This window comes from Mya arenaria, chromosome 7 (assembly GCF_026914265.1).
Source record: "Mya arenaria isolate MELC-2E11 chromosome 7, ASM2691426v1".
Taxonomy (NCBI): domain Eukaryota; kingdom Metazoa; phylum Mollusca; class Bivalvia; order Myida; family Myidae; genus Mya; species Mya arenaria.
In genome coordinates this window covers 18,740,940-18,866,983 of record NC_069128.1, presented here as the reverse complement: position 1 = coordinate 18,866,983, position 126,044 = coordinate 18,740,940, and the positions used below count along the sequence as shown (strand labels likewise).

Here is a 126,044-nt window from a genome sequence, read left to right as displayed (position 1 = left end):
GACCTGCCATCATATACATTGATAAGGAATCAAAATTTCGAATGATTACAAAAAAGACATAAATTAAACTCAACAGTTTAACATTGTTTTCTTCCATTAAACATATATACATGTTCATAGCAAGTTTTTACAAGTACAAGTTTTTATTGGCAAATCGGCATCTTGCCTTCGGCCATTTACACATTGCATAAATATCGATATGGCCAAGACACAAACGTACATGAACAAATATTACAAAGATAATATAAAATGCGTATGAAAATGTATATATATTGACAATTGAAATAATCAATATATTAAGTAATTAGCGAGTTATACAAACTAAATCATGATTAATTAATGTTATTTCTGTCATTTTCATAATAACTATAATTATAATCAATATTTTTGACATTACTATTATTTAAGTAAAATTAAGAAGCAGCCAAAATTTGGAGTTTTTCCTCTCGAAATTTCATTGCATCGGAAATAAATCTAGCAACATATTTAATAACCTTAACATTTTGACAGGATAATAAATTCTTAAATTTAAGTAAGCTAGGCCAGTGTGATTTTATTCCATGTTTTCTTCGTATATCCCTATAAGCGGAACAGCATAGTAGAAAGTGAAATTCGGACTCAACAGTAGTCTGTGCACATAATTTACATTTACGTTCTGCCCTAATAACAAGCAATACCAACATATGCAAAGACAAGAATTAAGGCAACAACTTGTTTTAACAGAAGAGCACAACAATATTAAGGATACCAATGGGGAAAAATAAAAGTGTAATTTTCCTAAAGGTATTTCCGCATGAATATTTTGTTTAATTGTATATATTTGTTTGACGAGATGCTTTGTTGCATAAGTCGAAATAAACTTCTGTTCTGTTCTGTTCCTAAAACGTTTGCATTGCATATAAACTTTGACATGCTTATCAGAGTTATTCTCGAATTTTCGGATAATAAATTGACAAACACTTGCTTGTTAACAGCATATGCAACGATATACAGGTCGAGTGATAAGACCATAGCAATTATCTCCCGTGCACAATCAAATCAAATTTGTTAAATAAATTCTTTAAATATTACTATTGTCGAAAATGGTGTATGCAGTATGTAAAAATGTATGTACACTTTCGTTATCAATGTGATTAAAATTCAATATTCAAATGAGAAAGGTTTTAATTTGTCAAATTATCTACAGCACTAGTGATAGGTCTAATCTAATATGTAAAGTCAGTACAACTGGATTTTTGTCACACTTTTTTTATTCTTTTAAGTCTTATGTTGCATATATACTTTTGACACATACGACGAAAATGTGAATTATTATAAACATGTACATCATGTAATAGGTGAATATAAGTCTTCATTTCCTATGTAAAATGTGCTACTGTAATGCATGTATGAGATCATGTCAACTTAATATTGATGCACGTTTGCCATATTATATATTTTGCAAATTGTACCACATGGGTCTATGACCTTCTGGGAAAAGATAAATAAACTTGCAAAACTTACTATTATCATATTTCTATTGAATCATACTAATTCATACCTGTTATACCTTATATTCATGCACGACTGGTTTTCATGTTTGAGGTGCAATAAGTCGAGTTATGTAACATCCGCCGCACTATACCTTTAACAATATATTGACATAGTTACAATATAATTTCTTAACATAATTAACTGCAGTTATCTAATAAAATGGAACAAATTTGTATATAACTGTGTATTGTCCAAACAATTTTGGTTACTGATAGCGAACATTACGTATTGTGCGATTTTTTTAATATCGCCTGACCTATATATCGTGTTGTTGAACGTTTAATGTACAGTATAGAAATAGACACCGCTATACCAATATGATGGAATATAATATATTTCTTAAATTGATTAACTGTGATATCCTAATGAAATAGATTAAACTGCTATATTTATGTGCATTATCCAAACAAATGTATATAGCGTTACTGAACTACTTTATATGAAGAATAGATTGAAAACTTAAGGGACATAATCTTGTCAAAAAGCGAAATACAAGATTAGCCACCCGGTAAATCTAAAGATGTATGTTTACTTATGTATTTCCTCTATCCCAGATCTTGCCATCAATGACAAGATATGAGGAGGAACAATTAGATAACAGCAGTTTCGCTTGTAAAATAAACATCTAGATATACATATATTTGAGCTGTAAAAATTATATTATATAGGATGTATCAAACATTTACATGGCTGAAATTGAAGAAATATCACATATTCATATGACTTACATATATTGATCAACATGTCAATTGGAACAATGATATAATAAGAGAAAACATACACTGTGATACTATAAGTCTAGCTTTAACAAAAGTATAAACACACATGAAAATCAATAACATACTAATCAGCTCCATATAAAATATCTGAGCGCATCACGAATGCTTTTGAAATAAATATACTCAGTTTTCTAATTAACAATTGATTTTCAGTATTCATTAATTCTATAAATACACATATTTGGAGATCTCCAGTAACAAATTGGGATATATTGTGTTCTTAATTGAGAGTACATTCTACATTGTAATACAAAATGGAATTCATCTTCTAACACATTGCAGAATGTGCACTTGCGTTCATTTATAGGTACACTGGCAGGTCTTGCCCATCTTCCTGTTTCAATACATAATCTATGGGAGGAGCATCGCAGTTTTGTCAAACTAGTACAGAATTTTCTAACACCTATACATTTTAAATATGGCTGTAGTTGAAATTGTGCAATACATCTGTAAAATAAAGCTCTGGATGAATCATTTAGTCTACCAGTCCAATTTTGAATAAATTGATCTTTAATTCTTTGTTTAACTAAACTAAGAAATACATTTGCATTTCCGACATTTTGATAAAACTATGCATCGTTAAGGCCAAGGTTACATAATAAGTCTCTTACCAACGAACACCAGTTTTTCTTATTAGGAAATTGATCTAAATCATTTTTCAACATTAGATATACCTTTGCTACATATTTGTTTTCATTTGTACATACAATTTTTGTCCAATATTTTACAATGTTGTAAAAACGTAATGACTGAAGTGAAAGTCTGCCCAGTTCACCGTATATGAAATCATTTTGTGTTGATTTTTTAACTCCAAGTAACTGTTTACAAAATGACAAATGAGTCCTTTCTATAGCATTACCGTGTATAAAACCACACACTTCGCTGCTATGATTCAAGATTGGTAATACTAATTTATCAAATAGTTCTAATCTATGTTGCACAGAGATATTTGTATTATAATAGGGATGTCAGTGCGACACATTAAATTCTGGAACTTTAATGTATTTGGATACTGATAGTAATATTTATCAATAAACTTTTTCCTATCAGCATAAAAAAGAACACATCAAAAGATAATAAAACTCATCTCCAAGGCAGGGGCGTAGCTAGGCCTAAAAAAACTTGTAGGCCCGATGATTCTATGTGAGTTTGGGGACTTTTATTTGTGCATTACACACACTTAATTATACTTGCAATGATAACAATAAAATCAAGCAATACACCCTGCACGTGGTTTAAATAAACACCAAATTCTGGCTAAATAAAAAAAACGTTGAGTTGTTCAAAGTGTTTGAGAAGCTATTAGTTTTTGTTGCACTTTGGGTTAACTAAATTTTGTCATTTTGCCAAAAAGTTGTAGGTTTTACTGATCGTCTTTATATATATATATACTATGAACTATGAAAAATGTAATGCCCTATTTAAATACAGATCCAGTTTCTTCTAGTTTTCACAGACATTAAAATGAGCAATCGTCACAACTCGGCAATCTCCGGCAAGCTTCAGAACAAACGGTTGCATAATGGCCGAGGTGTTCCGATTGAAATAAAGATAAGACATTGGTATAGTGCACTAAATGTGTACATTCGTTACCAGTCTTTTATGTTCTTGTGACCCAAGGTCGTCAACACATGTATAAGTCTGGCATAATGAACAGACCGATAAGGATTCATTTCACACCAGTAAAATTAATACAAGATGTGGCGATTGTGTCTCCTCTTGTCTGCCATACAGTTTGCAAGAACCGGGGCGTTTCTTGACGACATCTCACCGGAATGTGCCTGCGGCACAGCTATACTTGACATTAAAAGTAAGATTTTGTTTTGTTTTCTGTTGATTCATATTTTCATATTTCATCATGCTTTAGATGATACAAAACTGTGCTAATAATTATGTCAAAATAATCTATAATTAGAAGTAAAATACAGACATTGTACGTACTTTATGGAAGAACATCTGTTCAGGAAATATAGAGGCTACTTTTGAGCGCTCTTGTGTGAAAAAGAGCCCGTTTTATTACGTAGTAATAATATCATTTCTCTCTTGAAAATCACGTCTCTCTTGCGGAAAATAACGTCAAAACAATCCAAAAAGTCAACAAATTATCTTCCCATATAAAATCAACAAAACATCAACAACATGTTCATACTCGTTTGTGATTTCCGGTAGATGAGTTGATGGCGATCCGAGGGGACATGACACAAACGGCCTTGGTTAGCGAACTTCAGGCTAATCTGACGACCCTCCAACAGACTGTCAGTGAGTAGACTTTTATTTTCCATGAAAAACAAATCGTTATGCGTAAAACCAGAGAGTGACGTCATAATTAGTTCCCTATCCAGTCCGCGCGATTTGTGCATTTAAATAAACCAATCAAGCAGGTATGTAAGTATTCAGTTTGTGTATATTTGCAACCTTATCAAATATAATATCCAAATATACGTTTTTTCTTAATTTGATAATATTTTATTGCAGGAGAACACATTTAACAATGAGATTATCAATGCAATTTTTAACACAATATTTAAACCGACATTATAAAATCAAGCATGCAAAGGGATTGGGCCACGAGTTTTGCCAACATCAGTAACGGCCCCCTCCCGCTTTTTCTTAAAGCTGCACTATCCTCTCATAGATTGACCGTTTTGACATATTTATTTTGTCTTGGAATAAGCCAATTGTTATGTTAATGTCTGAAAACCACTGATAAAAGAACTGCTTACATAAGATCAGATCGCAGATTTTCATAATTGTGTTCGAACATTGATGTTTTTTGGCTAAACACGTTATTAACGGTTTGTCCAGTTTTCCAAACAATCAAGAACTGTTCTATTGTGAGTTGTCTTAAATGTCTGAATTGAATGCACTGATACCAAAATAAGCTCGTTCTGATACAAAAGTCAAAAATTTCTTAATTGTCAATCTGTGAGAGGCCAGCTTTAAATAAAAATGTGAACTTAATACACAAGTCAATTGTTACCACGCCCCCTGTCAGGTCCGGGAGTATATTGGGGATAGCGGGGGGAAATGGACCGTGTTTTTACCTTTCAGGTGACCCCGCTATGCCGAGTGAATGCGGTGGTTTTGTTTTCGCTCCAAAAATAGCGGGGTAAAATTGGCCTTACCTAGGTATCCCGGGGTGCGGGCAAATTTGGCGGGGCTTTTACCAGCAGTTTGTTCCCGCAGGGCGGGGATTTTACCCGGAATTAGCTGGACCAAAAGTCAAAGTCTCCGCTATTCCCCGGAACTGGAGAGGGGGGGGGGCGTGATATCAATTGACTGGTGCATAAGCCAGATTGAATAAATTGCATTATTTCAGTTAGCATGTCGCGGGCCTGAAGCAGAAATCTTGCAATTCGCTGTGTAACTCGATCACATGTATAACCGCTTCCGGTGTCAATTTCAGACCACCTTTCCAGTGTTGTCCATCATCCACATACAGTGGCGTTCACGGCACAGCTCAGCCACAACATTGCCAACATCGGACAGGGGCAACACGTGATCTTTGACCACGTGATCACAAATGTAGGTCAAGGGTACAGCAGCAACACGGGCACGTTTACCGCACCATACACTGGTATGTGATTATTGTTCAGAAGTATGTGTTCTCCCACCCCAAATAAGAAACTATTTGGCCATGCTGGAAATCCTTATCTTGCCCATGGGCAAAGATAAAAAAGTACCCTCATGGAACTACTTTTTGCGCTACTCAAAAAAGAGTTTCAGAGAAAAAATCCATTTTTACTTTATTTTGTGTAACTGGGGTGGGAGAAAACCTTTTACCATGGCCGCTCGAGTAAGATAGGTTCATCCCGACCCTCGCGCAGAGTGTTCTGTGGAAACTCGGTTAACCTCGTTCCAGCAAAACAAACAAACACATACGCTCATGTTGGAATGAACCTATCTTACACTTTCGAACATGTCAGAGACTTCTAGTTCCATATTAACGTTCTAAGTTTGGGATTTCGCTTCAGAAAATCGATTTCTTAAATTCTGCATAAAAGTCATTATTAGATTTTTTGGGGGCAACATTGTGTTAACTAATGTAAAAAGCAATATGTGTAACAGACACAGCAACTATTTACCATTTTGCGTATTGTATACGTTAAAACAATTTTACAATAACACTAAAATGGCCAGTTTCCAGACTTGAGTCTCGTTTTCATTCATAAGGCGTTTGGAACTTACCATCGCTCCTAAAACAAATTTAAGCGTTGCCATTACTGACTAGATCGCTCCAAAATGTTAGCAATCCCGGGCACCCAGTGACTTCTGTTCTTATTGAAATAATAACGTGTGTATCTTTTGCCACGTGCCACCTAGGTTGTGTACTTCGTGACTGAAATTATAAAGAACTCGTGCTTCGGGCTCGTGTATATAATTTCAATGACCAGGGTAGTGGGCTCATTTACTATTGCTCATTTGCCGGAATGTGCCACTAATTCAGCTTCATTCGAATCCCGTTGGCTCGAGCTCGCTTGGCTCTTTTCCTCGTTGGCTCGAATTCGATGTAAATGACTGAATGTAAGCCCCGTTTGGCTCGAATTTCCAAAGGCCCGAGGTATTTTCGCCGGTACCTGGGAATTCGAGCCAACGGTGTTTGACTGTATAACGGTACAAATAGAATGTACTGACAATAGCTATATTTTGCGCTTGTTAAATTTCAGGGACGTACATATTCTACCTGACAATCACGAGCCACGACATCCACACAGCAAGCTTCCGGTTGATGAAAAACGGCCACCGCCTTTTAAACGTCGTTTCGACCCCGACGAAGGTCACTCACCACAACTCGACCGGCTCGATACCGGAAACAAACACCCACGTAGTAACGGCCTCGCTGCACAAGGGCGACGAAGTGTGGACGGAAAATATGGGCTCCTTTGACTCCCACGAGGGCCTGGGCGGCAACCTGCTTACTTCCTTTAGTGGCCACATCTTGCAGCCGCAAATCTCAAACTGACGAATTCCGTTTCCGGAACTGAACAGCGGGCGCGTATCATGAATTTTAAAAATGATCGTATTCCCTATCTGAGCTAAATACATGATTAAATGAAAGCGTGTTTTTCTTTAGAAGATAGCTTGTATAAGCACACAAGGGAAACTACAGGGTAACGCCCATTATCCACAATGTTTATGCATACCATATTTATAGTTTAACGAACACAATAAAAAGGGGGGACACACAGCGTGATAAAAAAGACAGAGCACACATACATCAGTGCATCAACATAGCTTGATGAATATACCTAATGGTTTCGCACCAGTCAATTGTAACCACGCCCCCCCCCCCCAGGTCCGGGGAGTAGCGGGGACTTTGACTTTCGGTCAAGCCAAGCCCGGGTAAGAACCCCGTCCTGCGGGGACAAACTGCTGATAAAATATCCGCCATATGCCCCCGCACTCCAGGGACTCTAAGTTCGGCCCATTCTCGGCCATTTTTGGCGCAAAGACAAAACCGCCGCATTCACCCGTCACTGCGGGGCCACATGAAAGGTAAAAACACGACACATTTTCCCGGCTATCCCCGGTATACCCGCGGACCTGGGGGTGGGGGGGTGGGGGGGTGGGTGCGTGGTTACAATTGACTGGTGCATTAACTGGACTGGTCAGCGATACAGAAGTGTCAATCTGTTAGAACATTATCTTGGCAATAATTTCCTTATTATCATATTAAATTTGTTTCATTTGTAAACACATAAATGTACTGCACGATTGAAAGGTGTTTCCACCTGTCTGTCTGTCTGAAACTCACCCGCCCGCCCGCTCACCCGTCCGTCCGTCCGTCTGTCTGTCTGATTATTTTGAGTTTCTTACACACTTCCTTCCTCCTCCCTCCCTCCCTCCAACCAACCGAAACTCGCTCGCTCGCTCGCTCCCTGGCCCGCTGGCTCGCTCGCTCGCTCGCTCGCTCGCTCGCTCACTCACTCGCTCGCTCGCTCACTCACTCACTCACTCACTCACTCACTCACTCACTCACTCACTCACTCGCCGCCAATGATGACGACGATACAAAACATGACGTCGTTATTCAGCGCGTGTACGCTTCAGCGAGTTTTAACACTTCGCAAACATTGAAGGCGCAGCCAAGGAAAACAAGATGTCGAAGCGTCATGCACGGACCGGTATGCATGTTATAACGTAGTGTTCTCAATTCAAGAATAGACCTCAATTCAGTTATTGAATATGTCTGTGTTGTGTATGGTGTGTGTGTGGTGTGTGTGTGGTGGGGCTTGGGTTATTTCAGCTCTTTCCGGTAGGGCGTGCTAGTGTTACCACGGTCGTTGGTAAGAGCTCCAAAGCGGGCTCACTTTTCCACCAAGGTTAACTTCACTGGTGTTAGAAGTAAAAGGCTAGTATGCCAGGTTCGACCCAATTAAATATAAATATGGGAGTTAAGTAGTGTCGGATATGAACCAACCCTGACATAAGTAAAGAATAACGTTCGAAAACTGTTCTGTTGTGTATCCCTGTTTCATGTATGTACATTGGATGAGAGGAACCGAATCATTCTCATGAACGCATGACATATGCATCAACAAAACTTTAAGGATGCACTCTTACTCCCAAATAAGTTGTGCCACAATTATGGTAATTGTGTATTGTTTATCCAAACGGAGGAATACACATCGAACACAATGGTTCTTATGAATAATACTGTCTTTAATTTGAAATAAAGGGCAGAAAACACGGTATTTCTACCTTATGAGGCTTATACTACAACTTTGATGCTTGATAACACATATTTAACATTTAACAAACTATTTTTTCTAATATTTTTTTTTCAATCAATTGACATATCGATCTGTAAGCTATTCTGTTGTTGATGTTGTATTGATAAATTAATCGATGAATCCTTTGATCTATTTATGAGGAAATTTAAAAGTGTCAGCTTATTGTAGCATGTTTCAATCCTCAATATTCAAACAAAAATGTGTATGAATATTTAAAACTTTGATATCACTGATTTTTTTTTCTTTTTGGTCTAGGTACTGGACAAGTCCAGAAAGAGAAAGGACCTCCTTGGGCGTAAACGAGAAAACATGGCGGATTTTAACACGGCTGCTGAGAACGGGCGGTCAAACGTTTAATAGTACTGAGTTCAAAATTTTACACAAAGTTAAAATACTGATTACTAACAATAAGTCGAAATTTCTATGTGCTGCGTTATAGCTAGACGGTGCGTTAAGGAGAAATTGCGTTGCCGAAATACCCCCCCCCCCCCACACACACACCACACACACCACACACACACCAACACACGCACACACACACCACACACACACCAACACACGCACACACACACCGCAGGGGGTCCAACTTACACTTATATTTAGGCACACCAGCGTGTTATGCTGATTCTGCACCAAACAAAAGATTTGCATACAGTTTCCAAAGCAAACAGTCAAGGTGTTTAAACATATAAAAATGGCCATATATTGTACCCATGTTAACTGAAAGGCCGTCGTAAATAAAAAGATGCAGAAACTCGATAATAGTTTAGCTAAAATAGGTCCGAGAATGGTATATTTTTGACTTAAACACAGTTTTTAGTCACATGGTATTTTTATTTTCACTTTGTAATCAAGCAATCTTTTCAGCTCATACATTCAATAACATTTTTGTTAAGGCCTCTAGAAACATAGGTTGAAAGAATGAGAGAAGCTTACACGTGTGGCCCTCGGGTACGATAACAGTGATATGTACCTACATAAGAGGTCAAAATACTTTGAACAATACAAACATACACCAAAAAGCCGCCATTTTGTTCCTCACTGAACATGTCCCTCACTTAATATACAGAAAAACTAGTTTATGTTGATCCCCCTTCACCGGCTGGTGGGGTAGGCCAGTGAAATATACGGTCACCGGCTGGTGGGGTAGGCCAGTGAAATTTACTGGTCACCGGCTGGTGGGGTAGGCCAGTGAAATATACGGGTGATCCCCCTTCACCGGCTGGTGGGGTAGGCCAGTGAAATATACGGGTGATCCCCCTTCACCGGCTGGTGGGGTAGGCCAGTGAAATATACTGGTGATCCCCCTTCACCGGCTGGTGGGATAGGCCAGTGAAATATACGGGTGCAAAAGACAAACTGAATCCAAAATAGTGTGGAAACCGCGGTGAATGAAATATAAATGACTCCGAAGAGCCGATCAGTCAAATTAGTCCAATTTCAAATGTTTGGTTTATATTTCTACGTTTGTTTGAAAAGATATTTAACTTTTTAGTTTATTTTCAGTTCCCTCCCAATGAGATCGCAGATGCTGGTCACATGGGTGCTTTTTGGCGATATCGTTACTCTTGAAGACATTGAATGAAGCGTTTTGATTGGACAATGGACAAACATACAAATACGTAAAAACATATATTTCAAGACAAAATTGAATTTATGAGAAAGAATTCAGTTAATCTGTATTCAAATGTGTACATTTTAATGGATTACGTTTTTATTAATCGTTAACGTTTTCATGTAAGAATGTATCTGTTTTCATTGCATTGTGAGTGTGTTTACCTGTTTCTATATGAACATGATGTAGGAGTACAGCACGGTTCGTGAAATAAAAATATGAAAACAATAATTCTTACAAGTTTCAAAACTCCGTAAATGACGAAAATTCCACTTTTTCATAAAATAACACGCTGCTTTCCGTCTATCTTGTAGCTAAATTAATATTTTCCAATGGGTATGCCCCCAAATAATGGCTTATAGTAATATCACTGTCCGCTCATCCATTCTTTCCTTTGTGCTGTCGTGTGCCATTCTGTGAAAACATTGTCTCGTTAATAGTTTTGATGTTATTAATTAGATCTCATTAAAACTACACTCTCACAGATTGACCGCTTTGGCAACTTTTTTTGTCTTAGAATCAGTCAAATTTTGCGTGAATGTCTTCAAATCAGTGATATAAAAAACTGCTGACAAAAGATCCAATCGCAGTGACAATAATTACTGTTTTTTATGCCAAAAAAAACACTTATTTTTCTTACAGCATTATTAATTGTTGAACGTGAACATGAACACTGCCATCTGATCTTTTGTCAACAGTCTTATATCAATGGTTTCCAGAGATATATAATATGTGATCTAATCTCAAAGGTCAAGGTAAAACGTTCAGGTCAATGATGTACAATATGCATTTCATAGAAATAGCTTGTGTCTCAACTACATGTTTATATCGGAATTCAATCAAACTTCACACACTTGTAGCGCACTCTGAGAAGGTGTCTTGCGGATACAATTCGTGCTCTTATTCAAACGGTTAAGGTCACGATTAAAGGTTAATGTAATATGGATTTTACAGCAAGCATTTGTGTCTCGTCCAATCAGATAAACATAAATGGGAATTCAATCAGACTTAAATAATTGTTGAGCACTATCAGAGGTGTGTCGCAGATAAAATTCTTACTCCGATTTCAGAGGTCAAGGTCACACTGTGAGGTCAATATTTTACGATTTGGAATTCATTCCAATACTTGATGTACTAGCCATTTTATTTAGTATTTGTGGTTATTGGGAATTCAATAAAACTTCACAGAATTGCAGAGCGCAATGGTGAGGTATGTTGCGCATATCAAAGCAACACATTTCGTCCTAACTATAACTTTTTAAAGTGGCACTCGTATCTAAAATCAATACATACACATACTTTTCGATATTTATTTATCCTTTTCTGTAAATTAAAACAATTATATCAATTTTTGTACTTCTTATTTGGGAGTAAGAGTGCATTTTTAAATATTAATCATATAATAAATAAATACTAAATTGTCAGGCTGAAGTGGAAGGTGTTTCGCGCTTCACATGAGCTCTCGTCTCAAAGGTCAAGGTCGCATTTGGAAGTCAATCGGGAGCATTTGTCACGCTTCTGTAACAATTCCCTTTTCCCTTCCTTTATTCGTCCTCCCAGCCCTCTTCTTTGAAGCCCGATTCCTGAATGTTTGTCTTACTACTGTCTGTACTGATGCACTACCGCAAAACAAGTGAATACAATAATTACTCGGATAAGCAATGTATAACGTTATTACGTCATGCCATTTATGACGTCACGTCAGGAAATTGTTACGTCGTTGCTTAGTCACTTTGACGTTGTAGACAAACCAAACCATTGACATAAAGATGGGTCTGCGAAAAAAGATTCAAAATGCCTCTGAGGCGTTCAGAAACTTGATATTTTTCTTATCCTGTGGTCTTATGACCGCCGCTAAGGATGACGACGATACCAAACATGACGTCGTTGTTCAGCGCGTGTACGCTTCAGCGAGTTTTAACACGGCGCAAGCAGTGAAGTTGCAGCCAAGGAAAACAAGATGTCGAAGCGCCATGCACGGACCGGTATGTATGTTGTAACGTTATGTACTCATTTCAAAATTTGACCGGAATTCAGTTATTAAGTATGAATCAGATGGCTAGCTAACTCCGGTAAAGTATGCTTGTGTTTCGACGGTCGAATATTCGAGTCCAAGATGCTTTTCTTAACTTTACTGGTCACTTGTGCCTGGTTCGCCCAAAATATTTAATAAGGAAAGTGTAAATCAGTCCTGACTTCAGTGAAGGCCTACAGTTGCTCACGCTTGATAAATTTCAAAAATTAATTTGTTTAAATTTGTATTTAAAATCAAAACGTTAATACCATTGCATTTCAATAACATCATTTCTCTGTTTTCGGTTAAGGCACTGGACAATCCCAGAAAGAGAAAGGTCCTCCGTGGGAGTAAACAAGAAAACATGGCGGATTTTAACACGGCTGCTGAGAACGGGCGGGTAAATGTAAGTACTGGGTACAAAGTCTCGTAACAAGTTAACATACTGATCATGACGATCAGTCAGAAATTAAGGTAATAAATATTGCATACGTTTATAGGCTGCATTATGGCTTGGTGGGGTGTATAATTTTACTCCGCACCGCAGAGGGTCAAACTTAAATTATTTTTGCGAATTTGAGTTAGTGACCTGTGTTGCCGGAAGTAAAAATATAACCCTCCACCGCAAGGTGTCGAAGTTAATTTTTATACGAATTTGAGGTAGTGACTTTTGCATGCGTCTATTACATGAGATATGATAGCGCTTGGCAATGTCTTAAAGAGATACTGTGTTGCCGAAAGTAAAATATCCCCCCACCCACACACACACCGCAGGGGGTCCAACTTACACGTATATTAAGGTGTGTTATTCCGATTCTGTGCCGAACAGAATCTGTATAAAGCTTCCATCGCAAACAGTCAAGGTTTTTAAACATCAAAAAATGACCATATAGTGCCCATGTTAAGTGCAACGGCCGTCATAAAGAAATAGATGCTGAAACTCACTAGTAGCTAAAATAGATCCGAGAGTGCTATATTTTGACTAAAAACACAGTTTTAAGTATATGCCAAAGGCAAATATGAGTCCAAAAATGAAATATTGATGACTCCGCATCGCCGATCAGTCTGATTCCATGTCTTTGGTAACTATTTCTACCATTGTTTTCAGACTCCAGCCAATGAGATCGCAGATGCTGGTCACATGGGTGCTTTTGGCGATATCGTTACTCTTGAAGACATTGAATGAAGCGTTTTGATTGGACAAAAATATAGATACGTTAAATCATATATTTTAAGACAAAATGAATCAAGGGAAAATGAATACAGTTAATCTGTTTTCAAATGTGAACTTTAAAAAATGAATTAGGTTTGTATAAATGGTCAATGTTTTCATTTTAACAATGTATCGGTTTTCAATGCACAATGAGTGGGTTTAGCTGTTTGTATATGTACATGATATAGGTCTGGAGTACAACACTGTTCGTGCAATAAAATATGAAAACAATAATTCTTTTAAGTATCAAAACTCCGTTAACAACGTAAAATCCACTTTTTATAAATTGGTTTAAACAGTATGTATTCATATGTTGTTAAAATATCAGCATGTTACAAGTATACAGGGTAAAGGATTGAAGAGATAACTTAGAGCTAATATTAAGACTTCTCTCCTTATTTATATCATTAATACATCGATATGGTATAAACAACTTATAACAATATAGAAAATTACATGTGTTAAGGTTGTCGGAAGTCACAAATGTATCGTTATGTACACGAAAAGCGTAGACAGTAAAGTATATTTTATTCATAAGTGAATTTAACTTAAATAGAAAAGAATGGATAGAAAAGATAAAAGGCGAATAAAAGTAGGTATAAAGGTTTTTTTATGCGGAGTTTTGACCGGTTGTGGCAGAGAAAGGAAATAGCAGGAGAAGAAGAGGTAGTAAGAAGTAGGGTATGTGAACTAGTTTGGGCTCGTGTTTCGGGGACACTCCCGATTAATAAGTTGCTCTCCAGTAATATTGTAGCTTAAGTTAATAGTCATGTTTTCTCTTACTGAAACACGAATGACCAGCTTTCTTTACTCAACCTCGGCTTATCTCCAGACTTGAAACTGAAACCATAGGTAAAATAGGCTTTTGGCTAAAGAGTTATGGCCGGATGCTGCATCCTTTACTTTTTGGTAGCACATGCCCCGCCCTCATGGAGACCAACATTGGCACCCTTCTGCCCTCATGGAGACCAACATTGGCACCCTTCTGCCCTCATGGAGACCAACATTGGCTCCCTTCAGCCCTCATGGAGACCAACATTGGCACCCTTCAGCCCTCATGCAGACCAACATTGGCACCCTTCTGCCCTCATGGAGACCAACATTGGCACCCTTCTGCCCTCATGGAGACCAGCATGGGCACCATTCTGCCTTCATAGATGGAAGTGCTTAAGAACTGTCAAATCATTCTTTGTTTGGTTAAACTTATTATTAGATAATAAATGCATGCAAATTTTATCTTTTTGGCGGTTGAAACCTAAAATTACTTCTACTGAACATAATCCATAACATTTTCTGTCAAATTCTGTTCGAGTTTTACACAGCCCGATTCAATAAGCCATTATCTCCCTTAGCACACTGTCTCTCTACTATAGCACCATGCTCTTTTTAAAACCTTGCTAAAACTCTGTAAAAGACATTCAGAGCACCTCGGCCATTTTTATCGAAAACAACCTCGGATGTATTTGGACGGTATACATACTCAAAAAGCGGTACGTTTAATACTTCACTGGCAATCAATTTAAACTTATATCAATAAATACAACTCTAAAACACTACATTTAATTAATTATATAATTAAAAAAATTAAAAAAACTACTTCGACTGATGTACCGGCATACATCCGAGGTTGTTTTCGATAAAAAAAATGGCCAAGGAGCTCCGAATGTATTAAACAATGCATGGAGAACTGCCTGTCCTGGATACAAACCAATTCAAAATATGTAAAACTGATTAAGCGTACAAGACATCGCATTTCAGAAGGTATCCGGACATGCTGACAGACTTCATACAAAAAACAAATAAGAAAAATAATAATTATAATTAAAAACAACAACATTACAAATGGGACATTACTAGTATTGTTTCACAACATATAAATTATATTTTCTGCTTTTGAATTTCGTTGTTTCACTAATTCCAAATATATAAATATATATTTTAAATAATCCAAGCAAACGCCCTGAGGCAAAGTCCTAGTACATACCACCACATACCCGCCTCTATCATTGATATGGGAGGTTAAAGAAACTTGCTGGTAAAAATCTTAATCATAATATAATATTTTTGAATGTTGACCATTTAATAACTGAATATTTTTCAATTATTCTGTATTATTTAAGAAAGTTTAAAGTCCAAAGCATCTTCGCTTAGATCAATGATGCAAAAGAGAACTAAATTAGCTTACACCCCCACCCCTCCCCCTCCGAAACCCCCGTGTATGAAAGTGTTATCGAGTGGTTACATACTGTCAATCCAGGGGTCGCAAGTTTGACTCCCCCCCCCCCCGCACCACTACAAAAAAATTCTAATCGTCTTCCGGTTGGGACGTTAAATGGGGTCAAAAAACCTAATATGACTTACAGTCTAAATCGGAACACTCGCCGAATGGGCCTTGTCCGAGTGCAAGAATAAATAAACTTAAACACCATTGTATGAAAGTTTGGCCGATCCGTGGTCTAGTGGTAACACACTGACTGTCAATCCAAGTGTTGCAGGCTGGATTCACCGCCGCACCACTAAAATATTACTATTCGCCATCCGGTTGGGACGTTAAAGGTGGTCCCGTGTGACATTGCTATTACCTGGTGCACGTTAAAGAACCAGCCAAGGTAGCATTCTTTCTGTGCACTATGCTCCAAATTCCTAATATGACTAACAGTCTTATAGGAGCACTCGCCAAATGGGCTTTGTATTAGTGCGAGTATAAATAAACACACCCAAACGTTTGTGTGAACGTTCTGTGCATCTCATATAGGCACACGATTTAGTACTTGACGTTAAACGCCTGCTGCGCCTTTTTGTTTAAAAATGAATAATCTAATGCTTTAAGTCCTCATTATGCAATGAGGAAAAAAATCAATGTTGACCTATTGGAAATCCACAAGAACACTGTGGTATCTTGCTTTTTAACATATGAAGAATCTAAATTGAAACTTCCTCTTCCATTCGGAACTCCTCGGCCATTTTTCTCGAAAACAACCTCGGATGTATATGAAAGGCACAGCAATAAGAAAACTACAACACTTGCTGCCCCTGTTTGTTTAAAACAAAATGAATCATCTAATTCCTCAAGTCCGTTTTTTAAATGGGAGAAAATTCAATGTTTGGAAAATCCACAAGATCACTATTGTATCATGCTTTTTAACATTTCAAGAATCTAATTTCACACTCGTCGGCCATTTTTCTCGAAAACAATCTCGGATGTATATGGACGGTTTACATACTCAGTATGTTTAAGTCCGCTGCAAGTAGTAATTTAATTTAGCAGTTAAACTTAATGACTAAACTGTTAACTCTGAATTATATTTGCAATTAAACACTTCCTTGGCAATCAATTTAAACTTAAATCAATAAATACAAACTAAAACACTACATTTATTTAATGATACAACTAAGAAAATACGAACTACTTCTACTGATGTACTGGCATACGTCCCAGGTTGTTTTCGATAAAAATGGCCGAGGAGCTCCGAATGTTCCTCTTCATGAACGCCTGTGGACATTTTAGAATCTAATGGGCTCGCAGTTACTTTCTCTTTCATTATTCAATAGGCACCAAATGCATGTAAACAATACCATTCGATCGATGTTGTTCACTAAACAAGCATTTAATAGACACAAACGGGCACACTGACAGCCCCTGGGACCATATTACAGAAGCATCTAAGTGAAAAATTTACATTTTCCTTAAATTCAACAATTTCCTTAACTGATTTATTTCATTTAAAGAAAGTGTAATGCTTATTGTACATTCTTTAATTAAAATATGCACACTCATTTTTAAGAAAATGAAAACTCCCAAGGTTTTTAAAGAAATAAATCAATTCTAAGTTTTACACTTAAGTTAAAATATGTTAAAAAATTCTTAAGATGCCTCTGTAATACGGCCCCTGGGTTATCAACCACACATGACGGAAATTTCATTTACATATACGTATTAATTTTGGGGCTTATAAAAGTCAACAATAACAATTCAATGTCACTTTTATTTACTTATCAAACACCTAAGTTTACTAATTATCTCCGCATTAACGCCCGGTCATATCAGCCAGTGCCCAACTTTATCCCACCACAGCCGGCTCCTGGTATACTTTGGCGATCAGATAGCCGCTAAAGGTGGAGTAAACCTCGTCAACCTCGCCATACAGATCTGTGGCATCACCATACTGCTCGTCTACTGCCTGGACAAACACCTGTAAAAAACCTACAGCTGTTATACAAGTATTGACACCGGTTTCACACGTCCATACCGGAATAAGACACGTACTTCCGGTAATACACGTTCACCGGTCATACATAAATGGTGGTGACATATACGAACACCGGTAATACAAGAACACCGGTAATACAAAAACACCGGTAATACTCGAAAACTGGTAATATACAAGCACCGGTAATACACGAACTTCGATGATACAAGAACACCAGTTGAAGACGAACACCGGTAATACACGAACAACCGCTTTGATCCGGGAGGCTGAATTCGACGCGAGTGGATTTTCAGATTTGGATTTCACCAGGCGCTAGACGAGGATAATCAAAGTCTGCCAAAATCCACGAGAGTAGAATATGGCATACGGATTAAAAGGCATAAGTAATAACCTTATAATATACATTACTGGTTAAAATCACTGAAAGACAGATAGGTTGACAGAATAGATGTCATTTTAATGACGCACTAGTTTGTTTACTGAGGTCATTTAAAAAACGCGCAATGATACTTGTGACGTGTCGTCAGCAGAGTGGAATACGGCTGTAAATACTGCATTGGAGTAAAATACGGAATACCTTTTTTGCGATATGTACAGTGTGTTTATACCACGTGATAAATTGCGTCATGAATGCTTCGTCGGAATGCAATATTTTGCTCTTGATTTAAGACTTTAAACTAAGATAACTTAAACATTTTGAATAAAACAGCGCAGTGTACGCCACTAACAGAGCCCTGCCTTCGGTCTTTTACCAGAGTTTGATTGATAGATTAGTTTCTGAAAACACTTCGACAAACCTTTTCACAAAACCGCCGCCTGATTGAGCACTGTTAAAACATTAGTTTGGAAACAGGTTTGTCGAAATGTTTGAGTAAACTAATCACCTTATCAAATTCTGGTAATGAAACGAAGGTGGGGCTCTTTAAGCGGCATAGACTGCCCTTTATTTCATTTAAAATGGTGAAGAAAAAGAAAAGTAATCATGGGGTTAAGTCGTCATTTTTAGCAAAATGTTGCATTCCGATGTAGCATATATGACGCAAATTTTTCACGTGGTACACACACACTGATGTATAGCGTTTGGATTTATGATGGGTATATGATAAGTAAGGATCCTAAAATTTGAGATTTCGTGAACTTAAAACGCACCTTATCATTCTTGATGAGGAGGAGGACAACGGAGTTTCCTCCAGAGGCGTAATCAGCGGCGGTGTGGCCGTAGATGGAGACAAGATAGTTGTCGTTCTTGTTCAGGGTGAGCCAGGAAGACTTGTCCAGATGGGTCAGTGCGTGGAACTGAAATTTTGAACTGAACTGTTAGTCAAAAATTGAAATACAAAGTGTTCCGTATTTATGAGTTTGCGAATTCCCCGGAACTGAAATTTTAGAGTAAATGAATGAACATTGAATATAAATGAACCGATGAAGTGAACTTAAGTGGAGGACAGTGTTGTTTATTTGTATGGCAGGAAAAAGCCATCATAGAATATTGCTAAGATGTTGAGCAAAACTAAAAGAGTGACTCTGATCTGTGTGCCAGCAATGGAAATGAAATTATGAAAACCTTACAATAAACCAAATGCCCCCTGTGTGGGGGGGGGGGGGTTGCGCGGTTCCAATTGACTGGTGCATAAGTGGGGGAACTCAATAAAAGAACTAGGTAATTATTTCATGTCAATATCGGTTTGTATTGTTAAACACTATAATGACCAACCTATAAGGTGAATGGGGTTGTTTTACCATTTATACATGAATCTTGAACATTGAATATTACCATAGAACTTGTGTGTTGGTGAGTCGAAATGAAGTTCTTCCTCGAAATGTGTGTCAGTGAGTGGAACTAAACTGTTGAATTGAAATCTTAGCCAGTGAGACAAACTGAAATGTTGAATGAAGTTGACGGCAATCTGGGGGGTCACAGGTTCACCGCCGCACAACGAATTGGTGTTGCCCGAGTGCGAATTTAAATAAATTCACCCACCCACCTAACTCGCTCCATTTTTTTTTCCAATTCCGATTAACAACTAAAATATTTCACCTTAAAAGACCAATGTAAACAGGACGACGTGATATTTACGTTAAGGGGGTCAGCACTAACCCCGTAACTTATAAAATAACGTGGTATGCGTTAACAATTAAGGGTTTCAAAACAAGATACCTGGAATACGTAGTACCCCCTGGTCGGAGCAGTAAAGACGCCGCTAGAGCTGTTGTATCCGTTACCGACGTTCACGTAGACGCGGTCGTATACGACGTTTACAGCGTGGTGGATTGTCTGGTTGTGGGTGAGGCCGGCAGAAAACGCAACAGCGTCCGGATCATTGCCCTGGCCTTGGGCCGCAGCTAGAGATAAGGGAAGAAATGAAGTAAGAATATTTCCGGTATTGACTTTGGTTATTCAATTTGTATGAGTATATTCATTGATTCAACTGTAACACTTATTTACATGTATGTCTTTGTCCACATGTGCCATGGCATTCTGGATATTCTGTTAATTAAACCTGAAACTTGAAACATAAAAGCCTTAATATAAATGTGGTTGTATACAACGTTTTAAGCGTTGAAGCATGCTTGTCGGCTCTTCTGTAAGGTCATGGCTGATGGATAGGTAGCATTATCAACCGCCTTTCCGCCTTGTTCCTGTATTGCCGCTAGAAATAAGGTCAACAACCACATGTTTTAATATTGACGACAATACCCCCAGCATGGACGCGTTATCCTAGGGTGGGTGGGGTTGTAAGCTTATTTATACTCGCTCGCGGGCCTTGCGCATTCGGCGAGTGCTTCGGTAAAATTTGATAATCATTTTCGTTTTTGGAGTTTAGTGTACAAACATAATGTAACCCTGGTTAGAGCTACCCTGGTTCTTTAACGTGCATCAGTGTAGAGCACTGTCACACGGGACCCCCAATTAATGTCCCTCCCGAAAGACGATTAGTATTTGTTCAGTGGTGCGGCGGAGAATCGAACCTGCGACCCATGGATTGACAGTCAAGTGTGTTAGCATTAGACCACGGATCCTAGGGTGGTATTCACTATACAACTTTTGTCAATCTTATGGTCATACATCATTGACTTCTTTCACCTTTAAGGTCCGGTATTTATATCACGCAATCCGATTAGCTACACTATTCTAATACCCAATTAAGACCAATATTGAACTCCACCCCTAGCCTCTCCCAACGGCATCAGTATTGGTTTCTACAAGTATTAACATTCTCATCATAAAGAGGGGACAGCAGAGTTTTTTTAGAATGCAACCTATATTTTCAGTTAATAATATTGCAGATAGGCAAAAGTTTAGTTCATTAAGAATTATAGTTCATAATTCGCGGGTGTTTAAAAGTCCGCCCACTGCCACTCATTCGATACATACTCATTGCGTCAGCATTTTCGTTGGCAATGCGTCAGGCATTGAGGTTGTATTCTAAGTCAGTTAGATGACGTGAAGTAATATCTTAAAGATTAAGAAGGTCGCTTCGCTTCGCCCATTCGTATTAATTTATAATTTTCGTCATGTCATTTAACTATTACTCAGCATAGACTGTGGTATTTCGCCCATTAGATCGTGGGTTCAAGCACAAGCAGGTGTCTGGGACGCCTTGTCCTGGCACGATAGACGCTGTGCAGGCATGGACGCTGTCGTGCATAAGTTCATGCTATATACGTCATTCAAAAACTAGAATAATGAATGTTCAACAAATAAAAACAAGTAGTGTTACTCACCAAAGCCCAGGAGAGAAGCTGTCAACAAAAGGCAGATCATTGCGTTTTCTGAAAAAGACGAATTGATTTTGAAATAATTTTATTTCAAGATGTTTAAACCTTGCATGTACTTTAATTTCAAACGCTTAAAATAATTTTATTTTATTGTAAACTACTTACCGTTTGATGAAAGCTGTACTAGATAGCTCTGTAGGTCGCGACGAAGATAAGCATTGTTGAGATAATAATAAACTCATAGTCTCTCAATCTCTCACGCCTAGGAATCGCGCTCCAATCCACAAACAGGGGGACTTCCGGATGAGTCGATTGCTTGTAATCGTTCATATATGTTAACAATATCGAGATTTGTCGATATTTTTTAAAGCTACAATTAAGAGCCAATATTATGTACAAATCACTAACGTTTGATAAACAAATATGGTCGAACATTGCTTCAACTTGACTCGTCTTCTTCTCCTCCTCGTTTACTCATGCTAGTGTGCGTCTCCCAGGCGTGTCTCAGTTAGAATATCAGACATTAGAACGAAGTGCGAATGCGCATATACAAAACCCCACAAAGTGTAAATATATTTGTCTGAAAGTCTGAACCGCGAGTAAATGGCGGAGCAAATTATGTTCGTGATGAATACACTCTACTTAAAATACACTCTAGTCAAAATGCACTCTAGTTAAAATACACTCTAGTCAAAATGTACTCTAGTTTATATACACTCTAGTCAACATACACTCTAGTCAAAATGCCCTCTAGTTAAAATACAATCTAGTCAAAATGTACTCTAGTTAAAATACACTCTAGTTAAAATACACTCTAGTTAAAATACACTCTAGTCAAAATGCCCTCTAGTTAAAATACAATCTAGTCAAAATGTACTCTAGTTAAAATACACTCTAGTCAACATACACTCTAGTCAAAATGCACTCTTGTTAAAATACATTCTAGTCAAAATATACTCTAGTTAAAATACACTCTAGTCAACATACACTCTAGTCAGAATGCACTGTAGTTAAAATACACTCTAGTCAACATACACTCTAGTCAAAATGCACTCTTGTTAAAATACATTCTAGTCAAAATATACTCTAGTTAAAATACACTCTAGTCAACATACACTCTAGTCAGAATGCACTCTAGTTAAAATACACTCATACACTCAAGTTAAAATACACTCTAGTTAAAATACACTCTTGTCAAAATGCACTCTACTCAAAATACACTCTAGTCAAAATACACTCTAGTTAAAATATACTGTAGTCAAAATGCACTCTAGTTAAAATACACTCTAATCAAAATACACTCTAGTTAAAATGCTTTCTAGTCAAAATACAGTCTACTAAACAGGCTCTCTAGTTAAAATACACTCTAATCCAAATGCACTCTAGTTAAAATGCGTTCTAGTTAAAATGCTGTCTAGTTGAAATACACACTGATTAAAGTGCGCTGCTGAATTTCAGAGAAGCAAAAACAACAGTGATAGGGTAAGGTAGTCTTGTAGTAAATATATCGGCCTTTCGCCATGGAGGTCCTGGGTTAGAACACCACCAATGACACTTTCTCGTGCATGTAAAATCACCAATGAGCTCATTGTTTCAAATATTATAAAGACATTAAAATAAACTACTAAAATTGTATTGAGATCCAATCCGAAAAATAACGTTTTCAGGATGACATTGGACATACGACATTAGACATTTATTTATAAATGTCGTGCAAGTACGACATTTACTTATTGACAGTTCAATTGCCAATATGGTGCCAGCTCGACAATTAAGGAATGAATTGCGTGGTTGATGTCATTATCGGGTATGAACGCAGTTGGGCTGGTTAAAGTGTGCGGAGGCCGATTTTCTCCCAAAATTACATCAACCACGCAATGCATTAATCATATTTACACTTATAGTTCATTATTTAATTCCTGAATTGTTAATACTTTATTTCATAAAATTTTGAGAAAACCTTTAAGTAATTCTTTCTCACCCATTTGCAAATTGGTGGGATTTAGATTTAAGAAAGGCCATTGATCTTGTAGATCACGAAATACTTCTCCACAAATTAAAGTTGTACCATTTTTCAAGTTGTACATTAAAATTGTTTAAATCATATCTTGAAAACAGGACACAAATTGTAAAAGTTGGAAAATTACAATCTGAGATACTCCCCATCACATCTGGGGTGCACCAGGGGGCCATATTGAGATCTGAGATACTCTCCATCACATCTGGGGTGCACCAGGGGTCCATATTGAGATCTGAGATACTCCCCATCACATCTGGGGTGCACCAGGTGTCCATATTGAGATCTGAGATACTCCCCATCACATCTGGGGTGCACCAGGTGTCCATATTGAGATCTGAGATACTCCCCATCACATCTGGGGTGCACCAGGTGGCCATATTGAGATCTGAGATGCTCCCCATCACATCTGGGGTGCACCAGGGGGCCATATTGCTTTTTTTACATAAATGATATTGCGTAAGTGACAACAATATTATAACAAATCATAAATTAACACTTTTAAACATGTTGACTTAAGTGTTTTGTGTTCCGCTGACACAAATTAAACAATAACAAGATAAACACTGTTCTATGTACATGTATATATCTATACGCGATCCGAGCATATCCGAAGATGTTGCGTTCATCGGATGATTACCGCAATTGCCGAAAGGCCTTTCATTTAAGGAATGGAAATTGGGCGTCAATCTTGACACACATTACACACGGCTGTTGATTGGTCTCTTGTGAATGTATTTTGCGGTCAAGGATAACCCATGAAAGTGCAAGCACTTATTTCCAACGGGGTCCTTTTTGTTTTTGTTGAAGGGACAGCACGCGGAAGAGACAGTGGTGGGATACAAGGAAGTCCAGGTGCAATAGACACTAGCTCTTTTTCGAAAAAAAAACATTAAATGTGTCTGTTTAGCATCGATGATCAATCAGCACGTAACTGGTGCAGTGCCTTTTGACAGCCCTTAATGGAAAAAGCCATTAAATAATGCACATGAAATTTGGCACCCTGCTGTCACAGTGGCAGGGTGTGTTGTCCTATGCCCCCCACCACCACCCTCATCAATTACCGAAAAGACAAAAATATTCCCAGGCTTATAGATAATGATGGGGGAACTGTAACTATAATAAAATATAAAACTGTTTTGACGGTGCTCTATCAGGCGGCTGTTTTGATGCAAGGTTTGTCGAAGTGTTTGAAGAAAGTAATCACCCAATCAAACTCCGGAAATAAAACGAAGGCAGGGCTCTTTAAGCGGCATAGACTGCCCTTTGTTTCATTTAAAATGGATAAGAAAAAGAAAAGTTATCTTTGTTTTGAGTTTCCATTTAAGCAAAATGTTGCCTTCCGACGTAGCATAAATGACGTAATTTATCACGTGGTATACACACACTGTTACTTAGTTTTCACTGACTATTGCCTATAATCAGTGTGTGTGTGTGTGGGGGGGGGGGGGGGGGGTATTCATAACAAGTTTTAAGTCATTTCCGAACGTAAGTCACTGTCCTTATTTTAGTATCTGTTTGGTCATATGAATTTAAATATAAGGAATTTTCAAAATACATTATTCTTATTGACCTTATTGAAAAAAGCATACATAAATGTTAAAAGCACTTATACATTTCTTTCAATTTGACTATGAAAATGTTAAGAAATCGACTTAAGTTAGGTGACGACTTAAGATGCTTTATGAATACGGCCACAGGATTTTACTTACAATTCCAACCTGCTAGTTTATTGTTGTATAAAATTAAATTGCCAATTGTAAATCTTTGTATTTCATAATGAAACCAATGGTCAATTAGGATTGGTTTGAAGAAGTTGGTCTCTTAATACAGAGCGGTCGGGGTTAAATAAACATTTGGCCTGGTGAACTACTTTTTACAAGATCTCATTGTACACGCATGATCAAAACGAACCAAGATTTAATAGAGACAAATTCACCAACCAAATGTTAGACAAAGTTGGCAGAAAACGAGGCCCATGCATGTTACTAATGTCTTTCAAACATTTGACCCAGTGACCTAGCCTTTATACCTGACATACTACATAGTTGGTTTATCTTATATATTTTACATAATCACAAGATGTATACATGTATATTCTGATAGACTTCCATTGAGTTCAAATTGGGGCAACCATTGAAAGGTGCTAAAATGATTTACTGCATCTATAGGTCTATAAATAATGTCACGCAATCCGATTAGCTATATCATTCTTAGATCCGATTAAGACAAAAATTGAATACAATCCATGTAAACATATGCATCCTCGAATACGTTAAAGTTTAATTTTACTAACATTCAACTAGCAGTTATCTAAAAAAGCAATACACTGTATACCACAAGTATAATACTACAAAACTATAATATAAAAGACTCATCAAGGTTTATTTGCCTTTTTATAATCAATAACATTTCACACAGATATGCTAAACCATTAGCGGAAGTTATTTCCCGACAACTGGGGCGTCGTTGATGAGGGGCGCCAGAAGATATCCTGTGAATGTACTGTACACGTCGTCCTGCTGTCCGTACAACTCAGTTGGATAGCCGTAATCGGGGTGAACAGCCTTCACGTACACCTAAAATCAATCAAAACGGTCTGATATTAATTGATTAATCGGCACAACAATTAAGCCATATACGTTTTTGGAAAAGAATTTTGTAAGTAAACGCCCGTCAGTCCGAACAACTCCGTTGAATAGCCTTAATGTGGATAAAAACCTTGCGTAAACCTGAAATCAATCAAGTAGTCCCAAGATTAATCGATTTATCGACAGTTTTATCATGTTACACGTGTGGTCGTAAAACCGAAATCAATCAAGAAGTCTCAAAATTAATCGACTAATCGACAGTTTTATGTTACACATGTGGCGGACGTTAACCCGAAATAAATCAAGTAGTCCGAAGATAAATCGATTTATCGACAGTTTTATGACGTTACACACGTGGACCTTAAAGTGAGGACAAGCCGTTTAAAAAACAACACTTCAATTTATCCAGTTAATTTACACATACATGTGCAAGTATTCCTTACTGAGAGGCCAAGAAAATGTTACAATGTCAGACCCCATGCACTGTTTGTTGTATTTTGCTTTCATCTAATTGCTGTTGTTGTTGCTGTAGTTGTTTTTGTTGTTGTTGTTGTTATTGTTGTTGTTGTTTAGGAAAAAAATATACTTTTTTGTCGCAGACGGTTCAAGCTATACTTCAATTTCAGTAATTTAAATTATGCGTAAGAATTTTTTCTATTACGAATGTTCGAATTTGCTTTCTTAACTCAAATTGGCTATTTACATGGAGCATTAGCACATAATGACACGAAACACCGTTTAATTTGTGCGAGGGCACTTACATTTCATTTTTTAACGCAGAGACCATGTTGTTAAATATAAATCCATACAAACGCTAAGTGAAACCTATTAGGCGCTATTAAATAAGCTCAATTAAAAGTTATCGTCGCTTAATTTGCAATATTTTGTAAAGAACACGCAACATGACGTGCTACTGGCATGATTTGAACAGTTCCAACCGTGTATGCTTATAAAAAAATACATGTATCGATATTGTTTTTATACACTATCTTCAACTATATTTATACTTCATTTCTGAACTTCGCGTTCGAAACAAGCCCTTAACTGCTGTTATTGATAAGGGAGGATAGATTTGGTACACACTGGAATGAACACGGCGGCTTTTGATAAGAAATTGCAAAACCCGAGTCTCATTGCGGTGCTATCTTTTAAAACGAAGGGATATGCTAAAGCCGGTGTTTCAGCCGAAATTCTCACGACGTCCTAGGCGGCGGAGATATACTTTGACCTAGATCTATGGTGAGGAAGATTGCAGAAGTTGGTACCGTTATCGACGACACAAGAACATACCAAACGAAGATTATAACTTTATTTTTAGTGTTGTTTTTTTTCATTTTAGGAAAGGCAATAGCACCAGTCCAGAAAATGAACGTTCTATAACATGATTCTTAGTGTTGGAAAATAGTGCTAGTATACCAATAATGAGTTGAAAAGTGCAATTTGGTATAAAGCTGTACTCTCACAGATTGAACGTTTTGACAACTTTAAAAAAAAATTGTCTTGGAACGAGCCATTTTATGCGAAAATGCATGTAAACCAGTCTAAGACTGCCGACAAAAAACTAGAACGCAGATTTTTATATAGAAGTTCAAAAATATGATGTTTTGTGCATTTTTCTTAAACCGCTAGTAACGCTTTTAGCCATAAAACATTAATTTTCGAACGGAAATTTGAAAATCTGCGTTCTGATCTTTTGTCAGAAGTCTTTTATCACTGATTTGCAGATATTTACGCAAAAAAATCTCATTCCAAGATATAAAAATACAAATGGTTGTGTAGGAAAAAACCACACGATAGGTAACCGAGATAATCAGCCTTATTTTAGCGCCCTTTTAACTGGGGAATTTGTGGCTACGAAGCTATTAATTGAAATACCTTATTTATAACGTCTATTTTTTATCGGTTTACAAATCATATGCTTTCTTTGTAATGATCATTTAAAGTCAAATGGGTAAAAGATTATAATGCATCAAAAAAAAAAAGTATTTTTTTTCATCAACCCTTATCAACCTATATTTTGGATATTTTGACCTTTTAACGATACATTGATAACATCACGTGATAAACGAAAAATCATGCAACAACGAAATGCACAAAGCCGTTATTAGCGCAGATGAAAAGTGTCGTCTTCAAAGACGATATTTGAGCAAAAAGCAGTGTTCCAGCTTTTGGTATCTTAGTTTTAACACTCCTAATGATTTGCCACACTTCATTTCGTCATATAAAAAAGTGCATTTTCCAAAAACATGAGCGAAGCCTTTTAAGACCTTTATGCAAATTACAATTATACTTAGTTCACAAATTTCTTCATAGTTACTTTCAATATAACACAACTTAAAATACGTGCGACAAACTGTTTATTATGACTATATACAATTTGAACACGGCCAGAATGCCTATCGGCCAACGATGCCGGTCAGTTCAGAGGCCGTCGGAACGAGAATGTATCCGCTGAAAGTTGAGTAGATCTCGTCCGGAAGGCCGTACATTTCCGTTCCGGCACCGTAGCTTGAGTGTACGGCCCGCACATATACCTGAAGGTTACACACCACTTTAAAGCTGCACTCTCACAGATTGGACGTTTTGACAACTTTTTTTTATTTTTTTTTTGTCTTGGAACAAATCCATTTTTGCGAAAATCTGTTGGAACCAGTTATATAAGACTCCTGACAAAAAATTAGATCGCAGATTTTTATATCTATAAAGTTCACAAATTGATGTTTTATGCATTTTTCTTAAAACCGTTAGTGACGGTTTAAGACATAAAACATTTATTTTCGAACGGAAATAAGAAAAACTACGATCTAATTTTTGTCAGCTATCTTATGTCATTGGTTTGCATATATTTAAACAAAAACATGCAATTTCCAATACAAAAATAAAAAAGTTGTAAAAATGGTTATTCTGTGAGAGTGCAGCTTTAATATATTTCTTAAATGCTTTAAATTTTAACACTCACCCCTTCTACAGGTCAAACTAAGGCACAATGTACCGACGTAGCGATTCGCGGAATAATATATCAATGTTAACGTTATTCTTAATTTTAAGTTTATGCAAAAAAATAACGAATAAAACAGTTAACTTCGTGTTAAATTAATGCTCGTTGTTTTATTGTCTTAATTATACCTGAATCATATTGCGTATATATCAAATAAATGTCTCTGAATAGCATAAATATAACTTCTTATTAGGCAAATCGCACTCTTAAAACATCATTTTAAATACATCTAACTGTTTCCTCGTTTTAACATATCGAAATATTGCCCCACTCCAACAGTCAAAATATTAACTCTCAATCTTTTGGCTACCTTTCTCCTACGCATGCGCGGTCAAATAATACATTTTTATACCCGAACAACTTTACGCGTGCGCGTCATACCTGATCGCCCTTGTTGACTTCCAGGATTACAGAGTTACCGGCCATGGCATAGTCGCCCGATGTGTGACCGTACACTGAGGCAATGTACAAGGTGTTGTGGTAGAGTTCCAACCAAGCGGATTTGCTCATACGGGCTAGTGTGTGGAACTGTAATATAAATATCAAACAGGGCCCTTTTACCCACAGTGATTTAATGGGAATAAACTCCTGCTTTGCTGTTTTTTACCTTAACAAAATTTAGTGACGTTTAACCTAAAATATTTATTTTTTCTTCAGACTTATCAAAGGGGTCACTCCTACCAACTATCAAGCATAAAATAAGTTTGAATTACTGCAGTTTAACAAAGTCAGAAAGTCTCGAAATGCCTGATCCCTGACCCCTTTGATAAAGTAAATATTTAAGCACTCACCAATCATTTAATGTTTTCGCGTTTTCAGCTATTAAATACATGGTTACAATCTTGTTATTAGTAATTAATAATTTTCCATAAATGCATTATTAAGGAAGTAGTTAAAAGTTTATCACTGAAAATGTAAATTTGTTATACAAGGTATGTATTGATTTTGAATAATAATTGCAAATACGGTTTTAGTTTCTAGCAAGTATCTTTTACAATGTCGACTCCTAGGACAGTTTCAGATAAAATGAAAACCAGTTTTATCGCCTGTTTTACAGAATCCAAAACCGTTTTTGAAAGTATCGAAAATCTCGATTTCGTCGGATCGTTCCATCCAAAATCTAGTTCACTTTGATAAAAATCAACATGGCGGACAGTAATCCAATACGTGTTTTGATACTCCATATTTAGTCAAAACAGGCAAATGATTATCTGCGGCAACATTGCTTTGAGGAATTTCAGAAATAATGGCTACTTGCAGAAGTCCAATCGTGTTCTTGAAGCTGTACAGAAAGCCATGCATTTGTTTCTTCAAACAAACTTCGATACAGGTTTTCAAACCGCCGATACCCATGAAACTAATGCTAAAACTAGTTTGGTATCAACAAAAACGCCACAAGACTGTGAAACCCTTTTGTAGCAATGGCCACTAACAGCCAGTTCCACCACTAAACGGTAGTTAAAGAAAATGAACTGTCGACACTTCCGTGGTGCAGTTGTTCGCTGTGTTTGCTTCTACACGCGTGAGTATGATTTATATTTTATCTGATTATTTTATTGAACGGTCACATTTCGAAAATCGGGGAAAGTGCTACCGTGTAAGAACGCTTTTACTGCAGGCTGACCACGATTTCGTTTCAATATTGTGCGAACTGTTGTGCCAGGAGTTTTTCTCCCGAATCGAACTTGTGCATATTTTGAAATCTTATTCGCGTGTGAAGAAGTAAACACAAGGCACAGCCGCACCACGGATGTTTCGACAGCTCATTTTCTTCGAACCTTGGTTAGGTGGAGCTGGCGTTTAGTGGTCGTGAGATACAATATCTCTATTCTTTTACGTCTTATTCCTTTTCAACCCTTACTTCCAATAATCAATGTTCTTTACCTCATTCTTGTATTTGTTATGCGCCAATTATTAATTAATTATATTCACTAATCGGGAAGGCGATTATAATGCTGTACTCGTTTTTTCCAACCCATTTGCGTTTTGTATAGATGGAGATGGAAACAGTTCAAAGAGAAATTAGGTTACACAGTACGTTAGAATCAGAACAATGTCGACACTAACCTACTAAGGCCTAAAAAAACAACATTTGGTGCCGGTTCCCAACCCTAGTTACGAAATGGGCGCCGACCCTACCGTTTTTATAGTCAGTTTGAAAAAAGTGTGCTTTTCCTTATGTAGTTTTAAACCTTGAATGCTTTAAACAGAAGATTACTTAAACACCATTTAACACTTTTACTGTAACACCATTCTCCAATGATGAAAATAGCATTCTTATATAAAACCTAATAAAAATGGATAAAAAGCCTACCTTCCCTACTTACTTTTGAAAAGGATGTAACCCTAACCAAACATTTTTTTTAGTCCTTTGTACAGATATATTTCAAGGATTTTCATTGAACTTACAAAACGGGTAAGCACAGCTAAAGATTGACTCTGACGATTTAATTAAGATTTAATTAATGACAGAATAATACCTTTAGCATTACTATGATATCAGGAAACAAAACGTGTGAGCTAAAGGCTGTGTTAGAACTCGGCCACAAGACTTAGTGATCACGAGACTCTGTCATAACGACAAAAAGTACATTAAGGTGTTTTACCAATCATGACCCTATATCACGATGCAATGTAACATTAAGGTGTTTCACCATTCATGAAAATATGTCATAACGCCAGTGTAACTTTTAAGTGTTTCAACAGTCATGGGATTCTGTCAAAACGACACTTTAAGTTGAAGGTGTTCGACCAGTCACGAGACTCCGTCATAACGACAGTTTTACTTTAAGGTGTTTTACCAGTCACGAGACTCCGTCATAGCGACAGTGTCACTTTAAGGTGTTTAACCAGTCACGAGACTCCGTCATAGCGACAGTGTCACTTTAAGGTGTTTAACCAGTCACGAGACTCCGTCATAGCGACAGTGTTACTTTAACCAGTCACGAGACTCCGTCATAGCGACAGTTTTACTTTAAGGTGTTTTACCAGTCACGAGACTCCGTCATAGCGACAGTGTCACTTTAAGGTGTTTAACCAGTCACGAGACTCCGTCATAGCGACAGTGTCACTTTAAGGTGTTTAACCAGTCACGAGACTCCGTCATAGCGACAGTGTTACTTTAAGGTGTTTAACCAGTCACGAGACTCCGTCATAGCGACAGTGTTACCTTAAGGTGTTTAACCAGTCACGAGACTCCGTCATAGCGACAGTGTCACCTTAAGGTGTTTAACCAGTCACGAGACTCCGTCATAGCGACAGTGTCACTTTAAGGTGTTTAACCAGTCACGAGACTCCGTCATAGCGACAGTGTCACTTTAAGGTGTTTAACCAGTCACGAGACTCCGTCATAGCGACAGTGTTACTTTAAGGTGTTTAACCAGTCACGAAACTCCGTCATAGCGACAGTGTTACTTTAAGGTGTTTAACCAGTCACGAGACTCCGTCATAGCGACAGTGTTACTTTGAGGTGTTTTACCAGTCACGAGACTCCGTCATAGCGACAGTGTTACTTTAAGGTGTTTTACCAGTCACGAGACTCCGTCATAACGCCAGTGTTACTTTAAGGTGTTTTACCAGTCACGAGACTCCGTCATAACGCCAGTGTTTCTATAATGTGTTCTACCAGTCACGAGACTCCGTCATAACGCCAGTGTTTCTATAATGTGTTCTACCAGTCACGAGACTCCGTAATAACGCCAGTGTTTCTATAATGTGTTCTACCAGTCACGAGACTCCGTAATAACGCCAGTGTTTCTATAATGTGTTCTACCAGTCACGAGACTATGTTATAACGCCAGTGTTATTTTAAGGGGTCTTTTCAATCACGAAACTATGTCATAACGCAAGTGTCACTTTAAGGTGTTCTATCAATCAGGAGGCTCTGTCATAACGACAGTGTTACTTTAAGGTGTTCTATCAATCACGAGACTCTGCCATAACGACAGTGTTACTTAAAGGTGTTCTATCAATCACGAGACTATGTCATAACGCCAGTGTTACTTTAAGGTGTCTTTTCAATCACGAAACTATGTCATAACGACAGTGTTACTTTAAGGTGTTCTATCAATCACGAGACTCTGTCATAACGACAGTGTTACTTTAAGGTGTTCTATCAATCACGAGACTCTGCCATAACGACAGTGTTACTTTAAGGTGTTCTATCAATCACGAGACTATGTCATAACGACAGTATTACTTTAAGGTGTTCTATCAATCAGGAGGCTCTGTCATAACGCCAGTGTTACTTTAAGGTGTTCTATCAATCACGAGACTCTGCAATAACGACAGTGTTACTTTAAGGTGTTCTATCAATCACGAGACTCTGTCATAACGCCAGTGTTACTTTAAGGTGTTCTATCAATCACGAGACTATGTCATAACGACAGTGTTACTTTAAGGTGTTCTATCAATCACGAGGCTATGTCATAACGACAGTGTTACTTTAAGGTGTTCTATCAATCACGAGACTCTGTCATAACGACAGTGTTACTTTAAGGTGTTCTATCAATCACGAGACTCTGTCATAACGACAGTGTTACTTTAAGGTGTTCTATCAATCACTAGACTATGTCATAACGCCAGTGTTACTTTAAGGTGTTCTATCAATCACGAGACTATGTCATAACGCCAGTGTTACTTTAAGGTGTTCTATCAATCACGAGGCTCTGTCATAACGATAGTGTTACTATAAGGTGTTCTACCAGTGTCATAACGTCAGTGTTGCTTTAAGGTATTCTACCAGCCATGAGATCCTTCATCTACACATTAAGGTGAGCAATCCATCATTAGATGACAAAAATACTATTTTTACCTACCTTTAATATATTATATCATAAAAGAAGCGTCATTATGGTGCAATTAAAATGTAACCCGTACAAAAATAATATCAATGACAGTCAATGTGAATAAAATATAGGAATAAGTTCAATGATAACATCTAAAATGAACTAACACATTTGTGTATCCGAATGATGGATGGCTTACCTTAAACCCGGCCATAAGGCATCGACATTTTAAATTATTGTACGTCGTATACCTTAATTAAGTGAATGTTTTAATCGTTACCTGGAAGACGTAGATTCCGGAAGTAGGACAATTGAAGACGCCGGTACTGCTATCAAAGCCGGCACCAGCGTTCGTGAAAACGGTGTCGTATTTGACCTTCTCGGCGTTCGTCAGGTTGAGGTGTTGCGTGAGGGCGGCGGTGAACGCTACTTCCTGTACATCCTGGCAGCTTCCTGTCAAAATGGGGAAAGGATTTTAGCCGAAGAGCAAGAGAAACAATGGTCCTGATAAGGTTTCCAATATGAATGAGTAATTCACCAGTCAATTGTAACCACGCCCCCAGGTCCGAGGAATAGCGGGGACTTTGACTTTCGGTCCAGCCAAGCCCGGACAAAATCCCAGCCCTTCGGGGACGAACTGCTGGTGAAACCCCCGCAAAATGCCCCCGCACCCAGGGACCTTAGCTAAGGCCCATTCCCCATATATATTTGGCGCGATGACAAAACAACCGCATTCACCCGGCACTGCGGGGCCACCTGGAAGGTAAAAACACGGCCCATTCCCCGGCTATCCCCGGTATACCCCCGGACCGTGGGGGGGGGGGCGTGGTTACAATTGACTGGTGCATAATTGTTACTGAATCCTTGTTTTTGAAAACCTACACAATGAGCGAGAAGCGCGAAGGTTGAAATTAAATCACGTTGAACGAGAGTGCTGTAACTGATTGGTACCACATTGTCAAGCTTATCATGCTATAATGTAGCGTGTTAAGATGTGATTAGCGTTGTTATGTGTTACCACTACGATACATATTGCACGGCGCTACTGCTTACCATGCAATAGGAACATTAATGCACACGTAAACTAAATAAAAAAGATCTCTCCATTATGGTACAAGATAACTAGAAGACGGTTTAGTTTTGTACTGAGCTACGTCCTTATGCATTTAGCAGCTATTGTTTGTTAGTTTCATTATTGCAATACAATTGTTTGCAAATAAACTAAGCAGAGGCGTATCGAGGATTTGAAGTAAGATTTGTTTGGTTTAAAGTGTTGCATGGGGGGATACTCCTCAGATTTTTTTATCGATTTTAAGTCCAAAATGGTGCATTTTATTACTCTTTTTCTACTGTATTGAAATAAAAAGTAAACTTATGGGGAGGGGGTGAATGTCTGAAAACCAGTGATATAAGACTGATGAAAAAACACACGATGTATTATGCTGATAAACTCATTTTTCTTAAAGCTTTACTAACGCTTTTAACCATAAAACATATATTTTTCGACTGTAAATATGAAAAACTGCGATCTGATTTTTTGTCAGCAGTCTTATATCACTGGTTATCAGACCTTCTCGAGAAAAATGGCTCATTTCAAGACCGTGGTTACAACTGACTGGTGCATTAGTTGTTTGCAAACAGTGATATTTTTAACGTTCATATTATTGTCAAAACATATTTGGTCGACTCCAATCACCAACTCGGTTTGCGAGTTACTTCCATTGCATGCACACTCTTTCAAAGCCCTCCATACCGCCTACCCCCTCCCCCACCACAGCCCCAGCCCCTGTTTGGTACGGGGATTCATTACTCAAGTATTTGGTTCGCGGTTTATAGGTTTGTAGTGCCCATGCTTTGAAATTAGCTAAAATCTCTTTTTGGGTATGACGTAATGGCGCATGGGACAGGGGGATGGAGAGGGTTGGGGTGTTACACCAACGCCGTAAAAAATGTTTGATGAGCACAGGTGAGCGGTTTTAGGGGTCGATGCATTATGTTCGGGTCAAGGTTAGGGGTACTTAATAATGGTAATGGTCAAAGAAAATGCAACATACCCAGTGACACAACGGCAGCGGACAGTAACAGCCAAATCATGTTGTAGTTAAGTTGTCCCTGAAATAATAAGGAAACGCCTTTTTATCCCTTTTATACAAGTGTCTACTAAACCAGATGAAATGAATATACCGTTTTACCAAACAATACCGATAAATAGTATACGTACTTAGTTTTAAGAATTGAAAATGAACTTACCACGGATTGGAAATCAAACTGTACTTAAATTTCGCAGTATACAAAGTAGGGCACCAAAGTCTTAGATTGTCTCAACGAAAGATAAGCACTTTGAGGGGTAAAAGCGGAAAAGTTTTAAGAGACATTAAAACAAGAAGCAGATAGTTCATTTTCGCTTCCATCACTTACGTTGATAATTGAAGATTACAGATAGGACTCTAGTGCAGTTTTGCGACTTTGTACTTATCCAGTTTCGAAGGAACACAAGAGAATAATGTGAGTTATTTTGTTTTAATATCTGATAAAATTCCCGTCAAATTCGAAATTTAGGAACTCTTTTTTCCAGGTACGCGCTGGGCAAATTCTTATATGTTTGTTCTGTGTGTGTTTCGGTGGCCCAGTATGGGTATAGTAAATGGAGCTTGCCGTCTGCAGGTAGTTGATGCCCAGGCTTGCATTCATTTTCTAAATTTGTGTGGGTTTGTTTTAGGTGTATGCCTTAAAGCGCTCCTAACATTAAACTAATTAAATGTCAATTTCCTCCTCCGGTGTAGCAGATACCTCGGCTTTAGACCACTCTGTGGGGCCAGTTTGGCACAATGACCTTGATCTAGCTACGCCCAAGGTGTACAATTCTGCTAAACCTAAACAATATAGTCTGTTACCAGCCTTGCAAGCGATCTGCACTCGAGCATCATTTCTAGAAATAGTCCATTCAGGACGGAGTAGCTGTTCTTACTTCCGGTGGCAATGGCCGCCTTAGCCACCATTTCCGGATATACGCTTACTATAAGCCGATGGCCGCCTTAGCAACCATTTCCGGTCTACGCTTATTAAAGCTTAGACACCAAAAGCATTGAAACGCTTGATCTTGCTTTTAATGTAACATGACGTTTCAGTTCCAGTTGTTTTATAACAGCGCAGGAGGTCATCTATGGCGCCACTTCCGGTCTCCATTTCATGAAACCGGGCCGAGGGACACCGTACAGGCGTGCTGCATTGTGTAATGCATGCTATATGACACACACTCCTTTGTCTATTGTAGTATGCGGTCTATGATTCTCCTTCCCGCGCTGATGGCTGTCTGCGCCGTCCCTTCCGCTGCAAACTTCATGAAGTTCGGAAATCTTGGTACGTAATTCATTTACCTATTTGCTACTTACGCATATACATTTCTAAAGTAAGACATGTACTTTTAAAGGTCTTTTGAGACCCATAATTTTTTTATATAACAAACCTCATAGACGTCCATAAAACACACCGGGGGTAAATTTGAAGCCACCTTGGTTTATTTCCCACAATGGAAGGACTGGATACCACTTAATCGAACCAAATTTCGTCACATGTACAACCATTCAATGCATCCGACACATCAATTTGTGAATTAGGCTTGTTTTTTTTTGACACCATATTATTTTGATGTGCAGAAAAAAATATTTTCCAGAACATATAACAAACAATCTGTTTTTTGTAATTTATATCCGCTTTCAGCTGAAAAAATATACATACTGTTATAACTACAGTCGAATCGCGTTGGCTCGAACTCGCCTGGCTCGAATTCCTCGAATTGCAGATCAACAATCCCGCTTGGTTCGAATTTTTCGAGGCTAAAGGTATTTTCGCCGGTCCCTTGGAGTTCGAGCCATCGAGGTTCGACTGTTTATAAAATATATCAAATCTAGGTTTAGACTAGAAAAACTTTCAGTAAAAAATAATGGGTTTTATTCTTTTTGGTCCTTAAACATGGTTAACAGTGTGTGCAGACCACGTGATAAATTACGTCATAAATGCTCCGTCGGAAGGCAACATTGTGCTTCGAATGATGACTTAAGGAGAGTAAAGCAATCGTAATACGCGCACATTTTCTCGTGCAGTGGTCCCCGGGATGGTGAAGCGGCACGAGGTCCCGTTCGCCGCGTTCTCAGCAGGTCTTACCACGATGCAACACAACATCACTGACAAATCCAACGTCCAGTTCGACAAAGTGTTCATAAACTCAGGTAAAACTTCTTCTTTTTTTCATATTTTAAAGGCGTTTTTGTTGATATCAAACAAGTTTCAGTTTTGGTTTCAATGCTTTCGTCGGTTTAGAAACCTGTTTTGAAAGTTTGCTTGAAGTTAAAAATGCATGGTTTTGTGGACACTTTCAACCTCATTGTGGAGCTTTTGCATGTAGCCATTTTCTTTACATATTTTAATAGACGATTAGGTGTATTTCAGGAAAAAGTACTTGAATATGTATCTCGTGCAATACGGCAAGCGACCATTTGTGTAACATATACGTCAGACAACAAGCACATGTACGATTTCTTTACAACTTTCTACTTATATTTCATAAAATGTTGATCGGCAGTCTATGTAACGTCTATTACAGGCGTGAATGATTTCTGTAGCGTGGATTTCAGGAAGTGCTGTACGTTGACGAACCTAACAACGTCTGTTTCACGAAATGTACACATAGACTATTCCTATAATGTCCATTGCAGGCAACGGCTTTGACCCGAGCACGGGTGTGTTCACAAATGTACACATTGTCCATTCCTATAATGTCCATTGCAGGCAACGGCTATGACCCGAGCACGGATGTGTTCACGAAATGTACTCATTGTCTTTTCCTATAATGTCCATTGCAGGCAACGGCTATGACCCGAGCACGGGCGTGTTCACATGCAACCATGATGGCGTCTACGTCTTCATTTACCACGGACTCTCAGAATCGGTAACGTTATTGTTCTTTTTCTTTTTCTATTCTAATCTTGTTGTTTATGCTTTTCCTTACTCACATTCAAACAAATCAGACTTTAGCAGGAGTGTCAAACATACAATTTTTTCCTCTGTTTGTTCGATTTTTATACATACTTATTGTTTCGTCTCTTATAGGCAGGCACCCTGTGAATAGACCTGTTTGGTGCAGCAGGTGGTATAGCCCATGCAATTGTTCTTGTTTTTGTTCTGTGCGGGTTCCCTGTCGTTGTGTTACGTGCAGCAGGGGTGTATTCACTAATTACAGTGTACTGTTTTGTATTTTTCTCTGTTCTAGGCTGATTCTCTGTGATTGGACCTGTCTGATGTGTGCGTTAAGCAGGAGTGTAACACATATAATTGTTTCCTCTATTCCAGGTAGGTACTCTGTGGTTGGACCTGTCTGATGTGTGCGTCTAGCAGAAGTGTAACACATGTAATTGTTTCCTCTATTCCAGGTAGGTACTCTGTGGTTGGACCTGTCTGATGTGTGCGTCTAGCAGAAGTGTAACACATATAATTGTTTCCTCTATTCCAGGTAGGTACTCTGTGGTTGGACCTGTCTGATGTGTGCGTGTAGCAGGCGTGTTTAACTCATACAATTGTTTCCTCTGTTCTAGTCAGGTACTCTGTTGTTGGACATGTCTTATGCGTGCGTCTAACAGGCGTGTCTAAAGCATACAATTGTTTCCTCTGTTCTAGGCAGGTACTCTGTGGTTGGACCTGACTGGTGTGTGCGTTTAGCAGGCGTGTTTAACACATACAATTGTTTCCTCTGTTCTAGGCAGGTACTTTGTTGTTGGACCTGTCTGATGTTTGCGTGACACAGGAGTGACTAACACATACAATTGTTTCCTCTGTTCTAAGCAGGTACTCTGTTGTTGGACATGTCTAATGTGTGCGTGTAACAGGAGTGACTAACACATACAATTGTTTCCTCTGTTCTAGGCAGGTACTCTGTTGTTGGACCTGTCTGATGCGTGCGTGTAACAGGAGTGACTAACACATACAATTGTTTTCTCTGTTCTAGGCAGGTACTATGTTGTTGGACCTGTCTGATGCGTGCGTGTAACAGGAGTGACTAACACATACAATTGTTTCCTCTGTTCTAGGCAGGTACTCTGTTGTTGGACCTGTCTGATGCGTGCGTGTAACAGGAGTGACTAACACATACAATTGTTTCCTCTGTTCTAGGCAGGTACTCTGTTGTTGGACCTGTCTGATGTGTGTTTGTAGCAGACGTGTCTAACTCATACAATTGTTTCCTCTGTTCTAGGCAGGTACTCTGTGGTTGGACCTGTACAAGAACGACGAGTACCAGATCACCGGATATGCTCACAACAACAACGACTGGGCCGCCGCCAGCAACGCCATGCTGCTACAGCTGGCTGAAAGTGGGTGTAACTGAAGTATCATCTGCCCCAATACCACAAAAATACTCCTCAAGTCAAATCCCTATATCAATTTCATTTTATTTTACCTCATGCATGTAAAAGCATAGTGTGGTTCAAAGTCTTGTATGTGTTTATTTAAAAAAATAATCTATGAGCTCATAGAATGTGTCGATTTAATCATTTTGTTGATACATGTACAGTCGAAGCTCGCTATATCGACCTCTGTTATCTCGATGTTCTGGTTATGTCTTTTTACTTTTTTCGGTGTCGTTTTACGTATTTCGGTTATATCGATTGCCCGTTATCTCGAAGTTTTTTCCCGATAACCCGATAACTTATACAAAGCGAGTTTTCACTGTTTTTCAAAGAAAACTAAGTCTTGAGGAAAACATGTAGTTGAGAAAATGCTATAAGGCAAAAAGATATGTCGTATTCGACATTGAAATTCTGGTTTGACTATTAAGAATGTTTTTGATATTGGGGCCAGGTATCGGTGCAAATAGGTCAAACAGATTTGTAAATACTAATATAACGCTGTCATCACCGGAATATCATTACCAGATTCAATGATTCTTTTCAGATATATAAGAACAAAAAAATAGAACTAGTTCCTGTGACATGCCTGAAAGAGTCACGTTTGGTTGGTTGGATTATTTTTTGTAGAATGTACAATGTACCAGTAAAATTATTTCGTTTATGCGTCTTTGCTTCATGCATGCATTACGTTTTCATTTGACACTTCTTGTTCTACGTAACTATTAGACAACTACGAATACTATCATGTATAATGAACCCTTTGTCATCCTCTGTATCAAATGGTTTCGCTTGAAACAATAAATAAAGACGAAAATAAGGTCGGTCTTTAATTTTTTGGGTCGTCGCGGGGTCTCCGGAGCCAGATTTTTTTTAATTATTTTGGCCTAACATATAGGTTGTTCGTTGGTTTATAGGACAACTTTTCAACTGAAATGCTTCAACACATGTTGTCCCTAAGCTATTCTGATAATGATTTGCTGTGTATTACTCCATACTTCAATATTCCAGTGTTACATCTATTTTTACGGTGACAGTACACGATGACCGTTCTATGCGTTAATCCGAGATTTACAAAAAATAACACATATTTGTCTCGTCTTTCTTCAGATGACCGTGTTTCCGTACAAGCGCATGGCTCCAGCAATCTATACGGACTGACGGACGAAGTCTATGCCACTTTCTCTGGATTTATTCTTATTCCTCTCGGTCAAGGACATGATCACGTAGGCGGCCGATAATAACCGGGAACAGCCGAAAGGCGAAAACGGAAGTGACGTCAAATTTTACGTATTTGAAAAGTATTGAATAAAGAATATACTTGATCGAACATGTGTGTTCTTATTTAAACATTTGGCAATAAATTGAACAGCTCGGAAAATATATATTGTGTATATTCTTGAAATATATAAGAATACAGTGCATGGTTTTGCTACCTTGGTCGCACAAACGTGTTTTTGCTTTGATAAATTTGTCATTATATCAGAAACAAAATCCATCGTAGCTGTAACTTTCGACAATATCTAGTGTTTATTGTAATAAAATTTAGGTGTGTTCCTACATTTACTTTCAGAAAAGACAACAACATTTGTCTAAAGGGTTGAATTTCCAAAGAATTCAATACAAATACTGCATTAGGTGCAGAATAGACTGGAAATCAGTGGCTGATTCATAGAATATAAGTATCTTCCATGGCCGAGAGTGTAAGATAGGTTCATCCCGACCCGAGCGCAAAACACCCTGCGCAAGGGTCGGAATGAACCTATCTTACACGAGCGGCTATGGGAGATGCTTTTTCTCCCACCTCAGTTAAACAAAATTAAGTAAAAAAAATAAAATTGCTGGAACTCTTTTGTGCTTAGTGAAAATAATTCCATATGGATATTCAATAATTCGTGGTTGTCATGGATATGCGCGCAGTGATTCAGATTATGTTAATAGTCAAATCGGTCTTTAAATAGTTCTAAGGAGAGTGAAGCATTATTTCTTGAAAGGTGCGTGAAAACTGTTTTATGGTGACATTTGAAGCGAGAAATAATTAATATGCGTTCTAAATATTGCCACAAGACAAGGTTTCCATGATGCTACAGACGACAGTCTTCAACAAGGGAGGTAATTACAATGTGTCGTTTTGGAAATTGGAGAACAAAATAGGAGATAAATATTCGCCTAGACGGACACCATTAGAACTTGTGATAAACCTTCATTAGCTTCAACACATAATTTTGAATATTGATGGATAGAACATTTAATTTACAACGCATAACCATTAATATCATTGCTTAATAGTTTTTGTGAAACTGTGAACGATTCACCGAGTCAAATGCCTTTCGATAATCTACAAGTGCAAGTTTAAGTTTTTTACCTTTGTGAAAATAAAAATCAATTATAACATAACAATCTAAACACAATCATGATGCATGCGCACGTCATACAAAATGTCAAAAATAATATAGCAGACAGACGTTATAAAATAAGGTGAGGATGAACAGATATATCATTATAATTCAACATTCAATGATGTTCATCTTGAATACAAGGTTCATTGAGAAATGAACATTCTTTTTTATACAATCTTGTCTTTTTTGTATTTTAACGATTCGATAAGCTTAAACACAGAATTACAAATCAAATTATATCGTTAAATATATCTATATTAGCAATTTTCACTTCACAATTTGAAAAGCACGTACATACAGACATCTTGATCGGGCGTGATTTATTATGTGAAGCGTTCGTCGATAACAACTTGATAACTTTAAGTGCAGAGCACATAACGTCAGTTGTTATAAAAGAATTGTAGAAAGGTTGAAATTAAAACGTTCTAACGAAAGGACCCGCACGTACAAGTCTTGCAAGATTATACCACACAAATGCATATTCTAGGTACAATTAAATTTCACTTGCCATAGGACACGAAAGAAATAACCACAATTCGCAGTTAACATATATGTGGGCATGATTTTCAAGTGATCTAGGGATGAATAATGCAAAATAAATCACTAATCTTATACATATAGATGAAGAAATGTTTTCGTGTTTTTTTACAACGATTGGGAAGAAGTCTGTGATAGCTTATACTAAGTCACTCTCGTTGGCACGATGTTGCGCGAGAGTGTGGTCTTGTGATGTAGGGGAAACCGGAGTACCCGGAGAAATCCCACTTGTCCGGCTTGGTGACCACTTACTAAACTCACATACGCCCATGCCGGGAATCGAACCCAGGTAGCCTTGGAAAGAAGCGTGTGCGCTAACCACTGCGCTAAACGGATAACCATTGTGTTTTTGTGTTTTAAAGATGATTTGTTTGTTTTAAGCAATAATTTTAAATACTCTTTCGTTCTGTATTTTCTGTGTTTTGTTCGATTGTTTTAGGCACTGTCCGGAATTAGGCATTTGCCCAATATCATTTTTTGATTGTTATAATTTCTATGAAATGAACACATTAATATCATGTGCATTTCACCCGATTGTCCAGATGAACTGTTTATGACAATACGGAAGAAACAATATACATACACAAGGAGACACCACTGTAGACTACTAAAAGCCATCTTTTCTTGGGTATGGACCAATGTAAAGCCTACATCTTTGGGATTCAGGGATAAGGTGTGCGCTTTGAGTTGCGCTCCAAGTTGTGTCCAGCATAACGTCAAATTATTCAATCATAAAAAATAATTCTTTTCAGAGATTCCGATGTTGAACTGTTATTTTAGTGCTTTATTTATATGTTTATAACTCATTTACATGTTTCACAATTACCTTCTCGTCATTAACTTTGTACCAACAAAAGCAACCTATATAATAAACATGTAGGTCAAACATCTAAACCTTAGCTGCTTGATAGCACTGGTTTTCAAATCATTGAATTATTCTCCTAATCAGCAAACACAACCATTGCAATCCCTGATAAAGGGTTCAAGTGACGTCTTCAAATGGATTTCGAAAAGGCGGTACTGATACCCCAAAAATATAATTGATAACAAGTACTCGACATCAAGTAAAACAAATCGTTTTAGACACACATAATGTCACGTGGGGTTATTGCAATAAGAAACCAAGCTACTCTGAACCATAGAATGTTTCGGCGCCTTCTGGCCCCGACCCAACGATTATTAATTTCGATCGCTTTCGGTGTTATGAATTTCATTTCGTTCAAATTTTACACAGCAGGAGCTTGTTAAGATTGCTTTCGTTCGTTTTCCTTGATTACGATACAAACGCACAATGAAAGGAATACTTATCATTTTAATTCTTCACTTCTTTACGCATTTCTCAACATCCGAGGTACCGAACAACGATGAAAATGATACAGAAACGCTGGAAGCTTCCGTACACATAGGAGGTTCGGCTTCAAATATTGACACACATAATGTCACGTGGGGTTATTGCAATAAGAAACCAAGCTACTCTGAACCATAGAATGTTTCGGCGCCTTCTGGCCCCGACCCAACGATTATTAATTTCGATCGCTTTCGGTGTTATGAATTTCATTTCGTTCAAATTTTACACAGCAGGAGCTTGTTAAGATTGCTTTCGTTCGTTTTCCTTGATTACGATACAAACGCACAATGAAAGGAATACTTATCATTTTAATTCTTCACTTCTTTACGCATTTCTCAACATCCGAGGTACCGAACAACGATGAAAATGATACAGAAACGCTGGAAGCTTCCGTACACATAGGAGGTTCGGCTTCAAATATTTTGAACCGATTATCCGAGTTAGAAAATAAAGTGGCCCGTCTTGAGGGTGAGAATTCTAAGTTACAGAAAGCGGTGACTAGCCTTGTCTTCAAGCCACAGCAGGACGCTGGTATATATTACCTTATGTCAAGTATCAGTTACTGAATGATTTGTACAGTCAAAACTCACTATGTCGAAGTCTTTTGGATCGGGAAATACTTCGAGATAATGAATATTCGATATAAACGAAATATAAAACATGTCTTGGTTAACTAAAATATTCGAAAAAAAGGTTCGACATAACCGAAACATCAAAATAACAGAGTTCGATAAAGCGAGTTTCGACTGTATTTCGGATAGCATATAACTCTTAGACTATATCTTTTGGTATCATTTGACAGTGTTTTATCTGTAAAGCAATAATACGGAAATATATTTGTAATACTTATACTACAAACAAGTCGGTGTGTCATGAAAAATGCAAAAAGTGTCATCAAGTTCATGTCCGATTTTGGATGTAATAAATATCAACAAAACAAACTAAGCTAAACCGTATACAATATCAAGTTTATCATTTTTGGTTTATCTTTACTTTTTTACATCTTTATTATTGGCTGAAATTTCATTTATACTAAAATTTTGACAAATTATGAAAAAAAAACTCTGAAATAATATCTCCTTATGAATAAGATATTTCTTGAAACGCGCCCCGGATTGTGAATACTGCGTTTTGATCCGGAAGTTTGTTTTCAAATAACATGGTTGTTTGCATTTTTTTTTATTTCACTCGCCTGCCGCCTCGCAATATCCGAATCTGCAAAATAGCACTCAAGTGTATTAGTTAAAGTGTAAAATAATTGACAGTTTATGTTTTAATTGCTATACATTAAAGATAAAACTAGTTTCGGTAAATTAAGGAAATTTAAACATCTATTTTCGGCGTTTCATGAACGTTTCATGAACGTCTGTGAAAAAGAAGAGGGTCGGTATTTGAAACGTCGTTTGACGTCATATTGCCGAGCGACTCGTGAAAATGAGCCACAGTTTTTATGTATACAAAAAATGTTTTTTTCTTCAATTGTTCATACAGAAGCGGCTCCGACGTTTGTCGCTGAGTCCACAGCCTTCCACGCGTACCTGAGTACAGACGTCAACCTAAACTCACATGACGTAATAAAGTTCGACGTCGAGGTAATTAATAAGATAAGAAATAAATCCATCCGTGTGATTTTTTCTCAGGATGTCATTATAAATATACAACTATTGCCAAGGTATAGGTGGTCATGTCAAAGGCCGTATCGAACACTCATGGATGTAAGAAAAATACAAACACATAGTTTTAAATGAAACGTGGGCATTTATTAAAAAAACGTCATAAAACGATGTGAAGATCATAAATTTATCTAAGAAGAGAAATATTTTTAGAAAAATATTAGTTTTTCTTATAAAAAAATAACTTTCCGAAATAGCATATCTAGGTTGACAAATCTGCCCGTTCATAGTTATGTGAACTATTTGCAACATTTATATATCTAAAAAGAGTGATATTATTAAGGTTTCGGATTAAATATGACAGAATCAACAAACCGTTAATGACTAGACAAACATATACTGTATATTTATATGAATTTATTAAAATCCATGCTTAAAAGCTGCACTCTCAAAAACCGACAGTTTTGACCTTTTTTTCGTTTGATAAACAAATCTCAGAATCAGCTCATTTTGGCATCAGAGCCTTCAATTCTGTCATATAAGATGACTCACAATAGAACTGATTTCAATTGTTTGGTAAACTGCCGAGATTTTCGTTTTTCTTAAAGCGTAAGTAACTCTTTTACCATAAAACTTGAGACATTTTTCAAACGTAAATATGAAAAATGCGATCTGCTCTTTTGTCAACAGTCTTATATCACTGATTTCCAGACATTTACGGCTCATTCCAAGACAACAACAAAAAACAAACAGTTGTCAAAACAATCACTCTGTGAGAGTGCAGCTTTAATCATCATAATATTGTATCTCAATATACAGGGAACGGATACCATGAACAGCTACGGCGTAAATACCGGGATATTCACCGCTAATGCTGTCGGACTCTACGTCTTCACGATCACAATCCACTCCGGCGTCCGTTCTTACGTCGGCGCGGAGATAGTCGTTAACGGCGTCGTCCAGGGTGAAGCGTTCGCTGACTCGGAGGAAATTACCGACACACACTCTTCAAGCGCGACGACCGTCGTCCAGATGGCCGCCGGAGATCAGGCCTGGGTTCGACGGGGGGCGGACAGTCAGTCGGTGCTGTGGAGTCACCCTTCCCGCGGACGTTCGACGTTTACAGGATGGCTCCTCCTCTAGGTTCGAGGGGGTGCCGGGAACAAAGTGGAAACATGCACGGAGGCGGGGGAACGGGGTTATGCAGAGGGAGGCTGTGAATTCATAAGAGGGTAAACGCTCAAAGGCTACTGAGGAGTTAAACGATTTCCATCTGGACTATTGTGAACTGATGAAAAATCGATTATTTTTTATTTTGATATTTTTGAGATAGTCTTTTTTTATTTGAATCCCCGCAAGATTGTACGCATGCTTATTTCAAATAAAGAGCAAATTACACTAAATCGGAAGTTACTTCTCAGTATTGCACGTGTTTTTTGGAACACATGCCAGTGAATCAAAGTACTAGACAATTGGTTACATTCCAATATTTGTAGGTTTTGGAGCTGAGTGTAAAGCTCAGGATTTATGACGTCGACATTAGCGATATAATTATCCAGACTGTACCCATACTTAAAACTTTATTTTAATTCCGCTTGGTAATCCAGTGTGTGTATACCACGTGATAAATTGCGTCATATATGCTACATCAGAAGGCAACATTTTGCTTAAAATAAAGACTTAAATAAGATAACTTTTCTTTTACTACTGCAACACCATTTTAATTGAAACAAAGGGCAGTCTATGCCGCTTAAAGAACCGTGGCTTCGTTTTATTACCGGTGTTTGATAAGGTGGTTAGTTTTATCAAACACTTCGACAAACCTGTTTCCAAAGTAATGTTTTGACAGTGCTCCGTCAGACGGCCGTATTGTAAAAAGGTTTGTCGGAGTGTTTAAAGAAACTACACTCTCAATCAAACTCTGGTAAAAGACCGAAGGCTGGGCTCCGTAAGCGGCGTAGACTGCGCTGTGTTTCATTTAAAATGGTGAAGAAATAGGAAAGTTATCTTTGTGTAAAGTCTTCATTCGAAGCAATTTACTCCACAGATTATCATTTTTTATAAAACATTTATGTTTATGTTGGCGCTTGCCTTTTCTCCCCACTATTTTCAAAACACATCAATATGATCAAAGAGGTTTTGAAAGTAAATTGAAACACAACGTCTTATTATCATGCAGAAAATGCATGATTTTCTGTAAACAGCTCTTGTTCATGGATTTACCCTAAACATACGCTTTGATGTAGATTTAGAATGAAACATAACCTTCAAAATTTAGCAACATTTTAGTCTTGTGTCCATGTAATTGATATCAACATAATATATTATCACGGACCTATAGGTCCATGATAGTATGCACATGCAAAAAATGCATGATATCACCATTGATCATAGGTAAAGAGAAGGAAGATTAGTAACCTATTTTAATTTAGTTTCACATGGTCTAGCACATTGTTCAACAATTTCATTGAGAAAAAAACCCACACTGAAACACATTCACAGTTACATGACTCTAATTCTTTTCCAGGGTCCCATTTTACTGGAAGATGGATTCAGATAGCCGTGCCCGTCTCCATTTGTTAGTTTGTTTACTTTCTAAGTCCTTAGTGTTGTACGCTGGGGGTAGAAACTTCATTTTCAATATTTTTTGCAACGATCTTTTATCACAAGAATATTGTTGTTGTTTTTTGAAAGAATCACCTAACCGCCAACAGACCAGCTATTTTATTAGACTACAGCGTACAGCGAGCCAATCAGAATTGTCGTATTATATAGTAATTCACCGCTACCTATGCGTTTTAAAAGCGTCTGCAATGTCTTGATGATCGCGAACATTCCCGATTGGGAACGATTGGGTTTCCCGTTCGGAACTTATTGGCGGAAACGGTCGAACCCAGCCAGTCTATTTACGGCCGTAGCCGAACGCGCTTCGGGCTATCTTCGTATAACCCGTAAGCGAGCACCTTGCAATGACGAATCGTTACTAAAAATAAATCGCAAAACAGATCGAGTCAGTGGAATTTACTTTCTTTTTTTTCGATTTCGTTTTCGTTTCAACAATATTTGAAAGTCGAAGTCAGGGTTGAGGTAGGCCTATACCCCGTAACCCCCTCTCACATCTCAACGGATTTGCACGATTTGGAAAAGTGATCCCTGAGGGCATCAAAAATCCGGAATTTCCGGAGCAGTCTGGAAAACTTTCACCCATGTATTTAGAAGCTTGCGCATGCGCACTGGCTTATCTAGAAGCTGTCGGATGGCATTTCGCGCTGAACCCTAAGACAGTAAGCATTTATATTTGGTCTTCTAACCGATTAGTCAACGCCTAGCTGCGTCCAGCCTTCCAACTTCATCAGTTAGAAGACCAAAAATAAACACACTCCGCTATTTATAGATCAAAAGAACATTTCTTTTCGAAGGAGTAATCAGCTAATAAGAAACAATCCCTTATATTTCGATGGCTTCGATCATAAAATTACATTAACATTATCGTCCGTGGCCGAGAGTGTAAAAAAGGTTCATTCCAACCCGAACGTTATTTTGTGTTTGAGGAACCAATGTTATCAGAGTTGCCGCCGAACACACTGCACGACGTCTGGGATAAACATTCACATGAGCGGTCATGGTAGATGATTCCCCCACCCCCACCTCAGTTTAACTAAATATAGTAAAAATGTATTTTTTCGCTGAAACTTTTGTGCGTAGTAGAAAAACATAGTTCCATACGGGTATTTTTTTTATCTCTGCCCGTGGGCAATATAAGGAATTCGAGCATGACTAAATATTAGAATCTTAACTTATCTGGACCGAGAGATAAATGAAAGGAATTAAAAGAAATGACTACATAAAGAACGTATGTTCAATATTTTTCAGCTGTATGCCTTATTTCGGGTGATAATATATAATGTATATGAACTGGTGAAGGTGAACACGTTCAAGAAAATAACACGTAGATAATAAACGATTAGAGAAGGCGGCGGACGGCGAAGGAAGATAGCGTCGAGACGGAACTAGAACCCGGACTTAACCCTCACATACCGCTCAATTTACATCTAAATATGGTATGATACTTGCAAAGCGGACGGTAGCGGCTGACATGGATTGTATTCTGGATATCGACTTACCGTATCGCTCCATCAGAAGACAAGAGATGTAGGTAACTTTCACAAAAGGCCATTCTTGTGTATATTATGTGACTGGAACCGCGATTTTGATCAATCTGGCGGTAACGAGCTATATTCTCACACAAAGGCGAATCCATTAAACGCAGCCTGGTGAATTGGGTAAAATTTGTCAATCATGGCGAATTTTGACCGAAACTGTTTGAAAATTGGTTATATAATTTGAAATAAAACGAAAGGTGAACGTAGGGGAACTATATGATGCAAATGATTTACGTGTGACGAACGGTTACTGTTATTCGCTAAAATGCGTTGGGTCGCGCGAACAATCTTTGCTCTTTCCGTTAGCGATTACGAACGCAAACATGCGAACCAAAGCGCGCAACTTTGCGCATGCTTCCGAAACTTTCAGAAAGCGTATTTTCTGCATCCGGCCGTTACCGGACGCTATACAAGACTGGCGAAAACCAGGTGGGGTCAATTTGCCTTTTAACTTTCTCCGACTTCCATACCATTTTTAAGTTTATTATTTATTTACTTTTCTTTATCAATATTTTGAAATTAATATTTTGATACATTTCTTTATTTTTTATTAGACTTTGAGTTAACAATTCTATTTTCGAAAATAAAAATACTTTATTATTTTTAAATTCATCTCCACTAAATTACACTTAGTTTTAACCTCTAATTTGGCACCATCATGTCTTGCCATGGCACACTTCTCGCTGGAATGTTGACCCAGTGCTTCAGAGTATTTCTCACAATCTTCCTTTTTTTGCTTGCTGTGTTGTGGCCCCTGATATTGACAGACATGGTATCCACCAAGTTGCGATCTCTCATCCATTCCCCAGGAACCAGGTCGCCTATTCTGTCCTCATGGTCAACCATTGCATTCTGCATGGGTACCTCATCCTCATCAATTTCATTCGAACTTCCGGTAATTGAGACTGATCAAAGTAGTCCCTGCAACTTCGAGTCTGTGAAGTTCGACTGTGTGTTTGGCAAAAAAAAGAGATAATTACCTGGAATCGGTTGGCTAAAATGCCAAAGGCGTTTTCTGACACCCCCTTTGCCCTTGACAACCAGTAGTTTTAAATTCTTTCCTCTCCGGTCAGGGCTCTCTGTCCATAGGGTTTCTGCATGTGCTCACTGAGGCTGAAGGGGTCATCCCCAACCAAGAAAAATGACATGTCGACAGTGTCATTGGGAAAGGGTTGTGGGTCTGGAAATCCAATGAAACTACCCTGCACCATCTCCAGGAATTTTGATGCAATACAGATCCTGGCATCTCCACTCACACCATATCCTGAAAATACAGAATGATTGTCAGTACACATTGAAAATAGAAATAATTGTATAAAATTTATTAAGTACAAAATAATTAATGTAGTAAAATTTTAGTGGTCTAATACTCACCACCCAGATAACCACACAACTTGTAGTCTTAGTCGACGATGGCCAGTAAGATGATGCTGATGAAACCTTATAATTTTAATATAAGGGACCAGAGCTGTTTTATTTTCTGATGGCTATGTGCTTGCCATCAATGGCAGCAACACAATGAGGAAAGTTCCACTTCCTGAGGAAGCCATCAGCCAGTTGTTTCCATTCTCCAGGTGTAGAGGGGGCTGTCATAACCTCATCAATATATTCTTCACATATAGCATGACAGACTTATCTAACCACTACAGAGAGCTCAGCGACCCGCCAGGAGTACTGCATGTCTGAGTACTTTGCACCAGAAACCAGGTGTCGTAGAGTGGCAACTAACTTGAGACCTGGATCCAAGGGCTCCCTGTATCAGGTGTGCTGTTTCCAGAGGCGATGGAGGACCCTCTCGAATATTTCATCATACATTTCAGTTGGCATGCAGAGGAATTTCTTGAAGGTACCAGGATCTTTCTTTTGAGCTCAGCCATGAGCTGATCATAGATGCCAAATTGGCGCCATCTCTGGGGACGCAGCCATGGTCTTCTCTAGATGCGACGTGCTCTGGCTCCTCGTCTCCCCTAAATCGGCCTCTGATGAACTGGTGGATGTTAAAGCTGCACTCTCACAGATTGACCATTTTAACAACTTTTTTAGTTTTTGTCTTGGAGAGAGAGATATTTTTTGCGTAAATATCTGCAAACCAAATGATGTAAGATTGCTGACAAAAATCAGATCGTAGATTTTCATATTTCCGTTCGAAAATTAATGTTTTATGGCTTAAACCTTTATTAACTGTATCAGAAAAATGCATAACTTATCAATTTCTGATTTTTTGTCAGGTATTATGATATATGATTTGTCTTATATAACTGGTTTCCAAGGATTTTCGCCAAAATTGGCTCGTTCGCGACAAAAATTACAAAAAGTTGTCAAAACGTTCAATCTGTGAGAGGGCAGCTTTAAGTTGTTGCCGGAAGACTTCTTGGTGGGCAATAGCAGTCACATACTGCAGCATCAAGCGTTGTATATCTTCCATTTTGACGAAGGAATAACTAATAATCTTGATATTTAGCCTCCTCCTTTTATATATGAAATTCAAGAAATACACAAAACTGTTGAGATACTCAAAACTACTCAAGACATTTAGATGCGTAATGATTCGCGTGGATTCGTATGTCGTAGTTACCCTTCGTAATGATTCGTACGCAAGCGTCTGTCGTTCGTTCTCTGAACGTCAATCAATTGTTACAATTCGCTTTAATTTGTCATGAAATTTCGGATTCAGTTAGCTTCAATACGTAATTATTCGCTACATTTCGTACAAGTTCGCAAACTATCGCAAAGATTCGTCATGGGATCGTCCTCGATCGCTTGATATGCAAATTAGCTGATGACGATTTGATAATATGCGAATTCTAACGCCAGTTGACGAATGCTATGCGAAGACTTTCCGAATGCTTAACGTATTTAAACGAATTTTAACGAATGAAAGACGAAACTTTTAATCGTTACATTTTTTTTCAACAAGCTCAAAATTTTCCGCCGAACAAGACTTATCGCAACGGACGCAAAAGCTCACAAACGCAGCCATACGAACACCACCATCGATGTACAACCTACATAATTTTAGTAATGGGAACGAATTTAACGCAAGTCTTATTCGCCAGTACACACAAGTTGACTTCAGGGGTTTCGGCTATGTGTGAGGAGGCTTTTTTAATACCGAGAAATAGCGAGAATTGAAATGATGAACAAGTGGAAAATTACTTACAGGATAGATTGTTATAAGCAACTAAATATCAAACAATAATATCGCAGATGTTTTTTTGGCATAATTTCTAAAAATTGTCTCCTACAGTATAATTACCATAGGTACCATCAATCGTAATAACTAGGCAAGCTCCGGCAATGTTTGTGCTGGGTATTTCCAACTGCTAATTTTCGGCGCCGCTTGCACATTAAATACAGTCGAACCCCGATGGCCCGAACTCCCTTGGAAAGGCGAAAATACCTCGAGCCTCGAAAAAATCGAGCCAAGCGGAATTGTTTACCTTCAGCATAAATAAATCGGTCCTTATATCTAGTTCGAGTTCGAACCAACGAGGAATTCGAGCCAAACGACTTCTAACCAACGGGGTTCGACTGTATATGTTATATCTGCTCGAATTTGAATCTGTAAATATAAATGTGTATTATGACAAAGACCGAATCAAATAATAAGTTAGCCTTATGGATTAAAACACTTAAAAGAGGACGACAAAGTGAACAAACCACGTCAAGTGTCTGAGTTTCTCCAGGCCTATAAAACACGGCTCATTCAGTCCCGCTTGACACCCGCTCTCCCACGATGCTCAAGTCTCTAATATTGGTGTGTGTGGCGCTTGCAGCCGGCTCCTGGGCGCGCAATGTTGACGAGTGGGAAGCACTGATGCTGCCTTCAGGTTTGGTTTTAACTTTTATGATATTTTGTTTTAATCAATCGGATTTTATATTTGTCATCAGTTACTCAGGTATGAAACCAATTATTAAAACTTGGACAAACCATTCTCATTGGCACGATGTAATGCGAAAGTTTATTTTTCATTATAACAAAAACGGTAAGAGAAACTGGACAGCCATCGGATCTCAGGCATTTTCCATCGAAAACAACCTCGGATGTATATGGACGGTTTACAATGCCAGAAATCGCTACATATACCTACGCTGCAAGTAGATCGCGTAGTAATTTCAATTTAGCATCTAAACGTAAGGACTATACTCTTATGAATCTTAATTAATTATGCAATAATTCAAATCAATGGGAAACAAATTGAACTTAGAAATACAAATATACGTTAAAACACTACATTCAATTAATACTATTATTTAAAATTTTAAGAACTACTTTCTCTTGTTGTACCGTTATACATCCGAGATTGTTTTCGATGGAAAATGGCCGAGGATTTCCGATTGGGCCAAATGCAGACTAGGTGCAATCGTAAATACTCGGCCATCTCCGGCAAGCTTCGAAATTCTGTTGGATACTGGCCGAGGTGTTCCGATTGAGACAAGACTGCTTTTGAGAAATCCGGATGTGTTAACAGCCGAACTCTTTTAACTTTTTACGTTTATGTTATGAATGTTCTCCTATTTACGACAATACAAGTACGCCAAATGACGGGGCCGCATGATGTTTTGTCGCTGATACGCATTCGCAAACAACTGTGCATCCATAAGTGAATTCAAAATGGGGGAAATTTATAGAGGAAAGGTCAATGTAAGGAAACATTTTTTAAAATGCCGCCGTATGATTTGACTCCATCGAGCATGCGCATGCCTACCGGAAGGCCTATGACCGTGACTTAGCATGATCTGCTTCTTCAACTGATATCTATAGACCTATGACCGTGATTTATCATGATCTGCTTCCTAAACCGTGATCTATAGACCTATGACCGTGACTTATCATGATCTGCTTCTTAAACTGTGATCTATTGACCTATGACCGTGACTTAGCTCGACCTGCTGCTAAAACCGACGTCAATGTAGCAAACGTATATTTTTTCTTATTACAGAATCAGCACCGACGTGTCATTGTGGGACCCCTGCTTTCTACGCGTATCTAGGCGGGGACGTCAGCCTCAACGCACATGCCGTCATTATGTTCAACGTTGAGGTACATTTTACCATTTTTCAAATCATTAAAAACCACAACATGAATCGTTAAAAAAATAAGTCGATTCTTATAAGTTTTCAGACGTTCGTGTTGATCTTTTATACATTGACAACATTCAAATACAATGGGAAGTTAATTTCTACGTCGAACTCTGTTATCTCGATGTTCTGGTTATGACATAAAAGAATCGAATGTGTTGGGTTTAGATATACATTTTTTTGTATTTCGGTTATTTCGAATGTTCACTATCTCGAAGTATTTACAGAGGTCTCAACGACTTCGATATAGCGAGTTCCAACTGTAATGCTAATACGGTGTAACTGTAGTAAACAGAAAATTCATGGTGAGTTGAGTTTGCAGAAAATTAACCTGAACAAAATTAATATTGCGTATATTTAATCCTGTGCGTTCATAATTAAATTAAACTATTGTGTACCCCCCATACAGGAAACGGACACCAGTAACAGCTACAACATACTCAACGGGCGCTTCACCGCTCCCGTTAGCGGCGTCTACGTCTTTTCTTTTACAATATACTCCAGCCTTAAATCTTACGTCGGCGCCGAGTTAATAGTTAATGACGTCATCAAGGGTGAAGCGTTTGCGGACTCGGAAGAGATCAACGACACGCACTCCGCTAGCGCAACGATCGTTGTCCAGATGACCGCCGGGCAGCAAGCGTATGTCCGCCGGGGATTGAACAGCCAGTCGGGTATGTGGAGCCACGCATCCCGCGGACGTTCATCGTTTTCCGGTTGGCTTCTTCGCTAAAAGAAGAGGCGCATGGTAGAGTGACGTCATGAACGGAGAGAGGCGGGCTACAGCTTTAGCAACAACCGAACGTTGTTACGAAAAGAACTACTCTGAACAAATGTGTTAAAACATGATGCCGTTTGCTGCGCAGTCAAGAGATGATGAACTTATTAGGGTAACTCGGCACCTATATTATGTAACATATAATAAAACAACATATAAATAAAACCTATATATTCAATTGTATGAGTGTTTTCTGGTGTCACGTCTGCTGACATGCTTCATTTGCTCTGCGTTGTTCTGAAGGTGCGTCCATTTGAGAATGAAAACATTTTGGCATTCGGAACTCCTCGGCCATTGTTCATCGAAAACAACCAGGGATGTATATGGACGGTTACCAATGTCAGAAATCTTTACATTAAACTACGTTGGAATCATAATTATTTATTCAATAATACACTTCAATGGCAGACGTCATATACCTTGACTAACGTCATTTACCTTGACTGGCGTCATTTCCCTTGCAAGACGTCATGTACCTTGACTAACGTCATTTATCTTCCCAGACGTCATGTACCTTGACTGACGTCATTTCCCTTGCCAGACGTCATGTACCTTGACTAACGTCATTTATCTTCCCAGACGTCATGTACCTTGACTGGCGTCATGTACCTTGACTGGCGTCATGTACCTCGCCAGACGTCATGAACCTTGCCAGACATCATGTGCCTTGACTGACGCCATACAACTTGACTGACGTCATTAATCTTGCCAGACGTCATGTACCTTGTCAGACGTCATGTACCTTGGCTGACGTCATGCACCTTGACTGACGTCATAAACCTTGCCAGACGTCATGTACCTTTCCAGACGTCATGTACCTTGACTAACATCATGCATCTTGACTAACGTCATGTACCCTGACTGGCGTCATGTACCTTCCCAGACGTCATGTACCTTGACTAACGTCATGCACCTTGACTGACGTCATTTACATTGACTGGCGTCATGTACCTTCCCAGACGTCATGTACCTTGACTAACGTCATGCACCTTGACTGACGTCATGTGCCTTTACTAACGTCATGAACTTTTACTGACATCATGCACCTTTACTGATGCCAAGCACCTTCACTGATGTCAAGCACCTTTACTGTTGTCAAACACCTTCACTGACGTCATGCATCTTTACTTTAGTCATGCACCTTGACTGACGTCAATCTCCATTACTGATGTAATGTACCTTTACTGATGCCATGCACCTTGACTGATGTACTTACCTTTACTGATGCCATGCACCTTACTGATGTCAAGAACCATCACTGACGTCATTTACCTATACTGACATCAAACACCTTTACTGACGTCATGTACCTTTACTGATGCCATGCACCTTTACTGACATGATGCACCTTTACTGACGTCATTTACTTTTCCTGATGCCATGCTCCTTTACTGATGTCATGGACCTTTACTGATGCCATGCACCTTACTGATGTCAAGAACAGACGTCATGCACCTTGACTGACGCCATGCACCTTGACTGACGTCATGACGTCAAGCACCTTTACTTATGTCATGCACCTTCACTGACGCCATGCACCTTTACTGATGTCATGCACCTTTACTGATGTCATGCACCTTTACTGATGTCATGCACGTTTACTGACGTCATGACGTCAAGCACCTTTACTTATGTCATGCACCTTCACTGACGCCATGCACCTTGACTGACGTCATGACGTCAAGCACCTTTACTTATGTCATGCACCTTCACTGACGCCATGCACCTTTACTGATGTCATGCACCTTTACTAATGTCATGCATCTTTACTGATGTCATGCACGTTTACTGACGTCATGACGTCAAGCACCTTTGCTTATGTCATGCACCTTCACTGACGCCATGCACCTTTACTGATGTCATGCACCTTTACTGATGTCATGCACCTTTACTGATGTCAAGCACCTTCACTTATGTCATGCACCTTCACTGACGCCATGTACCTTTACTGATGCCATGTACCTTACTGATGTCAAGCACCTTCGCTGACGTCATGTACCTTTTCTGACATCATACACCTTTACTGACGTCATGCACCTTTACTGACGTCGTGTACCTTTACAGATGCCATGCACCTTTACTGACATCATGTACCTTTACTGAGGCCATGATCCTTTACTGACGTCGTGCACCTTCATTGACGTCATGCACCTGTACTGACGCCACGCACATTCACTGACGTCATGCACCTTTACTGATGTCATGCACCTTTACTGATGACATGTACCTTCACTGACGTCATGCACCTTCACTGATGTCATGCACCTTTACTGACGCCATACACCTTTACTGACGTCATGCACCTTCACTGCCTTCATGCACCTTCACTGACTTCATGCACCTTCACTGATGTCATGCACCTTCACTGACGCCATGCACCTTTACTGATGTCATGCACCTTTATTGATGTCATGCACCTTTACTGACGCCATGCACCTTGACTGACGCCATGCACATTCACTGATGTCATGCACCTTCACTGCCTTCATGCATCTTTACTGACGCCATGCACCTTCACTGATGTCATGCACCTTTACTGACGCCATGCACCTTCACTGATGTCATGCACCTTCACTGATGTCATGCACCTTCACTGTTGTCATGCACCTTTACTGATGCCATGCACCTTGACTGACGCCATGCACATTCACTGATGTCATGCACCTTCACTGCCTTCATGCATCTTTACTGACGCCATGCACCTTCACTGATGTCATGCACCTTTACTGACGCCATGCACCTTCACTGATGTCATGCACCTTCACTGATGTCATGCACCTTCACTGTTGTCATGCACCTTGACTGATGCCATGCACCTTTACTGATGTCATGCACCTTTACTGACGCCATGCACCTTGACTGACGCCATGCACATTCACTGATGTCATGCACCTTCACTGCCTTCATGCATCTTTACTGACGCCATGCACCTTCACTGATGTCATGCACCTTTACTGACGCCATGCACCTTCACTGATGTCATTCACCTTCACTGATGTCATGCACCTTCACTGTTGTCATGCACCTTTACTGATGTCATGCACCTTTATTGATGTCATGCACCTTTACTGACGCCATGCACCTTGACTGACGCCATGCACATTCACTGATGTCATGCACCTTCACTGCCTTCATGCATCTTTACTGACGCCATGCACCTTCACTGATGTCATGCACCTTTACTGACGCTATGCACCTTCACTGACGCCATGCACCTTCACTGATGTCATGCACCTTCATTGATGTCATGCACCTTTACTGACGCCATGCACCTTTACTGATGTCATGCACCTTTACTGACGCCTTGCACCTTGACTGACGCCATGCACATTCACTGATGTCATGCACCTTCACTGCCTTCATGCATCTTTACTGTTGTCATGCACATTCACTGATGCCATGCACCTTTACTGATGTCATGCACCTTTACTGACGCCATGCACCTTGACTGACGCCATGCACCTTTACTGTTGTCATGCACCTTTACTGATGCCATGCACCTTTACTGATGTCATGCACCTTTACTGTTGTCATGCACCTTTACTGATGTCATGCACCTTTACTGACGTCGTGCACCTTCATTGACGTCATGCACCTGTACTGACGCCACGCACATTCACTGACGTCATGCACCTTTACTGATGTCATGCACCTTTACTGATGCCATGCACCTTTACTGATGTCATGCACCTTTACTGATGCCATGCACCTTTACTGATGTCATGCACCTTTACTGTTGTCATGCACCTTTACTGTTGTCATGCACCTTTACTGACGTCGTGCACCTTCATTGACATCATGCACCTGTACTGACGCCACGCACATTCACTGACGTCATGCACCTTTACTGATGTCATGCACCTTTACTGTTGTCATGCACCTTTACTGATGTCATGCACCTTTACTGACGTCGTGCACCTTCATTGACGTCATGCACCTGTACTGACGCCACGCACATTCACGGACGTCATGCACCTTTACTGATGTCATGCACCTTGACTGACGCCATGCACCTTTACTGATGTCATGCACCTTTACTGATGTCATGCACCTTTACTGTTGTCTGGCACCTTTACTGATGCCATGCACCTTTACTGATGTCATGCACCTTCACTGATGTCATGCACCTTTACTGACGTCATGTACCTTTACTGATGACATGCACCTTCACTCACGTCATGCACCTTCACTGCCTTCATGCATCTTTACTGATGTCATACACCTTTACTGACGGCATGCACCTTTACTGATGTCAAGCTCTGTTGTCATGCACCTTTACTGTTGGCATGCACATTACTTATGTTTAGCTCTGTTGGCATGCACCTTTACTGCACAAGCTCTTGAAAACTTTCCCTTATGTCATCATGAAAAAAAAAACAGTTTTATTTTATTTCTTTATTTGGTATAAAATTTCATTCAAAGTATTAACAAAATGTTTAACAAAGCAACATAATGTTCAACAATAACACTGATATCATGATTTCTGTATGTACAAATATTTGACAGCATAATGTTAAAATAATGAATAAATAAATAATATTTGGTATGTACAAATATACCTTTTTTAAGTAGGTATAACGTATGAAGGTCATTATACATTTCCCCATCTCTTTCACTTAAGAATTAGTAGATCTATAACATATAACTTTTTGTAATAATTTATTATGTTTTCATTAAAATCACATTGGCAGAAAAATCCATCAATATCCATATACAGTCGAACCCCTTTGGCTCGAACTCTCAGGGCCAGGCGAAAATACCTCGAACCTCAGGAAATTCGAGCCATGTGGGAACATTTTCCTTCAGAAGAAAGAAATTGGTCCTTAACATTCAGTTCGAGCTAACGAGGAGATGGAGCCAAGCAATCAGTTTGAGCCAATGGGGTTCGACTGTTTATGACAAGTAATTAAGTATTCAAAACAATTAAAAAATGAATGTCCATGCGTAACTTATTTTGACAAAAAATCACAATCACTGTATTGATTGTTTTTCAAAAAATAAAAAATACAATTTTTGATGCTAAAGTATTAATTTGGACCTTATAATCCCTTCAAAGGCACAGTGTGTTTTCAATTTCTTATTAGTTATTTTCAAACATAACAAGCTTTAATTTTGTTTTACATGTTGGTGTACAGAATACTGGAAATAGTTTGTAAATCATTTACTGAATTCTTTAGGAATTTCCTTATTTTCTTTTCGAAGTGTTCTCTCATGAAATATAACATACTGTGACCGAGACTAATCATAGACCTTTACATGTCGAAGGCTAACTGCAACATAAGGGCGTACAATACAAAATGGTTGAGGCACGCAGCCGACACATATAAGTACAAATTACGTCTTGTTCGCAAGAATATCACTTGTATAAAACTGGCTTTGCCCGGAATGCTCTATAATTATAGTGTTATACAAATTTATTACATGATAGAATAGTATGTGGCAGAACAATTCACACAGTTTCCAGACAATTATATTGGGAGATAATAGGGTCTTCAGTAGTTATTTGTCGGTTAATAATTTCATAATTGGTCAAAATAGAGTGCTCTTTGTCCGTTTATACACAAATCAACACCTTAGGGAAAATACTATTAGTAAGTTAGTAATAATTGCAGTGAAGAGTTAAGTGCAAATTTCTGGTAAAGTTCATGAAAATACAACTATTATATTTTGTTAAAGCACATGTTTTACCAGGCATCCGAAAAAAATCAACTGTTTTTAGGATACATTAATTAACATTAAGTATGATTCTTTACCATATTGGGGGTGGTGCTGAGGCCTTTCAGATTCGAAAAAATGTGTCATTTTTCCCAATTTACTGGAATTTCATTTTTCGTCTTAAATTGTACAAGAATGCTTTAAAAAGTGACGGAGGATTAAAACGAAAGGGATTTATTTTTTTATATTTTTTTTTTTTTTTTTTAAATTTGCCAAAAATGTTTTAACTGCAAAAATCCACTCGAGTTGAATACAACCCCACGCATTAAAACACAGTACTAATAACCCTTATATATCATATAGTTTGCCCAAAAGATACTTAACAATAGTTGTCATGGTTATAAGAAATAACAAAAACACTAAATATGGATGCCATCGCTCATCTGCTGTCTAAAAGGGGCTTAATTCAATACATATTAAAGCTTCATTGAGGAGTTTCAGTAGAAATATTTGAATAAAAGGGGCATAACTCCAAAACTATCAAAGCCAGATTTATGAGTTTCGCTACACATGTGGGGAAAAACTTCATAATTATTCAAGCGAGATTGATTAGTTTTGCCTCACGTGTGTAAATAAAAGGGGAATGAATCCATATCTATTAAAGGCAGATTGATCAGTTTCACTACATGTGTATAAAAGGGGAATAACTCCAAAATTATTACAGTTAGATTGAGGGGATTTTGCTAAACATGTGTATAAAAGGGTAATAACTCTATAATTATTACAGTTAGATTGAGGGGATTTTGCTACACATGTGTGTATAAGAGTGGCCCAACTCCATAAATATTTAAGCCAGATTGATGAGTCATGCTACACATTTGTGTATAACAGGGGCATAACTCAATAAATATGAAATTGTGTGTATAAAGGGACATAACTCATTAAATACAAAAGCCAGATTGTTGATTTTTGCTACACACATGTGCAATTTCTCTGGCAACACCAACATTCTTTTAATATAAAATCAATGGTTTGTGATTAAGGGCTATTCCAGTAACACATCTACTCACCGGGGGGAAGGCAATTATTTAAATAGTATATGGGTGGGTTGTCTTTTTTCGCTTATTTGGACACTGAAAGGGTAAATTTGCTTCTGTAGGGGGTTGGTATATTATTAAAGTGCCTTCACCCCGGAGTTATATGTTTAAATGGAAATGCCTTAACGGTCATAGTTAAACATGTTGCACCCATGTAATACTAAGAAATAGTCGACATCAGCGACATCAAGGCTAAGACAATACGTCTACTTTTTTTATCTCACAAAAAACAACTCGGCTAAGAACTGATGGATTTCTTGTCCAACAATCAAAACCTATCACAGAAATTGATTGAAACCCCCATAGCAATGCATTGACATATTTATTAAAATTATTTATTACAATTTATAAAATCAATGAAGCACATATTTTAAAACATTTAAGCCTCTATATAAAATTATATATACAATAAATAAGGTATTCAACCTACAAATAAACTAGTTACCCGATAACTCCTTTGACAATAATTTTCATGTTTCAGAAGATTCAACCATTATTATGTTATCATATAAATGGTCTCTGTCTGGTTCATTTAGATAAAAAAGTAGATATCTCATTCTTCAATACTTGAAGGCATAAAAGCTGCCTAATCAATACAATTAATAATTATTTTATTTTTTTACATTTTCAAATTTATATGAGTAACCAGGCATCAAGTAATTAATTTATTATGGATCATATACCTTAACACTTAAAGCAAATCACAGACAAGTTGATATGAAGTAATATGTAAATGCTGAACTGTAATAAATAATAGTGTTCATGTATATATGAAATAAAACAATTTACTTAAACAAACTGAAGGAACTAAACCAATATGGATGAATACTGAAAAATATTGTCCATTGTATCAAAGGCCTTTTTGTGATCAACAAACGCTTAAGCTACAAGTTCCTCCATTCTTGACGGCCATTCTTACATTCCTAGCTCTTACAAAATATGAGCTAAGCTTAAAGTCTGTCATAAACTTATGAGGTCATTGTCTGTATAACAGATGCTTTACTCAACTTTAATATTTTGCCCAGGTACAGCTATTGTAAGGCACACTTTCTTTTGATTTCCAGCAACACAAATATTTGACCACCTGGACAAAACTTTCATTTATACTCACTCTATGTTGAGTAATTTTGTCATAATGTTTGGCAATAATCATTAAAGCACAGCACTATCAGTTTGCGCTTGAAACAGCACTTATGGCAAGCATTAAACTCTCTTTGTCATTGTTTACTAGGACCTTTGTCACTGATTATATAGGCTCTGTCACTGGGTACTTCAAATCTTGGTCCCTATGTCACTTATAATTAAGGCCTCTGTCACTGGGTACTTAAAACCATGGTCCCTCTGTCACTTATAATTAAGGCCTCTGTCACTGGGTACTCCAAACCATGGTCCCTCTGTCAATGCCAAGTAAGGCCTCTGTCACTAATTTCTTCAAACCATGGTCCCTCAGTCACTGGCAAGTTAGGCCTCTGTCACTGGGTACTTCAAACCATGGTCCCACTGTCACTTATAATTAAGGCCTCTGTCACTGGGTACTTCAAACCATGGTCCCTCTGTCAATGCCAAGTAAGGCCTCTGTCACTAATTTCTTCAAACCATGGTCCCTCTGTCAATGCCAAGTAAGGCCTCAGTCACTGGTATGTTAGGCCTCTGTCACTGGGTTCTTCAAACCATGGTCCCTCAGTCACTGGTATGTTAGGCCTCTGTCACTGGGTTCTTCAAACCATGGTCCCTCAGTCACTGGTATGTTAGGCCTCTGTCACTGGGTTCTTCAAACCATGGTCACTGAATATATCAGCCTCTGTCTTTCATAAATTTGACTAAAGTAAGTGGTTTCACCTCTCTAACACAAGGTAGTTCAACCTATGTCAATGATTATTTTTGCCAGCGTCAGTGATGGTGTTTTATAATGGAGGATGTTTGGCATGGCGTTCCAAAGTTTGAACTGGTGGAATGTTTATCGAAACTAGTACACGGTCACCAATTATTGAAGCCACTGTCATCGATTTATTTCACCTTGGTCGCTGGTTAATAACGCATCTCTCATTGATGGTGATTTAGAAGAATGTTTGGCATGGCATTCCGTCGTTTACGCCATTTACCCAAGTTGTTCATCTGCTGTTTCAAGTTCTGTACCCAGAGTTTTGTTTCGTGAGCTGTTTCTGCCTGAAAGTAGTCAAATATAAAAGATAATGATAGTGTTAAGGGTGATGGTGGCCATCTTGGATTTTGGCGGCCATCTTGGATGAAACATAGGTGCGTCTTTTTTAACTTACAAATGCATAAAAAAATTATATATCATCAGGCAAATGGCATAAAAAAGATATGGGTTATGAATTGTAACTATATAGTGTTTTTTAATGCTTCATAATGATATTAATTTTAGGGTAAATAATTGTATTTATTTAATCTTATTTGGTAGTAAGAGTGCATCTTTAAATATGTCAGAAAATCTTGACAGAGCCCTGTCAAGAATTCAACATTAACTACAAAAAAAGACATATGTCTCATCCAGAAGAATTTTCTCAAATACCTTGAACTACCATGTCAAAAAAAGAGACATTTGTCACACTGAACTGTCTTTTGATTCATTACTTATCCATTCTTTGGCTTCAATTGACATTCCAATTTTCTGCGAATCTTGTAATATAACTTTTGTTTTCAAGAATCCAAATAAATTCCAGGATTAACTGTGCTTTGCGTGCTTTTTGTATTTAATTTTTTTTTAAATCTTGTTTTGTATGAATTTTATTTCCTGTTTTAATTTATGTTCGGACAATTTTTCCAATATAAAATCATATATAAGCATATTGGCTATTGGCTTAATAATTTCATAATCATAGATTTTTTGATTTTTTTTTTCATAGTGAAAATTTTAATTTTCTCATTTTTTTTTTGAATGTTATAATAATATATCTATTTAGAATCAATGTATTTATAATCATTTAAAATGATATTATTCTAAGTCTTAACTATTTTGCTAATACAATTTTAATCTTATTTGAATGCATTCATTTACTATTATCTCCCTTGTTCTGTGTTGCATAACGAGGGGTGAAAGCTAAAAGTTTCTATCTCTTTCTTTATTTAATGTCACTTAGAATTTACTGATAAGTTATTTGATTTGCATTTTGTCGGAAAATAGTTGTAGCCAGCTACAGTTGTAACTTATGAACATCTGATGTGAAATAAAACTTCTTGTATCTTGTTTCTCTTAAGTCAAGAATCAGACCCATAATCATAGAAGATGCTGTCTTCTTAAAGTACTCTAAATTTCTTGTTAGCGATGTCATTTTGTTTTTAATGCATCAAGAAAACCTCTTGAAATCATTTTAAACTCCCATCTTCAAGTTTTAATCAATGGAAGAGTAATAGAATTTATAAAAATGTAAATAATTATGTTATCGAAATTTTCGAGAATTGATGTAATTCATACAAATTATGCAAAACATGCTGATTTCATTGAGAATGATATAATTCAATCTCACTAACTTAAAGTATTTAGAATATTTTGAAATTTTAATGTAACCAGTATGATTTTAAACAGTAATTTTCAATAATTCAGACATTATTTTTCATACAGACTATGATGTTAGAAGTAATGTCTAAATTATTGAAAATTGTGATGTTGTTAACTTTAACAAAGTTAAAGTTCTGAACAGACAGCCCCTTAGTATCAAAATGCTGAATGTCTCTAAAAGAAGGCGTTAAAAATAATATGTTTGTTCCGGTTTCGTGCCCCCAAAAAATAGGGTTGGTTGTTGATTTTTTTTTATTAGGCAAATTGTTTCTTGAGATTTTTCTATAACCAAAAACAATAAATAATACAAATACAATCAGTGTAAGCATCACTGATATTGTTACAAGCAAAAAAAAATAAAAAAATAATGACATATATTTCACAAGTAAGGTTGGGGCAAAACAATAATTTATGTCAGGAAAACAGAAACAAACATGTTTTTACGCCTAATGACTCTGTTTATAAGACACATACCTTAATTAAATAGGCTTCTTTGTTCCATTCAAGAACTTCAAAGACATCTCTATAATCGTCATCTTGACAAACAATGCATTTTTCCAACATAAAAGGCTCTCGAAACGCCTGGTAGCGGCCATTTTTCTCCTTAATGAAAACGACAGCTGCACTCTTTACGCGGCCATTATTGTTGTCGTTGGCGTTGTCGTTATTGCTGTTAATCTGTAAACGTGAGTTGTCTGACTCCTCAAACTCTGTCGACGTCTGAAAATTTTAAGAAAACAGACATTGTAATGTTATAACAGAATAACAATCACCAACCATTGGCAACAGTATCGGTCAGTGATGGTTAAAGAAAAATTGAGAGGTGTCTTAGGGGTGAGAGTGGTCTGGTGATATATCTGTTGCGTCTCACTCAAGCGGTTGTGGGTTCAATCCCCACTAGTGGTACTTTCTCATGGCCTCTCAAAAAGGACACACTACTGGTTTCTGCCCAGGAAATGGACTCATCGAAAGGTGATTCTATAAGCTATCAGCTTTCGTCATAATCGAGTTAAAATAAATTAGTATAGACTAAAGGAAAGCTATATATTTGCTGTCTTATATACATAATGATTCAAAAACAATTATGTATATTTTGAAATAAAACAAAAGTGGATGAACTGAACACCACAATCCTCATGTGTTTGTTTTTTCCCTCAGTTCAAAAAGGGACATTTCTTGATAATTATGAAAGCAAGAGTTATGGCCCTTGCCTTACATCTTAACAAAACATGTGTTTCGTTTAAACACCTTCAGTAGTTCTTCATTTATGGCCAATGTAAAAGATTTTGGATTTGGACGGCGACAACTAAACTTTACATGACAAAACCTGTAATTATTGATATAATGGACAAGCTATAAAAATCACAATCCACAGACAACTGCAACTTCTATTTTTGTCATGAAAATGTTTTTTCACCAAGTTTCTGCAAGCCTCAATCAGATTATAATTATACTATATATTAATGATACAATATCATTATATTCTTAAAGCTTTTAGTGCATGAGATTAAATATTTATATTTATCATTATTATAGTTAATTATTTTAATTAATGTTTTACAACAAAACTGTATAATCTTAATTTGCCTGCATGATTTTAGGATACATTAATTTAAAATTATTTGGGGAAAAAACACCACGAAATAACCCATCATTATCATTAAAACTAAATGAGATCACTTTTTTTCAAAATGTACAAGAAATTAAATTAAATTAAATTCTGTCTAATCCAATTCCAACTCGTAATTTCAAGTGAAATTGTTTTTTAATTCCTACTTATTTTAAAAAGATTTTAAAGATTTTTTAGAAGGAAATTTTTAATCTTAGTAGGTCATTTGAAAATTAATGAATGTATAAAAATCCCCATAAAAATTAAAAGGACAACTTCTTCTTAACAATATGAATCTTTTAATTAATTGGTCTGATTTTATTATCCTGTGGGATAAAATTTCTAGAATTTCAAGAACATTGGGCTGTTAAAAATCGCAACTTTATTACAAAAGCAAAAAGATGATAATTATCCCACGTTAATTCTTCAGAATCTCTGCACGGGGTAACACTCAAGATTCTACAGGCCCCCTTAAAGGACAATCCATATCATATGTCCTTAAACAATGCTGATAGAAGTGCCAGACGCATGTCATTTTAAGGATCCTGCATTTTAAAGCTGCACTCTCACAGACTTACCGTTTTGACTTTTTTTCTCTTGGAGTGAGCCAAATTTTGCAAAAATATACATAAAAGATAACCAGTGATATAAGAATCCTGACAAAAGATCAGAGTGCAGATTATCTTATTGGCGCTCCGAAATTAATGTTTTATTATTAGCTAGAAGCGTTACTAATGCTAAAAGAACAATGCATTAAAGAACAATGCATAAAAGATTTAAAAAAAGAAAAAAAGAAAAAAGGAAAACCGGTCATTTGATTTTTTGTAAGCAGTCTTAAATCACTAGTTTCAATGCATTTTGGCAAAAATTGGCTCTGACCAAGACAAAAAAAAAAAAAAAAAAAATCTGTGAGAGTGCAGCTCTAAAGAGAAGTTCTCATCCTTATTTGGGTCAGAACCAGAACAATTTGTTTAATGTGATTTAAATCAAACAAGTGCACCCTCAGCTGATGCCAATGCTCGTCTGTTACAAATGATCATCATTCAAGGGGCATAACTCAATAAAAATTAAAACAAGAGTTATGCTGTATATTGGCGTTTATATAGTTATGAATTTTTCGACAAGTGGGCTTGTCCCTGTAGTTTTCATTGTATTATTAATGTTAAAGATTAAAACACTGAAGATAGTTCAGGATTAAACTCATATCAAAAACAACCAGATTTGAAGGTGCCGTAAACAGCCAAACCAGTCTTTCAAATAATACAAATTTAGAATAAAATTTCACAAATAAAAATGCGTCAACTTTTCACCTCACAAAATTTTACATCAAAAGCGTGTTCAAAAGTTCTTATCATGTGGGAAGACAACATGATTTATTAGAGAAAACAGCATTTTTTGCGGACTATCGCACATGTTATTCCTCATGCAGGATTTTACTATCTTTTCTGGACTATCGGCACATGTAATTTAACTCCGTTTTCAATTAGCTATCATGCTTTATGCGCATGCAATGTGTTATAGTTTTTTGGAACAAAAACTCAAGTTTGATTTTTTACATTCTTTTAACAAAGAGAAATTACTGAGATTAATTGTCAAACGAATCAAAAATATTAACTTCCGTATTTAAAAATTATTTTTTAAGATTTTTTTTATCAACGAACTTTCCAGTAAAGTAAAAAGATCAATGCTATATTTAATCTATTCTTTGATGAAAGTCTCGATGAAATACTGATGGTGTTTTTTATTCACTGTCTGTACCAACAAACCAGAGAAATAAATAATTACCTCAGAAAGTGTCATAAGCACTCCAAAGACTGGTGTAAACTTGTAGTTCTTGCATTTTTTTGTTGCCCAAAGATGATCGACAGGCTGAGTGATGTGAAGCTGACTCGTGATTACGTCGCAAACGTCTTTCCGTTTCCACTTGAGGGTTTCCAAGGCAATGCGGGACACTTCGATTTTCTCGTTGACTGAGCAAGAAAATTTGCGAATCGATGAGGATTTTCTTTGTCGATTTATCGTCACTGTCTGGGATTTCTGAAATAACAGAATGATAGGGTTGTACAGGACAGAATGATACAGTTCAACCAGTCTCTATTTTATTTCTCAGATATAAATAAAAAAAATATTTTACGTAGCTATTAATCTAAAATCCCATTTTTAAAGCTATTATTTTTCTTATCTAAAACATAAATCATACCGTTCTTAGGTCTGATCGTTAAAGTTGCACGAGATAAACATTAAACCTGCACTCGCCAAGATTGACAGCATTGACTTTTCGTTTATTTTTTGTCTCAGAATCAGCTGATTTTGGAATTAATGTCCTCAATTCAGTCATATAAGATCCCATACTATAGAACAGATCTCAGTTGGTTTGAAAACTGCCGAACACATTTTTTTTTAAGCGTAAGTAATGCTTTTAGCCATAAAACATCAATTTTCGTATGTAAATATGAAAAACTGCAATCTGATCTTTTGGTCAGCAGTTTTGCATCACTGCCTTCCAGACATTAACGCAAAAATTGGCTCATTCCAAGTTAAAAAATTTAAATGTTCTCAAAAGGGTCAATATAATAGAGTGCAGCTTTTAAATGCATTAAAATCAATATGTTTCTTTGTACCTTTATCAAATTGATACATGTAACTAATTTGAATTGTTTGATACTAAGTTCCTATGCCTTGGACCTCTTAAACAAGGTTTATATTTGATAGCTTGACTACTTGGCTTGACCCTGTAGTTTCACTAAATCAGGATTATTTAAAATAGTTCTCCAAATTCGAAAAAAAAAATGGGGATCCTGCGGGGTTTTTTTTTGCGATATGGTTGAATACATTTTATGTTAACAAATAAAATAAATTCTAAATCATGTATCTGAAGTATTTTCATAATTCATCTCTGCATTTGGTTTAATTTTACATGTTATATAAATGAAATTGAGAAAAAATTGGATGTATAAATCAGAATAAATGGCTGTGTACATATGAAATTTCTATATAAATCATACCAGACCAGTCATAAAATATAACTGATGCAATTTGCGCAACAAATAATATTTCAATTTCTCTCAGTTCAGTAAGTGGTTTTCACCATTATGGTAAATTGGTAATGAAATTATGTAAAGCAATTTTCCTTGATCCATGCAAGCAATCCATAAATATAAGTACTATATTTTATGTAGAGGAAATTGTACATATTTATTGTTATTCACGTAAAATGATCTAATATGCAACAAAAAATGATTTCGGAATTTAATGTCAAATTTAAATATCTTGTACTAATTTTTCTTAAATGATATATTCTGTTGCCTTCTTGAATCAGCTAATTGCAAATTTACATCTTACATGAACTGCGAAAAAAAGAGGACTATGGAGCGAGGGGCTTAATCTTTCCCTGTCTTTTGATTGGTTAACATATTCTATTCTTAACCCAAAGCACTTTTGAAAATCAAGCTGCTGCTTAGGTAAGGAGGTATCTTAAAGGATACTATGGAATAACACTCTGTGTACAGAATAATTTTCTGTGTACAGAATAACGCTCTGTGTACAGATGAACGCTCTGTGTACAAAATAATGCTCTGTGTACAGAAGAATGCTCTGTGTACCAAATTAAGCTCTGTGTAAAGAATAACGCTCTGTGTAAGGAACACAGCCTACATGTAAGTGTTGGTTTCTACTGGTATGAGAGGTTACCAATGATCATCTATTTTTCTCCATCAATCAAAGGGCACTTGTAGAACAATACAACATCAAATTCATTAAAACCGGATCGCCTTTTAACACTCTGGGGTCTTATTATAACATGGGCAAGTATTTCAGGACATGAATGGTCAAAGGCAAGCAACTAAACAGCTAGCTTTCTCACCGCATTGATATGACCCAAAATTTCTTCAATTTTCTCTTTCGCTTCCTTCAAGTTATCCTTGTCGGGATGTGAGTTTGGTGTTGTTCTGTAAAGACGGTCCAGTAACAGCGGATATCTGAAAGAAAAGATAAGATAAAAAAGATAAAATAAAATAGATGAATTAAGTTTGGATAAAAATCTGATTTTGACCTAAAGGAAAATTGTCCCACAAATAAAACAATTTGTCTGATGATTACATTTAGTAATGGTGAATGGTTGTAAGTTATGTCTTTAGTTGCAAAATTATTCATTTCTGCAAGTACCTATTAACACTTTTCAAGTGTTTAGTGGTCTACATAATATTTTGTGAACTAGCCATCAATTGGGTCAGCCACTGTTTATATATACTGCTTCACCTAATTAAAACCAGAAACAGCTGATTGCTGATTAACTGAAATAAATGTATTGAAAATCAATGAAATACTGCATTCTTAATAGGCAAAATATTATTTTGACCTCTAAATTCTGAATTAACCGTCATGTCAAATGTTTCGGCCTGCATGATATATGGGGATATTGTCTGTGTCACTCAGGTGCTACTTATTACTTACCTCATTATTCGCTGGACAGGAACCATAAGGAAGGATTTAAGATGCATGCGACGTAACTGTTGGTTGTCGTTCTGTGACGCTTGCAGGAAAATTCGCAACAACTCACGGTCACGCTCAAACTGCTCCAATAACACAGGTGCTTGGGACTGAAAATTTTCAAGAAAAAACATTTTAATATTATTTCTGTAATTTTATTCCCTGATTACATGTTACACTGATATAATCATTGTCTGTTTAAACTGATGAAAATATATTAAAACAGTTGATCAAGTAAATTAGTCGCATATATTCTGACAGTGAATGCCACATGCTTAGATGCATTAGTGGAACAAGAAAGACAACTCAAATTGACTATTTTGTTCTTACATTTTTATCTCCCTTAAAATGCCCCGGAATAAGAATTATAACTGAAAGCGACTAAAACTTTGTTTGGTAACTTTCATCATTGTTTTTCTGTTTTTATTCAGCTTACCTGATTAACACAGTAGTTTTCAAATGTTAGAAACATGGTGGAAGATTCTAAAAATAGACTGCCAATGAGCACCTCCTGAAGATCCTGAAAATGTAATTTGATTGGTTACATTTTGGAAACTATTAATAGTCATCCAATAAAAATCTAGAACATAGTAAAAAAGAAAATATCCTGCTTGGATATTATACTTTTAAGTTTTAAATTGAAATTAAGATTATTCTGACATTTTATGGACAAAGTGCATACTTAGAACCTCTGTTGATATATATTGTTTATTTGCTTTCACAAGAAAGATTTTAATAAATTCAAAATAATTACTGATAACTTACACAATCATTGTTTGAGTTTGCGAAGCCGATCGAAGACTTCAGTTTTGATATGAAATGCTTGTTGATGTGGATAAGTTCGTCTAAGTTGAGGAATATTGCATCAAGCTGCTCCCGACTAAGAAGGCTGGCTCTTAACATTGGCTTGTAGAATTCCTGGAAAAAATTGCAGAAATTAGTTTAAATTTCAACATTTTTTTTCGGCAAAGTCTCAAAACACCCTGTAATATTTTCATTTCATTGTATTAAGTGTGATAAAAGGAATGTTTTTATACATTTTAATCCAATAACAATAAATAGTTTGTAATAACTGAAATGTTTTCTGTGAAATAAAACAATCAACGGGATATTTTGTATAATGAAGTTTCTGTTTATGACTTTAAAGGGTCAGTAAAAAAACACAAGCACAAGATACACAATAGTTATGGGAATTGCTATTTCTTCTTCCGATATATCAATGAAAATATTTGCCAACTTGTCTTATTTCCATACATGTGATAATTTCTTGGGTCGATTCCGGGACACCCATCGTAATGTCAACGCACACTAGGGGGGTCCGGGGGCATGCCCCCCCGGAATTTTTTTTAAATGGGGAACGTCTATGGTGCATTCTATATCATATCTGGGGCTATTTTAGTCGTTTTTAACGTCGGGAAAATGTACCTATTTTGACTGCCAAGACGTATTTTTTACTTGACATGGTTGTTTTTTTTTCTGCATTTTCTTGAAAAAATAAAACCACCAGATATTTTCCCAGGCTTTAAATGAAGTGCTAACCAGGAGGATATGCAGTCTACTTTCGGTTTCATCAAAACAGGAAATAAACAACTATACGGGCACCTGTTTTCCCGCGCTTTTGAGAACATGCGTTACAAAATATTTATTTTTTCATCACATTTAAAACGTTTGCAATTTATGACACACAATATTTTTCAGACGATAAAGAAGATTTTCCAGTCGATGAGCTTTTTTTCCGTTTGGAGATGCATATACCATGGTCACGTGATTAAAGCACTCTATATAACCACCTGTAAACCCCATATCGTCAGTTTTATTTCGGCGTAAAAATACACACGATAGTTCGGAAAAAAGGTCAAAACACTAAAATTCCTTATGGACGCGTAAGTTGTTAAAAGTTGTTTAAAGTATAACGACGTATCGACTTTGAAATTTGAAAGGACTATGGGATGTTTTCCGTGTTTTAATTTTTTTTTTTTTTTTACTCATTTTGTCACTTTCTTTGAACTTACCTTCATGCTCGTTTGTTGGTAAAATGTGTGAAAAATATCAATTCATCAATTAAAAGCTATCATTCATAAGACCAAACAAATCCATATGAAAACAATGAATTTGTATACAAGAACCCTCCCCCACTCGTTAAGCACAACAATAGGCCGATAGATCAATTATCGGGTGGTTACGATGACCTCGACGACACACGTACCAATTAACGGATTAGTGTCAACATGTCCTGTGTTTTACGACCAGTGTCCCGGACAGGCAAAATAGCTGACTTACATTGGTAAAATTAAGATAATCGATTCCGATTCCGAGATTATTTTTTTTTTCGTTTTTTTTTTATGACTTTCCGGGACAAACATGCACCCTCCGTGACTCCGTGACAGAGATACGATTTCCGGGACAATCCCGGACGTCCGGGACGTTATCACATGTATGCTTATTTCGATTGAAAAAGACCTATTACATCAATGTGAGTGTACATCTTAATCAATTTTTGAAATATGGCCAGCTAATCAACAAAGACTAGGACCAGGCTTACAATGCTTGAAATAATGGAACAATGGCTATGAAAATATCCTAACTTACTTTTTTCTTGACCCCCCAAAAAAATAACAACAACAATCTACTTTAAGCTTAACCACACAAAATAACAAAAACAATGATATACGAAGAAACAAACCTCTTTAAGAAGATTCAGGTCTCGGCCATAGTTGATTTCAGTGTCTGTTATTTCTTGAATGGTTTCTTTACGCTCGATTCTGCGCTGAATACACTTTGTACACAATTGGTAATTGGCGTTGTGGACGCTCGATAAGTTCCGATTATCACCCGCACACTCGGGACAATCTGTCTGCTGAAAACAACAGAAGGAAACATTTAAAATAATATTTTGGTATTGTGAATTCTCCGTATCTAATTCCGATAAACATAATTGGAACAAGCTGACTGAAACCGACAGAAACAAATATTTTCATAAATAGTTTGGAATTTTGAATGCTCAATATCTTCCTATTAAAAATTGCACAATTTTCCGCTTTCATCCCTAAAACGAAAGTCATCCTGATAAAAATCCATTTCACTCTGAAATTTAACACATGAAATAATCAAATATATGTTTACCATGAAATCCATCCGATGAAAGCACACAGAATCTAAACTTATCATTTTTCACAAAATCATAAAATAACTACCAAATGTAGTAAAGTGATCAAAGTGAATATAAAATCGTGGTGGCAAAAGTTTTCTTTATATATCTCTGAAAATTGTGAAATCTTAATTCCTTACACAAGCGAATCAAAACTTGACAATCACGAGGGTTAACTCCCTTAAAACGTGCCAAAGAGCACATGAGTGTCCATATCAGTACAAATAACATGTCAACGTGCAGCGACATTCACATGGTCGAGCTTTTATTAGAACAAGCTTAAAAGGACAAGAGAACATTTGTTTCCGGTCCTGATTTATTCCGATGCATTTAACACTATCTTTGGGAAATGATCATATCATATTTTTTTAAGGTTTTGGGGAAGGGGTCATATGGCGTTCTATTTTGGGCAGAAAACGCATATAGAATCATTTTAAGGGGAATGCAATGTATAAAACTAACTTCAAAAGTTGGCGAAAACAGCAAGATTTCTGAGAATTTTACAAAAGGGAAGATTTTCAATGAAAGATTTTTTACAGTATATAATTTTCACGTTAACGAATAATTCATTCACAAACTTCAAAAACGCAAAATTCAGTACAACTTTTTACAGTGCTCAATAACCGAACATGGTGAAAACTTAATAGCCATGGCCTAAGTATAAAACAGATCAACTGGATAGCTAGTTTAATTAGCTTAATTCTCATCCTGATTGACAATGATAGTCTCTGAGTAATGACAATTTGTGAGCTGGCTTACTTAAAGGGGCACAACGAATATAGCATGAAGCTAAAAAAATGATATTACCTTTCAATAACTATTATATTTTATAAATGATTATTTTTTAATAAATTGTTACGCGGCCACAAATTCCACAGTTTAAAAGGCACCAAAATATCCCTAATAATTTTTATCAGTACACAAATCATATGCTTTTTGGTTATGAGTAAAATACAATAATGCATAAAAATAAAGAGATTTTTTTACATAAACCTATAGTGTACCCCTTTAATAAAATACAGTCTGGATATTTCTACAGAAAGCGTGCCGGTTTTTTCCGCTTTAATTTGTCATATAACATTACTGTCTTCAATGTCAGCTTATCATAGATAAGAAATTGACGACAATTTAACAAAGGAATTATTTTCGATTAAGTTTTGTTGTAGGCCTAAAAATAACTCTTTTGATGAATAAATGTACTTCATATCACGCAAAGTTTTCGTAATTTGAACCATTTAAATGGTATAAATAATATTTCGTCACATGGTCTGCAGACACAGTATTCTTATTTATAGTAACAGCTAGCTTTGCTCCAACAGATACAATCGCAATACTTTTGCCATCTCCGGCAAGCTTCCGTATAGAACTCACGTACATAGGCCTTAAGATATACGCACACGTGATGAAGCTGCTGGCTGTTAGCTTATAACTATTAAAAATGCTAAATATTTGATAACATAAACAATGAACTGATATGAGTCATTTTGATTCGTGTCTCAATTACGCTAAACTTGAAATAGACTCATCTAACTTTCAAGACCAGTATAATGTCACTACCTCTCCTCACTAGAACATATTACTCTTTGGAGAAACTTGAAATAGATTCAATTTAACTATAAAGAGCAGTATATTATGTCACTACCTCTCCTCCCTTAAACATCAAATATGTCCCTTGACAGCTGAAAACTTATACAACAGATTTTCAATATGGGAGCTGCCGTATTATCCTGTTGTACTGATCTCAGAAAATATAGTTTAGAGAAAGGTTTACAACAATAGCAAGTCTGGAGTTCTTTTCCCTTACCCTATTGTTATCGGTACTGCATGGAATATCCGAGTATGCAGGGAACCAGACAAAACAAGAGCGTGCATCAAGAACTGGTTTTGATCGGAAATTAATGCAGCATTTAGTAGTGACCATGTATATGTTGTTTTGTACTCTATGTGAAAAACAAATGAGAAAAAAAAAGTTTAAATTAATTAATTTTCATCAAATCAAAGGACAACATTGCAAACCATAGTTGGTTGAGAAATTGTTAAATATGTGTGATAACCGCAGAATCGATACGTGAATGAAACTTTCCGTTGAAGGATCATGAAAATCTTCCGTTGTGGCAGCATGAGTCATGTTACTTGTTGAAGCTAATCTCGATACAGTACAAAGAGAGGACGATCAAGTTGAATGTGGTGCGCAAGAGAAGGCAAACTTGGCAGGTTGTTTTGTTGGAATCCCACAAACTGTAGAACGTAATTGCAGTAAAGGGATATTTTTATTTTTTTCCCGATTTTATGCCTAACTGTGACCACACAACTTTAACTAGAAACTTGACATGTAAGAAAAAAATGACAAGTCCTTCTTATTGACATTGCTATTACAATTACAATCACTTAATTGAAAAAAAAATCATCTAAAAAATATGCCTCCATCGTCAGAATAACTAGCTATCAAGCAAAGAAAGAAAAGAAAAAAAACAACAGAAAAAACAACACTTCTCCATGATCAAAATAATTATCTAGGCAAGTAGAAGTTACAAAAAGAAAACAAACAACAATTTTTTATTTTTTCTATCACAGCGGGAAAGTCTGAAATAAATGTATAACATCAGTGGAAATTAACAAATTCATCCTGGCACGAAATACTACAAAACAATCTAAATTAAACTCCATTTAACTGACGTCACGCAATCGGAGAGAAAAAATTACGTAATATTATATTTACATGAATATTGTCAAGCTCCCCTTGACCATTAAAAAACAAGGGGGGCCCTTCATTTCAGCGGGCATTAATGCATTCACTTCAGATCTTAAAACATAACAAATAAGCTAAAAACCCAAACCCCTCATTTTACTTGATTGTAGACAAAAACAGATAACTTTGCAATAGAAGGTTAATTAATTAAGAAAGCTTAATTTAGTCTCTGAAGCCTTGGCATGGACATCCCTTGATTTCCAGGCAATGTCTCAGACAGTCCATGAAAGGCCAAATTTCCTTTAATCTTCTGATGTATAACAGGTGAAATAAGAAGGAACTCGGTGCAGTAGAGCTTATGACACAATACCATGAAAGTTATATGAGATAAACAAAAACTCAGACACACATTGAATAAAATAGACCTAGCGCCAGCAGTGTTAAGATCAACAGTCTACGAAGAACATTAAATGAGAGACTTTTATATACATATAATACATAATATAAGATTGATTGGAATTTTGATGCAGATTCTTCTTTACACACTTTCAGAAGTTTGATCAGTATTTTTGTACTGAATTGTCGCCAGCTCTATGTCAAATGGGTGCTTTGGGAGATACGCAATTGCTTTTATATGCCACCCACACCAGCTAAAACAGACACCAAAGCATTTGGGGAATTGCAGAAAATCTGTTTACTCCTTCATCACCTTGATTCCAATGTCTGAGGTCCTAGACTGACTGTCATGCTAATGAGATTGCCTCCGAAAATATACAATTAATTAACTGAAAATGGGGAGCTATATGTGTGTGTAAACAAGACCACAGTCATTTGATAGGAATGAAATCCTGCATTTGGTGTCATATGACCTGAAATACATTTAGTGACATTTAACCTACAATTTTTTTTTCTTCAAATTTATCAAAGGGGTCACTCCTTCCATCCTACCAACAATCTAGCATAAGATAACTATGAATTACTATGCAAATGTCAACAAATGACCCCCCCCCCCCAACTGCCCGAGAAAAAGGGGGTTTAGGTTTGTCTCACTACATTCACACTTGTCCATATTTCTCGCCAGGATTTGCTTCAAAACATTTATGAAGAGTTATTGCCCTTCCTTCTCTATGATTCCCTAGTTGTCACTCACTGGTAACATGTTGGTCAAGTTTGATGGGAATATCTTAAATGCCTTTTGAGTTATCTTTGAGTTTAAAAAAATAAATATTTCAGGACACTTTATATAGAATGATAGGACAAATTTCACACCACAAAAAATGACAAGAATACTTCAGTATTTTATGACAGACCTAAACACATTAAACAAAACAATGTGTTTTGATGTTTTCTCTTACCTTGAAAATTAAAAAAATTATTCAGAAATAAAAAATGATTTGTATTGTTTCATATCCATGGGGTTTTATTATTTTAAACTCTGTTAAACGCCACATGAATGACCTACTTTCCAACCAAAAGTTATGAGAAAATATGACATCCCATGATAATTCTCTTTTTCATCTTTATAGGACTTCACTAATTAATTTAACTCAATATTCAGTTTTCTCTGAAAATATCCAGGGAACATCAAAACAAAAGTTTCAAGGCTTTCAAGAATTAATGCGTCTGATGGACAAATTATCTTTTCATTTTAATGAGCCAATTCAAAGATTATGTTTTACTTTGATTATTGGTGACTCGTTATAATTTTGTTATCATTTGAAAGGGTATTAGCTTGTGCCTGGATTATTAATGACAAAATTAAATGTCCGTATATTAATATACATTACAGATAAAGTTATGGAAATTTGCATTTTTCACCGGCGGATGCAGGATTTGACGTAAGAGAGGGCATAACCATGGGGCATAACCTCACTCCTCCCTCTGAGAGCAAAAAATATTTGGTTTAAAGTGCCGTGCAGAGGGGGAAAGGGGTCCCCCAAGAAAATTTTGACAATTTCTTGTCAGAAACAATGCATTTTATTTCTTTTTCCTCCTATTTATTAAAAAAGGTTATGTGGATGCCATGTGCGCCCCCCCCCCCCCCCCCCCTGGATCCGCTAGTGAGTTCGTACGTTTGGTTTTTATTTCAACCGAAATTGGGTGGAGAATGACCTAATGTACAATATTTCTAGCCCCAAAATGTGGGTTTGTAATATTTTCAGTAATCCAAACACATCAATCCCTTTGAAATGATACCTATAACATAAGGGGTCGCCATGCATCCAGAATTTACAATTTATTGAGCATACCATACTTTATCTTTTAGCCTAAAACAAATTCTTTACTTAAAAATTCCTCAAACTAAGATTTTAAAGATACTTGTATTTTTTTCTGATGTCATTTATTGAAAGAGCTTCATATCACATGACAACTTCTCTAAGTGCATACACACTGGAAAGGAAATTATCAGAAACTTAAAAGTTGTCCGCAGATTTACTATTATTACACTTAGCTAAAAGCCTTTAGTGCATTCAGCCATTCAGGACATATTAAAACGTTAAGTTTTCAGCGTTCTCTACGTTTGCTCGACTTTTAAAGGTCATTGTCATTAAGTTCAGCGAACAAACAAAGCAAAATTACTAAGTGTTTCGTTACTTATAAAACATAATCAAATTAAAATATTTTAGACATTTCCACATCATTTATTCTTTTGGATTTTTTTAGCAAATTTGATACGCATCTGACATTTAAAAATACTGTGTGTGGTCACCATAAACAGTTCCCCTGTATAATTTTTTTTTATAGTTTTCAGTAAAGTTATATTTGTGTCACGTCCTTCGGGATTATCGAATAACATCTACGTAGTAATTTTTGGAAATAGGTCATCGTGTGAACTTTTGCGACCTTCTTATCACTAATATAGGTCAAAATATCGTAAGATCGTGAGATTCAGTTAAGGTAGATGATTCCCAAGTGTCACAAATCTAAATGAAAGTTTTACCTGCAAAATCAAAATACTTTGCCTAAAATAACCAATGAATAATACTTCTGTAATGTTCAGACTGTCAAAATATTTAAAGCAAAACCAATATACATTCTTCTTTTAATTCTAGATACAAAATAAACCAGTCTGAATAATTTTAGATACAAAATAAACCAGTCTTAATAATTCTATATACAGTGGAAAACTCACTAAACTGGATCCCCACAAAACCGGAACCTCGGAATTCTGAATACCGGACAAAAAATCAAGAAAATTTGTTAGTTGTCACCGTAATTTTACCTCACAAAACCGGACGTATATTTGTTCAAACATGTCAAAATGATTTTGTGTATTAGGAATTCGCGAATCGCGTGTCACTTTGTCACTTTGTTTTGACAGTCGGTGCGTCGTTAAATATATCACCTGTGATGTTGTGTTAACTCGATAATCGATAATGATGATTGCGCTGTGGATTGACTGCCGCGCGATAATCAAAGGATAATCGAACTTGTGAAAAGAAATTGATTGAAACATTAATTTGTTTGTTGCAGAAAATAAAGAACTAGAAACGGTTATTAAGTGATCATTTTGGAGGATTGTTTTATCTAAGACTTCTATGATTGAATCAAATTAGAGCAGTGCATTAATTAAACTATCAAACATACTTAACAAGCATTAAATTACGCGAGTTGTTTTATTTTAAGACTTGGAAAAAAAGATGATTATAAAAACGCAGAAATGTTTAATTATGTTTATCACTTTTGCATGTGCTTTAATCATGTCTCAACCTCCGTCTAAACGTCAACTTCCCTTTAAAGGTTAACTCAGTTAATATTTTGAGTAAACTTACTCCGTACATCAAATCCTCACTAAACCGGAATCCTCACTAAACCAGAAATTTTGCCCAGTCCGGACCTTGTCGTCCGCTTTAGTGAGTTTCCACTGTACAATTAAACCAGTCTAATAATTCTAGATACAAAATAAACCAGTCTCAATAATTCTTGATACAAAATAAACCAGTCTAATTAATTTTAGATAAAAAATAAACCAGTCTTAAATTATGACATCATACAGTGCTTAAGTGATTAAGAGAAATCAGTTGGATTTCTTTTCCAGGAAATTTGTTTGTTTACATTTTCAAGTGCTATAAAGCAATCTAAAAAAAATGTCTGCAACATTTGAACAGGTCATTACCAAGGTTTAAATGTTCTTTAAAATAAAAGGAAGCAGTAGGATGGATTATTTGTTAACCAGACCTTTAACTGGTAATGGAAAAACATTATAAAATATCCACAAAGTTTCTCAATAATCCCCTTGTCTGTATTATTATTCTAAATATACTTTTTCTCGGTTAAGTATTCGCATGATGGTATGACGGTAAACAAACATTATGTAAGTTTCTGTTTATAAACATTTTAACTCGTATTCAATTTAATTAATACATGTACTAATTGGAAAGTGGTATTCAAGGGTCTCTAAGGAGTACTCCAGACTAATCAGGTATCGTTGGATCGCAGTACACAGATACTTAGAATATGGCATTATTCAGTACACCGTCTCTCGAAATAGTTTAGTATCATTTGTTATGCAGGACGACGCTGGAGTATTCAGAATGCAAGGCAATATGTAATGTATCACTTAATGCATGTTATGACTATCTGTCTGTGTTAAGGCTTTATAGCTCTGGGTTTTCAAAACCTTACTGTACTGACAGCTTGAATTATGCCAACATTGGTCCTTTTTTCTCAGTTGTTAAAGGGCCATAATTAAACAAACCATTCCGCCAGAGTTATCTTACTTGCAAGTCAAGTCCACAAACACAATTTTTTTTATATAAGTAAACAAAACAAGCTATTTTTAAGATGGCCAACATAAGTTAATATTTTTTAATGTTAAATTGATTTCCATCATATATATGTTTAACGATGTCACATATTTAAATTTAAAGTGAATTTAAAATCTACATTATGAAGTGCACGTAAACATTAATCCCTCGCAGGGGTAATAACTCAGTAAATTGCAAGAAAATAATGGGCAGGGTACTTTAAAATGCTTGCTATAAAACGAAACATAAAGCGAACCATCTTTTCACTAAAAAACTAGGTTGTCCTCAGGGATAAGTTGCAACGTGCCATTCACTGACTATAAGAGGCCCTATTGTCCAAAATGTTTTTTTTATTTTATTTGTAAAAGGCATGGACCTATAACCTGGTCTGTCTCGAAGGTAATCAATCGTTGGATTTCGAAATATGTTTAGCAATAAAGGAGTTTCATTGGGCCTTACGCTCACGTATGATCATATTACAATGAAAACTTTATACGCCTGTATAATACTGTTTTCATTGGAAATAGAAGAACTTATTTCTTTAAACATTTTTTTTCTTTTTTAAAAGGTGCGTAACTAAAAAAGTAAGCTAAACTTGCAATGGGCCTCGAATTTGTCATTGTCAACAAACCTTGATTTCTACACTTCATTAGTGCTGCAGGAAAATTGACAGACCAAATCTTGTTTTCATGAATATTAAATTGGTAGGGGAGAAAACTCTTCTTCAAATGAAATTGCATGTTACAATTAAATACTCTTCAAGTAATAGATAAGAAAATTTATTTGTGGTTTGACAGTGGTCTTGTTACTAAATATAGAAAAGAACACAAAATGTTATTTCATTGGCTAAGATTTCGAAAAAGTCTCCATTCGGTACCAATGAAACTGCACCATTAAATATTCATGATTACAAGATTTTCTTAGATTTCCACGGTACTCAATGAAGCAAACTAGAATATACACATGTGATATTATTTCCTTTTTAAATACATTCAAAACCTGTTGGCTCGATATCCCAGAGACCTGCCAAAATACTTAATAAGCCTCCTGAATATCAAGCAAAGCAGGAATGCTTACATAGTGTAAAAAAAAATCAGTCCTTTACATCCAGTTCTAGCCAATGAGAAAATCGAGCCATCAATATCGAGCCAGTGGTTTTCGACTGTATAAATTTAACATATGATTTTACAAGCAGCTTCTTTGTTTATTTTGTCTACCAAAGATTTTTATTTATTTTGTATTCACCATTTTATGGAATAACAACTTTTAATGATAAAATATATCCATTGGAAATTGAAGCATTTTAAACATCTTGTTCTGGAAAACAAAACAATCTGCCAATTTATTCCAACTGCACTCAAGAACCTTATTATTTATTATAACAACTTTCACAAAAACTGACATTAAACATTTGTTTGTATAAGGCTGTTATTGAAGGAAATAAGGACATCCTTATCAAATGCAAATATTTACCACTTTCTGAAGGCAATAGATTTCCAGCCAACTCAAAATAATCTTTACTTTCAACTGACCAATGAAAATCGAGCATTTGTCAATGCTTTGCAAAACTAATTTAAATGTAAAAACATTGACAATTTTTTCGTCACGATAACATGGAAACACTCCTAGTCAGAATGAAATGTAAACAGAGATTTAGTTCCTTGGTAATGTTATCAAAATTATTTTTTGTCCAATGCGATGGCAGCATTTTTTTGAATATGCCATACATGATAAATAAGAGCTAGAATTATTCTGTTAAATCCACAGTTGTTACTGATTATGACAATGTGCATTGGATGGTTTTAACTGAGGCTCCAGGAGTGGTATTCAAATTCAACTTAACTTAATGTCAGTTCTAAGATCCAATTAAGACCAATACTGGATGCCAGCCCTGGGGTGGTATTCGATTTCCAACTTCGGTCAATCTTAAAGGCAAACATCATCGATTTTTTTCATAGCTCTGTTATTTAGATGGAGTAATCCGATTAGCTACATCATTCTTAGATTCAATTTAGACCAGTAATAAATACCATCCCAAGGGCTTGGATTCTATATAGTTCTTATCCTTATCCATAGACATCCCTCAGTGACCAAAGCCAAAGTGGCCAAAGGTTGTGTCTATGTTAGTAATAAAACAAGATATTATGGTCACAATCATGTATGTAAAGTTTGGTGAGGATTGGACACATACTTTTCAAGAATTAGATTGGAAACATATATTTTTGAAGTATTTTTGGCAAAAAAGGGCCGTAACTCCTAAATGACTAAAGCGATTTCCATGACTATCGAACTTGATCAAGATATTATGGTCACAAACATGTGTTTAAAGTTTGGTGAGGATTGGACAAACGGTTTTCAAGAATTAGATCGGTAACAATCTTCGGGACGTACGTACGTACGTACGTACGTACGGACAGACGTACGTACGGACAAGGGCAACCCTATATGCCGCCACTTTGTGGGGGCATAATAGTCATGCCACACAGGCCAGTAGACAAGATATAATTTTGAACACGCTGTGAGGCTTGTCTTAAAACAGTAGAATCATGTAGCTTCAAGTTAAGATTCAAGCTAGATGATGAGTCCGAAAGAAAAAAAATGTTTCAAATTTGCCTGCCTGAAGATGTACTAGAAATTTTAGTCCTTGAGTAAAGACATTTCATAAACCAAAAACAATACAGTCTGGTACACAATTGTTTTCACCCAATTCATATTCGTCAATTAGAATGCAAATGTGCAGAAGCTGGGCAAGCAACACCAAGGGGGCCGCGAACCTTTTTCAACCCATGGTAATTTGATTTAAAACTTGCCATGCGTTTTTGAAACCCCCATTTAGAGAATGAATTTAGGGGCTGTGGTCACAAGCAACAGCAATGGAACTGTCAACATTTTTTAACCATGCTATTCAGCGATGATATTAAATACAGGGGCTGGGGTTGCTGGCAACGGTGATGGATGCTAGAACATTTTTTAACCATGCCATTTAGCAATGGTGTCAAACTCACATGACAAAAGGGTCAACCAATACCAGACATAGGGCTATCAAAGGTTTAAGGTCACCTAGCTTACGCAAGCAGTCAGTGGATTATCAAACAACAATGAAGATATAAAATAAACTTCATGACAATGTTCCAGTTTTCTTTAAAAAACAAACAAGCTGGAAAATCATTGGAATAAACTTCATTATAATATTCAAGTTTTAAGTCTAAGCAGCAATCCAAACTTATAAGGAAAAACTTGCAAACTTGCAAAATATAATAACTTTTTAATTCATAGAAACTGCAGTGAATTCCTTCAATAATATTGCCATTTGAAGAAATAAAATAAATGAGTGATTAGTTTTACTGCATGTTTTATATTAATGCATGTAATTCTACAGCTTCATATACATATGAAAACATTGAAACATCATTGCTTACAACTATGCTAATGTTGTAAATATAGTATTACTTAATGTACAGTTCATGAAAAATATACAAGCTTTTGCAACAAGATATAAAAATAATAATAAAACTTACCATTTTTTCAATCGGATTATGGAAATTATCTTGGACGTGAACACGTTTTTTGAGTAACATATTTTCGTCGCTATTTACTTTTTTCACATGCCGTTTCATAATGTTATTTGTCTCAGGCGACAACAAACTTATACCATAAAACCGTTATGCATGTACATCAATGCAACTACTGCAATTTTTTATTATTTTTATTTCACTGAATGTTGTCATCTTTTGGAAATCTTTTTCAAAGCACAACTATTCAATTACAAAATATATCTTTAAAACTGTCTCCGGAAGATTGTCTTGCCTAAAAAATATATGACTTATAAAGTCAATGCAAACTTCAAACTTGTTATACGCTTGCAGAAACGTCCTTGTAATTGATGAATTTGCGGCTTATATGGGCAGACGCTCTCTGCAGGACTTCCTTTTCACTGCTGAGTAGCGAAAAATTTCCAATACCAGCAAGAAAGTTACTGTGTCTCTCCGATAAACGGAAAAAGTCTGGTAGCTGAGTACAATGACACGTAAATAATTTTGTATTGCCACTCCCTTCAGAATATTAGGTAAAGTTCATTATAGTTTTCTAAGCAGAAAAAATATATGCTTTTCAGAGCATTAATATGCTTTAAGTTCAGAATAAATGCGCTTTAGTGAACTTTTTGCTAGTATTTAATTCACTCCGTAAGAAAAATATGCTTAAACAAGAGCTGTCACAATATGTGACGAATGCCCCCGATTGTGACATTGACCTATGAACAAGGTCAGTACATGAAAAGTTGATCTTGCCTTTACATGTCAAATACATATGGCAAGTTATTTTAAATTGCCTCTAAACATAAAATAGTTGACAACCCACACTGTTATGTCCTTATATATGCAGCATTCCATTGTGAATAAACACTAAGTGTGACCTTGACCTTTGAGATAGGGACACGGGTCTGTCATGCGACACGTCGTCTTGGTATGTGGAACACATGTGGCAAGTTATTTTAAAATCTGTCCATACAAGGGAAAGTTACAGCCCGGACACAACAACTTATACTCTATGTCCTTATATGCAGCACTCCATTGTGAATAAACACCTAAGTGTGACTTGACCTTAGAGGTAGGGACACGGGTCTTGCACGCGACACGTCATCTTGGTATGTGGAACACATGTGGCAAGTTATTTTAAAATCTGTCCATACAAGGGAAAGTTACAGCCCGGACACGACAACCTATACTCTATGTCCTTATATGCAGCACTCCATTGTGAATAAACACCTAAGTGTGACCTTGACCTTAGAGGTAGGGACATGGGTCATTCACGCGACACCTTGTTTTGGTATGTGGAACACATGTGGCAAGTTATTTTAAAATCTGTCCATACATGGGAAAGTTACAGCCCGGACACGACCACCTATACTCTATGTCCTATATGCAGCACTCCATTGTGAATAAAGACTAAGTGTGACCTTTACCTTTGAGGTAGGGGCACGGGTCTTGCACGCAACACCTCGTCTTGGTATGTGGAACACATGTGGCAAGTTATTTTAAAATCTGTCCATACAAGGGAAAGTTACAGCCCGGACACGACAACCTATACTCTATGTCCTATATGCAGCACTCCATTGTGAATAAAGACTAAGTGTGACCTTGACCTTTGAGGTAGGGACACGGGTCTTGCACATGACACGTCGTCTTGGTATGTGGAACACATATGTGGCAAGTTATTTTAAAATCTGTCCATACAAGGGAAAGTTACAGCCCGGACACGACAACCTATACTCTTAGTCCTAAATGCAGCACTCCATTGTGAATAAAGACTAAGTGTGACCTTGACCTTTGAGGTAGGGGCACGGGTCTTGCACGCGACACGTCGTCTTGGTATGTGGAACACATGTGGCAAGTTATTTTAAAATCTGTCCATACAAGGGAAAGTTACAGCCCGGACACGAGTTATTGAGCCGGACACACGGACGGATGGACGGACAGACGGTGCGATTTTAATATGCCCACCTTTGGGGGCATAAAAACGTTGCCAATTCCGTTACATTTAATGAAGATTACATGTGTATTTAATGCGCATTTAACACACTTTTTAGAGAAGGGCAGTTTGAATTGCTTGCCTTGAGTCCATATTGCACAAGACTGAAGGTCGAGTGCGATGTATCTTAACACACGTAACGAGAAGAGACGCAATCCCTTAGATAAACTGACTGAGTATTTTAGTTTTTAAAAATTTTTTTTTTTAAAACATTGTATTTCTTTTGCAATTTATTACCGTATTGCTCAAGTGATTTCCACATGCGCACTAATGGCTACCAATAGAATCAGAAAACACAGTGCGCAATACGAATCCTTTTCCCAGTTTCCACATATTATGTTTACGCTAAATGTTCAACATATTAAATCATCTCTTACTGAAATTCCTGAAATTCTGATTTTTTTGTTACATGTTATTAAAATGAAAAATAGGGCCAATTTGCATAAAAACAACTTATTTGATATTTCTTAAGCCCAAATTTACATGAAAAACTTGAAATATACAATATGTTTTCCAATCGAAGCAAACACACAAAGGCATCTCTCTGCGTTGAGACTTACAATTACAATCGGAAAGCTTTTATTTGATGAACTTCGGAGACTCATAATTGTAAGATAATTTCATTTGATTAAGTGTTTTGAAATTGCTACTGAAAAGATAGAAAGTTTCTCTAAATGGTTATTACAAAATTGGCGTAAGTATGATGATGCTTTTATCAAAGCCTGGTTACGTGCACTTACACACTTAATTTGTAATTCGTTTATTTATTTGACCTTATTGTGATTGAAGTGGCATAATTATGGAACTGAGTGATGTCAATGAAGTGTGTATGAGTAACAGCGCATTGTAAGCCAGATTAAAAGAACATGTTTAATCGTCGTATTTATGATTGTGCTGCAGTTTGCCATCGAAAAATATTTATATGCTTCATACCTTATCATTCGGGCCATCTTATCCACAGTCGTATAGTATAATTATTTTTTTGTATCCTATTTATTCTTTACACATAATGACATAATTTTATTTGGAAAAGAAAAAATGTTTGAATGGAAAATATTACTCAAGTCTTGAGATTAATGTCGACAATTTTTACTCTTTTTTTGACACTCGCATAGACTTTAATCAAACATTTTGATCTAATATGACATTTTGTTCCACACTCAGTGATCAAACGAGCCTATTGAACTTAATAGAAAAATAAATAAAATCGCCCAATCTTTTTTTTTTCATTTTTCTTCGTCGCCTTTTCAATAAGCTTAGAAAATCAATCACACAGTGTGTTTATTTTAAAACGCTTGTTTTTCCAATATTTACACCTCAACTTCCATTCCTTAAATGAACGTCATTTCGGCAATTGCGTTCATCAATCGATGAACGCAACATCTTCGGATATGTTCGGATCGCAATTCATGGCATAACAATATACATGAAAACTAGTGATCTTGATATAATTTGTTTGTATTGTGTCAGCAGGTCCCGTAAAACATAAATCAACATTTTTAAAAGTGTTAATTTATTATATTTTGAATGAACTGTTGCTATAAGTGTTTCAATTTTACGTTTTAAAGTGATTTCAAGTGGTGTAAATATAAGGAATGAATTGCGGGGTTGATGTCATTATCGGGGATATGAACGCGGTGGTCAAAGTACGCGTGGAGTCCTTCGGACTCCACACACATTGACCAACCCAATTGCGTTCATACCCCGATAATGACATCAACCCCACAATTCATTCCTTAAATAATCAATTTAAAGTCATACGCAACATTTTGTGTAAGGCTACAGAAATGCAGGCGTCTTAGGAATTATTCTGTTACCAATCAAAATGCGTTTTTCGTTCAAAATTGCTTCAATAAATTTTACATATGAGATTCATTGTTATCCAAATAAACGGACATTCTAGATTATGAAGTATAACGATCAAATATCGACAAATGACAAAAATCAGAATGTATCGGATATCCACCAATTACAATATTTGTGCAATGGATTCATTTGACAGAGCGCAGAACAAAACTTATAAAGAATTTAAGCAAAACTCTGCAAAGACCATTTATCATTATTTAAAGAAATGAATAAATAACATGAATTTGTTAAAAACTTAAGCATATGATTTGTTGGTGTGAGCTCAATATATCTTTGTTGGAAAGTTGGTAATATTCAGCAAAAAACAAAGAAATTTCTTCCAAATCAAGTATGTTGATTCTGTCAATTAAAGGGCAATAACTCTGATAGTACAGATTCGATCTAGACAACACAAACGTTATAGGTGTACACACATCATGTACGTTTTACTTACTTCCAACAATTAGTTACACATTTAATTGGCTCCATTTAGACAAATTTGAGAATTTGTATTCATCAAAGGGCAATAACTCTTGTGTTACTGACCATTTTCATGCTATTCTTAGGCATGCACCATCACACCAAAGTATTCATAATACATAATAACTTTCAAGTTTCAAATTACAAGTTAAATCATATTCTGTTTTTTAGCTCTGGAAAGACAAAGTTTAGAATTTTCCTTACATAAAGTGTCACCTGATATAAATGAATCTTTTTTTGGTGATTTTGTGGTTCATAATACATGCTTTACCATAAGTTTCATTACCTTCTGTCAATTTAATAGTGACATTAATAAGTTATAGATATGGACAGACAAATTTTAGCTTTTTTCATCAATTAATAGGCAATAACTCTTGCGTTACTGACCTGATTTAGACAAACCTTGTACATGCTCAATCGCATTAAATGGTTATACACCCTTCATATAAGTTTGAATAATTTCTGTTGATAGAAACATAGTGTCATGGCTCCGGACAGGACAAATTAGAGTTGTTTTCATTAATTAAAGGGCAATAATTCTTGTGTTACTGACTCCAGCCAGATAAATCCTGTGCATTAAAACAGCGAGCTATGGTTATACAAGCGTGATATAAGTTTCTAAATTTCTGTCCAGTAATTACATAGTAATGGCTGTGGAAAAATGGACCGACTGGAAGACTAAGAGAACAAGTTGTAAAATCTCTATCCTTAAAATGAAATATTCAGCCAGGGATTAAAAAACGCAAGTATCATCAGCAAATCCTTACAAACTGATACAAAATTTGCAAATGAATCTGATCAATTCAGTCAATTTCAATATTACGTAAGGCTTTAAGCAAAGAAATACCACCGGTAGCATTTTGTAATATTGTTCTTCTAAGCCATAAAACGAAACTGAATTTTTGATGTTATTTCCCTTACCTATAAAACCCCAAAGAAAAATGAAAAAGAGTACAGCATACACACACCTCTTTACTCCACTACTCATCAAGAGAGATCTATCACTGCATAGGAAATTGTAGTGCACGTTCAAACACATCAGAGGAATGATAAAAAAAATATATACCAAAAGAAGACATCTGTCAAGCTCTTTTTTTATAGAATAAATGACACGAAAAATCTTCGTTAAACAATTTATGCAATTACAATGTCACAAGTCATCAGATAGCATTTGGATCACTGATAAAATAAATTATCGGCAATTGTCGGCCCATCACTAATAATGAAATAGTTCATAGGATTTTTTTTATAAAAAGGATCTCTAAATAACAGTCATGCACACTGACATGTGCATAATTATCCCTAGGAACAATGGAAACATGTGCAGTTTTAATTTGATTATTTTGATTATGCATTTAAATTATTGAAAAAACTTTTTTTTGACAGTCCGGAAATTGTTTCAGTAAAATACCGGATGGTAGGTAATTAAACATATTTGGAGTGAGGGAGCAATTTTAACTGCTTGAACACGATTATAGCAACCAAATCTAATAAAAAGACAATTAAATGCCAGCTTTTTATAATGAATTTCACAGTGGTTTTGATTCTATGAAGCATACATAAGCAACACCCCTATTAGCTGAAGACTTGACACTGGAGTGCCAGCCAATCCTTCTGTTGGAAATTCAAATTTTGTAGCAGACGTCATACTGACAGACACATCTCTGGACAATGTTGGAAGTTATATAATATGCTAAAAAATGATTACTTAAATACTGATGAACATAACTGACAAATTTGAGTGAAATCTGCTCAGTAGTGCCATTTGAAATTGTGCTAAACCTCAAAAAAAGTTTGGAAAACACAAGTGTGGTCATATTTCTGCTTGTCTCTCTGGGTGTAAATGAATAGAGAGGTTGCACGTTACGTAATGAAATCAATAGCCCCTGCGCCATCTTGGAGGGACAGACTGATAAGCGCAGCCATTGTTGACCTACAGATGAGAGAAGTCAGAACTAATTTGAAAATGATACATTTATGCAGTGTGTTTAAATGTCATAATAAGGCTAACAAATCAGACGACAGAAAGTTTTTCCGGTTACCGGTTTAATTTTGTTCAACCTCCTAACTATAAGTTAAACAAATAACACTCAAATTTTCATTCATATAACTTGCTGTTTTAGACTTCAGGAATATTCAGCGACATTTTTTTAAACAAGTTTTTCCGTGTTGGATCCAACAATTCATTTTTATGCATTAGTTAATTCATCTTAATGCATTGTTTGGTGAAAATAAGATTGTTTACCTACAGTATTTAAGTAAAGATAACACACAAACCATCACAAATGTCAGTTTGGTAAAAATTCGCTCCCAGAGGTAGTGATCAGACCTCGTAAATTTTAAATAGTTTACAGCATTATAAAAAATTAAATGCACATTATACAGTCGTAACCTGACGGGCTTGATATTTCAGGGACCGACTAAAATACTTCCAGCCTCGCGAATATTGAGCAAAACGGAAATGCTTACAAAGAGTAAAACAAAATTGGTCCTTTACATCCAGTTCCGGCCAATGAGGAAATCAAGCCAAGCGTTATCAAGCAAACAGGTTTCAACTGTACTATCACGAAAAGCAAATTGGTAAACATTTGCTACAAGAACCAGAACTTGTAAATTTCAGATTGATTTTTAACAATATTTAAGAGCAGAAAATGCACGTACCATCACAAAGTGTCAATTGTTAAACTTTTGCTCTGATAAGACCTCTGTAATAGTTCGATGATATGAATTAAAATCTTAATGACTGAGAATGGGCAGTGAGCATATATAGCAAACAACCCCATCATTATCATTAGGATTTAATTCAGGTCATCTAACTGACATAAAATACAAACTCTTTGGCAGACACATTTTCAGCTAAAAATCTGATGAGGGGAGTGTGTTTCCGATGAGTGGCATTGGGCGGACCACCCGCAAAAGTTGAAATTCTTAATCATTAAGCCTAGTACTTAATGATTGCCTGTAATTGTAGGTTGTATTCTAAAAATTGAAAGTTTATATTCAATATTTAAGAGAAGAAAACGAACCATTGCTTTTGAAAGGTCACCGCAGCTGACGCTGAGGGACTTTCTCGGGGCAGAGTGCCAGTTGGTGAACGTTCGGTCCGAGAGGGAGTGTGAGAGGGTATTGGAAGGGCTACTATGCTGTGAGTCATGTGACCCATCCTGGCCAATCACACCACTGTCTGTGCTCAGCGAGCTCACGTTGCTAGGATACTTGCGAACCTTACACTGACCTGACTCGTCAATTGTTTGCTGACCAGGTGGTAGCTGTTTCGAAGAAAAAGAAAGGATATAAAACAAAACAATTCTATAAATCAACCAATCTTAATATAAAAATAATATAAGGCAAGTTAATAGACGGACAATTAATAAATTTACATTATTTATCTACAGTATTTAAGTTTATGTATGTATGTATTTCTTTAGACCTTGCGGTCAAGGACAACCCGTGAAAGTGCAAGCACTTATTTCCAACGGGGTTCTTCGTTTTTGCTGGAGTGACGGCACGCTGAAGAGACAGTGGTGGGATACAAGGAAGTCTGGGTGCTATACCCTAGCTCTTTTTTGAAGAGACCCCTTTGTTCTTTTACGTGCTCGATGTAAAGCACCAATACACAGGGTACAACTTTCCTGGGTTAAACCAGCACTGAGTACACCACTTTTCCAAGCACTACCCTCTAAATGCCAAGCGCCAGGCAAGGGTACCAACTTTTAACGTCTTTCGGTATGACGCGGCCAGGTATCGAATCCCACGACCTCGCGCTCTGTATGCGGAAGCCTTTACCACTAGGCCATGAAGAATATACACACATCTATCTGACTATCACAAAGTATTAATTTGGTACACATTCACTCTGACAGAGAGATATTGATTAGACCTGGTAAATTTTACATAGTTCACAGTATTTATGAGATCAAAATACAAAGTACCATCTGAAAACCATAGCCAAGAAAAATATAGAGTCATTCTTAATATTAATCATAAAAACATGAATTTTTTATTTCAAATTTTAAAAAGTAAAACAACCCCCTTATTTTTAAATAAACAGACAGACACCTGTCCATAATCTTCCTGAAGTTCCTCGAGACTGGCGACACTGTCATATGTCTCCATATCCGCCCCGACACCGTCCAGAAATGTGAGAACCTCCTCCCTCGAACCACTGAATGATGCATGGTTATGTTCCCGCAACCCTGTTAGAGAAATTAGTTTATTATACCAGAGACTATATATATGAATATTATGGGGTTTTCCTGTTTGAGAACCTCCTCTGCAAACCATAGAATGATGCATGGTTAAATTCCCACAGTCCTGTAAGAAAAACGTGTTGATTATACCAAGTACATGTATATAACGAGGAATTCGAGCCAATGGGGTTCAACTATCAAAACATGAAACCTCCCAAAATTTTAGATAAACTTTACAGTGTAACAAAAATTGCCTCAATTTATGTACCATCAAATAAGAAACCAGCGACATGTTTATTTGATAACCAAAATTATCTCCTACAGAGACTCTTCAATTCGTTAAACAGGAAGTTTTTTGTAATTTTTTTAGTTATTCGAAAAGCATGTTATGATTTAGAACTTTTCAGCGTATGCAACTTGCTTCTTTTGGTATAGATGTACTGAAAGAAATATGTTTTTAATAACTTCTATTTGAAACTTGTAATACATTGTGTGTTGAGTCATTTCGCTACATTTCATAACAAGCCAATGGTAAAAAAATGTGAAAATTGTCTCACTGATTTGTTTGCTAACATTCTTTTAAAGTAACTTTTACCATTGATATTGGCTGCTCTTAGAATCATCTTTTATTACCCATTTTTGCATTAAAAATAAAACACTTACGACATAATTGTCAAATAAAACACAAGAGACTTAGTTGTAAAATTACCCCACAAGAGATTGTAGTTGTCAGGCAAATGTCACAGCACTTTACAATGACCAAGAAAAAAACACAACCTACAACTGATAGTACACCAAGACTTCCAGTTCTAGTATGTGTAACATAATAATGTTTCATTACGTTAATTTCCTACTTTAGGTTTTAAGCTGCACTTTCACAGATTGACAGTTTTGACCTTTTTTTTGACTCCGAATCTGCTCGTTTCAGCATCTGTGAGTGCCTTCAATTCAGTCATATAAGATAACTCACAATAGAACAGATCTCAATTGTTTGGTAAACTGCTGAAAAATTCATTTTACTTAAAGCTTTAGTCACACTTTTATCCATAAAACATCAATTTTCAAATGTAAATATGAAAACTGCAAATTGCTCTTTTGTCAACAGTCTTATATCACTGGTTTCCAGACATTTGCTGCAAAATTTGGCTCATTCCAAGACACAAAATAAAAAAAGTTGTCAAAACAATAAATCTCTGGGAGTGCAGCTTTTAAATAATGAAAACCTTTTGTCCTACAGTTTATAGATGGAAACTGAGATAACAATACCAATTCAAAGAACAGAACAGTTAAAAAAACATAAAAAATCCAATTACCGGTAGTGAAAAGTGAACACTATCAATTTGAAAAAGGTCATGTACAATGATTGATTTTGTAACTGCTTTGTCTACGTGAATGAAACCACAGATTAAAGCAAATAACATTGACATACTTTTGCAAATGAACTTAGCATTTCATGTTTTCGAAGCATTGAGTAATTGTGGCTTTACTTCCGTCTTAAGTGCAAAGGTATTTTGGTCAATATGCAAGAAACTGCATGTCAACTTTGAATTAAACCAACAAAGTTATGCACTTAGGTCAATTGTAACCCCCCCCCCCCCCCCCCCCCGCTATTCCCCATAAAATCTCCACACTGAGGGAACATACTCCCGGCCAAATGCCCTCGCACACCTTGGACAGCCTAGTATAGGCCCCATCCCCGCTATTTTCGGTGCAACCCCCTCCCCCCCATTCACGCGGCCCTGCGTCCACTTGGAAGTTAAAATCATGTTACTGTAACAAAATGATTGTTTAGAACAATGTCTTTGTTTTAACTGCCTAGATATTCAAACTTATCACTTACTAGCTTTTTCCTCTCTAAGCACACATCGTTTTGACGCAGGGATTATTTCAGTGCCAGAAAATGGGTCGGACTTGTACGGACGTTCCTTTCGTTCTCGTCTCTTCCTGGCTGCTTCCTGCGTGATCTTACATACATCTGAAGTCGACCGTAAGACAGTGGACTGAAACAGATGAATTAAAACGGTTTAAGAGATCAAGAATTCTCCGAAGCATGCCAAATGAAATCCAAAGACGGATGGAAATGAAAGAGATTACGATGTTGATACGTCAGAGGAATATCTTAAGCAATCATATGATGTTTCAAGTGTTGGAGATTCAGTATGTTTCTTAATAAAATAAAATAAACCAAAAAGTGTAAGGGAAACAATTCTGAGTAAATTATAAATAAAAGAAGCAAATTGAATTTTTTTTTCGCAGACGATACACAGAGAATTTGACTTTTCTTTCTGCGCCCATTTATAGGTTGAAATGACAGAAGCAGCATTGTGCTACTGCATACACAGGTATTTAAGTAGTGCACTCTCACAGATACATCCTTTTTACAACTTTTTAATTTTTTGTCTTGGAAAGAGCAGATTTTTGCGTAAATATCTGCAAACCAACAACAAAAGATTGCTGACAAAAGATCTGATCGCAGAAATTTATATTTCGTTCGAAAATTAATGTTTTATGGCTTAACTAATGGTTCAAGAAAAAAGCATGAAGACATCAATTTTTGTACTTAAGTATACAAAACTACGATCTATTTTTTGTCAGCAGTCTTATATAACTGGTTTCCATGCATTTTTGCAAAAATTGGCCCGTTCCAAGACAAACAATTTTGTTGTTTAAACAATATATCTGTGAGAGTGCAGCTTTAAAGTGTCGGCCTCTTGTGGAGGTTGTGAATTTAATCACAGGGTTTCTCACGATATTTTTTTACTCTATATATTATATAATCTATAGACTAAAGATTATACATAGGGTAAAAAAAAAATTGTGAGAAACCCCTGTGAGTTTGATCCCCCTTAGAGGTACTTTAAACGGACAAATGCTCTGGTTTCTTCCCAGTACACAGAATCGAGAGTGTTTCTTATAAGCTTTCAGCTGAATTCAATGAATAACAACGGCATTGTCTGGAAAAACTTCCACAGCTAACTAGGGTATGCATGTTTTTAAATGTGACAAAAAGAATCGTTCCCATGACAATGCTTCAAATGGTTGTTCCAAAGAAAACAACCTCCTGCGCATTTCTCATTAGAATATGCACGTAAAACTTTAAGGGCCTTAAAAAAAATACTTAAATGCCAATGTTACAAATGCTTGCGGGAATTCTTAGAAACATTTTCAAGGATAATGCTTCTATGCTGACAATAAATAAATATGTTACAAATGCTTGTTGACCTATTAAATATTTAGAAACATTTTCAAGGTTAATTGCTACTATGCTAAAGATATATTACTGATGACATTATAAAATTGTGGTTTGTCTCCGATCATTTTATTAGACCCACTTATTTCAACCCAATTGTTTGCATACAAATCAGGATTTTTTTCCTTAATAGCTGCGTCAGTACTCTTCTTGGCAAAGCATCATTTTGAACTTGAAAGATTATTAAAATATGCTGGGCATGACAATTTCTTAGTTTAAGATGAAAAAAAATCATGTGTATGTCCAAACAGGGGGGTGGTTGTGAAGTTGGGGAGTGGGGGGGGATAGGGTATAGGACTGAGGCAGAGTTTGGGATGAAAAAAAGAAAAAGGAGTACTGCCAAGCAAACACCAACAGTTGTTGTTGTTTTTCCTGTCAAAAAGGGGGCATAACTCAATAATAATTAAACCAGTGTAACAACCTTGCTGCGTACGAGCATAATTATTGTCTCTGGCAATGTGTTTACCAGTTTATTTGAATATCTTGAACGTATATGAGAACAAAATAGCACACCCCTGCCACTTGCAACAACATCGCAGTCTATAAAAATACCTAAATTTTTTTTATCCACTTCTAATCTCTGGCGTTGAGTATTTTTCTAAATTTTTCAAGCCTCGAACCAAAGTATTATTTAAGATGACATATTACCCGATTAAAGGTTACATACCATCTGGTCTTGCGTGCTCATTTCAAACACATCAGCGTCTTGATCATCCAGATCATGGAAAGAATCTTGCTCATCTAGAAACTTGCTCTTCACATCATGTTCACTGAGAGGCTTGTCAATTTGACCAAATGCTTTAACAAACCTGTCAGAGCTGTTAAATGCTTCTGAATCATCACAAGGCTCCTCAGGATTTATCTTGAATATAAAACAATTTTAAACATAATACTTTGTAAAAAAAATGTACAAAACGTTTACATACATGTCACCCAAGTTAAAGTTACAGCTATTATTTTGTATTTTAAGAGATTAGTATATCCCTTGAATGCTTATTGATTGAATTATCGAGGATTTCTATCATCAGTAACTCTGTAATATAATATTTTCATATACAGCAAAACTGGCCAAGAGTCATTTGGACCTCATAAAATACTTCAATTAGATAAGGAATGCTCAATATAATCGAAATAAAATAAGTGAATAAATAATTAAGCTGAAAAAAAACCCTGTTCAACATAAGCAGAACATCGAGATAACAGAGTTCGACATAGTGAGTTTCGACTGTATTTGTAACTTATTTTGCTATAAATCTGATTTAATGTAATTAAGTCTATTAAAATTAAGACCAAGGTACAGTAATAAATCATACAAAGCCAAGCAAAATTAAATTTTGTAAAAAAAGTTCGAACTAGAATATTCACCTCTGATCTGATACTGTCTGACAGACTGCCAGCCATTGAAGTGGACGTCTCTGATTCTCCGATATCATACGGGCTGCAGCCACTGTCTTCCAAATCAAATGTAACAGAGTTTCTTCCCTTCTCTCCCATGACACCACTTTTCATAATACCTTCTGGAAGCCCCATTATCACCGCATTTCGAGACAACTTGGCCCTATCTGTCTCAAATTTAGTATCAGACACTGACCTACCAACACCATGAGCAACTTTCAGTTTCGGTCGCTCCAATATCGAACGCTCACTCGAAGTATCTAACTCGTCCGAATTTAAATCACAATTTTCCGTCTCCTTTAATAATGACACTAAACTAGATTTTTTTGAAATCAAAGACCTTGGCCTTTTACTTCCCGGTTTTCTTCTCTCTCTGACACTTAACGATTGTCTATCATTTGAGTCAGACGTACACTGACCATCACTGTCCATTTCAAGTCGAGACAATGTCCTAGACTTCATCTTCGGCCTTACCCTCTGTTTCAACCTAACACTAGGGGCACTTGATTGCCGAACTAGCTTTTCTTGACCTTTATCTTCACTATGACCATTAGCACTATTTCCATTTGCATTATTAATACATTCAACTTTTATTTCAACACCACTTTTATTGTCAGATTTGTTGTCAAAATTTTGTACCTCCAAAAGTGTACCATCCTTTTCATTTACGGAACTTTCTAACTGACTAGACTTGGTTTTGTTCTGAACAGAATTAGCCCTGAGATCATGAATGTTTGCACCTGTTTCTGCTAGGTTGTCTTTGTCAGGATTATTCAAACCCATATTGACTAAACTCTCCTGACTTTTCCTCTCTGGTATTGTCTGCAACTTTATGAGTTCTGCTGGAGATTCATTTTCACGCGGAGAAAATACCTGAGATGACTCACCATGATATATATCAATGTTTGTGTCATTAGAAATACTGTCATTTATTTCACTATCTTGAGTATCTTCCTTTAATTTCTTAAATTTTTCTAGGGTCGGAATGTGTTTCTTGTGAGCTACATCATGTATGTTATTTTCACCAAAGTTAGGAATCGGCGGTCTTGACCTAATCCGGGATTTTGGTAAGGTGCTTGAGCCACTTTCTTTAAAAGCTATTTGGCCTAAATTTTCTAACGAAATCTCATGATCCCTGTGAGACCAATTGGATTTGCATTCTTTTTCACCTTTATCATCAAGTTTATCATGCAACCGTTCACTTGTCATAACTTCACACAAATGATCATTTGGCATATCTTCATGCAAACGTTCATTTGGTATATTTGCATGCAAAGCTACACTTGGCATGACTTGATGCAAACGTTCACTTGGAACAAGTTCATGCACAGATTCCGACATTTCAGAATCACCTTCAAAGTCTTCATGTTCAATATTAGTAACAGCACTCATTACACTTTCCAAATCACTGTTGTCATCCTTAAAACCCTCAGTCAGATCAAGATTGCTGACAGATTTTCTTATTCCACTTTGTCTAAACATTGTGTGCCTAGTCAACAAACTCTCATGTTTCTTTAAATGCTTTCTGAACAGATCCGAACTCATTAGCACATCCACCCTTGATGAAACCTGTATTTTTCGGACAGGTCCGGGACTTTTCTTCATGGAAACCTGGGTCAATCTATCAGGCGTATAAGCTCGCCTAGGACTTGATAACGATACTTCACTACAATCGCTTTCACAATTTTCATTTATTCTTTGCACAGTAACATTTCCCAAACTTGACTTACTTCTTCTCATTTCAAAATGTTCGCAAAATTGGCAAGTAATTCGATCACCATTCTCGCTATATGAACATGAGCATTCTTTATGCATAGTGCTCTTTTTTTTATACCTATTTTTTGCCCTTGCTATCACTCTGTTTCTATAAGACGGTGTCCTTTCCACCCTTGGCTTAATGGGACCAGATTTAGCCTCAATCTCCTTATCTCTTACACTCTTAGCATCAGGTCCAAATTGTTTTCCTTCATTTAAATCCATTTCATTTTCATCTCCTTTCTTTCCGTTGTATGACTTTCCCTCAATATTTTGTTTATTTCTGAATTCAACACCTTCATCTTTGACATTTTTACTCTCTGTTTCCGAAGCATCCCTTTCCAGTGCCTTGTGTCTTCTTGTTGTTTTGGCATTCTCCTGATTTGCACCAAGTTTGGATTTCTTTTCCATTACACTATCGGTTAATCCTTGTATCACATTAGCATCAAATGCAAAGAATGTATTCTCTGGGAAATCAATGTTTTTCACATTGGTTTCATACGATCTTTCATTATATTCATTAGGATTGTCATCCACATTTTTATCAACATCAACATCATTTTGATCAATAATATCTTTATCAAGTTCTATCTTATCACAGACTTTGCTTTGATCACAAGTTGCAACACCCACCTTTTCTTCCCTTTGATCTATTTCAAAATTCGGTGTTCTAGAAATGTTTCGTTTTGAGTTATGCCGTAAATCATTAAGAAAACCTGAATTATGTCCCACCTGGTGCATTTGACTAGATAGCTCATCAAGATCATCAATACTTTTTGACCTCTGTTTGGTCATTTTTGATCGTAAATTACTAGTTTTCCGACCAGATTTTGACTGCAAAGATATTTGATGGTTGGAAGATATATCAGAAGAGTTTTTACCCTTCTTTACATTTTCTATAATTTCACTAAGTTTGTTAACAGAGTGACTTAAATCTTCAGCATTCTTTGCTCTTTCAAATCTTGTCTTTATATTATTTGGCACTATTGGTGAAACACTGTTATTTACATTCTCAGAACCATACGGAAGAAAAAGAACTCGTTTTGGAACATTGGGCAATTTTCTTCTTCCAGTTGCAGAACTTGGCCTGCTGCTACAACTTTGCGAATCATCTTTTCCATCATCAGAAGCTTTCGTTGTATCTTCCAAGTAATCAGAATCATTCATACCTCCAACTGGTGAACTTTCATCACCTCCACTTGTGCCAGTTCCCACTTTCTGAGCACCCGGATGAGTTTTGGGTTCTTTCAAATTTAAGGAGGGATCTGATTTCCGTCTTGAATGAAATAAATCACAAATACGGAAACCTGTTTTCAGACCACTTTTATTATCCATCTGCTTGGCACTATTACCAGCTTTATCCTTTAAACCTGGACTAAAGTCATGAGTTTTGTTGCTCATCTCGCTTTTTGTCCGTGACTTTTTGATTGTGGACCCTTGCTTCAGGCCTTTCTGTTTCGTGGGCAAAGGGGGCTTAAAAGAATCATAAGCAGAGACAACAGTTTTATCAAGAAACACTGGTTTTTCCATAGGCTTAAATACTACACCATTTTCATCACTTTGACAATCATTTTCATCATCTAATGGTTCAATCCAGTCTTCTAATGGTTTACTGTAATCTTTAAAAGATGTTACTGATGTGTAAGGATCACTAGAAATGTTTGAGAAACTTTCTACGGCTGTAATCGCTATTCTATGCTTTGTCAAATTATTCGGAAATTCGATCACAGATTTGTATGGGACACGGTATTCCTCATCAGAATCAAATGCAGGGGAACCGGTAGACATATATTTCTGCAAGGGAAAATGCTTGCTCGATGCCATGTTGAATGTTTTTACTAACTACTGGAAGAGAAATGGTATTGGAAGAGGGAATCATTTCAGACGAGAGATGTTAGTGAAGTCTGGCAGTGGAGGTTTTTCGCAATGGGAGTCATTTAGGTTAATGCACGATGAAACACTCTAACTGAGTGATTCTTGGGTCCCTCATTCTTTGAATACATGTTGTTTTAGCTTTGTTTCGTGACTGTCTGAAAATAGAAACAAAATAATGTGAATATTTTATCTACAATTATAAGACTATATATTATATGTATGAGTACTTTCATTTTCATTCTGTTGAGCGAGCATATTCAACAAAATTATAAAACCTTAAATAAAATGAAGCGTTACAATAATGATGTATTATAAAGTTTCTCTCATGTATGTTTATTTAATATGTAATTTTATTAAATAAGCTTTCTTAAATTGATGAAAAAAACAAGCCTTCGCGAGGGGGGCGGAAGTCGGGCCCTTTACCCCTCCTAACAGATATATATTTTTTCGCTACTCAGGTACAAAAATCCCCTTTTATTTATTTTTTTAAGCACTGACATCGAAACATTTAGAAAATATAGCAATAAAATGCCATTCATGAAAATGTCGAAAAGGTTTGTTGAAAAAATGGTTTGAAAACAAGTTCAACGTTATATGAATCATGTAAGCATTTCCCCTTAACAACATTTTTTCCCCTATCAAAGGGCCCATCCAACGCTGGCATAAAAGTTGAAAAAAAACACTTAATATGTTATTAATCAAAACATTTATTATAATACTTTCAAAGCAGGCATAAATACACTCTTAGCAAAGCAGCCACTTTTAAATGATATTCTATGGATAAACCAAGATAAAGATGGATCAACATTTTATTGAGGTGGATGATAACTTGGCTTCATCGCACTTTGGCCGATCAAACTGTATTTGGCTCTATTTCTCATTCATATAACTTTTTTCATTGATCTATATTAAAGACATCTACCAAGTTTTCTCATCATATATATTTTGTGCATGCGGGGAACGTTTTTTTTGGCATGCAAAATTGTTATTATCCTTGCTGGGTTGGAAGCCATAAATAAGACTCTGACAGAGAAGACTTTTGCAAGAGATTTGTCTGGCATTTTTTAACATAACTGCTGCGACCTAAAGAAAAAAAACACTTAAAACTGAAGGAGCGGTTTAATTTCGTTCTCTTAATCAGTCTCTTTAGCGGAAGCATTTTTCTGCTTATAGTACAGAAGATCCTGAAAATTTTACATTTTGCATTAAAAAAAAGTACATTTTACATCATGGAAATATATTAACTGAACATTTTTAGAGACAAATTAAGTACACAAAGTTTAATTTGACCGTTTTTTTCAGTTATGGTCTAGGTAAATGATTAATGATTGGGCAGTTGCAGACACAAAAATGTTAATAACCACATACCAAAACCACTGGCATAGCTAGGCCAGTTAAATTAAAAAAAAAGAATGATGCTAAAAAGTTTTAAATGCCATTTATAAAAATCATAAGCAGGGCCTGGTCTTTTGTGCCTACATGGAATATCGCCAGTGTCAACTTAACAAATTCGGCACGAGGACTGCAAGATTTTAACAGAGTACAGCTCAGGGAGATATGTGTAGGAAGATATGTGTAGGTATAGCTATGAAGATTAAATTAAAACTATGTTGACACCGCAATGTCGGATGAATCTTGCTCGTGCACCAACACACTATTGCTATACACATTTGACACAAGTTTCTTTTCTGTTTAGTAGATATATATGGACTTCCTGATTGAAAACAACAAAACATTTTATTAATTGATTAGCAATCTTGCCAAATGTTTTTAATTTCCTTTTAATTTAATTTCGACTACAAAAAAAGTGTTAACAGCTTGGGCATACTTTGTACTGGTATTCTTGGCACTTGATATCAGGAAATTATGCATTCAATGTGATTCCAATGATTAACACACAAGTTAATACAAATTATATTTGAACTCATTTTGCTGTGAAAATCTATCTCATAATTTAAAATGGTCCAGAATGGACTAAGGAGGCTCTGGTGTCTATATTATACATAGGATGTCACTCATTAAGCATTTGTCTTTCTTTTTCGGGGGGTTCATTTCGTTCAGGGTAGCTAGATGTTTTGGTACCAAAGGTTGATGCTTAATATAAGAACCATTTGGTAGGGCCTAATGCCGCATCACATACAATTCTTTTACTCAACCCTTAATAGTTCAAAGAGGAATAATTCAATTATTATTGGAGTTGAGTTCAGCTTAGAATTATTTCCCTTTAAATATTTTTTTAAGGTTTTTAACAAACATCTTGTTTTTTGATACCATGTCGATCATAATTTTATGCGACATTTGAAATATGTTCAAAAGTTATTTGTTTTTATGTCTGAATCTATGAAACCTACATACCAGTCGCTTTCATTTTTCAGTAAGATGAGACCTTGAAACGTGTAATGCCTTAACGCTCAACTTACAATACATTCAATACAAATAATAGGTTTTGATTAAACTATTGATAATCATTAAATGATTACAAATCTGTTTTTAAACCTTTTCCAACCATGTATAAAGAAGTCAAGACCATTTATGAAATCCACTTTGATATGCTGTAATAACCCTAGGATTAAAAATTGACCCCTGGTCAGTAGAACCTTCGTTAAACCAACTTGACATTTTAACCTTTTAAAAATCAGCATGGCGTTTAAAATTAAATTTGAATTTTAAGAAAAAACCTTACTGTGTGTTTCTGCTTATTATTTCCAGGAATCAACTTTTGTTATACCAAACTCGACACATTGTAACTTCCCTAACAGTGCAGTAATCACTCCCACCAAGGCTGTTATTCAATACTGGTCTTAATTGGATCCAAGAACGATGTAGCTAATCGGATTACTGGTCATTAAAGGGGCTAGACACCAGCTGGTCCAAAAATTTAACAGTGTTTGTATAGAATTGTCAATGCGAGCTAGTAGGAGTCCGATAATACATCACTTTACATGGTTAAAATAATAAACACAACAATCATGTTGCTGTCTCATCTGTGTTTACCCGTTTAAAATAGCACATAATGGTTTCCCAGTTTAGAGCATATCTGTTTAAGAGTACAGATAAATATACTGACACAATTTTGAAACTAACTGGGATTTACAAAGAAGACAACCCTAGCAAATTTTGAGTTGGAACAATGCCTTCTACACAACGATATCAATTTTATACAAGTTTTTGACAATTTTCTTGCAATTGAATCATCCTGGAGTCTTCAAAGACTGATCAATAGAGTTAAATATCATGTGATACATAGATAAAGATTGTAAATTATCTTTGATTTTTTTTCCATGCTTTAACCTCAATTCACTTTGAATATGTTATTAAACCACCCAAAAAAAGAGAGGAAGAGAAAAAAAACATTTGAAAATATTTGTTTATATGGCTGAAATCCAGCTGTACTTGCTCATTGTGGCTGAGAGATCAATTCTGCTTGTCAGGGGATATCACTGCGTAGGAAATTGATGTTAAACTGCAGCTGATTGAATCAAATCTTGGATAAGTTATCCAGAGTCTTTCGATAATTGTCCGACTTATCCAAATTTTATACAATCAGCTGGAGTGACAGGTTATCTTTTGGCCAGTAAGCAAATTCAAATAATTTGATTGGTTAATGGTTACAATTGGATGAATACTGTCCAATCAATAAACATTTTGGCTACTTTGAACCTCAAACTCACCACTCAAGAATAAACTAGTTTTAAACAATTGGGTTCATTTTTTTAAAGGTTTTTTTAAAAAAACAAAACAAACACAGATCCACACTATTGTAATTTAATAGTCCCACAAAAATCATACATTTTTTTCATTCCCTTACTTAGCGGTGGCTGCATGAGTACCATTGAAGTGGTTGGTGATTAGAACTCTCGATCAGAGGGTCAAAGATTGGATCCCTGCTCAGAGCATCATTGATGATCAATAGAAGTTATTCAGATCCAGTGGCCTCTTTTTTCATACAGAATTTTCTGCACTCTTACAGATTGATCCTTTTGACAATTTTTTTATTTTTTGTCTTTTAATGAGCCAATTTTTGTGTAAATGTCTGGAATCCAGTGATATAAGACTGCTGACAAAAGATCAAATCACAGTTTATCCTATTTACATTCCAAATTTGATGTTTAATGGCAAAAAGTGTTACTAAAATGCTTTCAGAAAAATAAAATTTTCAGCAGTTTACAATCAACTGCGATCTGTTCTATTGTAAATTATGATCTAATCCGCCATTGGTGCCAAAATCAGTAGATAGCTCAAAAAATTCAAAACTGACAATCTGTGAGAGGGCAGCTTTAACATCTCAGATGCCATTAAGTTATTATTTTTTACACTCTCTACTGTGCTTTCATCTTTAAAACTGGCTAAAATTCACTTCATACCATGGTAAAAAAAAAATTCCCAAAATATGAAGATATGTCACTAAGAAAATTTCACTTAAGGACTAAGATTTTTATTAAAACAGGCGCCATGAATTATATAGTAAAATGTTTTGGTTCTAAATCACACTAGTACCATCTTATTAGCTAGCATACAGCCAAAGATATTAAGGTCAAGAATTTTAGTTGAAGATTTAAAAGATCCATTTAAATATATATAAATATTGAATTGATATGAATTGATATTTCTTTCCAGCTGCGTCTTACTTACTTGACCCCCCCCCTCCTCCCCCAGGTCTGGGAATAGCGGGGACTTTGACTTTCGGTCCAGCAAACCCCGGGTAAAATCCCTGCCCTGTGGAGACGAACTGGTGGTAAAATCCCCGCCAAATGCCCCCGCGCCCGAGGGACTCTACGTAAGGCCTATTTCCCGCTTTTTTTTGCGCAGACAAAACACCACATTCTCCCGGCACTGCGGGCTCACCAGGAAGTTAAAAACACAGCCCATTCCAGGGCTATCCCCGGTATACCCCTGGACCTGAGAGAGCCGTGGTTACAGTTGACTCGTGCATATATGATACTACTTCTTAAAGATACCAGTTTGAAAAATTATACAATCGTTTATAAAAAGGTTCAAATGTATACAGCAGGTTTCAAAACTGTTTATAAGTTTGTAATATAAATAAACATTCTTAATAACTTAAATATACATGTTGCTAAAAATTGTTCATCTTTTTAATGTAAAATAAATCATACATTATCTATTCTAACCTTTATTTCCAACACATTAATTATAATTACCGAGTTCATACGATAAACAGATACATCCGAATCAAAACTAACAAAATCCGCTCTAAGTGCTGACAACATTTGATAAGAAATGTTAAATGCCGTATATTCCAAAAATGACAGACGGTAAAAATAAATTACCTACAAGGACTGATATGGCAGATTAGGTTCATAAAGCGGCCTTTAAACAGTAGGACTATACCCCTAATTCTATGTAAATTCTATCATTTTCTTATCAAATCTCAAATAAGGTCAAGATGGTTTTACATAAGAGCCAATTTCAAATATCTTTATTGTAAGTCTAATAGGATTTATTTTAAGAATTATTATGATGTTTGATAATTTCCAAATATCTTTATTGTAACACTAATAGGATTTTAAAAAATGTTACAATGTTTGATAGTTTCTATATAAATGATTTGAATTTTAACAAGAGCACCAGAAATGGATACCAATGCTCTACAAGACCTCCGCTCTGGTTATCATCATATAGGATAATAGTCTGATTTGAAGCTCTGCACGAGCTTCTCTTTCGGGCATTTCATTGCAACCAAACCAAGGTGATGCACACAGCCTAGTCAGCCCCCATTTAATCGGGGCTGCATGAACCCCCTTTTCTTCTCTTAATCGTGGCTGTATGAACCCCCTTTTTATCTCTTAATCGGGGCTGCATGCATCCCCTTTTCTTCTCTTACTCCTGGCTGCATGAACTCCCTTCTCTCTGTTATGCAACATTTAGATGTCATTTAAAAAAAATATTTCATCGTTGTTGGGCAGCCAATTTTGGGGTGGCTGAATTTATCACTTTTGGCTTTGCAGTGGAGTCAAGCCATAATGCAGTAAATAGGTGCGGGCAGACCTTTTAACTCAAACACCTCCCTATACCAACTTTTTTCTTAATTTTCTAAGTCAAATAATAACAAGGGGCATAACTCATTTCAAATAATGACAGGCCTAAAAAATGTAACACAAAAACCCTAATGGTGATAATATCTTTAAATCTTTAAAGAGGAGGGATAAAGTGTTGATCATTGAAGTCGAAGGAGTTGAACATAATACACTGTGCACTAAAATTATTACGATTTTCAGGGCATCTATAACAGCGCAAGTGTAAAACAAAATTATCCCACTTTAAAAGTGAACAAGCATGATATGGACAACGCAAAGCTAGCTATGAAAATACTGCAACCCTTTTTGTTAGAAAAAACAAACAAACAAAAAGGTATGAAGTTCAATTAAAGCACATGTAGCGACTACATGTAAATAAAATTATAAATGATATTAAAAATTACTTGACGTAATTATAACACACCTACCCTTGCATATTAAGCACAGTGCAGATATATTCCAGGTAATTTAAATAAGTAAAATTCCAACCTAGTCCCCTATATTTTCATTTTAACTTTTCCTTCAAAAAATACTTAAGTAAGACTGTCTTAATTTAACAACTAACCCAATTCTTACTGTAAACACCTATTAAAAATTTAAACATCTAAACTTATAATCAGACTTAAGAAATAATGTCAAATAGATAAAAATCTTAATTCCTTAAGGAGCATATAATGGTATTTCAAATATTTGTGCTGAAGTTTACCGAAAACTTGGAATTCAATGAACTTTCAGTGTTTTATCTTATGTTAAGTTTACAAACAAAGATTTCGTAATGACAAACTTGATGAAGATGAAAGGGACCAAATAGCAGTGGCGTTTATATGCTTTGGATTTAGAGGGGGCGTTACTTTCTATACAGGGTAATGGACACATTCCATAGAACCAAAAACTATAGTATAGTTTGAAGCTGCAATCTCATATATTGACCATTTAAGACAAATAAAAAAAAATGTCCGGGAACAAGCCAAATTTTGCGAAAATGTCTGAGAAACAGTAATATAGACTGCTGATCAAAGATCAATGCAGTTTTTAAAAGTAAACCTTAAAAATTGATGTTTTAATAATGGCTAAAAGAAAAACTTGATAACTCCTTCATTGATTTTCGAACATATTTTTGAAGATCAACCCGAAAATATTAAAATATTAATACTGAACAAACTAATTTCTATATTTGAAGGAATGTGTACTTATTTGCCACAACTATTTGCAAATCATTATTAAAATATTTATTTAACTGCCTCGGCCTGATTCAGACACCGATATTATGAAATATTACGAAATGTCCAATACATTAAAAAATATTATAATATCTAATAGGGAACAGACACATTAATTAGCAAATAATTCCTTTCAAATATCCTTTCCACAATGTACTGTAACCCACTCTGACATACATATCTATAAAGTAAGCCATGAAAAAAATGACAAATAGCTCGAATACAAAAATGCACAACAAAATAGTTTAATACCCAACTGAAATTTGTACAACAATGGTAATTCGACTATACTTTTGTCAACTATGTCAATTGCATCGTAATCAATGCTTGAAATCTGATACCCTAGGACATATATACAATAAAATGTTTGTTATAGATGTTTCTCCCCAAAAAAGACAATGCAAACAAACAGAAAACACTTTTACTATTCATGCATATAGTATTGTTTAGCCTATTGACATTCTGAACCAAATGTATTGAATTACCCCCCTTGTTCTGTACTAGACGTATCATATTACCTCCCTTGATTGATTTTAACATATTTCCTTTTTCGTCTGTTTTTATTAGGTATTGTATTCCATGTTTTATGTCAAACTAACTTTTTACGCATATTAATGAAAGAATTTTATTATTGTACATACCTTAAACAGATATTTGATAAATAGATAATAAATAAACAATAAAAGATAATCCCTTTTAATATTATTAACTCAATGGAAAGAAGTTCATGTTGAATTTTGTATTTAACAATTCAGGAATTTACCGTAGCAGTAATAAAAACACTCATTCTTCTTTTGAAATAGTATATATGCTGCCCCTTCATAATACTGTATTAGATTATTAGTAAAACATTAGTATGAACATTTTCCAATTACTTAACAAAAAGCCCATTGTGAACTTTTCAGTGATATTTCATGACATCAGTGTAAATATGTGACTTTCATCTTTTCTAAAACATATTTTGTACCTGTATATATATGTTCAGTTAGTTTTGTTATTGTGTTTTCTTGATGCATGTTTGGTGGGGCGCTATACACCCCACCCTCATGGTTGTTTTATACGAATAAATTTTATGAAAAAGAAAAAAAAAGCAGTAATAAAAACATTTTTCAGTCAGAATGAAAAATAATATTGATATTACCGGTATGTCTCAAAAAATAAAATCCTTTTACCTGCAAAATGACCAAAATCCCCTTTTTAAACTTCTAAACAGAATTTAAATCCCACTTTGAGAAGAATAACCTTACTTCTAAAGACCGTAAACAAGAAATGATTATTTAATACTTTAAGTTTAAAGCTACTAATTTTAAGTACATTTAAAATGATAAGCATTCTTACATGTTACCAAATGTGTCATATAATAAACTCCAAAACAAACAATGGTCGATACCCACTAATAATCGTAAATCTACGATGTCTTAGCATTGATTTGGCATCCTGTCATCTGAAATCTTTTGACAATTGATCTGGCATGTAAAGTTAATCATGAACTTGTAAAGCCCCCCTGTCTATGTTTTTGAATTTAATTCTACCCTCTTGAACTGTTTAATCATGATGTACGTAGATGCTGTATGTAAAAAAAATTGACATTTAAGGTGCACCATTTAGTGCATTGCAAAAATAATTATATGATTTGTGCACAGGTAAAAAAGTATAAGCAATATTTTGGCGCTTTTTCAATGTAGATTCATTGCCTCATAGCTTTTAATTGATAATTTTTGTTTATAAATACTAATATTTTTTACCTGTATGTAAATCATATGCTTTTTTTTTGTCCTGATAATCAAAGTCAGATGAGTTGAACATGATAATGCAATTTTTCTTTTTCTTTTTGCATCAACTTTTATTTTTTTCACATTTAAAACATTTGGATAAAGTATGTGTAACCCCCTTCCTCATTTTCATACCAAATACTCTCATGTTTTCTTACCTAATACTGCGCAACACGTAGTTTTTAATGAATTCGAGATTCCTATATATGATGAGAGTCTGCCCAGGGAAAGGGGTTCGATATAAGCCTTTGGCTTTCTCCTTAATATTTTACTTGTATAATTATCAGGGCTTCTAAATGTTTGAAATCTCTGTCTCTCCGGGCTCGCCCAATTACAAACAATGTTTGAGTATTTCAATTTCTAAATTTTTATGTTATTTCTATAAATCAAAGTTTTATGCCTGAGGATCACCCAAATGACCCATCTCAACCCGTTCTACTGTGACTCTCCACCCACCCCCAATTTTGCATCTTTTAATTCATTCAATTAGGTCATATACCATACTCCATGTATTTATTATTATGAAAAACATTTTGCAATCGTTAACATTATAAATATATTCTGAATTTTTGGCAAGAGTATCTTCCTATCGACTCATGCAAAATTCTCATCCACTACGGCTAATGCTTAATTGTAATAATACAATTACTCTGCTATGGTTTTAAATCTCTTGAGCCGAAGGACTATTGACTTATTAGTATACTGTTACACAAAATTGAATCATATAAAAAATAATTGACTATCGGCCAAATGTTTGGGTGTATCCTGAGTTTATGATCTTTGAGAAGTTTAAAAAACAACGATTTATCTTTGAACATCGATTGTTAAAACAAACTCATCTATTATACAAATCTTTCAATATTTGTTTGCAAGATGACAAAATCTACTATTAATTATACTACTGTCTTGTCGCCCTGCTCAGCAGACGACAATTTGAGCAATTTTAAGGGATGTGTTCCATAAATAAGCTAGTTCATCATATTCATGTTAAACTTCAATGTCTATTGATTACATACAAATTTTGGTATCACTTGAAATCTGTTTTTTTGTTGTTGATTGCTAATATTCAAAATAAATGCCCTAAGGCCAGTTTAAATTATTTGCTAGAATTTCATCCCTGCCCGCCCCCTCATTTTTCCACAAAAACCTTAAATATACATGACTTAAATAAAAATGATGACTTAAAGCTGAACTCTCACATATATACCATTTTTACAACTTTTTTTATTTTTTGTCTTGGAAAGAGCAGGTTTTTGCGTAAATATATGCAAATCAATGATAAAAGACTTTGACAAAAGATCAGATCGCAGATTTTCATATTTCCGTTCGAAAATTAATGTTTTAATGATTAATGGCTTAAACAGTTTACTTACAATTTAAGAAAAATGCATAAAACATCAACTTAAATATAAAAATCTGTGATCTAATTTCTGTCACCAGTCTTATATAATTGGTTTCCATAGATTTTCGCAAAAATTTGTTCGTTCCAAGACAAACAATAAAAAAGTTGTCAAAACGTTCAATCTGTGAGAGTGCAGCTTTAAGGACTGTATTTGCTGAGTGGTCCTGGTACTGTCCAGGAATGCCGTTTATTAATACATGTACCTATGGTGTCGATGTATAACATTCACTAGTGAAAAAGGAGACTTTTTCGATCATGTTCATGGCTCATCTAAAATTACATGTATATGATCCCTGATGCAGAAAAGAAAGAGCATTAACACATATTCAACTTTGAAACAGTCATCTAAAAACAATAAGAAAATGTCACCCCACTACCCAATCAAAAAACAAATTTGGATGAAAATCTAGCAATTAATTTATTTTGGCCTAAAGTGCATCATAGATAAGGTTAATACAATTTTTATTTTAGCTCTTTGTTTAAACATAAATCCAGGTATAGGTTATGGTTTATTAAGTAATTTCTTCGTGAATAAGTAACCTAAGGAAGCAGAGTTTGGGGTCGCAGAACCGAGCTGGACAAGTGGGTTTCCTCCAGGCACTTTGATTTTCCCCAACCCCAACATTTGGGACCAGTTTTTGAAAACATTGGGTCAAAGAGAATGTTTATAAAATATTAATATATTGTGAAATCATTTATATTCGTTGGCATGAAATTTCGTGGTTTGCCGAAAATTTACAATTTCGTGGGTACTTGAATTCGTGGTTTTTCATTTTTGAAAAAAAATCGAAACTGCGATCATCCTAGATCGTCTGCATTATCTCGACGCGCTGGCCCGTGATTTCCGTCCTCTTCGTCACTCGGTTTATGACACTCGCTAAAGTGGTAAGACATGCCAATTAGTGCATATACACATGTCAGGTATCGATTTAATTGGAAATTAAGGTCCTAAAAGAAGATGTACCCTGATCATAAATATGGATAGGCGAAGCCATTGAATACCAATTAAGGATTTTGCAAACTGTGAAAACACCGAAAAGGTCCGCATATTTGAGTAAGCATTCCCAAAAGATAGCTGATGTTTACAAATTCAATCACTTTTGAATATCATCTTATTTCATATCAAATCATTTCAATATTTATTCACACGTTTTTGTTTAATAAGTATTATGAACACGTTTTGTACATTGTCACGTTGGGTGCTCAGTAGCCAACAATGTAATCGATTAATTATTTCATTAAAGAAAAAAATCGAAAACCGACACTCATATATCACTCACATCTTGTTAACCGGGAGATTTTCATGAATAACATACGTTTAGGCACGTGCTTCTGTCATTTGGTTCATAAAAACACATTTAAATGATTTGGTTTATAATTTGTCAAAGGCAGATATAATATATTAACAGAACAATTATAGAAAGATATACAGTGAGACGGATATTTACGCTGTATATTGCGGCCTCTGGTACAAATAAACTATGTACATAACATGGCAATTGAAAAAGTGAATAAAGGGTCTTTATTTCGTGGGATCTTGAATTCGTGGATCACATAACCCACGAAAACCAAGAACATTAATGCCCCACGAACATTAATGATTTCACAGTATATAAACGTAATAACTTGAAAATTGTTCCACAATCATTGTTAAATAAACAAATTTTAAAAAAGTTTCGAGAAATGGAGCCAGGCATTCAAAGTATACATATTTATGGGTCGGACACCTTAAGAAGAAAGCATGCATGTCAAGAATGCATGAACAATGACTTTCAGATAACACCTGAGATTTATTAGGCAAATCAATTATTGCATGATCGTTTACAAACACAATTTTTCTCTGTCATTTTTTGTGTACCATTATCCTGAAGTGTTGATTTATCATGACGAAGAAAGACGCATTGTCATCAAATAGAGGTCTTTAAATAAATTATCTACTAACTTAACAGAAAGTTTCTTTAAAACTGTAATGTTTAAGACTATATTTTTTTATTGGAAGATAGCTCCCATTTCCTCTTTGATGCAGCAGTTAAAATTTTGAAACATTTCATTTTTTTTTTAAATTTAATATATTATGGAATCACTGACATAACTTCCTTCTATGGCTATTTAGATTATTTTGAATGCTCCTGAGAAAGATTTCATCAATTTTAATATTCATGATAATAATTTAACTGTCTGATTATTTCCATCATTTGCCAAGCATGCTAAGGATCAAAGGCCATTTATTACTCCTGATCTTTTACCAATATCGGACTTTGATTGAGTTTTCTGATCAAATTTATCTTAATTTCTTAATTAATATCAATTCAAATTTAAAAGTCCATAACATTTCACAAATACAAACAGATTAATTGCTAATTACACGGACATAACTCAACAACAAGGCAAGTAAGTGAGAGTAATCGGACTACCCCCCCCCCCACTTCTTTTTTAAGTATTGTTACAGTATTGTTTTTTATGTCAATATGGAGGAAAATTTCAATAAAACATTCCGACATACACCATTTCAGACTAAGCAATAGCCAGGAGGATCCTCAGCCCCCTGACCCCATTTAAAGGGACTAGACACCAGACTGACCAGAGGATACAATTGCGAGGAAATAAAAAAAATGTTAAAAACATACATAAATGTTTACATCGTTGTGTACAACACGTTCAATATTACATACATGATACCGATGTTTCACATTGCTTAATTAGGACACCTGCATCTTTTGCTGTTATAGCGCATTTTTCCAATAGCATCAGTGTACTTATCTGTACTCATAAACAGATATGATTTTAACTGGGAAACCATTATGCAGCGCAAAACAGATGAGACAGCAATTAATTGTTGAGTTTATTATTTTAACCACGTAAAATTATGTATTATCAGCCTTCTTCATAAGTTTGCATTGACATTTTAAGGTTATGTGTTATGAGGAAATACTGTATTTGCCTATTTTTGGTTACCATCTGGTGTCTATAAGTCCCTTTAAATTATATATTTATACTTGTATACATATCAGTTTTAGTTGAGGAGGTGCAAATCTAAAGATACACCCAATGTCACACTTTCTCTTACGCCAATAAACTCTGGATTTGCCTTTGGTTTCTTTTTCATGTGCATAAAAAGCTAGCAATCAGACAAAATAGGTCTTTAACTTATACAAATATAAATCATGTTGAAGTTCTTATTTTTTAACAGTAAAAAAAGCAATAAATACCCAAGTAAACGCCAAAGTGTCAGCCTGATTACCTATTTAACGAAATATCTACGTTACACTAAATTAGTCAGCAAAATTTACGTTATTGCTATGTCATAAAACCGCTTTTGAAAATGTTAGCTCTGATATAATTACTTTTCTAAGTGGTTTGACACTCTATATAATTTATTTTGTTTAGGATATAATCAAATTTACGCAATTTCGCCAGTTCAACTGAAAATACCCATGGCTGTTTATGTGAGAGAAGGAAAGGCCTCGGGGATCAAACTTTAATATGATCTACATGTGATACCATTTTGTTGAATTAATTCGCGCTGAAAAGGACACTGTTGTTTATTCTTTATCAAGTTTTATCAAATTTTCATCAACCTTAAGCAAGAGGTTTTCTTTTCCCATCTAACCTTTTGATAAAAAAAAATGATTCCTATATTGACCTCTACATTTTAATACCTTAAAGTGACTAGACACTAGATGATACCATTGCAAGAAAAAAAGAAAATTGTCAAAAACTTACATAAAATTGATATTGTTGTGTACAACGCATTTAATCTTACCCATGAATGTATCACATTGCTTTCAATACATGTATCTTTCACATTTTTTTGCGTATTTTTCTAATTGGAAATTTACTTGGTCTGTCTACCACACAATCCCAGTTAATCAAGAATTAAAGTCGGTATTAAGGCATCTATTCTAATCATGTGACGTTACACAAGCTAAATATACACACCATAAACATGCAAACCATTATGTGCTTTTTTCAAACGGGTTAACTCAGCAGAGACAGCAACAAAAAGTTCTTTTAATAATGTTATGTATTATCGGCCTCATACTAACATTTTTGCAAATCTTGGCTTGTTTTGTGGAAATAAATATTTGCCGATTTTGCTACCATCTGGTGTCTAAGTCCCTTTAATGTATAAATAAATGTCTAAATGTCAATTGCACCATTTTTTTTATAAGAACTGCTTGAAAAATCATATAATATTCTCAGACATAAACTATAAGCATAAGAAAACCTTTTTTTTCTTATTCTTTTAACATAAATAAATAACAGACATCAACAATTAAATAAGTTATAACATTCAAAACTATGAGAAAAATCAGTTGAGAATAAAAAAATAATAATTACCAATTTTATCAGTAATAACATCCAAAACCCTAAAAAACCTATCACAGGAAAGGAACATAAGTTACATTATGAGATGTATTAATATTTGGTCAGACAATAATTTACGCAAAAATCTATCAAAGGGATAAAAAAAACACCAATAATGGCTGTGAAGTCGGTATTATCGAGCCTTAGTTAATGATGTTTCTGCATCTATAGACTAAACAAGTCAATAAAACGACAATGGATAACGCCATGGTGTCCCAATAAAGGTAAAATCACAAACTGTTTATAGGGCAGTTTTTGTTGAGAAATCTCTGGATGATTGTATTGTTACAAAACTAGAGTTTATATATCAATGTTCAATGTTCAAGTTATTTTTAAAAGCAGTCTGGGTTTTTGGAAGCAGTGTGGGGGTGGGGGGATGGGGATGAATTGTTACCAAGTTGCCCTTTTAGGAAGCAGATTGGAGGTGGGGGGATGGGGATGAATTGTTGCCAAACTGCCCTTTTAGGAAGCAGTATTGGGGATGGGGGATGGGGGATGGGGATGAATTGTTGCCAAGTTGCCCTTTTAGGAAGCAGTATTGGGGTGGGGGGATGGGGGGATGGGGGGATGGGGATTAATTGTTGCCAAGTTGCCCTTTTAGGAAGTAGTATGGGGGTGGGGGATGGGGATGAATTGTTACAAAGTTGCCCTTTTAGGAAGCAGTGTGTGGGTGGGGGGGGGGGGGGGGGAGGGGATGAATTGTTACCAAGTTGCCCTTTTAGGAAGCAGTGTGTGGGTGGTGGGAAGGGGATGAATTGTTACCAAGTTGCCCTTTTAGGAAGCAGTGTGGGGGCAGGGGGGAGGGGATGAATTGTTATCAAGTTGTGGTTGAACAAAGCAGTGTGGGGATAGAAGGGTTGGGTATGAATTGTAACCAAGTTGCTCATATACAAAGCACTGTGGGGGTGGGGGGAGGGGATGAATTGTTACCAAGTTGTGGTTATACAAAGCAATGTGGGGGGAGGGGGATGGAATGTTACCAAGTTGCCATTATAGGAAGAAGTGTTGGGGTGTTGGGAGGGGAATGAATTATAACCAAGATGCCCTTTTAGGAAGAACGGTGCGTAGGGTTGTTCAGAGAGGGGTGAAGTGTGAAATATATACATTGACGCATCGCGGTAGTTCCCCTTTCTAGAAAGAAAATACCATGCCTTCTATTCTTCCAGGATGAAACACTATGTTCCCATGTACCAGAACTTAATATATCATACTTAAATAGGTTGTATGTTTCGTATTGTTTCATTTCCAATATCGCATAGCTTTTTTAAGTTTAATATAGGGCCATTATTGTTCCCATATACCGGTACGTAATAAAATCTAAATAGGTTAATAGAGGGTACATTTTTCCCATTGGTGCGTTAGAAGGGGCATAGCTAGACCAGACCAGGCCTGGTTAGCTTAGCAGTTAGGTGTGTACTCCCAGTTCATCATTTTTTAACAAGAATTCCACTTAATCTTGGATTAAAAAAAGAATAAAAAGACAGCAAAAAACTGAAGAAGTTTTAAACACATTTTTTGGACATTTTTTGAAACACCATTTATGAATATCATTTGCAGGCCAGAGCTTATTATATAAGTGCCTACATGGAGCTATGCCAGTGGTTGGAATATTAGGTAGGTTTCTTTTTAAGTTTTACATAATTTGCATATTGAAAAATAACTTCTTTATGGAATTCATAAGTTGAAGAATAGATTAATAATAAATTTATAATTTCTCAATGAATTAATTATAATGATATTAAATAATTTAGGAATCATAAAGTAAATTTTTTATACTATACTATTCAGTATTTAAGTGGCACAAAATAGGTTTACCAAAAAGTAAAAAAAAAAGAGTTTAATTTTAATGTATCATTATGTTGAACTCATTTGAGTTTGATAAAAAAAACACCCAAAAACAAGAATGATAATAATATTTTAATGCATTAAATTTTAAAACCTACATTTCATTGACTAACTTCACCTCAAAGAATTTTAATCTGGCTGAATCTAAGACATATCAAGTGTCCTGTTCCAATAATTCAAAAATTATTTCTACTAATTTGACATTAAAGACCCTTTTAACCTGTATTCAGAAAAATACATCTAATTTCGTTTTCACAATGTCAATTATTTGACTCCATAAGAAGGTCTTAAGGTCTAACCAAGAATACTTCAAAGTAATAAATAGTAATTTATCTTTTTTTCGGTTGATTTGATTCGCTGTTATATGTCAGTGTTATTTGACGATTAATGAGCGTAAAAATACAAGGTCTCAGAGTATCATAGCATTTCAGTACAGTAAATTCCCAGTAATATTTTAACCAAAACAGACATTTATAGCTTAGCTACTGTGAATTATATAAAATAAAAAAAATGCAAGGAATTTAATGGAAATTTCTAGTCAAGGCCTCACTGGGTCACATTAAGTCTAAAATAATAGATGCTCAATACAGGATAAAGGTTTTGCCATATAAAAAGTCGCAAAAAAATCTGTTCAAGTACAAGGACTTTGACTTGGGTCATAGTGGGCTGTGGGTGCGTTTTAACAGCACACAATTGATCAATTTTTTCCATCCAAAACAACAATCATGAATGCTGTCCTTGCTAGAATTAAATATACTTTTAAATTATATAAATAACAATTTCTACAACCAATTTCATATATGAAGAAGCAGACACTTGAAAAGGGAGACAACTTCTCAATACAACGGTAATGAATGTCAAAGCTGCATGTAGTAGCATGTGAGAGGAAATTTAATTCAGGAAAAAAGGGATCTATACCTGATAGTCAGTACTTATTAAATCAAATATATGTTTTGAATTCTGCACCTGTCTATATCAATGTGGCATATTGTTACTCTTCATTTGAACATCAGCTTCGATCAGTGGCAGATTTGGAATAAAGGGAGGTAACTAGATAAACAAAGATAATGGCAGTCTATACTACGCAATACCTGTGAAGATAATTGGCAATTTTTTAATTAAACAGCTACTGTCACTTAAGTTTTGAGCAGTCTGCAAACCAATTGACACCAAATAATATATACTTTATTTTATTAATTAACATCGTAAAGACTACTGGTAATGAAAATTTCACTTTTGTTTCTCTGCAACTGAAGATGGATGCAACCAAATATGATACGAGAAAACAATCAAAATTGTCTGGCTAATCTAGAGGGTAGTGGTCAGTGTGAGGTGACTACTTTTCAGAAGTAAGCTAAATGGTGTTCAGTTCTCTACAGAAGTGAGATAAATGGTGTCCTTTACAGAAGTGAGATGATTGGTGTCCTTTACAGAAGTGAGATGAATGGTGTCCTTCACAGAAGGGAGATAAATGGTATCCTATACAGAAGTGAGATAAATGGTGTCCTTTACAGAAGTGAGATGAATGGTGTCCAATTCTCTATTCAAGTGAGCTAAATGGTGTCCATTTTTCTACAGAAGTGAGATAAATGACATCACGTAGTGTACAGAACAGAAATAACTGATGGTCAGTACTCCACAGAAGCGAGATTAATGGCATCAAGTACTCTACATAAGTGAGCAAAATGTTATTCAGTACTCAACGGAAGTGATATAAAAATGACGAGTACAGTAATCTACATAAGTGAGCTTAATGGTGTCCAGTACTCTGCTGAGATGTGAGATAAATGATGGTTAGTACTGTACAAAAGTGAGATAGATGGTGTCCTTATCTCTATAGAAGTGAGATAAATCTTGGTCAGTACTGTACAGAAGTGAGATAAATGGTGATCAGTTATATACAGAAGTGAGATCAATGGCATCTAGCATTCTTCATAAACAAGCTGAATGTTCAGTAGTCTACAGAAGTGAGTGAAATGATGGTCAGTACTGTACAGTAGTGAGACAAATGTCATTCCATTCTCAACAGAAGTGAGATCAATGGCATTTATTACTCTACAGAAATGAGATAAACAATGGTCTGAACTCTACAGAAGTGAGATAGATAAAATGGCATTCTGTTTTCAGCTTTACAGAACAAAATTAATATCAATGGTGTTCAGTACTCTACAGGCCAGAGTGAGAAGATGATAAGTGTCAAGCATCTTACAGAAATGAGATGAATAGTATATGAACTAAAAGTTCAATAGTGTATCAATCAGTGGCAAGACAGAATTAAGATACAAAAATAATTATGAATTGCAAAATAATCATTGAAAGCATTAAAGCTGCACTCTCGCAAATTGATAGTTTTGAGTTATTGTTTGGGTCTCAGACTCAGCTCATTTTGGCATCAGTGCCTTCACTTCTGTCATACAAGATAACTCTCAATAGATCAGATCTCTATTGTTTTTGTAAACTTTGAAAAAAATCATCAATTTTCAAACGTAAATATTAAAAACTGCAATCTGTTATTTTGTCAGCAGTCTTATATCATGGTTTCCAGACATTTACAGAAAAATTGCCTCATTCCAAGACAACGAAAAATAAAATAAAAGTTGTCAAATCAATCAATCTGTGAGAGTACAGTTTTAAAAAGGATCGTCCTCCAGCATGTGGCTTGTAGACTTTTTTCACTAAATTACTTCTAAACTGTTTCATTTTGAATCATCACTTTTTCAAGCTTATTTACACTGATCTTATGTTATAATTTATGGTGTTCATGCACTCTCTCTTATTAATAGTTTATTATTAAAACATATATTCATAAAATAATGTCTCGAGTGGCATTATCAACCATATTTTACCCGGTATCATAGTTCTAAGTGAATGACCCCTTTATTATGATTTTTATCATAAGCCAAAGTTTAAGTATTTGAACAAAATTTGCAAATCTTACTAAACGCAATATTTTTGACACGCTTAAGTAGCCTTAACGTCTTTTATATGCCTTAGAGTGTACTTAAAATCTTCAAAATAGCACTTGTGAACTTGTTTAAAATCTTAACAATGGCACTCTGGCCATTTTTGATATCCGATAAACACACTTTCATTTCTTTGCTTTGGTAAATAGGAGAGACTTGTTTGAAAGGAAGTTGTCTTATGATTTGAAATCTTAAACAAATATAAAAACAACGGGTGAGACAAATGGTTAGGAAAAGTGACACAATTTTCATATTCGTTTGAAGTTTTTGCTAAAGTCACCTCCTGCAGAGACCAAACAATTAAAGTTTCCATTGTTAAAAATAAAAAAAGGATTTTAGAAAAGATATTGGTTTGCTTCCTTTATGCTGTCTGTGAAATTAGTCTTTTGGATGTTCAAGCTGAAATTCATGTTCTATTGCTTGGCATTACATTTTTGTACAAGCCCTGCTGTATAAAACCCAGAATTTGAGCAAGCCCGGAAGACAATTTACCAGTGCAGGGCTTGCGGGATTGTGCTAATTTCAACCACTGATTATGATAAATATATAACAGCGCCTGAGATTTAAATGCATATTTTTTCTCTTTTTAAAAAAGAAAGAATTTGGTCCCTGGGGCAATCAGGTTCAGGGAAATGCAGGAATTCACAAATGAATCACAAACTTGTAATTGCAACACAAAATTAATTTTAGGGACGCATGGAATCCTTTTATGAACTTTTCTTTTTAAGCCTGCAGGTATCTTGCGCCTTAATAAAGTTATAAAAAAGTGTCTCCAAAAAATAGTTCCTTCAGTTTAAAGCTAGTTAAACTGTTCACTTTGATATGGCAAAAATAGTTCTTTGTTTCCGCTAACATCACCAAAATAAATAGGGTAGGTATAACTTTTTTTTCTATTTTTTTTTTTTGGAAAACCAGGATTCTGTACCAAACCGTCCTATATCAGGGTATATCACTATTGTAGAAAATTTTAATATAAAATGGTCAAATTTATTATACATTCACTAGAAATTGTACATTTTTGGGGTCAAATACAAAACAGAATCTACACTACGGCAAATAAAGTGTAGGGTCGGGAATACATAGAATAACTTAACTGTTAATGGGCTTTGAGTGTCAAAATAATCTGGAATGGTTTGTCCACCTTTTGAGAAATTACATAGAGTTATAGGGTCCATCGGGTTTGTGGAAACAAACAGATTTTTTTTAAGCCTAACATCACAGAAAAAAATTGCATTGCCACTGAATGTCCTGGTCAATATTTCCAAAGAACAATTACCATCGATTGTTCCATTACCATCCATGCAAGTTTTATTTTCTGGCCGTAAACATCTATAATTAAAAAACATTGAAATCAATAACATTTCTGATACAAATTTCTTACATTAAAATCAATTATATTTCTGATAAATGTCCTTCCATGGAGAAATGGAATGGATCAATCAATATAGGTTCTGATTGTAACCATTTTTATGTTTAAAAGGAATATTTACAATGGTGAGCTAAATTGGCACGCAAGTTTGATTTTATGCAAGAAGAAAGAGTTTTGTTCCGTTTTAAATGTGCATGAATTCATATTAAGAACTGATCTTTGTACTCAAACTTTTTGATATTTAGAACGATAATTATACCAAAATGTGCATGAATTTATCTTTTGAATTAATCTTTGTTAAATGATTTTTTGACATTCTTAAAGGTTTATAATACATCTATACATCTGCATTTAAATCTGCAAACTAAATGTAAGAAATAAGAAAGTTGGGAGTCTGCCATCATACTCGGCTATGTACAAAGCATTTATTGTCCGATTGTTTGTTATTCTTTGCAAAAAAAACCTGCCTAACGTGCCTTTTAAACAAATTTGAGAACTTCAAATATTAAAGAGACAAAATATAATATGGTATTTAAAGAAAAAAATGATGAAATGAAATTGTCTTAAGAAATTTAAGAAATTTTTAAGGGTCAAACATTTTTTTTTTTTTTTTTGTTAAATTATGTTTTTTAAAAATGGCTTCAGCAAGTTTTGAAATTTTTCTGTAGATAGCTAAAAACATGTAAATATATATTTATATTATTTAGATTGTTATATTTGACAATGTGTCTTAATATATATTTCTAAATCAAACTTTTTTACACTTATTATTGAATTGCTTTTAAAACATGCTCGTATGTAAGCACTCCAGAATGCCTTATTAAAAACATTATTTTTATAAATCTTACCTATTTTTGGTCGCGAAGTTCCGCTGAGTCTTCATTTAAAATCCATGATTTTTTTTTTAATTTAAACTCTTTTAATGACTCAACATTAAATCCAAGTATTTCAATATGAATTTGTTATATACTTTGCACATATATGGTTTAAATTACTATTTTCCTAAAGCATAATCTCCAAATAAAATCCAATTAAAACTGCGGGCCAGATCACGGACACTTATTATTAGAATGAAATGGCAAGTTTTTCATGCTCAACACTAAGTACTCTGTCATAATAGACGAACACTTTGTCCAGTCGTTACGATTCGTGTGAAGAACTACAAATCGGGTATCGCACAATAATACAAACAATCCCTACGCTTGAATAAGCATTATAAACTGAATGAATTAATCGCAAAAATTACCCTAGTCGGAATAATCCT

At 35.9% G+C, this 126,044-nt stretch overlaps 6 protein-coding genes and 1 pseudogene across 8 annotated transcripts; 4 read left to right on the top strand and 3 right to left on the bottom strand.

Moving 5' to 3' along the window:
- Positions 1-3,981: 3,981 nt before the first annotated feature.
- Positions 3,982-7,370, top strand: LOC128241860 (cerebellin-3-like). The gene is made up of 4 exons (XM_052958969.1): positions 3,982-4,122; positions 4,482-4,571; positions 5,719-5,889; positions 6,980-7,370. The coding sequence occupies exons 1-4, from the start codon at positions 4,011-4,013 to the stop codon at positions 7,273-7,275; spliced, it is 669 nt and encodes a 222-aa protein (XP_052814929.1). The 5' UTR covers positions 3,982-4,010; the 3' UTR covers positions 7,276-7,370.
- A 10,490-nt stretch (positions 7,371-17,860) lies between these two features.
- LOC128240984 (uncharacterized) lies at positions 17,861-36,481 on the bottom strand. Its single transcript, XM_052957971.1, has 11 exons — positions 36,463-36,481; positions 36,267-36,324; positions 34,493-34,665; positions 29,807-29,953; positions 26,283-26,415; positions 23,967-24,245; positions 21,985-22,056; positions 21,826-21,873; positions 20,258-20,442; positions 19,249-19,395; positions 17,861-18,081 (listed from the first exon to the last, which is right to left on the bottom strand). The coding sequence occupies exons 2-11, from the start codon at positions 36,304-36,306 to the stop codon at positions 17,950-17,952; spliced, it is 1,356 nt and encodes a 451-aa protein (XP_052813931.1). The 5' UTR covers positions 36,307-36,324; positions 36,463-36,481; the 3' UTR covers positions 17,861-17,949.
- A 134-nt stretch (positions 36,482-36,615) lies between these two features.
- Positions 36,616-41,940, top strand: LOC128241614 (complement C1q-like protein 3). The gene is made up of 6 exons (XM_052958627.1): positions 36,616-36,717; positions 37,487-37,572; positions 38,316-38,441; positions 39,075-39,160; positions 40,460-40,577; positions 41,721-41,940. The coding sequence occupies exons 2-6, from the start codon at positions 37,488-37,490 to the stop codon at positions 41,849-41,851; spliced, it is 546 nt and encodes a 181-aa protein (XP_052814587.1). The 5' UTR covers positions 36,616-36,717; position 37,487; the 3' UTR covers positions 41,852-41,940.
- Positions 41,941-45,181: 3,241 nt separating this feature from the next.
- On the top strand, positions 45,182-47,650 carry LOC128240983 (complement C1q-like protein 2). The gene is made up of 3 exons (XM_052957970.1): positions 45,182-45,425; positions 46,386-46,486; positions 47,327-47,650. Exons 1-3 carry the CDS (start codon positions 45,182-45,184, stop codon positions 47,648-47,650), a joined length of 669 nt encoding a protein of 222 aa, XP_052813930.1.
- Positions 47,651-51,312: 3,662 nt separating this feature from the next.
- LOC128240982 (uncharacterized) lies at positions 51,313-51,881 on the bottom strand (annotated as a pseudogene).
- A 2,517-nt stretch (positions 51,882-54,398) lies between these two features.
- On the top strand, positions 54,399-56,689 carry LOC128241615 (complement C1q tumor necrosis factor-related protein 3-like). Its single transcript, XM_052958628.1, has 3 exons — positions 54,399-54,500; positions 55,614-55,714; positions 56,162-56,689. Exons 1-3 carry the CDS (start codon positions 54,407-54,409, stop codon positions 56,483-56,485), a joined length of 519 nt encoding a protein of 172 aa, XP_052814588.1. The 5' UTR covers positions 54,399-54,406; the 3' UTR covers positions 56,486-56,689.
- Positions 56,690-60,921: 4,232 nt separating this feature from the next.
- LOC128241612 (uncharacterized) lies at positions 60,922-125,827 on the bottom strand. Of its 3 annotated transcripts, none has more exons than XM_052958621.1 (14): positions 125,629-125,827; positions 100,144-103,958; positions 99,446-99,640; positions 97,369-97,528; positions 95,398-95,534; positions 94,365-94,607; positions 75,583-75,756; positions 73,665-73,817; positions 73,336-73,419; positions 72,864-73,009; positions 72,274-72,388; positions 70,197-70,448; positions 67,277-67,522; positions 60,922-65,448 (listed from the first exon to the last, which is right to left on the bottom strand). In XM_052958621.1, exons 2-14 carry the CDS (start codon positions 103,750-103,752, stop codon positions 65,326-65,328), a joined length of 5,637 nt encoding a protein of 1,878 aa, XP_052814581.1. In that variant the 5' UTR covers positions 103,753-103,958; positions 125,629-125,827; the 3' UTR covers positions 60,922-65,325. The 3 variants fall into 3 exon arrangements, with proteins under 3 accessions (XP_052814581.1, XP_052814585.1, XP_052814584.1); XM_052958625.1 differs by having other exon boundaries at positions 75,583-75,753; XM_052958624.1 differs by lacking the exon at positions 125,629-125,827 and adding an exon at positions 112,234-112,308.
- Positions 125,828-126,044: the final 217 nt, after the last annotated feature.

Coding starts and splice junctions, on each gene's coding strand:
- LOC128241860 (XM_052958969.1), top strand. CDS start 4,011: ATGTGGCGATTGTGTCTCCTCTTGTCTGCCATACAGTTTGCAAGAACC. Junction 4,123..4,481: donor AGCTATACTTGACATTAAAA/GTAAGATTTTGT, acceptor GATTTCCGGTAG/ATGAGTTGATGGCGATCCGA. Junction 4,572..5,718: donor GACCCTCCAACAGACTGTCA/GTGAGTAGACTT, acceptor TGTCAATTTCAG/ACCACCTTTCCAGTGTTGTC.
- LOC128240984 (XM_052957971.1), bottom strand. CDS start 36,306: ATGATTTGGCTGTTACTGTCCGCTGCCGTTGTGTCACTGG. Junction 29,954..34,492: donor CCGGAATCTACGTCTTCCAG/GTAACGATTAAA, acceptor TTTATATTACAG/TTCCACACACTAGCCCGTAT. Junction 18,082..19,248: donor TCCTCATCAAGAATGATAAG/GTGCGTTTTAAG, acceptor GGTTTTTTACAG/GTGTTTGTCCAGGCAGTAGA.
- LOC128241614 (XM_052958627.1), top strand. CDS start 37,488: ATGCGGTCTATGATTCTCCTTCCCGCGCTGATGGCTGTCTGCGCCGTC. Junction 37,573..38,315: donor CATGAAGTTCGGAAATCTTG/GTACGTAATTCA, acceptor TTTCTCGTGCAG/TGGTCCCCGGGATGGTGAAG. Junction 38,442..39,074: donor CAAAGTGTTCATAAACTCAG/GTAAAACTTCTT, acceptor TGTCCATTGCAG/GCAACGGCTATGACCCGAGC.
- LOC128240983 (XM_052957970.1), top strand. CDS start 45,182: ATGAAAGGAATACTTATCATTTTAATTCTTCACTTCTTTACGCATTTC. Junction 45,426..46,385: donor CAAGCCACAGCAGGACGCTG/GTATATATTACC, acceptor TTGTTCATACAG/AAGCGGCTCCGACGTTTGTC. Junction 46,487..47,326: donor TAATAAAGTTCGACGTCGAG/GTAATTAATAAG, acceptor CTCAATATACAG/GGAACGGATACCATGAACAG.
- LOC128241615 (XM_052958628.1), top strand. CDS start 54,407: ATGCTCAAGTCTCTAATATTGGTGTGTGTGGCGCTTGCAGCCGGCTCC. Junction 54,501..55,613: donor AGCACTGATGCTGCCTTCAG/GTTTGGTTTTAA, acceptor TTCTTATTACAG/AATCAGCACCGACGTGTCAT. Junction 55,715..56,161: donor TCATTATGTTCAACGTTGAG/GTACATTTTACC, acceptor CCCCCCATACAG/GAAACGGACACCAGTAACAG.
- LOC128241612 (XM_052958621.1), bottom strand. CDS start 103,752: ATGGCATCGAGCAAGCATTTTCCCTTGCAGAAATATATGTCTACCGGT. Junction 97,529..99,445: donor TGAGCACGCAAGACCAGATG/GTATGTAACCTT, acceptor CATCTGTTTCAG/TCCACTGTCTTACGGTCGAC. Junction 75,757..94,364: donor GTGACCTTTCAAAAGCAATG/GTTCGTTTTCTT, acceptor TGTTGTTTTCAG/CAGACAGATTGTCCCGAGTG.